General features: G+C 35.6%; 8 protein-coding genes across 9 annotated transcripts; 3 read left to right on the top strand and 5 right to left on the bottom strand.

The window, feature by feature from the left end:
- Nucleotides 1-19,194: 19,194 nt before the first annotated feature.
- Nucleotides 19,195-20,459, bottom strand: LOC122406193 (uncharacterized). The gene is made up of 3 exons (XM_043411490.1): nt 20,090-20,459; nt 19,792-19,882; nt 19,195-19,346 (listed from the first exon to the last, which is right to left on the bottom strand). The coding sequence occupies exons 1-3, from the start codon at nt 20,386-20,388 to the stop codon at nt 19,338-19,340; spliced, it is 399 nt and encodes a 132-aa protein (XP_043267425.1). The 5' UTR covers nt 20,389-20,459; the 3' UTR covers nt 19,195-19,337.
- Nucleotides 20,460-78,100: 57,641 nt separating this feature from the next.
- Nucleotides 78,101-79,942, top strand: LOC122406308 (uncharacterized). The gene is made up of 2 exons (XM_043411703.1): nt 78,101-78,263; nt 79,137-79,942. Exons 1-2 carry the CDS (start codon nt 78,101-78,103, stop codon nt 79,940-79,942), a joined length of 969 nt encoding a protein of 322 aa, XP_043267638.1.
- A 7,089-nt stretch (nt 79,943-87,031) lies between these two features.
- Nucleotides 87,032-98,232, bottom strand: LOC122406192 (uncharacterized). Its single transcript, XM_043411488.1, has 4 exons — nt 98,043-98,232; nt 88,562-88,644; nt 88,248-88,474; nt 87,032-87,675 (listed from the first exon to the last, which is right to left on the bottom strand). Exons 3-4 carry the CDS (start codon nt 88,364-88,366, stop codon nt 87,162-87,164), a joined length of 633 nt encoding a protein of 210 aa, XP_043267423.1. The 5' UTR covers nt 88,367-88,474; nt 88,562-88,644; nt 98,043-98,232; the 3' UTR covers nt 87,032-87,161.
- Nucleotides 98,233-108,352: 10,120 nt separating this feature from the next.
- LOC122406459 (cytochrome P450 4g15-like) lies at nt 108,353-112,774 on the top strand. The gene is made up of 9 exons (XM_043411921.1): nt 108,353-108,675; nt 108,933-109,143; nt 109,248-109,541; nt 109,688-109,995; nt 110,115-110,224; nt 110,310-110,378; nt 111,264-111,432; nt 111,581-111,755; nt 111,842-112,774. The coding sequence occupies exons 1-9, from the start codon at nt 108,537-108,539 to the stop codon at nt 112,038-112,040; spliced, it is 1,674 nt and encodes a 557-aa protein (XP_043267856.1). The 5' UTR covers nt 108,353-108,536; the 3' UTR covers nt 112,041-112,774.
- LOC122406460 (cytochrome c-1-like) lies at nt 110,415-111,102 on the bottom strand. Its single transcript, XM_043411922.1, has 2 exons — nt 110,674-111,102; nt 110,415-110,599 (listed from the first exon to the last, which is right to left on the bottom strand). The coding sequence occupies exons 1-2, from the start codon at nt 110,798-110,800 to the stop codon at nt 110,415-110,417; spliced, it is 312 nt and encodes a 103-aa protein (XP_043267857.1). The 5' UTR covers nt 110,801-111,102.
- On the bottom strand, nt 112,304-118,658 carry LOC122406458 (uncharacterized). Of its 2 annotated transcripts, XM_043411920.1 has the most exons (9): nt 118,574-118,658; nt 118,136-118,240; nt 115,217-115,343; nt 114,898-115,112; nt 114,729-114,819; nt 113,723-114,045; nt 113,286-113,551; nt 112,717-113,204; nt 112,304-112,544 (listed from the first exon to the last, which is right to left on the bottom strand). In XM_043411920.1, the coding sequence occupies exons 2-9, from the start codon at nt 118,229-118,231 to the stop codon at nt 112,354-112,356; spliced, it is 1,797 nt and encodes a 598-aa protein (XP_043267855.1). In that variant the 5' UTR covers nt 118,232-118,240; nt 118,574-118,658; the 3' UTR covers nt 112,304-112,353. The 2 variants fall into 2 exon arrangements, with proteins under 2 accessions (XP_043267855.1, XP_043267854.1); XM_043411919.1 differs by having other exon boundaries at nt 118,136-118,626.
- Nucleotides 118,659-120,185: 1,527 nt separating this feature from the next.
- On the top strand, nt 120,186-133,343 carry LOC122406307 (uncharacterized). The gene is made up of 17 exons (XM_043411702.1): nt 120,186-121,329; nt 121,434-121,560; nt 121,676-121,947; nt 122,331-122,477; nt 122,763-123,102; nt 123,184-123,339; nt 125,319-125,510; nt 125,598-125,772; nt 129,782-129,869; nt 130,406-130,676; nt 130,812-130,975; nt 131,173-131,302; nt 131,383-131,601; nt 131,698-131,911; nt 132,053-132,387; nt 132,473-132,664; nt 132,786-133,343. The coding sequence occupies exons 1-17, from the start codon at nt 121,258-121,260 to the stop codon at nt 132,947-132,949; spliced, it is 3,258 nt and encodes a 1,085-aa protein (XP_043267637.1). The 5' UTR covers nt 120,186-121,257; the 3' UTR covers nt 132,950-133,343.
- Nucleotides 133,344-134,362: 1,019 nt separating this feature from the next.
- Nucleotides 134,363-143,572, bottom strand: LOC122406306 (uncharacterized). Its single transcript, XM_043411701.1, has 7 exons — nt 143,555-143,572; nt 140,159-140,679; nt 137,703-139,701; nt 137,301-137,609; nt 136,035-136,271; nt 135,459-135,902; nt 134,363-135,046 (listed from the first exon to the last, which is right to left on the bottom strand). Exons 1-7 carry the CDS (start codon nt 143,570-143,572, stop codon nt 135,026-135,028), a joined length of 3,549 nt encoding a protein of 1,182 aa, XP_043267636.1. The 3' UTR covers nt 134,363-135,025.
- Nucleotides 143,573-144,179: the final 607 nt, after the last annotated feature.

Raw genomic sequence — 144,179 nt, 5'->3', positions numbered from 1 at the left:
CGGTGGTACTGTGCGGTGTCGCTCTGTAATGTAATAGATATCTGTATAATGCCTCCAGCTTTGAGTGTCCTGATTCTAATAACAGTCTACTTGTTTTTGAAAACTCGTAATGCATTATCTGCTGCTCGGTTAGATGCCGAGGGGTATAAGGGACTGTTTTAATGTGAATAATGCCATTCTGATTAAGAAATTCTTCGAATATTTTAGAACACAAAGAAGGACCATTACCGATAACGAGGTTCAAAGGAAATTCTCACGTGCTAATATATTTCTTAAAAATCCAGATTCTACTCTCTGACTTGATGTCACTCATTTCAGTCACATCAATCCATTTTGAATAAACATCCATGATGATTTATAACATCTTTCCCTCCATTGGCTCAAGAAAATCCGCATGCAATCTGTGATTCGGACCCTCTGGTAATTTCCGAAGGTTCAGCTTCGCTTTACAGGGATTATCAGCTATTCGAAAACAAACTTCACAACTCTTGCTCACTTCTTCAAAGTTTGAGTCGATTCCGGGCCACCAGCTGTGGCTTTCATTCTCACTATTCCTATATGAATGGAATGCAGTTCTTCTAATAACATTTTACGCAAAGATTGTGGAATTACCACTCTATGTCCCCACATTAAACACCCATCAATAATATAATTAATGTCAATTCTCTCTCTCTCTCTCTCTCTCTCTCTCTCTCTCTCTCTCTCTCTCTCTCTCTCTCTCTCTCTCTCTCTCTCTCTCTCTATTCTTGTAAGGTAACAGCTTTACATTTACTGATTGTGGCCATCCTTTTAACGCAAATTTCATAACCGTTTTAATGATCTTGTCTTTTGCTGACTCTTCTTTGATTTTGATATCACTTAGAAATTTGATTAACGAAGATATCAAATTCAAAAAAGTGAAACCCTTCCTGATTTCTTGGGATGTTCTTGGCAATGGGCAGTGAGACAGAACATCGGCGCTACCATTGGACGTTCTGGATATGTATTTTATCGTAAATTGATAACCTGATAAGAAAACTGCCCAACGTTGAATTCGGCTGTTGGCTATTTGAGGTAATCCTTTTTTGTTACCAAATATATATGTTAACGGTTTCTAGTCGGTTTCTGAAATAAACTCACGACCATAAATATATTGGTGAAACGTTTTAACTCCGAAAACGATAAGTAATGATTCACGATCGAGTTGAGAATAATTTTTTTCCGCTTTTGATAAGGCTCTCGAAGCAAGTGTCACTGGTTTTTCTTGAACATAACTAAAAATGTGAGATAACACTGCTCCTACCCAAACCAGCGAAGCATCACACGTGACCTTAATTGGAGTATTCAAATCACAATGTGCAAGAGTTTCGTGTGACACTTGTAACGAGAAATTGAAACAAGAGTTCTGGCCTAAGAGTAAGTTTAGTGAGTAATTCGGATAAAGTGTTTTTCTACGACACATTTCCCCCTCTCAAGATTTTGAAGTGTCGAGAGAGGTGTTTCAATCAAGGCAGTTGGAATCGAACGCTTGAACGAATAGGTCCGATATTAGGGAAAAGGACCATTCGAGGCAAAAGACAAACGAAAGATAAGTCTTCTTCCTCCTGATAATTATTGCGAACTATACCAGAACAAACATGTAAATAAATTTCGTTCGATCTTTTAAAACAATTGAATTTTTTTCTTGTAACAACCCTAAAATAAAAAATAAAAAAAAAAGATAAAACACTACAATGGCGCCCAACTAGAGGCTCGAGTAGCCACACTATATATATTTTGTGTTCTTTTTTTTTTCTTTTTCTTTCTTCAACATATATATTTAATCTGTCTAAATTATATTTATATGTGAATTCATGTCCGAAAATAACGCGCCAAGAACTTCGCGTGTGACAAGATCTCATTCGAAAAGTCGTTTGAACATATTGAATCCGTCAACACCTCGAATTGAAAAGAAAAAGTATAAGAAAACCAAGATAACGCTAAATAAAAAAAACTCTCGACGTAAAGACATTTGCTAAAAGTTATACAGGAAACAAGCATAATATGCCGGACGATACTGAAACTGAGAATACTACCCGAACAGCCCTCGAAAACGAGCTACAACAACTCAGAGATGAAGTGCAACGGCTTGAGCGAATAAGGCGAGAACTCGAAACCGAACGTGAACAGGATATAGCACAACAATTACAACAAAATGATGATCCGCGTCCAGCCGTGAACGGTGAGCAGGTGATTGATGGATTAGTAAATCATATGCGACATCTCCACATTAATGTAAGTGTGCCAAAATTTTCTGACGATACAAATCCGGTGGAATACTTGGAGGATTTGGATCGATATTTTGTTTTCAAAGGTGTGCGTAGAGAGCATAAACTTTTTGTGATAGAAAGTGCGATGGAAGGCAAAATTAAGATGTGGTACCAAACTGCAAAACATACATTAAAAACGTTTACTGACTTCAAAACAGCTTTTTTGAATGAATTTTATTCAGTTCCGGTCAAAGTGCGTTTTAAGAACCGTTGGGCATCGCGAAAATATTCATTAAAAGATGGATCCTTGCATACATATTTTAAACAGCAATTACGAGAAACAAGATTTTTTGATCCTCCCCTCACGGAGTATGAAATTAATTTTACGATTATACAACAATTGCCACAAAGAATTCGAACAACATTAGCGACGATAAATTTTTCCAATACAAAATCGATTGAAGAAAGTCTCTCTCAGATCGATAGCTCTCAAGAAGATTATAATCATGAGCGTGGTGGCGAATGGAAAAACTCAAACAATCACACAGTTAACAACCGTTTGAATAATGGTATAAATAGCTTCCAAATATCTAACGGATCATACCAAAATAGAGAACACCAGCACATAAATACGAACCAGCCTCGAAACAATCACAATAGAAACCGATAGTCGTATTATTATCAGAATAGTCGTACCAACGGACAGTATAATAATGATCAATCGTGGATGCCTCGTAATACGCAGACATTTAATGTACCAATAGTACCGGATTTTTCTCTTCCCCCACCAAATTATAACACGAACACTTCGAATATTAGTAATCAAGATTCACTCTCCTATAATTGTAATAAGACAGATTATAATTTAAACTAGAGAAGGGCACGATACGAGAAGAAAATATAAAAGAAATTGTGTCGTGCCACAATCCTTTCGATTTTATTGATGAATTTCTAATTGGAATTGACGGAGATCTATCTCAACCTTGCACGTCGAATCGTGAGGTTTACGAATGTCCGGGACTTATTGTAAAAACAAAGGATTACAAAGTTAAAGCGGGTGGGGATCAAATGTTGGAATGACTAAAATTTCGAACAGCTAAAATCTCGAATTTATAAACTTCGAATGATAATATGGAGACGGATAGATTCGACTAGAGCTTTGAATACCGAAAATAAATAAAGTAGAAACTGCAAGGTTCGAAGCACCTTTACATCGAAAATAGAATGTAACAATCGCCCATAGAACGATGACTAAAATATCGATTTTTCGAAAATTCGACTATCACTCTTTCGATTCATAAATTACTATAGTCAGCGATACTGTGAAAATTCACAATTTTGAAAATATAATAACGAAAGATCAAATATTACTGAGGTTGAAATACTGAAACACCAAAAAGTCGAACGGTCAAAATAGCGAAACGTTAGAAAGTCGATCGATCAAAATAAATAAATGCAGCGGAGCTCCAAATACACGCGTCTCACTCACTCACTTACTCAGACCGGTGATCTCCAATTTTAAACATCGACGTTTTGACTTTCGCCTTTTCGAGCCATCGCTATTCCGCATATCCAAGTTTTATAGGCTCGAAAAATTCACTTTCGATTTTTTGCTACTCTATATCCTGGTCTGTCTGTAAAACAATTACTCTCCATTTTGAATTCGAAAATATGAACTTTTGACATTCGTACGGTCTGTAAAAATTGCATTCGAAATGCAAACTATCGAAATATATATTTTCGAATAAATGCGAATTCAAAGAAAAAATATTTGATTAAAGACGTAATCTGCTAAATATTCGATCGGGAATAAGAATTTCGAATTACTTATTTTTCTCCAATCTTACATGACGAATTCATTAATTTCGAAATATCGACCATTCTACAATTCGGTTATTCGAAATTTCGAACCCCACCCCAAATGTCTATGTCACGGCGGCAGTCGGAAGGAAGAAAACAGCCGTGAAAAGACAGATTTCAGTTCAAGTAGCAATTGGTCCGGTCTCGTGTGAGTTATTTTTTTTAGTAGTGCCGGGCCTTACTAGTGACATGATCTTGGGAAATGATTGGATGCATCAGAACAGAGTGATCATAAATTACAATTCGCTCAGTGTGACGTTCCGTGGTGTATGCCTGACCTCTGACACCATATCATTTGACGAGAAAGCGTATGAAAAAATAATAACCAAAAAATATGGTCATGATACGTTTATAGAAGTAATTGGAGTACAACAATGTTCGATCAACAATGTACAGATAGACTCACAGTGTGGAAATGACGAAAATGAAAAGACAACAATATTACACAGAGATAAGAATAATGAAAATAGGAATAGGGACGAGAGTCGAGTAAACTCGCTTGAAATCAATGATTATGTATTGAATACTGGAATTGACACGCTTGACGATTTTCTAAGAAATACGAAGGTGAAAACAAGCGATAATGCGAAGAAAGATATTGAAGATAATAACTATGAAAAAAATATTGAATCGATAAACTTGTCTAGGTTATTGAATAATCAGAATAATGCCAATTCATGTGCCGCTATAAAAGAACGTATATTAACCGATGTCAATGGTAGGAAAATAATGAATTATAACGACTGTACGAAACTAACCAGTACTGAAGTAAAAAAAATTATCGAGGATAAAAGTCAGAACACTTTTGAAACTGATCTTGATAAGGTTGCAAGTAAATTAACGTTGACAAATCCTGAGCAGACGTGTGCTATAATCAAACAAATTCATGATTTTCGACCACTATTCTCTAACAAACCAGGGTGAACAAATGTTTACGAACATAATATAAAACTCAAGAAACATAAGACCATTGTTAAAAAATCTTATCCGGTACCTTTGGCTCATCGTGATTCGGTACGTAACGAAATCAGAAATATGTTGAGTCAAGGAGTAATTGAACGCTCTGATAGCGAATTTTGCAATCCCTTACGAATTGTTAGGAAAAAAGACAACAGCATTAGATTGTGTATTGACGCAGGATATATTAATGATTCAATCGAAGGAGACAATGAGTCACCTCCTAGGATCGATGAATTAATGCAAAAATATTATGGTAAAACGCTGATGTCTACCCTCGATTTGACTCATGGGTACTGGCAAGTGCCACTGGGAAAAGAGTCAAGAAAATATACGTCCTTTTTGTTCGATGGGTCTCTATATCAATTTACGCGCATTCCTTTTGGGTTAAAAACTGCCGGCAGCGGCTTTATTAGGGCAATTAATATGGCTCTTGGTGAAGAATTTAATGATTTCTTAACGTGTTACGTTGACGATCTATTGGTCACCTCGCGAAATTTCGAAGAACATTATGGTCATTTGAAACGAATTTTTAGTAGATTATTAAAACATAATTTCACTCTACGATTAAGCAAAGCTCTTCTGTGTCAAACTTCGGTCTTGTTTTTGGGATTTATAGTAAGTCCCACCGGGATAAGACCCGATCCCATGCGATTGACGACGATTTAAAATTTTGAAGAGCCTCATAATAAATTGGAACTCCAGAAATTTCTGGGGGTTTGCAATTATTATAGGCAATTTAGTCATAATCACGCCAAATACATGGAACCATTTAGAAAATTATTGCAAAAAAATTCGGTGTGGGAATGGACAAATGACCACTCACAGGCATATGATGCGTTAAAGAGGAATTTTGTGAAAATAGTGGAGCTCTCACATTATTGTTCAGACAAAACTTTCAAGTTACAGACTGACGGCTCTGACACGGGGATTGGTGGAGTTTTGTTTCAAGTGAACGATTGTGATGAGAAGCAAATAATAGGAATTGTCAGTCGATGCCTTACTGCTGCAGAAAAGAACTATACTACCACCGAAAAAGAGCTTTTAGCTATAGTATATTCGATTACAAAGTTTCGCGTATATTTGATAGGCAGGCCCTTTGAGATAATAACCGACCATCAGGCCCTCACGTTCTTAGACCGGACATCATTTTTAATTCCAAGGCTTAGCCACTGGTGTATTCTATTGCAAGAATACACGTTTATCGTCACACATTGTCCCGGAGTAGAAAATGTAATGGCGGATTTCCTAAGTCGTAATCCCAATGCATCATATCATGACAGTACTTCAGAGCAAATCATTATATCAACGGCGACGAAACATAATATGGAGACGTCTAATTATTATGCTGGCGACGCGTTGATTCTAATTTGTCAATTGGAAGTTAGTCCTGAATTTAGGAAACAAATAAAAATGATAGGTGATTGCCAACGGAGAGATATGAATCTCATGGAGAGAGTTTGAACACAGCAAATAAAAAATAAAAGCCAATTTAACGAATATAAAGACGTTTGGTTCCACCGTAAATCAAATACTGAGAATTGGTGCGTTATTATTCCTGAAGCGCTGAAGATGGTAGTGTCAAGATTCGAACATGAAAGATTAGGTCATGTTGGAGTATATAAAACTTTGAATCATCTGAAGAAATATTATTATTGGAGAAATATGGCTCAAGACACAAAAAGAATAATCAAATGTTGTGACCTTTGTCAGCGTGTCAAACACCTATCACGTGCGAGTGCAGGGGAATATTGCATGGTGCGTCCCGAATCTTTAAAAGATTTAATAACGGTAGATTTTTATGGCCCTCTTCCGCGATCAATCGGGGGTGTTCAGTATTTGTTTGTTGTTCTTAATGCTTTCTCAAAGTTGGTCGTGCTTTATCCGGTCAAACGAGCCACCACCGACATAGTTTTGAAGAAGATTTGTGGAGATTATATTCTAAATTACGGGAAACCGAGACGAATATTATCGGACAACGGCACACAATTTACATCGATCAAATGGCGAAAAAATTTAGAAGAAAGGGGCATAAAGGTGATTTATTCATCCATTCGCCATCCACAATCGAATCCCACTGAGAGGGTGATGCGGGAGTTGGGAAAGTTTTTTAGAATATTTTGCGCGGACCAGCATACTCGATGGGCCAAACACGTAACGAAAATACAGGAGCTTCTCAATTTAACTGTACACAGTAGTACAGGCTTCAGCCCATATGAATTGCATTATGGAAAAGATCCAGATGATGCAGTACGAAAACTGATACCATTTCCCGCCGCCGAAAAGGTCCCACACAACGTAAAGCTCACTTTTGCAAACGATAATTTAATGAAATGTTTTGAGAAACGGAAGGAACAACAAAAAGCAAAATCATCGATAATGTATAAAGTTGATGATGAAGTCTTGTTATTGGTACCACATCTTTCTAGCAACAGAGACAGAGTCACCCATAAGTTTTTTCATTTGTACGAAGGTCCATATATAATCGCTGAGGTTAAAGGGCCTAATGTATATGTACTTGTGCACATCGATGATAGACAGAAGATAAAAGGCACTTACAATAGGGTTAATATTCGCCCATATTATCGATCCATCAAACCTGATACCCGTTCACGAAATACATAAAATAACTATAACATTATTTAATAAGTAAAGTACGACGAATCCATGAAATGAGGATGTAAAGCGTGATGAATTTTGAACTGACTTGGTTGATGATTGAACCGAAATAACTTATAATATAAGGACAAACGAATAGTGACTGTAAAAGGAAATATCTTCGCTGTGATTTTTCGATAATTAGGTCAATATTGTATTTACTTGTAAGTTATCATTAAAAGTATCGCTAATTAGAAGTACGATTCTCCCATTGCTATTTTAATGTTAAGGCTGATCCACACGCTTCGTGTATATTTAAATATGTGAATTCTAATTACAGTATTTGATATGAATCTTGTTTTTATTATATTATTATATGTGAAGTATGAGTGTGAGTGTGATGTGTGTAGGCTAAGTTAGGGCGACATCCTTAGTGGGGTGGAGCCATAGAATGCGTGCGGAATGGATGGATGTATGTGAAGATTTTTTAAGGGCACTTACAAGATTTTTGTGCTCAACATCGAAATTTCATCTATCGCCCAAAAATAGGGGGATAATGTAACGAGAAATTGAAACAAGAGTTCTGGCCTAAGAGTAAGTTTAGTGAGTAATTCGGATAAAGTGTTTTTCTACGACACATTTCCCCCTCTCAAGATTTTGAAGTGTCGAGAGAGGTGTTTCAATCAAGGCAGTTGGAATCGAACGCTTGAACGAATAGGTCCGATATTAGGGAAAAGGACCATTCGAGGCAAAAGACAAACGAAAGATAAGTCTTCTTCCTCCTGATAATTATTGCGAACTATACCAGAACAAACATGTAAATAAATTTCGTTCGATCTTTTAAAACAATTGAATTTTTTCTTGTAACAACCCTAAAATAAAAAATAAAAAAAAAAGATAAAACACTACACACTAGTTTATCTTTTGCTCGTCTAAAAGCTTCATCTCGCTCTCGTGTCCATTGCCACTTTATATTTTCCCTTAAAAGTTCGCAAAGAGGGCTAATTATTGTCTCGTAATCTTTTATGAACTTTGCATAATAATTGATAAGTCCCAGAAACGCTCCCAATTTTTTTACGTCCTGAGGTACTGATACATCAAGGACAGCTTTAACTTTTTCTTTCGATACTTTTAATCCATTTTTATTCAAAACGAAGCCCAGAAATTTAATTTCCTTACTGAAAAATTCACATTTTTCATTGTGAATTGTCAATTCACTTTCTCTTACTCGAGTACTGATTTCAGTCTTTAGTTATGTTCGTCGTGAGCCTTACCAGATACCAGAATATCGTCGAAAAAAACATACTACTCCTTCAATACCTTGTAGAACTAGTTCCATTTCTCTTTGAAATAAGCTAGATACTAACGAAACTCCAAAACATAGACGCTTGTATGTAAATAAACCCGCAGGAGTCGTAATTGACACTAAAGGTTGTAACTCTTCATCCAACTCAACTTGTAAATAAAGATCAAGTTTCGTAAACACTCGTTCACCGTTGAGTTTGGCTAACAAATCTTAAACTCTCGGTATTGGGTATCGATCAGTTTTCAAATGCAGGTTCAACGTAACTTTATAATCCCCAAAATTTTTTATTCGTCCATTGCTTTATAGTACTGGAAAAATTGGGGTAGCCCATTCACTAAATTCAATAGTGTAAGAAAAAGTAATGTCAAGATAATAATGGCACACGAAGAAATATTATTATTAATCTTTTCTCTTTATTCTACATTATCGAAACAGAAAGAAAATATAATGACATATTTCATTCAGAAGCTGGTAGTGAACTGCTGCTCGCTCTTCAAGTCGCTCTTCTTTTATTAATTCTTATTATAATTATTAATGCTATAATCGGCCATTCCTGACCTTCTGACGACCCCGGCAGAATAGAACTAATCATATGTTTTTTTTTACAATTTTTTTTTTAATTGACACCATGGTCTAATATTGGCAGTTTGCCAAACCCCGCTATATGGTCGCTGGGTGTTCTGAAATCCCTTTACATCTGTGATCTTGTATCTATTATTATCTAATTTTTCGGAAATCTTATATGGCTCTTTGAATTTTGGTATAAGTTTGTGCAAAACTTCACTCGTACTATCAAAGTTCTTTATCATAACTAGATCGTTTACAGAATACTCATGTGCACATTTACGCTTCTTTATCCACATATTCTTTATTGTATGTTTGCGATCGCAATATTCTTTCAGATGCACGTTCTCGAAGTTCATCGCGATCAATATCTCCCTGATCATTTACATCACGTAAATATTCTCGTAACTTGTCAATATTTTATTTAATGCGTGTTCAGCATCTGGTATGATTTTGTACCAATACATACTCCGAGAATCGTCCGATAATTTTGCTAACATCGGGGTCAAAGTACGATTCACTCGCTCTACTTGCCCATTGCTTTTGATGGTGAATAATACTCAAAGTATTGTCGCAAACAATTAATCGTTTCCTTGCTCGACGTTGTTTTTGTCGGATATAGTTTCACAAATTTCGTGAATCCGTCGACGACAACTAATACATGCTGTTTTATTAAATGTTTTTTATCGATTGATCCCAAATGATCGATGTGTAAGGTGTCAAAAGGCACGTTTCCTTTTGGAATTGAATGAATATAGCCTTCAATTTTACCACTAACTGGTGAAAAAGCTATGCATCCAAGACAGTTCTTAATATGTTCGTCAACCTTCTCTCGCATCTTTGGAAACCAGTAGTTTTCACTAATCGCTTGAATCGTTTTTTCCGTGCCGATGTGACCTAACTCGTCGTGATACTTGTATAGTGCATTTCGTTCCATCTGTTCTGGTACATAAAACTATAGTTTACCTTTGTTTTTCGGATATACTAATCCGTTATGTATTTCATAGAGTTTATCTTCGGACTTCGCAAGTTTATTTCGAATTTCAATAATTTTTGTGTCTTGACTTTGACAAATTGCAATATTCCACTCAAATGGATTGTCTTCGGTGACGCCTACCAGTCGACTATAAGAGCATCCACGTGACGCATTCGCGTCCCTGCCCGGTACTCTAATTCATAATCGTAATTGAGTAGCATAATTGCCCATCTTTCTACTCTTCGGTTCACATCCTTTTTTTTTTCAAAGTCATTGTAACCGCGTTACAGTCTGTAAGAATCTTAAATTTTATGCCCTGAAGATAACATCTAAATCGTTCAAGCGCATAAATAATCGCGAGTGTTTCAAGTTCAAGACTATGTAATTTTGATTCACTTTCAGTTGTACGTTTTGAAAAATAAAACACAGGATGTATTTTGCCATCGTTTTTCTTTTGCATAAGTACAGCACCAAAACCTGCCGAACTTGCATCACAATGCAATTCGGTTAGATCAATTGGGCTATAAATCGCCAAAATCGGAGCTTCAATAAGCTTGCCTTTAAATACTTTAAATGTTTGATATTCCACGTCTCCGAATCTAAATTCCGCGTTTGCTTTCATTAAATCATAAAGAGGTTTGGCAATGGACGAAAAGTGTTCTATAAATTTTCGAAAATACGAACATAGTCCGAGAAAATTTCGTACGTCTCGCATGCTTTTCGGAATTGGGAATCTTTCTACAGCTTCTACCCCTCGTCGTGTCGGCTGTATACCTTGCTCTGAAACTAAGTAACCCAGATACTCGATTTTTGTTTGCAAAAAATGACATTTCTCTATTCGTATTCCTAATAGGTTTTCTGACATCGTCCTAAAGATGGATTTCAAAACTTCTAAATAATGTTCTAGTGTTTGTATCGCTATCAATATATCGTCCATGTATTGTGACAATTTTTATTTTTCACGGTTGTCACAAATAAAGAATGTGAGAAAATAGGGCTCGAGGAGACAATTTTCCGTCTCGCTAGCTCGTTACTTCGGTCACGCATCGACTACGCAGATCTTTTGTAGAATAAAAATTATGGAAAACATCTAATTTACGCCACGCGATTTATTTTGTTTTATTTTCATGCGAGTCGTCCCGTAAAATTGGAAAGAAGGATCGGAGTTTGGTCAGGAGTTCTCGAATTGAAGGACAGAACATTTGAAACATCAGCGTACTTCGAGCAGGGCTCGTACGCAAAATACAATCACGTCACACCAACACACACAATTACAGATTACTCGCCACGGAGTATTCTCGAAAGTTCGAGAAGATCGAGAATTTGAAATTTGCAAGGAGTCATCAACACCGCTACATCGAAAACTCAGGGGAGTCTCGTCTAGAGGGGCGTCAGACCTTTGGAGAGTTTCGGGATCTTCGACAAAAATTCGAGATATGACGTCGGAATATTCCTCCTTCCCGTTACTATTCGCTATAGTAAACATCGAATCTGGGCTAGGGGTTATAGAAATGGTAAAAAGATCGAATGATTAATCCCGCGAAAAGTTGGGGCCCCGTCTAACGCCCATGGTAAAGATTTCGTGCGACGTATCTGTCGTCTAACGTGTGAAAATTTGGAGCGAAGAGGGAAAGGAGGGATGATAACGCGGTGCGTAACGAGGATCGATATCCTCAGATTTTCGTGAAGTATCGAGCGGGTGAGACGTGTGATCTCGAGAGCGCGTAATACCGTGAGTCTTACTCTATTCATTGTCCGTTTTGTTCGGTGAACTCCCGGGGAATGATTATCCCGGAAATTATTGTTCTTTTTGACAAATTTCGTAATCTTTTGGAAACGGGAGAAATTATTCACGATCGATCTCGATATGAAATTGAAACTCGAGAAAAACGCGGTCACGGTGGCGATTCTGACATGTGCGATTTAGCCAATAGTATTTTTGCTCGTGTTCCGATCTCGCGGATCTCCCGAGAAAGATTATTGTTCGGGCTAATTGCGTGGCCGACTCGAAAATCTCAAATTTGGTTAATAATTGTTTTGTTCGAGAAAAGTCGTGAGAAAGAGTCGGGAAACAGTGTGGAAGTGTGAGTGAGAAAGAATGAGTGGATCGGGATTGCGAACGCGTGTGACGGGTAATAGCTCGGCTGAGTAACCGAATATCGGGGGCTCAGTAATTTTATTCATCCCGTAATTATTTGTCATCGAATTTTCCATCTTAAATAATTGTCTGACCACGAGTAGATCCGTGACAGAAAGAACGAGATCGGTATGATTTATAGTGAGTGTAGGATCCCGATCGATTGTGTGTGAAGATTGTAGTGTGAGTTCGCGACTTTTTCTCCCGTTTTTATTTTGCGGTTCTCCCGGAAAAATTCTCATCGAGATTGGATTATTGTAATATTGAAAAGTGATTGTTAAAATAACAAGTAACATATCATCCATTTAATAGTTTTTGGTTTTGCCAGTTATTCTCCAGCTCATCCCGCCCATACCGCTGCAAGCCAAGCCGGCAAATCATCATTTTCCTCCGATCATACTGTGTCACCCCGGTGACTGGCGCCCATGAGAATAAGACCTTTTTCTCAAAAATATAAAGCAGTATGAGTGGAAGAATTTGATTTTGCGACAAGTCGGGAAAATTTCGGTCACAGTATATAACCATGTCCTTGTTTCTCGTGAATTGCACTAAAATGCTATTAATGTAATGCTGAAAAACCGCTGGTGCTGTGCGAAGTCCAAAACGCATTCTAAGCCACTTGTATTAACCTAACGGTGTCACAAATGCCGTGTATTTAATTGAGTCATTGCTTACATGTACACTGAATTCCATTAATGCCTAGAACGCTTGGTTGTAGCAAATGTTCAGAGCGGTCGATGTTCGATTGTACGACTTTCAGACTAGTCTGACAAAAGAACTTTTTAACCCTATTTTGACAGCACCTTGGTGTGGTGTAAGTGCAGCGAACTGAATTGCCGCATTCAATAATAACAAGGATGATTTTTGAAATTTATGATGAAACGTATAACTTTTGTAGGCTTGATAAAAATAATTACATGTTTCGAAAAGTATCGAACTATTATTGATATATGGGGAAAATATTTGAATTACATTAAAAATATATTTACGATATATTGTAAATATAAGTGCAAAATAAATCTGAAATTTGAAAAAAATCGAAGTCGAGCGAAATACGAAATTTTTCAAAAATGGAAAACACGACAGGTCAGAAACACGTCTTATGCCATTCCGAACCGGATGGAGTATACACGTGAAATGACCGAAAAAATTCACCTTTCCACCAGCCGACCGAATATTTTTCTAGATTATGCCATAGCTGGGCATTTTAGGTTTAAGAATTTTCGTATTTTTTTCTCCTACTCGAACGAAAATTGGAGATAGAATTTTCGGAAAGTTTGAGGCGAAATTTAAATATTCACAATCACCGAAATTGAATTGGAAGAAAGAGTTGCGAATAAAAAGACGCAGATCGAAGACGAAGACAAAGACAAAGACAAAGACGAAGACGAAGACGAAGACGAGGACGACGACGAATCGCCATATTGACATTATAATTTAAAAATCGCCGCGAAAAAGCACCGACAAAGCTTTCCGTCAACTCCAGTTTTTTTATTCGCAACTCTTCCTTTCAATTCAATTTCGGTGATTGTGAATATTTAAATTTCGCCTCAAACTTTCCGAAAATTCTGTCTCCAATTTTCGTTCGAGTAGAAGAAAAAAATACGAAAATTCTCAAACCTAAAATGCCTAGCCACGGCATAATCTAAAAAAATATTCGGTCGGCTGGTGGAAAAGTGAATTTTTTCGGTCATTTCACGTGTATACTCCATCCGGTACGGAATGGCATAAAACGTGTTTCTGACCTGTCTTTGTCGGTGCTGTTTCGCGGCGATTTTCAAATTATTAATGTTAATATTGCGATTAATAATTTATTATTAATAAAACTCCATTTAAACATCTACATCGAACGATTTATGAATGAGAATCAAGACAGATAAGTATCCAATCATTCTCGATTCTTTTATTTTACTACTAATACTTTGTTACGTAACTTGACTTGCTTCCAGGAACATTTTATGTGATTGGATAAATAGAGAACGATGAACCTTCAATCCCCGATGTAAATTCTAAGTCAATGAATCATTCCATTTCCAAAATATTGGGGATTTCGATTAATTTATTATTTACTGAAGAAAAAAATGTTATTGACAGATTTTACTCTTTATAATATCGAAAAAAACGTCAATCCTGCGGAAAGGAAGTGATGAAAAAATATTACGAAATTTTTCACCAGATTGGTTCGCTGACAAAACTCAAGCGCGACGAGGAAAAAAAGATTAACTGACATGAGTAGGACTCGGTCCCCAGACCCTCAACGTATTAGCCTGAAGGGCTTATCACTGCACCAACGTTACTTATTTTTTCTCTTCAGCGAATCGTTTACATGAATGCAATGCTGGACAATGTCATAGTCATAAGAAAATCAAATGAATGATTATCTCTCTCTACCTCGTTCTATTTTTGGAAAATTAATATTTTGACCCCACCAATATTCAAATTATCACAAACTTGCTTCACTAATGTAGGAAAAATCTCGATTTCTCAAGAACTGCGACGGTCAAGAACTGCGATGAAGTATACACGTGAAATGACCGAAAAAAATTCCCCTTTAAAAATATTTCGTGGCACTAAAAAATTCGAAGTCGAGGAAAATACGAAATTCTTCGAAATGAAAAAAAATTCTTTCCACGACTGGTCAGAAACACATTTCATGACATTCCGACCGGATGGAGTATACGTGAAATGACCGGAAAAAATTCGCTTCAAAAATATTCCGTGGGACTTTGAAAAATTAGAAATCGAGCGAAATACAAAATTTTTCAAAAATAAAAAAAATACATGTTTTTCCACGACAGGTCAGAAACACGTTTTATGCCATTCCCAATCAAATGGGGTATACGTGAAATGACCGAAAAAAAATCACCTTTCAATAAATTTATGTCGTGTATATATTGCCCAGATGCGTCGTTATTTTTTAAATTTCTATCCATTCCTGTATTCACACCGTTTTTTGACAATTTAACGACATGGCGGATATTGGAGATCGTGGAGATGAAGAGCCAGTGGTGGGAGAAGAAATTGGACAAAATGTGCAGCAGGACGATCGGCATCCTTACGCCAACTACCATCCATCAGTCCGAGGAGAAATAATCGGACTAAGCAGGGTAATGCTGGCGAATCTAGTTCGCGAACAAATTGGCTGCAACATAAAAACAGTAAAACTGTGGGTGAATCGCCATGCGAGAGGTGGACACGCGACACTCCGTGACCGGAAGAATAACAAGCGCCCACTGAAAACGACTCCGGAGGAAGACGAGCGGCTATGCCGATATATTGAGGAGCACCCCTTCTCAACAATAACCGACGCGTTGAACGCGACGAATATTCAAGTAAGCGTGAATACAGCCCGACGTCGATTAAAAGAAGCGGGCTTGACCGCTCATCGTCCCGCAAAGAAAAGTCCCCTCACACCGGAGCATATTGCCAGGCACGATTGCGCTTCGCAGAAGACCATTTAGATTGGACCCCGGAGCAGTGGGGACGGGTTATTTGGTCCGACGAAAAGGTATTTACAATTTTTAGGTAACCGATTTTATTAACAGATTAACTGGTATTGTATCATTACATATTAAAATAACGTTTAAAATTTTTAACCGATAACAAGGATATAAATACAACGGTTTTTTGGGTCGTTGATTCCATTTCTGAACTTTATTTTTAACTCACCACCCTTAAAAGTGATGAAAGTCGAGGGTTAAAGGTGTAATTTCCAGATTTCCAATTGCCAGTTTTCATTCTATATTACATGAAAAAAACATTACATGAAGAAAATCGTTACGCCTGAGAGGAAAAAATCTCGATTTTCCAAGAATGAAGATGACACTAATGGAAAGTACGGTTTTCTTCGTGTAATTTTTGGAATGCTTCGATTATACAACAAACCATAACAATGGATTCATCTCCCTCAATGGATAACGAAGGTCAATAGCCTCAAACACTCGTTATTCAACTTGAGAAGAGAGATTGCTCCACCAAAGTCTGAAAAATCTCAATTTCTCAGAATTTCAAGAATGGAAACGAGTCCAATGCGAAATGTGATTTCTTCGACAAGTTTTGAACACCCTTTACCCGCACAACAAGCGATGATAAAGGATTCACATACTTGAATAAATTACGTAGGCTCAGTAAGCTCCAACGATTGTTATTCGTTTTAAGAACAGAGATTGCTCGATCATTTTCGAAAAAGTCACGATTTCTCAAGAATAGAGACGATTCCAATAATAAAGGTGGTTTCTTCGTATAGTTTTTGGTATGCTCCGACCATACAACGGAACACGACAATTGGATTCACCTCCTTGAATGAATCACGAAGACTTAGTGAGCTCCAACACTCGTTTTCCGAGCTGGGAACACAGATTGCTCTACTAAATTCGGAAAAATGTCGATTTTACACGAACGGAGAGGACTCCAAAGGATATTTTTTTTTTTTTATGTCATTTTTAATATTTTTAGGGTGTACAGGAAGCGGTGACAATTGGATTCATTTCCTTGGACGAATACGAAAACTTAGCGGCCTCGAACCCTCGCTACTGGTCTCGTGAAAGGAGTTCGTTTCACTAACTCAGAAAAAATCTCGATTTTTCAAGAATGCAGACGAATGCAATGGAAAATGTGGTTCCTTCTCATATTTTGCAATATTTTTCTTCCGTCCAACAAACCTTTTAATAGATTCCTCTTCCTGTATAAATAACGAAGGCTCAGTTGACTCGAAAACTCGTTATCCGACTTAAGGACAAAGATTGCTCCACCGAAGTAAAAAAAATATCTATTCCTCCAAAAAGGAGACGATTTCGATGCTATACCTTGGTGTATTCTTGGGTATAGACAGAGCAAAAATCGTTGGATTTACGTACCTCTCTGAATAAATAACAATGAACGCTCAGTCGCCAAGAACACTCGCTATTCGTCTCAAGAACGAACACCGTACCTCCATTAGGGTGATGCAAAAAAAATCGATATTTTTTTTCTCCCGGAGCTCCAACGGAAATCGTTAGTATATCAAAAACAAGTAATTTTTTCAAAATTTCCGATATTTGAAAAATTTTTTAGATAGTACTTAAGCCACTTTTCCATATCTTCCTGTTTTTTCTCAAATATCGCGAAACAAATTTTTGTTTTGCCTTCATAGCAGAACGTATTAGTGCTCCATGAAATTATAATCAAATAACATTTTTTGACTTGAAAAAAATTTAAAGGGTAACTTTCTTAACTTATTTTCCCTTTTCTGTATATTTAGCTATAAATTATGAGATTAACAAACGTGCGGCTACAAATAGCTATTGACGTCCTTCCAAAAGAAGGGGTGGAAGTATTTTACAAAAAAGTTTTTTTAAATTTTGTCAATTGAATTTCTTTATCTAAAAATGTGGTATTTCACCGTAGAAGACGTTATAATTCAGGAATTCTTTAATTTTCCCATTTGTCATAAAAATTAGGAAAATATTTTCACTGAATTTTGATGGAAAATAAATGTCGACTAATGAGTGAAAAATCGCAAAAATGTTTCATTCCTGTTTGTTTACAAACTGTTTGTTTACAATCAAAAACTATCAAGACCTATCTCGTTCTTATTAATTTAATTTTCTTTGAAATCCGCAAAAATAACGAGATCGATCTTGGAAGTTTGATGAAAAATGTTTGCGATTTTGCATCCAATAGTCTCCATTTTTTTCTAACAGAATTCGGTCAAAATATTTTACTGATTATATTGCACGAAAAACTAGAAAATTCCCAAATTTCAACATTTTCTGCGGAGAAATTTTAGACTTTGAAAAAAAGAATTTGAATTAGGCAAAACACAGCTTTATTTAGCACGTTGTCATTTTTGTACGACGCCCTAGTAAGCTTTCGTGCATAAAAATATATTTAATCTATGATTGAAAATACAGAAAAATCAAAATCAATCGCATGAGAAAACGCAAAAATCATTGTTATAACATGTAATTTTGAAAAACTATGTTTTTCTAAAGTACATTCATCTTCTCTTTTGGAAGGACGACCAAAAGTGTCATTTAGAGTCCCACGTCTTTTAATCTCATAATTTCTAACTAAATATAAAGAAAAAAATAAATAAATTATGCGAGGTAGCCTTAAAATTTTTTTGAGAGTAACAAAATTTTATTAGGTTTATGATTTCATGAAGGACTAACACTTTCTGCTATGAGAGCGAAAAAAAAATTGCTTCGCGATTTTAGAGAAAAAGACAGGAAAATATCGAAAAGTGGCTTGAGCACTATCTAAAAATTTTTTTAACAATCTGAAATTTTGGGAAAATTACTTTTTTTTTTATGTACCAACGATTTCCGTTGAACCTCCGAGAAAAAAATATATCGATTTTTTTTGCATCACTCTAACCTCCATACTCAGAAAAATTGAGATTTCCCAGAAATGGAGACGAATCGAATGCAAAATATGGTTTATCTCTGTAGTTTTTGATATTTTTTTACCAAAACGAAGATGAATACTCCGTCACGCAAAGTAGAGGGAAGCAATCTTCTACGGGCCTTACAGGAACAGGAAAAAGTGCAAATAGAAATAAAGAACCAAGACATGGCAAGATTGATACTGAATAACTTTTTATTTACGTGAATTTTTTTTTTTTTTAATATTTTTCTTCTCTTCGTTTGAGAATCCGCGAAACTCGGATGATTGACGAGGCGCCAAACGTGGAGTTGGATTGGAAGCGAAGAGATCCCTCGATGTAGATGGTTACATAGACTGTACCAATGAAAGAGAGAAACGACATATTTATTAATAGTGGGATCCCCCATTTTCATGTGGAAGTAATGACTTGGTTAAAAATACATTTCAAATAAAAAATTCAATTTGGCCCCGAACTCGAAAAAATTAATAGAATTGATTAGAGTTTAACGAAAACTAGATGTTCTATGATCGTACTTTGAAAACTCGAACTCGAAGAACATATTATTCTTAGAATTTCCATTTTGGGTCCAGATTCGTTGTCAGCTATCCGGAAATATTTTCAATTACGAAAATACCCTCCCTTGGGACGTGATAAAAAATATTTCGTTGAATGCCGATGCGTAATATCATTTTCAAATAGTTTCTACTAGAGCCATTGAAATATTTCAATGGCCTGATACCAATGATGATTTAAGACTGTTCATATTTATCGATATTACGAAATAAATGAAACATTCACCTGGTTCTTTTCTCTTCCACCATTCGCATAAACCGCTGATTTCATCTTTTCGTACTGCACAGCTGCACTCCCAATATCGTAAAAACTTTTACTGTAACAAAATGTAAGAAATATTTCTTCTATATCCTTATGGTAACCTTCAAGTTTAGTGATTGAATAAGAGGAAATACCTATACCCTTGACCCATACTCATTGACTGATCATGAATATTAATATGGGCTCATTGACTCATAATGAATATGGGTCAAAGTACGCATGCAATTCAATACAGGAGAAAAGAGATTAACATAATACTTACAATTCACTATTTACGGTTCGTTTTGAAGTTATCTTCCGACTACTGATGAAATCGATCATGGAATCACTATTCTTGCTTACAAATTTCCTCATGTAATCACGCCTTTTATCAGGTACCGGCCAGTCATACACAGATTTAATGACCCCGTCAATGTCTCGCGAGTTGAACGTTTGTGGATTTTTTCCATTTTCACGAGACGCGGCAACCGCTACAACTACGCGGCCAAAAACTTCGGGAACATTTTTAATATTTTTATCGAATTTCTTTATATCTGTTCGGTCATAGCTTTGAGACGACATACTGTTCGCTTGAACACTTCAACTCAACTGATCAGTTTACTTTACAATGCGGCGGAGTACCGAGCGGACACACCGACCCGACACTCTGTCTTCTTCCTCCCGTATCTTGTGGGAGAGGAGAATCTCGGTACGGTGTCGTCGGCTTACCCAAGAAATGGTGGGGGGGGGGGAAGATGAACGGTGTCTAGTTGATAGGTGTCAAATTGACACCGTACGCCAGAGTCGACGACAATCTCTTTCGTGATTTCCTTATCGATTCCTAGCTTGTACCGTCTGAGGAAATCATGTATAGTTAGTAAAATATCATGTGACACCAAGAAAGGTATGCAGAAAACAAATCCCCCATTAGCCTCTAATATTCTTTCGCTGAAATGAAAAAGAACAACCGCTGGATCTATCTTCATCAAAGCTATCAAAAACCTCATATTCGGGTCACAAATTAGATCGATTCACTAATTTCGAAAAGAGCCTGATTTCTAAATAGGCACGATGATTTTTTTCTTTAGTACCAAGATTTTTGTGACAAAATTCGTGATACCCTTTCTCCTAGTTCTTTGATTCTGTCGTCGTTCATGATTTGTTCAAGGAGGTGAATCCAATTGTCATGGCTTGTTGTTGTTCTAAAATTACTTAGAAAAACAGAATAGCATTACTTAAAAATCATTACTTAGAAAAAGTGCATCCCGAACACGCCAGTAACGGGTTTATAGGTTATCCTGAATTACCCTGTATATATATACAATGCATATATACATGCATTAAATGCTATGTACATACATTTTTTATAACATCAGGCTGTTTTATCGAAATAAAAGAAAATTTGCTACCTGCAAAGGAGTGAAAAATAAGGATTTGAGGTGAACTTTTTAGATTTTTCAATGCGAAGTTTTTATGCTATATGACATGAAAATTCCAGGTTTCTTAGAACACCAGACTTTTCTTTCGAAATGTCGCACCCACAAGGGGTGAAAAAACTGGATAAAAAAGTCTTGTGTCCTAAAAAACATGAAATTCTAATGTCATATATATAAAAACTTGCAAGCGAAAAATCTGAAAATTCCATCTTCAACCCTTATTTTTCATCCCTTTGGGGCTGGTGATTTTTTTTTCTTATTTCGATAAAAATATATCGCGAAATCTCAATGATTGATAAAACCTCATCCGTTATAAGTATGGTTGTGACGTTAGGTTTCAAATGAAATCATTTTTAACTCCCGACTGCCCGCAGGGCAAAAAAAACGGGACTTATGCGTTTCACTGCGATCAGCTAATTGGGGATATTTCGTTGTCGCCAGGTTTCTCTGAAACGGTGACAAATGTCTTGACCAATTTTGTGCATGTTTTTCTGTCAAAATCATGGTGAAGTTATGAAGGGAATTGAAAATCCAGAAGAGTTCGAACAATCTCTTAATGACGAATAAAAAAATGAATGCTAACCGGTTAACTGGTATTCTATCATATATGTAAAAAAAGTCGGGCCAATTCTGATATTGTATCATTATATGACACATATTTTTTGCTTGCAAGTTTCCACTCTATATTACATAAAAACTCAGCTTCACGAATCATACATTAACTTTTCGAAACGAAACTAAATTCACAATCCCCAAAGGGGTGAAAAATAAGAGTTGAGGGTGGAATTTTCCGATTTTTTAATGGGAAGTTATTATGCTATATTATTCTGATAGTATTCCGTCTGTCTAGTAATGGCATATAAATAATTTTTCTCATATCTCCGATTTTGTCTTCGTTCGACTATCGGTTGATGAGATATTGATGGTTCTATTAAAATTTACACTTATTTCTTCAATGATCGATATCTTAGTATTGTATTATTGCACAGTCATCTAAACGTGTTTTTAAACCCTTGAATAAACTCTTTACTAGAACGTATTCTGATTTTTGAACAATTTTTTTAGCCTTAGCACAAAAATTTCAAAAATGTACAAAAGTTTTCACAGTTTTTTTTATTATAAAATCTATTGCTAATTCCAATAGTCCCAAATCGCAAAAGATGATGAAATTCCGGAAATGTTGTATGGTTGAGGTCGTGCAGAAATTTCACGATAATTAAAGTCGTTATTGAACAATTAACGTCAATAAATTAAATGTAGTTTTATGGAAACTAATATAACTTTGCGTTCATTTTTTTACTCAATTTTTTTATATTTACAATACACCGTAAACAAAACGAAGTTTATTGATTAATTTTTTTTCATTTCTTTTGAATATTGTTCTTTACAAAAGGTTTATTTCTCAATAACGAGCTTCTTTAATCGTCATGAAATTTTTATACGACCTCATAAATACTTCGTAAAAAACAACAAAATTTTTAAATTCTATCAAAACTTTTTATTTTAATCTTGAAGGGAATTTAAGTAGTAATGATATAATCATGAGAATTTGGTATGTTTTTACATGAAGTATTCATGAGTGCTATAGTTTTATCTGTACTAACACACGTATACTCGGGTACACTGCTGGTGATTCGTTTGCCCTCACCCGCACAGACGGCTCACGCATCATTCTTTCTCTCTCTTTCTTTCATTATGTTCAATTATTTACGACTATCACTATTCGATCTGAATTCCATGTATATCAAAAATTGTTTTTCGATCTCACTTGTTTTGCATTCTTGATTTGTAAACACTAGTTTGTATTCCTTATTTGACCCATAAGGTTGCTAGAGAATAATAAATTTATCTATTGGCTCTCTGTATTCTTTGATTCCTTCATTCTCATGCCCAGTCTTACAACGCAGCTGGCTGATGGAACTATCCGGTGTCGAATAAGAAGTATTAACTTCAAAAAAGTTATTAAAATTTTATAAACTGTGGGTATTCCTCCTCGTCGATAGGTCTTCAAATCCTCCGACAATGGCCGACGCAATGTATATCGACCACGCGCGAGAGTTTTTGAGCTCCAGCCTCGATATGTCGTGGAAAAACAGTGGAGCGAGCGAATATCGTTGGGGGTTTGGGCATGCATGTCCAGAGATGGTCCTATGACGCTATGCGAAATCCCTCCCCGTATGAATTCGTGGGATTATGTAAACATTTTAGAAAACTTCATGCTGCCTTACGCCAGAAAGCGTTTTCCTGTGGATCGGTACCCGGAAATACTTTTCATGCAAGATCGGAGCGGCGTTCACACATCCCAGGTGACGACGGCGTGGTTCCATGAGCACGAAGAAGTCCGAGTTATGGATTGGCCGAGCAAGTCACCGGATTTGAATCCCATCGAGAACTTCTGGAGTATGTTTAATAATATTTTGTCGACACAACACTTTCTGCTTATTGATAGTTGTATATTTATTATGCTGCGTTTTGATGGAGTTTGCACTTCAGGACTACGCTGACGGGAATCTCACTAAATCTCCCCCAGTTTTTTGGTCGCCGCTTGCTTTTTAATAGTCCATTAAATGATTATTTAGGCAACATGGAAATAAACGCAATAACTTCGTTTCTTATTAGACGTTTTATAGTTGCTTTTTGAAGTAGTTAGTAGTTGTTGTAGTAGTATCGTGTTGAGGTTATATGAGCCCAATATGATATTTTGTATAGTCATACAAATTTTAAAACGACTATGAGAAGAACGAGTAACAATTTGCAATCAATTGTAAAGTTAGAAGCAACGTTTATTCTCATTCACTATGAACAAATATAAATATGCAAATGAAATCGGTATTTTTTGATGAAGCAGTGCCTATGAAGCAATGTTTCTCTCAAAATTTGAATGCTGGATAAAACTGGTATAAATGTTACAAGCGATTGTTTTATTTTAATAATGAATTCTCATTCAGTTCATGATATAGTATCGATTGTATGCTGCTGTTACAAAAAATGTTGACACCCGATGAACTAGTTCTACAACAATTTTGGTTCATGTAGAAAATGTAACAAGTCTTTCAAGCAAGTTAGCAACTTTTTTCAAATCGTCATTTTGATTTTTGTTAAAAAATGAGAAAACCGACTTTAAAAGACTATTAAAAAACCTGATAGGAATTATGTATTGTAATAGAACACAAATTTATCGGACCATCATTATGACTTCTTCAATAGAAAACTACAGTATAGAATATTTTCCTTTTTGCGCAATACGCGCATTCCTCTAATAAAAAGTTCATGAGCTCGAAATGTATCGAATTATATCGAAATATCGAATTCTTGAAGCCTCTTTATTCGTGCTGTGATTGGTCGCTTTGAAATCTCGAATTTAAAGTCCTGCTCTTAGTTTGATAGTTTCAACTGTCAGATTGACAGTTCGTGTATGCGCAGTTGATTATATCAACCAACAGCGTTTAATTACATGGCCCACAGAGAAACAGCACATTCAAATAAAAAAGTATTCGTATTCGAGTGTAAAATGACATAACCCATGTTTTTCAGGTTCCAGTTTTTTTCAGCACGAAAATAGGAAATAATATTTACATTGAATTGAAATGCGAATTGCTTTTTATTTCGTACTTCGAATGGTAATAGATTTATCGTAGGATGATTATGAAAATATACGAATTTTCTCAAGGTCCGAAATTTCGTGTTAATTTTACAAATTTCAGTGACGAGGTCGACGGTTTGTGGTAGTCAAAATCCAGGTCGACTTAATAGTGATTTTTTATGCCCAGATCGACAACAACTACATGGCTTCTGTTGTCTAGGTTGACGACTTCATGTTTTTCGATGCCCAGGATGACGTTTCTACTTCCTGTCTACGTCGACGGCTCCAGATTCCACTATCTAGGTCGACGGCTCCATAGTTTTCAATGTCTAGGTATATTTTTCCTTGGTTTTCGATGTCTAGGTCAACGGCTCCATAGTTTTCGATGTCTAGGTATATTTCTCCAAGGTTTTTGATGTCTAGGTCGATGGCTCCATAGTTTTCGATGTCTAGGTATATTTTTCTTTGGGTTTCGATGTCTAGGTACATTTCTCCATAGTTTTTAACATCCAGGTCGACAACTCCATAGTTTTTTATGTCTAGGTATATTTTTACGTGGTTTACGACGTCTAGGTCGACGGCTCCATAGTTTTCAATGTCTAGGTATATTTGTACGTGATTTACGACCTCTAGGTCGACGGCTCCATAGTTTTTAATGTCTGCGTATATTTCTCCATAGTTATCAATGCCTAGGTTTGATAGGTCTCGATATCTAGGTACATTTCTCCATAGTTCTTGATGTCTAGGTATATTTCTCCTTGGTTTTTTATGTCTAGGTATATTTTTTCATAGTTTCCGCTATCGAGGTTGACGGCTCCATAACTTTTGATGTCTAGGTATATTTCTCAACGGTTTTCGATGTCTAGGTCGACGGCTTCATAGTTTTCGATGTCCAGGTGTATTTCTCCATGTTATTTGATGCCTAGGTATATTCCTCCAAGGTTTTCGATGTCTAGGTCGACAACTCCATAGTTTCCGATATCTAGGTGTATTTCTCCATGGTTTCAGATGTCCAGGTATACTTCTCCACAGTTTTCGATGTCTAGGTCGACGGCGGCAAAGTTTTTGATATCTAGGTCGACGGCTCCATGGTTTTCGAGGTCTAGGAGGTCGACGGTTCCATAGTTTTCGATGTCTAGGCCGACGGCTTCATAGTTTTTGATGTCTAGATATATTTCTTCATAGTTTTTGCTATCGAGGTCGACGGCGGCAAAGTTTTTGATGTCTAGGTCGACGGCTCCATGGTTTTCGAGGTCTAGGTCGACGGCTCCATAGTTTTTGATGTCTAGGTATATTTCCCCATAGTTTTCGCTATCTAGGTTAACGGCTCCATAACTTTCGATGTCTAGGTATATTTCTCTACAGTTTCCGATGTCTAGGTCGACAGCTTCATAGTTTTCGATGCCTAGGTATATTTTTTCATATCTTTTGCTATCTAGGTTAAGGGCTCCGTAGGTTTTGATGTCGAGGTATATTTGTTTATAGTTTCTGCTATCCAGGACGATGGTTTCATAGTTTTCGATGACCAGGTATATTTCCCCATAGTTTTCGTTATCCAGGTCGACGGCTGCAAAGTTTTTGATGTCTAGGTCGATGGCTCCATGGTTTTCTTGGTATAGGTCGACGGCTTGATAGTTCTCGATGTCTAGATACATTTCTCTACGGTTCTGGACGTCTAGGTCGACAGCTTGATAGTTCTCAATGTCTAGGTATATTTCTTCATGGTTTTCGACGTCTAGGTCGACGGCTCCATAGTTTTTGATGTCTAGGTATATTTCTGTACGGTTTTCGATCTCTAGGCCGACAACTCCATTGTACGTATATTTTTCTATGGTTTTCGATGTCCAGGTATATTTCTTCATAGTTTTCGCTATCTAGGTTGACGGCTCCAGAGCTTTTGATGTCCAGATAAACTCTACGGTTTTCAATGTCTAGGTCGGCAGCCCCAAAGTTTTTTATGTCCAGGTATATTTCTGTACGGTTTTCGATGTCTAGATCGACGGCCCCATATTTGTCGATTTACAGACATTAGGGTGTGTCAATAAAAAAATTGTTTTTTGTCTTCAAAGAACATCCTTCAATTGTTCCAGTGTCATAAAATATGATGCCTGTCCAAATTTCAGCCCTTTAAAATATTTTTTAGAGGTCGCTCATCCCGATTCTCTCTGTTTCCCATGTAAATAACCCGGGGAGCACATCGCTGGCGACTTTGGAATTTTGCAACCTGCAGACTGGTCCATGTCTGATCATTCCCAAAACAGGTTTTTGTAGGAAATCGAACGCTCTATAAAAAAGATCTCTTATCATTTGGTAATAAATATTCTCTTTCAACAGTTATTCACTGTCAAAGTTGAACCGATAGTAGATTTTTAACTTTTGCTACTTTTCCAGCGAAGCTGTTAGATTCATCAGAATACATTGCAAGAACTTTTTTAAAAATCACGTCATTCTCATCGAAATTATCTCAAAAAAAATTCAGATTGTCAGAAATTAATAATTTTCTGCTTTCCGAACTCATTGTTTGAAGGCGAATGGCGTTTATTATTTGGAAATACTTTGTAATGTTTACTATGGATGGAGATTCTAAAAGACGTTAGAATTTTTTTAATTCTCTGTCAAATAATTTTTTTTATTATTAAAAAAATCGCCTGGAGCTACACCGTAAATGTAGGTCCTATGTTATCGGCGGAACGGAAAGACTTATTGCTTACTTCACTCCACTTCACTTTACGCGTTCGCTTCGGTTGACTTTGCTTTGTTCTGATTTATTATAAAAAAGTTTAAGGAAGGATTTAAGTGAGTTTGTATCTAAAGATTCGCTGACATTTTTCAAAACTTTCATGTACCCCACGACTTCCTGGGAGTCGATATTTCACTGTGGTCTAACCACAAAGATATAAAGAGAATGTGGAATTTTTTTTACAAATCTGAGGGTGGTGAACGGTGTTGCAGAGTCTGGACGGTGTAGTATTGCGTCAATAGAACGATATAATCGTTGTTTAATGAATCATGAGGAACAATTGCAGCATTTTATGAAGGTTGTTCAAGAACACCGCCAACGTTTCCCAGATTGTTAAAAAAAAATCTGAAATGAACATTCTTTTTTTCATATGGGCGTTTGTTATGTTTATTCATTTCTATATGTACGCTTGCAGATTTTCAATAATGCATGCTGTCAAGATGACCCCACTCAATGAAAAAAGTCATTCCCCTCCAATCAATGAATTCGGAATACAGTAAATTATTAATTTATGACAATCTGAATTTTTTTATGAGATAATTTTTGTAAGAATGACGTGATCTTCAAAAAAGTTCCTATAACGTATCGTGATAAATCTAACAGTTTCGCTGAAAAAGTGGCAAGAGACCTTTTTTATAGAGCACTCGATTTTCTACAAAAACCTGTTGTGGGAATTATCTTACATTGACCGGTCCACGAGTTGCAAAATTTAAAAGTCGCCAGTGATATGCTCCCCGGATTATTTAAATGGGAAATGGAGAATCGCGATGAGCGACCTCTAAAAAATATTCTAAAGGGCTGAAATTAGGATAGGCGTCATATTTTATGATACTGGAAATTGAAAGATGTTCTTTAAAGAGAAAAAAAAAAAAATTTCGACAATACGGTAAGAAAGAAGAACGTGAGACGTTATTTCTAGAAATTCCTGCCAATGACAAATAAAAGTTGAAAAAGTGCAAACATCATTAACTCATTGAAGGGAACACTTTTCTATTGAAATTTTTTCAAAACTGATAGACAATCTAACGCTTTTTGGGATCGTTAATTACGATTCTTGTATCAGGATTGAAAAATTTAAGATGGCGGACGTAATATGAAGACTGTTAGATCAAGTTTGAATTTTGGAAAATTTGAAGAATTTTTTTGAAAATTCGAGCGTGCGGAAAAAACTTAAAAAAAATGATGGTACTCAATATCAAGTACAGGTAAAACAAATTTTAAGCACTTGGAGACTCCTTTTAAGAATAACCCAATTTGTTTTGAAAAAAAAACATGTATTTTATATTTAAATTATTTTTTCTCATAAGTATCTCATAATATATGAGCCCTGAAGAATCTATAAAGTACTTAAAAGTATAAATGTATTGCAAAATACAACGAAAAAAAGGAAAAAACTTGAGAAAGAACGTGGTACATATATGTACCTTCCCTCAAAGTGTTAATGTAAATGAAAAATAAATACAATCAGATTAAAATAGATTAAAATAGCGATCTAGATGACGCTTAATGAGAATAATGGGCTATTTACATCATTTTTTGAAGTTATCGAAAAAATGGTACACAGGATCTGAATTTTAACCTCGAATATTGGTTTGATAGTTAAAAATACGTAGGAAAAGTATTACGGTATCCGCCGCACATCCAACTTTTTTATTTTGTGTGCCTGTGTAATTAAACATATCCGTAATATTGAATGAAAGGCAGAATTCTATAATAGAAAAATTTCCTCTTCTTTGAATCACAAAAAGTGACAGACAGCTTACATATAGAAAAATATTAGATATTGGGGTGATAAAAAAAAATAATTTTTATTTTCGTTCGAAACCAAGCTCATAAGTTTCGTTTAAATATCAAAATAGACCAGCTAAAACATGAGTCCTTAATATTAAGTTAGTGCGCATCGCTCTTGTCGATTTCCCATAAGATACCAAAAAGTTCTTGGCATATTTTTGTAGAGAATTCAACGCTCTATAAAAGACGACCGATATCACTTTTCGATAAATCGACTCGGTCAACGATTATCCAAGGACAAAGACAAAATTCAAGGTCAATATATTTTTTTCTTCAAAAAACTCTCAGATTTTTGAGTTCAAAGAGCCTGCAATGGACTGAAACTATGTTTGGAAGCTCCAAAAATTCGAAAAAACACACCTATCGATAGTGTGATCTGGAAACGCCAGACTTTTGCCAAACCGTAGCTGAGTATCAGCCACACCGTGGACCCAAAGACTCGACATACAGTAGTCACTTAGGAGTCAGAGGGGAGCCAAGGTGTAATTTTTTACTTGGGTAGATATCGAAAATTGTGGAGCTGTCGACCTAGCATCGAAAATAGTAGAAGAATATGCCTAGAAATCGAAAAATATGGAGCCATCCCTCTGTACTCGTGTTTATTCTTATTGAACTGCTCCAAAATAGGTTGGCTTCAAGATGCTGTCGCAATAAAAGGAGCGGTTCAGCGCTACCAGAAAACCGCTCGCGCGCTTCAGCGCGCGGGATGCACCCTAGTGTGCTTAAATTTTTCTACCGCTCAGATCAGGTGAAAAAATTTTCAAAAATACTGGCTAAAATAATTAATTAAAATTATGATGAATTATATGACAACTTATTTGCAAGACCTCTGTTTTTTTTAAACGTCCCAAATTCTGGAAGAACGCTTTTTTGAACAAGCCGCAACATCTTTTACCTCAAAAATGTAAAATCAAAGTTTCTGGCCTACAATTTTCAGCTAAAAATGAAAACAAAAAAAATTTTTTTAGAAAAAGTTATTGTGATTATCCGATAAACTTCATCATGATTTGTAACCCTGTCAGTCATGCATTTTTCATCTTCATCAATTTCCATAAAAATTGGAAACCAAAGGTTTTAGATGTCGCTAATTACCAATACGGCATTAAACTTTCAAAATTCAAAATGGCAGATCCATTATGGCGGACGTGCAATTCCGAATACGTATTAATTCTTCAAAAACTTTTTACTCCGGGATTTTCGGGATCGCTGATTACGAATCCAGCATTAGATTTTGAAACTTCAAAATAGCGGATCCAATATGGCAGACGTGGAATTCCAAGCACTTGTTTCGTATAAAACTTTGTACTCGGGGGTTTTCAGGGTCGCTGATTACAAATTCGACATTCGATTTGCAAAATTAAAAAAGGTGGATCTAATCTAGTGGACGACATATCTTTCTACTCAATATTTCGGTCTGAATTTAGTGTAACTTGGAGGATTTTGGAATCGCCAAGTTCGCCAAGAATTTTATATTTCCTGAAACCGAAAGGACGGATCCAAGATGGTGGATGGAAAATTGTAGAAAATTATCGAAAGTAGTTCCTCGAAGGATTTATTTCCTATCATGAAGGTCGGATTTTCTGACAACATTCTTGTGTCTTTCTGTAAGCGCTACCCGGAACTAACTACGAGAACGTGGAAAGTATTCAATTTCATTTTTATTTGTTAATATAAAATCGAATCTGACTTGTCATAATTAGCAATATTCTTATTAACCAGAAGTTACAAAATCTGTAGCATGAACTGAGGAATCCGTAATTTCAAAATCGTAGCAGTGGTCTTTTTTCATCCACTGTTTTGAATTTTGCAATCATCAACTACTGTGGTTACAGAATGATCTCAAATGAACTGAGATATTTATTACTAATGTATATTTGAAGGAATATTACTAACGAATCCTAGATCATTTTTTTTTCAGTGAAATTGATTCAATATTAGAGCTCTCAGGTGATTTTTTGAAGAGTGGAACCGTATCGGTCTCACTGTGACTGAAAAGGAATAAAAATCATAATGACGATTTTAAAAAATATTGCTAACTCGTCAACAAGAATTTCCTACATGGACCTACATGGATAAATGGATACAGGAAAAGAAATTGTTGTAGAACGATTAGTTCATTGAGTATCAACATTTTTTGTAACAGCAGCATATAATCGATACTATATCATGAACTGAATAAGAATTCATTATTAAAATAAAACGTTCGCTTGTAACATTCACCTGTTTCATCTAGCATTCAAATTTTGAGAGGAACACTGCTTCATAGATTACTAATGTTTTTCGATGCAAAACAAAAAAAAATCAAAAATTTTAAATCGTTATTATCAGCTACGATCGAAAGAAATATTGAAAAGTAATTTCGGTGACCTCCAATTTTTTTTTAAACCTGAAATTTCAGAAAAACAACTGTTTATCACGGACTGAAATTTTTTCTGCAAAAAGGGAAAAATCTAAATTTTTTTATCATGCACGTTTTTTTTAATTTTATTTTAAGCTCAAATTTTGGGAAAATTCCTTTTTTGATAAGTACTAAAAGCTATCAAAGATAAACGGAAAACAAAAAATATGGATTTTATTTTCATCACTCTAATAAATATATTAAACACAGTTTAAATTTATTGCAAACCTCCTATTGTCAATAGGTATCATGGTCAGAGAATGGAGATCAGGCGACGACTGGACCCGGGAAGCACTCATGGCGCACGTGCGTCGCGTTTGGGCAGACTTACAGACAAGGGAAGACCTTTGTCTGTCCCTTGTCAATTCTATGCCCAATCGCATGCGCTGCGTCATAGAGAATAACGGGTCCTGGATTGATTACTAATCATCGTTTCTGGTAAACACTTACATTCATTTTCACAAGAAATGTTAATAATTCTTTCCCGTAATTTGCAGTTTATTAAGGAGTACAATCGTATTATTTCCAAGTGGTTCACATAGAAATAATTTGAAAATAAAACCCAAAAAAGTTTGTATGTTTCGGTGATGAAGGATAAAGTAAAAGGAAACGACAAAATTAAAATTTTTTAATGCCAACTTTCCAATTTGTTATTTTTCACTGTAAACAGAGCAGTTTTAGAAACTGCTATGAAACTCATACGGACTTTTGTCCTAAAACTATTTGTTGGTAGCGTATATACATTTAATAAACAATTCTACGTGTTTAAACATCGGATGAAAAGTACACAACAAGAATATATGATTTTATAACATTTTAATCATTTTTCGCATCTGGAAACATATTTCGTAATAGTATAAATTCTATTATTCAATTACAGTTACTCCAAAAGTTCTTAATGGGATTTGCTTGACAAACCATAACTTGGACTTTGAAGTGTGAGAACCATGCTTCGATCTTGCAAGAAAACTGTTTGCAGAAAACGCTCTTCGACGCAAAACAGTAAGGAGTTTTCTAGGACGTTATCTTTCCAATTGATACGAGATGGCATTTCGCACAGAGTCATATGTCTAGAAGCGGAAATGCATACCCAAAATCCGATCATTCTCCCACTGCGAGGAACGAAAGATAAGATCAAAAAGGTAATTGATACTAAAATCGTACATCGACCTCGAGGCTAGGTGATTGATCCATCCTTTCAAAAGAAATTAAAAAGAATCATGGCAGCATTCAAGTTGGTAGGGTGTTAGATCGGGTCTAGATCTTTCTATAATTAACCTCTAAAGGACCGGGAAACCTATATATCGGCTCGCCCTGTGATATGAACTTTGTCTATAGTTGACACGTATTACCAGGCACTATTTTGGGCACTTTTCAAGGGTGACTTTGATTCTCGAATTTCGGCCGTCTAAAGGTTAACAATGCGTTTTTTTAATTGTGCAGTTACTATTCTGCGGCCCTGTCCCGGTGTGACTGGAGTTTTCTTCACTTCTTTCAATCGAGGTCGGGCTTCGGTTATTGTTGAGAACGGGTACCCCTGAACATATCGGCATAGCCGTTCGTCTTACTCCGTAGTCGTTTGCAGTGGGCACTTCTTATTCTTCCAGTGGTCACGGAGTGCCGCGTGTCCACCTCTCGCATGGCGATTCACCCATAGTTTAACCGTTTTTATGTTGCCATATTTTATTCGCCGGCATTCCCTTGCTTAACCCGAATAATTATTACCCCAGACTGATGGATCAAAAATGAATTATTAAATAAAAAATGTTACATTCGTTAAAAAGATCAGTGAATGAAAATTTCTTTTATTACAAAACGGAAATGTCAGCATGTGTAATATAAGCATAGCTCAACGCCTCCGGAAACTTGCTATTCAACTGGAGAACAGAGATCGCTATACCAAGTAAGGAAAAATCTTGATTTCGTAAAAATGAAGATTATTCTGATGCAAATTTTTATTTCTCCATTCAGTGTGTTTTATTGGGATCCAATAGACAGGGTGATTCAGAAAGACTCACTGTCTGGTGACAGTCGAGTTCGGGACGATGCTGTGAGCAATTCTACTTAAGCGTTTTTTGAAATTCGAGTCAGTTTTCAAATGGTGAGCAATAGAGTTTTTGGAGCCAATGCTGAGAAGGTCGGTCGCCGCCATGATGGGCGACGCTTCAGTACCGTCTAACATAGGGGCTAAGACGGGGCTCACGCTCGCTTTAGGACCACCTGCAACTATCGGGAAATGGTTTGACCGTTGGTCAATACATAAATTCTGACAGGCTTAGGATTGTGTGATGATAATGGCCGGAATATCAAGTAGAAATTGAACAATTTATTATACAGTTTTCGTAAAAGTTTATAAAATCTTGATGAACAATGAGAAATTAAATTTTGAGGTTTTGTTTCTTCATTTGCTTTTAAACACGTATTTAAAATCGCGAGTTCATTTTTGTAATGGATCTTTTTCATGGAAGACCATATGATGAATGACTTTATTTGAATTTTTTCACGAATAGACTCGCTTCAGAGGTAAAAACTGAAAAAAAATGGATTTTTTGACAAACGACCAAAATGCGAACGACTAAAACAAGAACGAAGATGAAAACGAGGATGAAGGACGAGGACGAAGACGAAGACGAAGACGAGGACGACGACGAATCGCCATATTGTCATTATAATTTGAAAATCGCCGCGAAACAGCACCGAAAAAGCTTTCCATCAACTCCAGCTTTTTTATTCGCAACTCTTTCTTTCAATTCAATTTCGGTGATTGTGAATATTTATTTCGCCTCAAACTTTCCGAAAATTCTATCTCCAAATTTCGTTCGAGTAGGAGAAAAAAATATGAAAATTCTTAAACCTAAAATGCCCAGCTATGGCATAATCTAGAAAAATATTCGGTCGGCTGGTGGAAAGGTGAATTTTTTCGGTCATTTCACGTGTATACTCCATCCGGTCCGGAATGGCATAAGACGTGTTTCTGACCTGTCGTGTTTTCCATTTTTGAAAAATTTCGTATTTCGCTCGACTTCGAATTTTTTTCAAATTTCAGATTTATTTCGCACTTATATTTACAATATATCGTAAATATATTTTTAATGTAATTCAAATATTTTCCCCATATATCAATAATAGTTCGATACTTTTCGAAACATGTAATTATTTTTATCAAGCCTACAAAAGTTATACGTTTCATCATAAATTTCAAAAATCATCCTTGTTATTATTGAATGCGGCAATTCAGTTCGCTGCACTTACACCACACCAAGGTGCTGTCAAAATAGGGTTAAAAAGTTTTTTTGTCAGACTAGTCTGAAAGTCGTACAATCGAACATCGACCGCTCTGAACATTTGCTACAACCAAGCGATCCAGGCATTAATGGAATTCAGTGTACATGGTGAAACCCATCTTTCAGATCTAGTGACGAAAAATACCTTTTATCACCCAAATTTTCTAATTGGTCTTCAATAAGCGGCATAGGATAATTGTCTCTCACAGTTGCTTTGTTAAGGACTCTGTAATCAACGCACATACGCATAGTGCCATTCCTTTTTTTAACTAAAATAATAGGAGACACGTACTCGGAATCACTTGGACGAATTATCCTTTTTCTAACAATCTGTCAAGTATCTCATGTAACTTAATTTTTTCGTCATAAGCAAGTCTACAAGGTGTGCAATGGAATGGTTGCGAGTCATGCAATTTTAATTTTAATTCAGTTTTTATTTTCGGCTCTAATGGTCTTAGAAAACCTACATATTCTTTCTGAAAAATTTGTTTAAGTTCGACCTGTGAATCATAAGATATATTCGAATTTATGTTAAGATTATCGATCATATTTTCTTCCGTTTCGATAATATTAATATTCATAATTTCTCGGACAGCCTCGTCAGTTTCTGGCAAAGTTAAGTGCATACAATATTTCCGTAGTACGTCTCTGCCCAGTAATGCCGGAGTCGTCATTGTATCTTCAGACACAACATATACTCTGACTTTTTCTTTCGTAGTATTGCCCATTGTTATTTCCATAAAAATTTTACCTAACATCTGAACTTGTACCCCTTCACACCCGAAGTACTTTTTATCTGAAACCACCAAAGGTAAGATCGCTTCCTTTCTAACTAATCTCTCTTTTATAAAACTCGCCGCGCTTCCAGTATCAAGAAGCGTATCTAAACATAATACTTGTCTCAAGCTTGAGCCTTCAACTGCGTACGTCACCACTCTTCTGTGCTGCACGCTGGATTCATCTTCGGGATCTTCATAAACGTTGCTCACCTGCGTTTTCTCGATCTTTTCCTTGTTTGAACAATTTTTCAAAAGATGACCCATTTCTCCACATTTGTAGCATGATCCACGTTCTCTCTTTGGATGCGAACAATCTGCCGAAATATACCCAGGTTTATTGTAGTTGTAACACCGAACAGGTTTCTTCAAGTCGCATCCTTGTTTGTCATACACCTTTTCTAACTTGACATCCGGTTTTCTCCTTTTGGTTTCTCTCCCAATTGTGTCTCTCGTTTCATTCGATTTTTTTCATTCGTCGGGAGAAAAATTTTACGACAAGCGCTTAACAAATCTTTTACAATATGAAAGTCATGCATGCGTGTCTGATTTTGTAGCAATCTGTCTGGAATTCCTTCAATTAAATAATCCACCAAGTCGACATCATCAATAGGCACAAGGTTCGCAAGGATCAACTTCTCGTGATAATAATTATTGAACGGCTCATTCACCTGCCACATTCTTGATTCGAACTTCTTAAGTCGGTCCACTTTATTCGGTTGCTGATCAAATCCATCCTTCATTGCTGACAATAACGCATCGAGAGTCATTTCCGTGTAGTCAGCTTTTGAACGAAACCATCTTTCAGCTTTTCCCTTTAGTTTTGAACTAATTAATATCTTCATAACTGCATCGTCAACCGCAAAAAATCGTTTCACTAAACGAACTTGTTTTTCCCATTCATCGAAATAGCGATTCGTTCCGTCAAATTCACCCAGGAGCTCATCAACACCCTTAACGTCGGCACGTAATGACTGATGAATAGAATGCCCATCATTCTGATGAAACTGTCGAATTCTTTCATTGTTATCTTCATCTCGGTTTCGTAAATTATTTGCTTGCCGTTCGCGTTCCACAAGAGCTAATTCTCGTCGTGCGATATCTCGTTCACGACGCGAGATTTCCAATTCTTGAAGTAACAAGCGCGTTCTATCCATTTCGTCATCTCGGATTTGATCTTCTCTCAAATTATGATGAATGATCATGTTGTGAGTAAATGTATTCGAATCGTCTTGTTCGGATATTTCTTTCATACAATTACCATCTGGATCCGCTGACATTAATCGAGTAATTAATTCAGCTTTCGAACCCGAAGTCTGTAACCCTAACTCCCTCAACTTTTCTTTAAGTTGCACTACCGTATGCGTAATTGCCTCTGCCATTTTTGCACTTAATCCAATCGAATTGTTCACATAAAAGTTCAATTCAGTATGTAAGACGAAAACGTCAATACCACGCACCGTGAAGTGAGTCAAAACGTTCACATAAACAAACGTCTCTCGTTATCATCGACTTCTCCGGCTGTCAAACGAAACTTCTCGAAAAATGCGTAATTTCTTTTTATTTTCAGCATACCACCATAAAATGCCCCACAGTTGTATTTTATTTTTTTAGCGTAAGTTGTGAGAAAAATAAATCCGTCATTTGAGTTACACTGCCGATTCACACAGAATTTTCGCTAACTTTTTCTCTTCGAATCACACTTCTGATTTGTAAGAAAAAGTAATGTCAAGATAATAATGACACACGAAGAAATATTATTATCAATCTTTTCTCTTTATTCTACATTATCGAAACAGAAAGAAAATATAATGACGTGTTTCATTCAGAAGCTGGTAGTGAACTGCTCCTCGCTCTTCAAGTAGCTCTTCTTTTATTAATTCTTATTATAATTATTTATTAATGCTATAATAGATACTAAAATATCTTCAGAGATTAATCTCTCTAGCTCCAATTCCACTTTTTAACGTAATGTGTATGGCAAAGGTCTCGGTTTGCAAAATCGTGGAGTCGCATTTTCTTTTAAATGTAACTTAACTTTTCTTTTTGTATATTTTCCCAGTTCATTTGAAAAAACTGATTGATATTCATTAATAAAATTACAAGGTGCTTCTCACGCGAGACTATTCAGATTTTGTGAATTCACTGTACTCGCAATTTTATTTATCGGAATTCCTCTTGATATCGGAATTCCTCTTGGAATTCCGATATCTCTTCCCATTATAAGCAACCCTCGCCCAGGCAATATGAAAAGTTCGAGTTTGAGTGTTTTTTCTTTGAAAGTCACTTCTGCTTCTATAAGCCCTTATGGTAATATCGCCTGTCCCGGATGAGATTTGAATTTTCTTGGCGTATTTTGTAAAGTTAATTGCTTCAATTCTTTTGTACTTTCGTATATTTTTTCCGATATTGCTGCGATTGGAGATCCCGTATCAATTTCAAAACATATCTAGAGTCGCGGCAGCGACTCTGAGACAAGTACATTTATATATATGACGAGTTGCTGCCAGAGACTCTTTACCGGAGCGATAGCGTTTCCAATTGTTTTCGAAAATTTTCAAAATTTGTTTCTTCAATAATTAATTAATTATAGCATTCCGGAGAAGATTATAAGTTGACATATTTTTTATTTTTTTTTCTTTCGATTGCGACCTCTTCGAACTCTGTAGCTTAATGCGTTGAAGAGATATTAATTATTTATTTTTTAATTCTATCAAAAAATGGTCTCGGATTTTCGCACACTTTTTTGATGTTTATTTGTTTTTCATTTAGTGACAAATCTGGTGCCATAATACATTTTATATACCTATATATTTTCGTGACGTATATGACGTATGACGTGTTTCAATGCTAACTAGATGAGGTTATAAAGATCGCGAATGGGACAATTCACCGACTCTGTTCCATTTTTTTCTGGTTCTGTAGAAAATAGATAAAAACAGGACAATATTTTAGTGAAAGTGGTGAAAAAAAGTGAAGAAGAAAAAAAGAGAAATAAAGGCCGAGGAATCCAACAGTGTTATATGTAATGGAGACAAATCGAAAATTGTCAACAACATTCGGATTGATGGTATAAAATATTTAGAAAGATTAGAATTTATTTCTATATATATCTAGAGACAGAACTAGAGATCAGTCAGGATTCAGAAACATTAGAAAAAAAATCCATGCCTCCGCTCTTTCCCATCAGCTCTCTCCCTCTCTCTCTCTCTCTCTCTCTCTGATTGTATCATCAGACTTGTCGATGTTTATTATTGGAGAATATAATAAAATAACCCAAAACAGGAATGTCGAAGGAGAGCAAGCGACTACAAAAGTATAGAAAGGCAGTATAAACGCATAATCTGTAAACGCATGACAGATTATTCGAAAGTGCTTGATTACAAAATTTCTATTGGCAATTCGAAACTGAGGCAATCAATATTTTTTTTCGTTTTGCATTGGTGGATTTTTTATCCATTAAAAATATTAAATTGATCATAACGGAGAATTTTAACTTCAATTCCAACAAAGTAAAATTTAAGTTCGAAATAAAATATGTCCGCGTGTGTGTATGTGTGTATATTAGGGTGGTCATTATATTTGGGGTCAAAATTTATTTTGACCTTTCTGCCCCCTAAACCGGTTCGAAATACATAAAAAGTAATGCTGTAATTTTTTCAGATTTTTGAATCAATGCTTATCCTCGACCACGGGGGTTGAAGTTTTTCGTTTATAATACATGGAATTTTTCTGCGTTTGTGGTCACGATTTTACTGTGGGCCTCAATCCGTTTGGAAAATCTTGAAATTTTCAGAAATTATTTCACAAGCATGTTGCTACACGGAAAAAATTTCCAATACTCCTACCCTCAAAATGTTGTATAGTATCACCATACTAACCTAATTAAAGCGCAAAACGATAATTTTGGACACACAATTTCAAGTGAGCAGATTTAACTAAGGAAGAAAAGAAAAATTCTCCAAAATCTGATATAGGGGGTTTTTGAGGATGCTCTTTCAGAGTCTGGCATTTATTTTGTAAAATTAAATTAAAACCTTCAGTATTTGCATTTTGAATTGGAAAGTCAACAATTTTTGACGTTTTTTTTCCTGAAAATCGATTTTCGTTACTGTTGCTGCACTCAAATAACCATATCATCGCCAGCAAAAGTGTTCTCATTGTCTGACCTTTCCAAAACACTGGTTGTAAAGTGATGGGCCGGACAAGTACTTTTAGCACATATTTAAACATAATTTGTACCGACACGAAATCGACATCGAATATTGTGAATACCAAGGGATCCTGAAAATCTGAGAAGAATCGATTTTCTTCTAAGTATCTGTCACCATAGAGTAACAAATGACTTTTACCTTTGATGCGATTTTTTGGTAACTTTTTGATTCACTAGAACTTTTTCAAGTTCCGGATGCTTCCCGTAGGAATGAATTTCTCACGTTCTATTTGAATTTTTTTTTCCTTTACAATATAATTATGGATTTGTATTTCTTCTAAATATAATGTTTTTTTCACGATTTGTGAAAGCTTTTCTTAATTGTGTTGTTGAAATTATTTACAGTTGGTTTCGTAATTTTTTTTACATACCATTATGTTTTTAATTTTTTTCATTCGTCATCCGATGTACTCGTCACTTTTGCATTTATTTGACAACGTTTTGTTCATTTGAACACCAAACGTTTTTCATACATTACCAAGATTTAGCAGATTCAATTTTTTTTATTAATTACGTTTGAAATGGTTTATTTACTAAAGGTTACGGACCTTTAGTAATGAATTGCTCATTTGAAGCAAGTTTCGAGAGAATAGATCGAACAACTTCTTATAAATCATCGTACATTTTTGAAATATCTCCGACCGACAGATTAGCCATCAATGGTGCAATATAATCCAATTTCTCTAACAAGGAAAGGCTGTCTGCTGACGTCCTTCGATTTTGATGAAATTTATAGTACACTGTGTATGAAGGCGTTAAAAGAGCCTGCCTCCAAGATGCACACGATACTTTATATAACCAACCCACGTTCCGAGCTTTTTCGTGCGTGCCGGCGGTACGCAAAGTAAGTGTTTTATCGACTGTTAAAGTCGATACACTTCAACAGGCATCGAGCTGGCAGGCTCGAAAAGCGAGGAAAACGTGGTTGCATTATATAAAATATGTTATTCTACATCAAAATCTCAAAGACACGTATTTTTTTTTATCGGCGGAAAAACGTTTCTAGGGGGTGAAATCACCCTTTAAAGTTGAGACCTCTGAGGGGTACTTTTCAGGTTTCACCTATTTTCACCTGAGATAATAGAATGCACCCAAATGGATAATTATCTTAATAATAAATGATGAAAAATGCAACTTGTTTCATATCGGGGTGTTGCATAGAAAAAAAGTTATAAGGGTTGAAAATCACAAAATCGTTATAACAAAAAAAGTATTGCACCTATCTCCATGAACACAATTGCATTTTGAAGAGGGCAAAAAAATAGTAGATACGGGTTTTTGCGTTTTTCTCGCAAATCAAGTTAAGGGGGTGGACTACCCCTATATATGTTTACATCAAATCTGAATAAAACGGCAGTCATTTTTTGTTTACCTTATTTCTTCTCCTCGTGATACGTTGTTCCTTCACATTTTTATCTACATCTTGAATGATGGATAGATTTTTCTCAAAAATACATTTTCATAACTGGTGAAAGTTATAGAACCAAAAGTATGCCTCCAATCCTTATGGTTTGTTTTTTAGACATTTTTCTGATACTTGTCTTTTAATGAATTATAATATCAAGAGACTCGGTAGAGTCTCGGGACAAATACATTGACAGCCCTGTCGTCTGCTGGCCTGAGGCTCTCGCCGAGACTATACTTTCTCTAAATAAAACGATTCACGGTGGTGGGGGTAAAATTGGCATGTGATTTTCTTTAATTACGAAGCTCATGAGTTATGTACGACTTTGAAAATTGAAATTTCAGCTAATTAAGAAGTTCTCTGTCGAATGAACCCAAAATCAGCATAATCGGTGTCGTAATTTCTGAGAAAAAACTTTGCACGGGCTTAAGATTATGCAAAAGTTACTAACATATTCAGGATTTGACGTATCTGTATACGCGTACTCCGACCGCTACAAACATAGGCTCCTTGGCTCCCATGATCACCAATCCCCGGTGAGAGAAATTTTGTTGAAACCAATGAAAGGTGAGATAATTTCTGGGCCAATGACATTCAATATAAAGAGCAAGAAAGATTGGCGGAAAGCTAAGGAGTTCGAGAGCTCGAAAGTCACCAGCCGAAGTTTCACGTCATGTTGACGTTTGGGGCATATCAGTATTTATTTTGTTAAAACTTATAGTATGCTAAACCGGTATAAAAGCGGCCGCGTAAATTTAGTCTGTGATCTGTGTGTGAAAAAAAATATAAAAAATGCGCGATGCATATGTCAACGAAACTTTTCAAGATTTCATTATTTCGTTCGATTGGAAATAAGTGTCAACTGAGATAATCTTTCAATTGAACCAGAGTGCGCGGAATATTGTTCAGTGTAAATATATCGTCAATCGTTGCGTGATTATATATCATGTGTAATAATGTAGGTTATATATACGAGTTCCCTTAGATAGCTGTGTGGTAACGAACCGGCCGGGGTTTGACGTTACGAAGTGCGGGACAAATGTAACAAACGTTCGCATAGTTAGTGAATAATATAAATAAGGCAAATCAGTTTATCAAAAATAGGTCTGGAAGTTGTGAGGAAAAACGTTCGTCAACCTGTAACGTCAAATTTTCTTTTTGCGATCTGAAATATTATGATTGATAATTAATAAAACAAGAACACACGGAACTGTTAGGATAATGTGAGAAACTCCAATTGAATAAATGTTTTCTAATTTATTTCTTGTGTCATCATTATTTTTGAATATTCCTATATTTTGCTTCCTATTGAGTTTGGCTCTGCTCTTTCCGATCCTTGTTTTCACTCCATCAGTTTGCAGCGGATCGATACATATTATTAATTCGTTGCCTAATATATGTGTCCTATGATTTTCCACTATTTCTTCATGCTGATTGTGGTAACGTGATTCAAGAAGTTTCCAACTATGATCATCAATCGCACATTTTGTATATCAGATTCTCAAAACAGTTTTTTGTCTTGATATAAGTGTAGTTATTCTCTTTCCACCTGGTCTGTCGAGTAATAAATTTTGAAACTTGTTCCAAAAAGTCTTTGGATGCTTTTTTTGCTGATAATATGAAAAGTCGAATCTTCGGAATGTGGTAGGCAAACACAAATTTTGACAACAATACTTATGAAATGACGTGTATGTTGAGTATTCCTATTCTGCAAACTGCAAATGTGGAATTATATTTCGAGCCTCGTTCTTCATAGATTACTATGTAGTTACACTGAGAAAAAAAAAGTATTTGATTCAAAAAAAATATGCATTGATCCAAATAGATATCTCATTACGGAGTGCCAACAAAATGTACACTTATTCTACTTGAATCTGTCATTGAAAAGATCGCAACATAATTAATTTTTCCAAAACCATACTTGGTTCATGTGATTCCAAATTACATTTCCAGTATAATTTTTTTAATCACTTCAAGGCCACCAGATACCAGAATTGTATTATATTTTGTTGGACTATCATTGGCAGGAAACGAATGAACTAAAACTAAAATTGTTTAATGAACAGTATTTTTTAGCTAGAAAAAAAAATATGATTCACAAGCAGATTTATTTCCATCAAATGAAAGTGGCGTTACAGTTATCATGTTTCCAATTGGCCTGGCACCATAATAATTTCAGTGAATTACTTTTTAATTCAAAACAAACGGAGATTTATTTTAATGAATAATTGATCCACCCTGTAAAATCGGAATAACACTAACGATATTTTCTTTTAGTTAGAATTAAATTACAACAACCATTTTTACCTGATTGAGTCCTATGTTGTCTATGGTAGAGTAAATATATCCTTGTACGAAAGTAATTTGAATGCTTATTATAATCACCTAGTATAAAAATATTTGCATAGCTTTGTTGTATTAGAGTAATTCTGTGATTGTATCAACGCTTTTTGTAATTGCCAGAATTCAAGGTTTCCGTCAACGAAAGTATACTCGTACCTGATTCAATAGTCTACAATTGGGAAAATGGCATTTGTATTCGCTCGTAATAATATGAGCTTTTCGTGGTTATTAGATAAGCAATGTATGTAATTAAGCTTTTCGGTTATGAATTTTATAAGCTTTTTTTTATTTCAATCAAAAATTGTACAATATATACATATAAACCTTTAAATATATGTACATTAACATATTCGTACTATTAAATTAAACTCATTTTTGTATATGATTCAAAAAAATCACTTAATTTCAATTTTTACGGAATTTTTGGAACGTAGTAACCACCATTTGCACAACGATGAATACTTAGTGGAATGTAATCAAATAAATTTTTTTGAGACACGAAACCCCAAACGTCCGATGGTGTAACCATATGGGCGTAATAATGTTCTACGAATTTTACAGAATTCATTACTTTGTATAAGAAATATGCATTTTCTTGATCGGTCAAAACAAATTGTATTTGATAATATGTTTTATCACCCCCATCGTTCCGAATAATCATATTCGATTTGTATTTCGTTCCGTTAATTTGTATCCACGATACACATTTTATTTTTTTTATAAGGTCTGAAGAAATTAAAGTGTTGAAATCGTCAAATGAATGCATCGTAGCCAGTTCATTGTGAATTATTGGCCCCGTGGCGATACGGTTACTGAATCCTCTCCGCAAAATGAACCGATTACTTAATAGTAATTGCTGCTTGAGGGCTAAAGTATATGAAGGGTTGTTCTGTGATGTAATGACGTTCGAGGTAGATTTCAATTCTCTATGTTTCGCTTCAAATGGCATGCATGACATGTGTCGGATAGGCCCTGTAGCTCTCATAACACGCGGATAGTGAACTAAAACGTGATGTTTATATTTTAATTTTTCATTGAAAATTTTTTGATAGAGTAAGTAGTGCTGAGTTATGTGTTGTGCTAACAAATCGATTTTCTCGTTTATTATTGCACGGCAAAAAATAATCGATACTATTTTTCGAAGAAGAATGTAGATTGACCAAACTTCGTTTCTTTCTGGGATCAAATCACCAATCATTAATCCGAGATAGTATACAAAGCATGCCATTTCAGCAGCGGAATAGATAATATAACCTTTTTTGAGCGCGTTAGAGTTGATTAGAGGGAAAAGATTTCTTGCATTTTGTGCTCCATAATCAAAATAACGAATTCGATGATTTAACGATTCTAATGAGAATAATTTTAAATCGTAAATGAATACATACAACATTTTACCCAATTCATATCGGCAAATATTCAAGGTTTCGGAAATATCAGGGTCCGTATTTTCATCAGAAAATGATGAAACGTTTTCTGCATCGGGTGATTCAGTATTTTTCTATGAATATGAAAAAAAAAAACAAAAAGAACGGGTATGCTCATTAATGTATTGAAAATTTTTATCTTCATTATATATTGTTGATCCTATGAGCAGTAAATTGTATGCAAAATCACAGTGAAAATCATAGCGAAACAGTAAATCAATCAGGGAATCATTGAAAAAAGTTCTAGTGTGAAATGAATTGTGAGATTTATTTAAATTGCCCACCAATGTTGTATCATTACAAGAGAAAAAATGTGTGTATGAGAATAACAATGATATGGCTTTCGATGTTGAAAAAAAAAATTCACGAACGAAATTTCAAGAAAATAAAGTTTGCCTTTGAAATTTGATAAAGTTTGCATTTGCAAAAAAGTAGCTATACTTTTTGCTTCTTTATTCCGCGATGTTCCTTCCAGTTTTTTATAAAAATAATTCGTGGCCCAATACACGGTATTATTTCTTTTATCAAATCCTCCGTTAGATCATTCAACAAGTCTGCATTTATTCCATTTTCTAGAACATTATTTACATATTTAAAAATTCACTACGTATCATTTTATCAATAAACAGAAAATATAACTAATTAACAAATCAATTGATTAATTAACAGCGACTGTGACAAGACTCCTACTGTAAGTCGGAAGAAAATGATGAGAACACTGATGATGAGGACACTGAATTGGCGATCCACACTAAGCATGCGATGCCTTGCGGATTTTTCTCGAACTGCTGTTGGAGTGCAAAGCAGACGGCCTGTCACGTAATATTAATGACTTAAGTAGTTTTTGAAGCGGTTATCAGCAAAGATGAATGGTGATGAAGAAAATAATAACGAGGTCGGGAACGACAAAACCAGTGTCAGTGAAATAAGTGCTGGATCTGCAATGTTCAGTCCTAAACTTCCGTCAAAATCGCGAGTTTACTGTTGTGTGTACGGATGCACATCTCGTGTGTTCGCAGAGCGGAATTTGACTTTTCACCGGCTCCCTCGAAAAAATTCAAACAAAGTGCCTGTTGTGAATGCATTTAATGTTACACAACTAACAGATCGAAGAGCAGTTTGGATGAGAAACCTTAAATTAGGTCGTGTAAATCCAGGCACAACAATGAGAGTGTGTTCTTTGCACTTCATGAAAAAGGATTTCGTGTGGAAAGGTAAGACATTTTTTTAAAGTGTTATTTAATCTTGTGTACCTTCTACAAATAAGTCATGGATGCATTCTTATTATCTTTAAAATGCATTTTTCTTTTCAGGTGTCGGAGCAAAAGTTAAAAGATTGAAATCGATCACTGTGCCATCACTTCACTTGCCTGCAACACCGCAACATGGGACATGTGGGAGATCATTTTCGACAGAAAAAAAGACAATACGAGAGAGAAGACTGAAACGAAGATTGGAGTTTAAAGACAATGCTGACAGGTTTGAGAGTAGATAGATTTACTCTAATATATCATTAAATGTATATGTTGTTTCGTGCATGCTTTGTAACCAGTTTTTTTGTTTAGGATTGATTGAATGAGAAAATTTTCACCCTTAAAAAAACTAATGCTTACAATTGGCTCTCATTTTTTTAAATATCATCTCGTATCGCTTATTTTAAACGTATAATATGAAGAACATCGCGTCGATTTTACAATCTGCCGAGCAATTGAGTATTGAAGATGACGTTGCCGGTATAAGTTCAATGCATGAGGTTACTGATTCCATTCACTCTCCTGTTGTTACAACTAACAGCAACTCGAATCACCTATCCCACCTGAATGACGAACCTTGCATGACAAATGTAACTCCAGCAGATATCGAAGCCTCTCAAGCCTTGCTTCTATTGCTTTGTGGTGGAAATTGTGACAAATCCACACAAATCTGCAGCGGTGATCTCGCACAATCCATCCCGTTCATTTCTCTTATCACGACAGACAAGACTTTAAACACACTAACTGGCATTCCCGATATGCACCTGCTGAATGCTTTAACAGCGGCAGTACAAAAGTATTGTCCAGATAAAAGACTTGGCGGTCATCGACTATCCGTGAAAGAACGAATTGTCCTCACAATGTTGAAAATCAAACAGGATTTGAGCTATGCGGTCTTAGCTGCGTTATTTAAAGTCGTTTCAGATGAAACTTGCTCGCGAATATTTAAAAAATATATTTTGATTCTTTCAAAAATCTTGTCGCCAACAATAACATGGCCTACCAGAGAGGAAATAAATGAAAACATGCCTCAATGTTCTCAAGATTATTCCAAAACAAGAATAGTTCTGGACTGCACCGAAATCCATATAGAAAGACCGAAATGCCTTAATTGTCGCATCCGATGTTATTCTTCATACAAATCCGATCACACAGTAAAATTCCTAACAGGAGTAACGCCTGCCGGCACTCTTTCGTATGTCAGTAAAGCTTACGGTGGCAGGGTTTCCGACAAATTCATTTTTACAGAATCTCGGTTGATAGATAAAATGATCCCCGGCGTTGATGCAATAATGACATTGATGCGTTGACAAGGGTTTTCTGATTGACACAGAATGCGCCGTGAACAAAATTCAATTAATCCGACCGCCGTGCTTTTCCAAGCTATCTTGAATAGGAATATTGCCGCAGCTCGAGTGTTCATCGAACGAGTCAACCAAAGAATTAAAATATTTAAAATCCTCCAAAACCGTTACCCTTGGGCTTTGATTGGTTACATTGACCATATATTCAACATTGCATGTGGTTTGGTACAATTGAGTAGTCCCATCCTGATTGATGACAAATTTTAATGTTTCTAACCCAAAAATTTTATAGAAAGTTTTTATTTTCAACCCAAATTTTAATGAAAGCATGTCGATTGCAAATTTCTGTTAAGTGTTGAGTATATACATTAGGGTGATTCGTTTTGAGCGAAGATTTTTTTTTTTTACTCCCACAGCCAAATATCATTCTTTACGCTGAAAAAAAAACCCTGTCCAAAGGGGATCTCTGAATTTTAATTCTAAGTACTTTTTTCAATGTTGAAGATTTCCTATTTAAATTACACGTAAATTTTTATTTTTTTTTCTTTAATTTTTATAACTTTGCGGCATTTGATGGTATCATCACACCCACAAATAGGTTTTCTTCAGAATTGAACACTCTACAAAAGTCCCCATTGCAGCGAAACCGTAACTCACACTGGTGAGTAATTGCGCGTCGCTAAATCTGATTTTTTCATGATATTATCATGAGTTTAGCCATTATCTCGTTAACAACGAGAGCTACAGAAAAAATGTAAATAATGAACTTTTAGGAAATTGAATTTCCTACAAAAAAGGTTTTATGATTGTAAACAATACAATTGATAGTTTGAGAGATATTCAACATTTAGAAAAATAATTTGCTGAGAAGACATTTTTTTACAATGTAAGGGCCTTTGTAACGAGGAATTAGTTTTTTTGAGACGCCAGGGGTGCTTTCTAAATTTTTTATCATTACAAAGTCTCCTTCCTTATAGTTAGGTGGCTCTTTCCGCCGTTTATCCACGTATGTTTTATTGTACATCTGACTTTTCCCAATGTTTTCCACCGCATTAGACTTAATTGCATCTAGATCTCGATTTTCCGTAGGCAAAGTGTCGTCAAGAAAGTCTTTCACTCCATCCACAACCGAGCCGCGTTGCGTTACTCCAAAAAGCAACTTACTAGGAGTTTCTTTTGTCGACTTATGCTCGGTATTATTTAACGCGTATTCAACTTCGCTGAGGGTTCGATACCAATACTTTCCGCAAGAACTTCCAGTTAATTTAGCAATCATTGGAACGAGGACTCGGTTTACTCTCTCGACTTGACAGTTTGCCCTCGGAGATGCAGTTGCGACCAAAACATGTCTAATGTTATGTTCATTTATAAAGTCGCGGAACTCTTCGGAGGTGAAACAGCTGCCACGGTCTGACACTAACACTCGGGGTCTACTGTAGGTCATAAAATACTGTGTCAAACATCCGATCGTCTCTTTACTCTTCGTTGACTTTACGCCATACAACTTAGTGAATTTCGTGAAACCGTCGACCACTACCAGTAGGTGCTTTTTAAGTCGATTCTTCTCGAAAGCTCCGCAATGATCTACGTGGATAGTCTGAAAAGGTGTGTTCCCCTTTGGCACGTTGTACATGACCCCGTCGTACTTCCCCGTGCATGGCGAGAAAGCTAAACATTTCAGACATTTACTTACATACATTTTAACCTTATCCGTCATTTTAGGAAACCAATAATTTTGTTTCAAAGCGGAACAGACCTTTTCCGGACTCAAGTGTCCCATATCGTCGTGATATCGGTGGATGACACTATCTTCCATCGACTCCGGCACATAAAATACTACTCCACCATCCCCTTTCTTATATATCACGCCGTTTATCATTTCGAAAGAACTGTTTTCTGATTTCTCGAGTTGACTCTTGATCAACACGATTTTTGGGTCTGTATTTTGGCTGAAAACAAGGTTGAGCTCCATCGAATTATCTTCAACTACATGAACTAGATTATGATCGCGACTCAGTGCGTCTACATGTTTCATGCGACTTCCCTTCCGATGCTCAATTTGATACTGATAATTTTCGAGCTCTAAAGCCCAACGCGCTATTCGAGGATTTACGTCCTTTTTTTCAGAGTTTGAGCGACCGAGTTGCAGTCCGTTACGACTTTAAATTCGACGCCATGGAGATATACTCTAAATCTACGTAATGCGTATATTATCGCTAGAGTTTCCAACTCGAAGCTATGCAATTTGCTCTCTGCTTCACTCGCTCGTTTTGAGAAGTACAAAACTGGGTGAAAACAATTATCGGACTTTCGTTGCATCAATATCGCGCCAAACCCCAGTGAGCTTGCATCCGTGTGTAATTCAGTTTCGTCAAGTGGGCTGTACAGGGCAACCACGGGCATACTTATGAGTGCTCTTTTGAGCGTTTCAAACGACTCTAGTTCTTCTTTTCCGAATTTGAACTCAACATTCTTTTTCAAAAGTTGATACATTGGAGCTGCAATTATTGAAAAATTGTGTACAAATTTTCTAAAATATGCACACATGCCCAGAAATTATTGAACAGCACGGAGATTACGCGGTATCGGGAACTGTGCTATTGCTGCAACTCCGTCGCTCGTTGGACTAACCCCTTTTTCAGAAATGTGGTAGCCCAGATAATCGATTTCTGTTCATAAAAACTTGCATTTATCTATGCGTAATTCGAGTTTATTTTCGACCAGTAGTTTGAAGGTCTTTTTAAGAACACTTAAATGCTCATCAACAGATTCAGTCGCGACCAAAAAATCGTCCATGTAGGCAACAATTTCTCTCGCCTTTATCAGATCAGCCAAAACCTCGTTTACATGCCTCTGAAATTTCGATGGGGCCGTTTTCAGACCAAAAGGCATCTTACAATACTCGAATTGACCGAGAGGGGTTACGAACGCCGTATACTTTATTGATTTTTCGGCTATCAACACATGGTGAAACCCGTCTCGTAAATCGAGTAGACTGAAAAATCTTTTCCCACTCAGAGCGTCAATCAGGTCTTCGATCAAAGGCATGGGATAATTATCACGTGCTATAAGTTTATTTAGTGTTCGGTAGTCAACACAGAATCTGAGATCTCCAGTTTTTTTCTTTACGAGGACTATGGGCGATGCATAGTCAGAATTAATTTTTCGAATAACACCATTTGCTAGTAGCTTATCCAAAATTACCCCCAACGCATTTTTCTCTGCAAAAGAAAGACGACGCGGTGCAAAATGAAAAGGATTCTGATCTTTTAATGTTAGAGTTAATTTTGCTTGGATCTTAGGAACTTCTGGACGCTATGGTTCTACATAATGAGTCTCAAAAATTTCACGAACAGCTTCTTGTATCTCCGGCGACAGGGCAGCGTTTATTTCTAACATATCGCTCGTATGATTCGTGTTTACAATGTCAATATTCATTATTTCCCTAACCGCCGAGTCTATTGGGTGTACATCAGGCTGAACAACGAGTTTCATACCGAACCTTATCAATACGTCACGCCCGATTACGACTGCACTATGCATAGTTTCGTTTGGTACAACATGTAGATTTATTTTCTGTATGGTCATACCATCAAACGTCAGATTCACCGAAACGATACCCTCAATCTCGAGTTTTGTACTGTTAATACCGTTATACGTGTTAGACAACTCGCAACATTTATACTTCACTATTGAAGGAATCATCGACTTTTTCACAAAATTTATCGGACTGCCAGTGTCGAACAAAGCTTGTAGAGTAATATGACAGGCCTCATTTTCCGCGTCGAGAAAACAGAATTCGACGACCTTCCAGAACTCATCGTTGTCCCGAACTTTCTCCAGGTTGTGTATTTCGTCTTTCTTCTTATCTACCGGTGCAGAACTTGATGGGCAATCCTTCGAAAAATGACCGATCTCCTTACACTTGGAACAAGCCTTGTCTTTCGACGGTTGTTTGCACACCGTGGCCAAGTGGCCGGTCATGTTACAATTGTAACACCGTGTAATCCCTCGTTGATCATCGTTCGCAGGTTTTTTCTGACGATTCACAGATAACTTGGACTGGTCTTGACGAATGGAGATTTTTTCAAACCCTTTAAGTAGTTCGTCTACCGTATTGAACCTCTGCATATGAGCTTGATTTCTCATACTCACAACCGGAATACCCTCGACGATGTGTTCCACAATTTCTTCGCTGTCAACCGAAATTTTATTAGCTAATATCATTTTCTCGTGAACGTAATCACTGAATGTCTCATCTGGTTTCCAAACTCGCGTTTCGAATTGACGACGACGAGTCACACGATTCACAGAAGCACCAAACATTTGTTTTAGTTCGCTCATTAACTGATCAACATCCATCTCAATGAAATCCGGCTTTGAATGGAACCATCTTTGAGCTTTCTCTTTTAGTTTGGACGCGATCAAAATTCTCGTTGAATTTTCATCAAGATTATACGTGTTCTTTAACAACCTCACTTGTTTTTCCCAATTATTGAAGGAATCACTTTTACCATCGAACTCAGGAAGTAGATCACGAATTTTCGTGACACTACATTGATTTCAACAACATAATTTGAAAAACTTAGACACAGTATCATATACACAGATCCATAGTATCAAAGTTTGTATTTCTGGTATGCAGCGAATACCTGCAAACTTTGATATTTCTGTAAAGCGGCTGGTGTGCAAATCATTTCATTTTTTGGTTTTGCTGTAGTATATAAACAGAGAAATTTATTACTAACGTCTTCAGTCGCTTATTTCTGAATATTTCGAAGGCCAATGCACAAATACATCAAACAATTTTGGGTTCTGTTTGCTTTTAAGTGCGCTGTCTTTATTACTTTAATATTGGCATCATTAAGTTAATGGATCTGTGGTACTCTTTTTGTCTGTATGAAAATGAAGATGAATGAACCGCAGCGGATATGGACATTTCGCTGCGCTTCGCATTTTTGATTATGGAATATGGACATATATAGACAATAAAAATTACAGAAGAAATATAAAACATGGATATATATTAGGGTGGTTCAAAAAAATCGACTATTTTTATTTCCTCAAAGTCCGCGTTTCGATTGTTGCAGTAAGGTGAAAAAAGATACCTGACAAAATTTGAGCCTTTAAAAAAATTTTTTAGAGGTCGCTCATCGCGATTTTCTATTTTTCATTTAAATAACACGGGGACGACGTTACTAGCTGCTTTTGAATTTTCTTCCTCGGCAACGGATGAGGGTACGACAACGCCCAAAGTGGTTTTTGTAGGGATTTGAACGCTCTATAAAAAAAGTCTCTTGTCGTTTTACGCTAAACCTACTCCTACAAAAGTTATTCAACGTCAAAATTGGCTTTGAAGAAAATTTCGACATTTTTTCACTTTTCCGGCGAAACTATCGACCTTGTCACAAAACGCTGTGGAAACTTTTTCGGAAATCATGTGATTTAGTATAATATCGTGTTCTTAGATTATTACAAAATTGAATAATTTATAATAATACTACATTACGAGGTTATTCTTAGAGGAAAACTGCAATTGTATTTCGCGCCTCTTCCTCTAGATCAACTCGTAGTACCCCTACTTCACACCGGTCTTGCCACAATTTTTAAAGTTTGTAATTGTCATAGCAACGTCTCTACGTTGTATGTATTGTCATTCTTCTTCTTTGTGCCGGGAGCTACAGACGTGTTACAGAAAACTGACATGAATTCTCGGAAAAGAAAGAATTACTCTTCCGACGATGAAGAAAGGATTAAAAGGAAAATCAAACACTATGAGAGAAAGCTCAAAAAATCAAAAAATAAAAAGCGAGGTAAGAAAAAATTTTCTTCTGGTTCCTTGATCAATACATATGTTGCAGAAAGGAAAAGAAAGATCGTACATATTTCTTTGGTTAACGTATCAGTTCAACTGATACGTGGAAAATGCAATTTTCCAACCGATATCGAGTTTAGGTTGAGTTTAAATTCAACCTCTAACGCACGTGTGCTAGTCCAACTGGCACACGGACTCACGTCTGCGTTATGAAATCGAAATCACAGTTCATAAGGGTCCAACCCTTGTGATGAGAATCGTACGTTACGTGGGTATGAAAATGAAGTTGTCAATTGTTGACAGGACATTCGTATCGGGACAGCGATTCTCGGGAAAGTTCAGTGGAAAGAGACTCGGAAATTCGTTCGTATAGTGAGGAATCTGGTGCAAATATCAATCAAGGAGGTATAGAGAGGGATCCTGAGGATAGTCAAGAAAAGGTAATTGATCCACACCCTCCGGAGGATAAACTAGATTCAGCCGAAAATTTGACTTCATTGCGTGAAGTCTTAAGTATAAAAGATATTGAACCGATAAAAGGAGATTCGGTCGATATAGAATTAGACTCAAGTCTCTTGGCCGCGTTGGGGAAACGCTTGAATGAAGAAATCAGTTTTGCCGATGCCATTCACAAAGATTTAGCCGTGAGAATAAATGAGGTTATCTTGACGGGTTTACCAAATGATTTGAGAAAGGATTTATCTCAAAAATATAAGATTCCTGAGAATTGCAAATTAATGAAACCCCCCTCGTTGAATCCTGAGATAAAAAGTTCTTTACAAGACACCATATTTAAGAGAGACGAAAGAATATCCATGACCCAAGGCCGAATCGCAATGGGTCTCGCTGCGGTGGCAAAAGTCACTTCTGAAATTTTGCGAATTAATATGAGAGAAAAATACACTTGGGCTGAAAATTTGAGCGATGCTTCAAGGATCTCAGCAGATTTATTGCATGAAGAAACGCAAATTCGGAGGAGTTTAATTCTTCAAAATATAAACCCTTCTTTGCGGGAAACACTTCGGGAAACAACTGCCAATGATCTGCTATTCGGGGAAAAATTAGACGATCGAGTTAAAACAACCAAAAGCCTTCAGAAGTCTGCACAAGATTTGAAAATGTTGACAAAAACGACAACCAACAACAAAACAAAAAACTTCAGAGACCCGCCACGTCGACAGGTTCAACAGAGGGGACTGGGCGGGTACAAAAACTCGAACCACAATCTGACATCAAAACAATCAGCGTTCAACAGTCGCAAATCGAAGTCGGAACAATACAGAAGCCCTCCACGATATCAACAACGCAAGAGACGTTAGTTGACAAAGTGAGTAATATTACTGGCAGATTGAAATTTTTCAAAAAAGAATGGGAATCAATAACGACGAATCAAATAATTTTAAGCTGGATTTCAGGTTATAAAATTCCATTCACGCGAATAGTAAAACAAAAAGTCATTCCAGTAGACAAAAACAGGTCTAAGAATGAATATGAACAGTTATCCCAATCTATAACACAATTAATTGAAAAAGGCGCAATTAGGAAATGTACTGCAGAAAATGATCAATTTTTATCCAGTTTTTTTCTTCGACCTAAATCTGATGGCACCAACCGATTCATTCTGAATTTGAAAAAATTGAATCAATATTTAGAACCAGAACATTTCAAACTAGAAGAGTCATGCCAGAATATGCATGAAATTGATTCGGAAAGACTGCTTCATGGCTACTATTGATCTAAAAGATGCATATTACCTGATTCCAATAGCAAAGGAAAGTACAAAATATTTGAGATTCTCCTTTGCGGGTAATCTATACGAGTTTGTATGTTTACCATTCGGTCTTAGTACAGCCCCGTTTGTCTTCACAAAAATTTTGAAGCCCGTTATGAAATATTTGAGACAATTAGGTTACTCTTCTGTCATATATCTGGATGACATAATGGTTCTTGGGAATTCGTATAGTGAATGCAAAGAAAATGGGGAAAAAACATGCGAACTCTTAGAGAAACTTGGATTCATTATCAATACAGAAAAAAGTAATTTAAAACCAAATAAGAAATGTAAATTTCTTGGGTTTCAATTTGATTCAAAGCGTATGGTTATTGAATTACCGGAAGACAAGAAAATTAAAACATTAAAACAAATAGAAACATTCAAGTCAAAAAGGAAATGTACAATTCGAGAATTTGCTAAATTTATTGGCATTGTCGGATCTTGTTGTCTGGCTTTTGAATATGGCTGGGTTCATATGAAAGCTTTCGAGAGAGAAAAATATTTGGCGCTAAAGGCTAATAATGAGAATTTTGAAGCATACATGGATTTGTCAAACAAACTTCTATCAGATTTCCAGTGGTGGAAACAGAATATCTGGACGGGTTTCAATCGTATCGGAATAAAAAATTTTGTTCTAGAAATTTTTTCTGATGCATCAAAATCGGGGTGGGGAGCGTGTTGTAAAACTGAACGTACACATGGTTTTTGGAGTAAAATGGAAAGAAACTCCCACATAAATACGTTGGAACTTCAATCAGCATTTTTTGGATTGAAATGTTTTGCATCACATCTCAAAAATTGTAATATTCTTTTAAGAATTGATAACACAACTGCCATTGCCTATATTAATCGCATGGGTGGTATTCAATATCCAAAATTAAGCAATTTGGCGAATCAAATTTGGGAGTGGTGTGAAATAAGAAAGATCTGGATTTTCGCTTCATATATATCATCAGAAGAAAATAACCACGCTGATTTTGAATCTAGACGACTAGAACCCGAAACAGAATTCGAAATATCGAATGAAGCGTTTAAGACAGTATGCAAGAAATTAGGAGAACCTGAAATTGATCTTTTTGCCACTCGAATTAATTCTAAATGCAAAAAATATATATCTTGGTTTAAAGATCCCGGATCATGGGCGGTTGACGCGTTTACGATTAATTGGAAATCATTCTTCTTTTACGCATTCCCTCCGTTCGCCATTATATTAAAAGTATTACAAAAAATTTGTATGGAAGGGTCCACAGGAATTGTAGTTGTTCCGTATTGGACAACACAGCCTTGGTTTCCTCTTTTCATTTCGTTACAAATATCAGAATTGATCATCTTTAAACCAAATATGAATCTTCTCCGTTCCTCAAATAGAGAAATTCACCCATTGTGGAATCAAATTACACTGGTTGCCGCAACGCTTTCCGGAGAGCGTTTGCTTTGAAGAAGATTCCCAAAGAATCAATAGATATCATGATATCATCTCTAAGTGAATCATCAATTAAACAATATGATGGAGCTCTGAAAAAGTGGTGGTCATTTTGTAACTTGAAACAAGCCAATCCATACTCAGAATCTGTTACTCTCATTTTGGAGTTTCTGTCAAAGGAGTTTACGAATGGAGCGTCTTACGGAGTTTTGAATTGTGCTCGTTCTGCTATTTCTTTCTTACACGATCAATAAATTGGAAAGAATCCAAAAGTTAAAATGTTTTTTAGGGGCATTTCCAAACAAAGACCTGCAAAACCAAAATATGACGTAACTTGGGATCCAAAAATGGTTCTCGAATATATTGTCAAATGGTCAAATGATAATACGGAAAGCCTGAAAAATTTAACGTTAAAATTGGTCATGTTATTAGCTTTAGTAACTGGACAAAGGGTACAAACATTATCTCTTATTGATATAAGAGACATTTCTGAAATCAATAATCGAATAAAGATCAAAATCCCTCAAAAAATAAAAACATCAGGACGAGGACGTTTTCAACCAAATTTAATTTTACCATTTTTTGCTGAGAATCGGGCTTTATGCGTAGCTGAAACTTTAAAATATTATATACAAAGAACAGAAAATCTCCGCAAAGATCATTTTTCGTTATTTATTTCTTTCAAAAAGCCTCACAATAAAGTTTCCAGTCAAACGTTGAGTCGTTGGATAAAAGATACTTTGCGTATGAGTGGAATTGATGTTAATATTTTCACGGCTCATAGTACTAGACATGCTGCCACTTCGGCAGCATGTAGAATGAATATAGATGTCGAAAGTATTCGTAAAGCTGCTGGATGGACTGAAAAATCTGGCATGTTTGCAAGGTTTTATAATCTCCCTATCATTCGTGAAAAAGATTTGTTCGCAAAAGCGATTTTAAATTCGTAAATGGGGAAAAATAAAAATAAATAAATAATTAAATAAATAAATAAAAAATTTACGGATTGTATCATCAATGTGATATCAATAAAGGTTTCTGTAACTCTACCTGCCGTAAAATCTTTGAACATTTACGAGTTGATCTAGAGGAAGAGGCGCGAAATACAATTACATGATTAAACGAACTTACCTGTAAGTGAAGTTCGATCATGATTGTATGAAGCGCCTCTTCCGAATAGATCAATCCCAACCCTCCCTTATATATAACTTTATCCCAATTAATTTACGGCAGTACTTTAAAGAATGACGATACATACAACGTAGAGACGTTGCTATGACAATTACAAACTTTAAAAATTGTGGCAAGACCGGTGTGAAGTAGGGGTACTACGAGTTGATCTATTCGGAAGAGGCGCTTCATACAATCATGATCGAACTTCACTTACAGGTAAGTTCGTTTAATCATGTAATTTCCGTTGAGTGAATCGTTATATTAACAAAAAAAGTTCCAAGTTCCATTGAGTCATTAGGTAATGCTTATTTTTAGTGAAAATTCCAAAATGCATCGGATTTTTCCACCGTCCATTTATAATTTATTTGGGGCATTCATTTTTTTTTCTGAAGAATGCAATATAAATTCAGATTCAAAGTTATTCGAATTAAGTATAAATTGAAACGTCTAATGTAATTGAGTTGGAAAAATTGAATGGAAGTGATGTTTGGAATAATGGTAGAGCTATCCTCCTGGAATAATGGTGGAACTGTAGAGCTATCTAGTATTCCAAACATTATTTCCACTCAATTATATTAGACGTTTCAATTTATACTTAACCCGGCGTGTGTCCACTATATTTTTCGGTGCCCGGTGTGTATACTGGGTACTTTAGGGAACAGTCGAGTTTACAAGGTTTTGTAGGCTTCCAAAAGATCTGAAAAAACTCTGGGTTACTTATTGGAGTGTCTACTACATGACCCAGCAGCTACCTAACTCAAAAGTTCAAAACCGTTGTTAATAAAAATGAAACAATCGTCTAAAATGTGGGAAAAGCGGACTTTTGTTAACAAATTCGTAACTCCAAAATAAACAAATGTTAAAAAAAAACGGTTCTAGTGTTTTGTAGCTTAGACTATGAGCTTTTAAAAGAATATAGTGTTTTTTGTGTGGGTTCCAAAAAGTTGAATTATTTGAGCACCTGAAAATGGGGAATATTTTATGGATTCATGCGTGTCATAAAATGAACGAAAAAGTAATTTTACGATACAAAAATGATTTTTTATTATTCAAAATACAAAGGAATGATATATTGATGATAATTGAAATCGTGGTCCTCTTGTTCACTGGGTATGTCGTCGTGAATCTCTTCTCCGTCGGATTCATTCTCACTTTCCTGATCGTAAAATACTTGGGAACGACGGTCATGTAAACTGTCCATTATCTGGGATGAGCTCCTTATACCCATTTTGAAAAACTGCTAGAAAGAATGGAAAAACAACCGATTGATACGCCAAAATTACAAAAAAAGTTTTTTTATCGAGGTTAAAGTTCGTAAAAAAAAACCGCAACAACATCAAATACATGCAACATTCATTTCAGTATAAAAAAAACTGAAAAACTACAAAAACGGAAAATACAACACTATCCACTTACCTTCGAAAATACTGACACGGTGTGTACACTGACCCTTTCAGAGAACGGCAGTGACTTACACTCACTGGCGTTTTTAGGTAAACTGCAGGAACCGGCGGTCCCTTAGGCATTTAGTCCCTACTACTACCTAGATTTTTTAGGGGGGGGGGGGGGGGGGGTAACCGGAGCCTGCCTTCTATCGGCAAGAAAGAATTTTGAGTTCGAAATTTCGACTGTTCCTTTAAAGTCCCAGTATACACACGCCGGGTTAATTCAAATAACATTAAATCTGAATTTATATTGCATTCTTCAGAAAAAAAATGAATGCCCCAAATAAATTATAAATGGACGGTGGAAAAATCCGATGCATTTTGGAATTTTCACTAAAAATAAGCATTACCTAATGACTCAATGGAACTTGGAACTTTTTTTGTTAATATAACGATTCACTCAACGGAAATTGCAGTTTTCTTCTAAGAATAACCTCGTAATATAGTATTATTATAAATTATTCAATTTTGTAATAATCTAAGAACACGATATTATACTAAATCACATGATTTCCGAAAAAGTTTCCACAGCGTTACAATTTTCTGATGAAATTTAGGTTTTTTTTCGTGGAAACCAACGTCGTAAACCGAAAATCACATTTCGGACTCCAACCCGCTTTCCACCGTGCTCTTGGATTCGCAATTGACAAAACATATTAGAGTACAAGGAATAATAATCATCAGAGTCCAAGAACAGATCTGTGCCGAAATATTTTCAGTACAATTTTGACGAAAAATAGGTCTTTTTCGTGGAAACCAACGTTATAAGCCGAAAATCATATCTCGGCCTCCAACTCGTTTTCCACCATGCTCTTGGATTCCCAACAAGCATAATATATTAAAGTACAAGGAAAAAAATCGCCAAAGTCCAAGGACAGATCTGTGCCGAAATATTTCTTGTATAATTTTGATGAAAAAAAATAGGTATTTTTTCGTGGAAACCAATGTTATAAGCCGAAAATCATATCGCGGCCTACAACCCTCTTTCCACCGTGCTCTTGCGTTCCCAATAAGCATATTATATTAGAATACAATGAAAAAAATCGCCAAAGTCCAAGGACAGACCTGAGACGAAATATTTTCACTGTAATGTTGACGAAAAATTGGTCTTTTTCGTTGAAAGCAACGTTAAAAGCCGAAAATCATACCCAAGGAAAAAAAAGGATGGGACAAGTACATTGATGGTCCCTTGTTTTCTGATAATTTCATAAAAAAGATTATCCCTTGAAACAATGTTTGTATGAGAATGGAATCTATACAGATATACTAAGTAAATAATTCATAGAAATTTAAACTAAAATCCTACCGCCATCAGAACATAAATAAGAGACTTTCGAGATAAAAGACGTGATATCAAACCATAAACTTCCTCTAGGAAAAAAAAGGTTGGGACAAGTACATTGATGACCCCTTTGTTTACTGATAATTCCATGAAAAAAATTATCCCATAAAAAAACTAAATTATTTCAACACAACAATTGAGAAAAAAATTTCAAATGAAACGTTAACAAAGTCAAAGACACCACTCATCAGAAACATTGTAAATGTAACAAATAAAAAAATCTCGCTTGAAAACGTTTTAAACATCGATGCCACATTCTTTTCATTTCATTCTAATGAACGAACAACTAAATAAATTGAAAATGTTTCGATCTAAATTACGTACAGCATTAAAATCTATAATATAAGTTCGAGGACAAGTATTTAATATTTCAGAACTTCTATTTTTGCGGTTTTATGAAATTTACTAAAAATTTTGTAGATGTATCGGTCAATCTAACCTTCGATTCAGAATCAGCGTATCAAATTACATTAAAAACAGCCCCGCGTAAGGTCGAAGACAACTTTTATCATGCTTTTAACAGCAATTTTCCGCAATTTTAGCAGTTTTTTGGAATTTACTCAAAATTTTGGGGGTGTATTAGTCAATCTAACCTTCGATTCAGATTCAGCGCGTCAAATTACATGAAAAACACTCCCGCGTAAGGCGAAGAGAACTTTTATTATGCTCTTAACAGCGATTTTCCGCAATTTTTGCGGTTTTTTGGAATTTACTCAAAATTTTGGAGGTATATTGGCCAATCTGACCCCGCATTCGGATTCAGCAGGCCAAAATACGTAGAGATTGATGGGTCCGGTTCTAGGTACTTACCACTTTTTTTTTTGTGTGCCGGTGTAATGAATCGTTGAGATCCATCCGGTTTCGGAACTAGGAAATAATCTGAAATGAATTGATCTTCTGAAGGTTTACATTTCTCAACTGCTCCTATCCTTAATAACCTATCAATTTCCATATTGAGCGCCTCGGCTTCTATTGCCGACCACTTATGAGTGGAAGGAAGTGAGTCCTGAATCACTCTTGTGTCAAATGGCAACTTATAGCCCTCGATGCATTGTAATACAAAGCGATCGTTTATAACCGTGGTCCACTTATCGAAAAATTGTCTCAAGCGACCTGCTGTTTTTATTACCTGTGGTGATTTTATTTCGCACTTTGTGTGCGTGGCGGTTGTTGACAACTCTGAGATGATTTCTGTTTGTACGACGATCTCGGGTTGTACCGATTCGAAGATTTCTGGTACATCTTTCTCTTGAAGCCCGACTGCATGGCCGTCCTTGTCGCAGGCGGGCTTTTGGAGTTTAAATCCGGAGATGGGTTTTTGACCGAGGCTTGGACTTTTAACTCCTGACCAATCTTACAATTAGTCATGGATTTCACATCCTTGATTTTTTCCCCGAATTTTTCACCAAAAAGAAAATGATCAGGTTCCGTTTTTTTCAATATTGTAGAAAATTCCTTTTTTACACCAGGGAGAATACACGCTCGTCGTGCAACCGTTTTATGAGAGAGTCAAGTACTTGTCCTACTGCTGATAGGGCAGCACCAGCTAAATTCTGTGTAATAGAGAAATATTTGTCTCTTTTAATCATACTGGAATTCAAGGCGTGAATCACCTCAGAGTTAAGCTCGGGTGCTTCGAGCTGGCATGTTCCCGATCGTGTATATTTCTTCAAAAAAGCTTCTTTTATTTCCTTTGGTTGCCCTACTTTTAACCAATTATTCCAACGTGACGTTATGTGTGTTGTAAAGACCAAATCATCTTTTTTAGCATTGGGTTCGACCCCCATAATTTTCGTAACGTCCTCGTCCAATGGACTATCTTCCGATATAGTTATGGTTGATATCACTGATTGTGAGATTCCAGGCAAATTGGTCACGAATATTGTTTTCTAGACTGGCTCCAAATTCACAATATGTAGATAGTTTTTTTAGCTGAGCAAGGTATTGTTGAATGTTTTTATTTTCTCTTTGTCGACATTCCTTAAATCTGTAACGCTCGGTAATAATACTTGATTTTCGTTTAAGGGGTGCGTCACGTTTCGGCGCGAGACGTTTCGGCACGAGGACGTTTCAATAAATCAAGTTGTTTCAGTTTCGATAATAAATTCGCTTCCGTGATAAAATAATCTCTTGAGAGCTTTTATAAAAAACATTTTAAAAACTCCCGACTGAAAAATTGTATAGCGTATTTAAAATAAAACGAAGTCGAGAAAAAAATTAATGTTAGAAAAAAACAATATTGTAAAAAAAATGAGTGTTCGAAAAAACAACTTTGTTAAAAAAAATGTTTGAAAAAAATGTAGGTTATAAAAAACAACTTTGTAAAAATAATGTTTTAAAAAAACATTTAAAAAACTCCCGACTGAAAAATTGTATAGCGTATTTAAAATAAAACGAAGTCGAGAAAAAAATGAATCTTAGAAAAAAACAATATTGTAAAAAAAGGATATGCGTTTCCAGAAAATGATTTTAAACTCTTTTTCTTAAGAAAGTTGCAGTAAACTTTGAAAAGACTGAAATAAAAATAGATTAATAATAAGATAGATAAGAAACCATTTAATACAACTCCTTCGAGATTCGATTTTTATGGTTAATATCGATTGATGGTAGTTGAATCATTTATATATGAAAATAAAAATTTTAATATAGTAATTGTCGAAGTTGAATGATTGTACAAAGAATGAAGGTGATAATAAAAGAAAAAATTTTACACACAAACAACTAAAATATGTTATAATCATAATGGAGTTTAATATTTGTCGGGAGATGTCTCTAACTCTTACTCAATGATTTGATTAGAGACTTCTCCCGACAAATATTAAACTCCATTATGATTATAACATATTTTAGTTGTTTGTGTGTAAAATTTTTTGCTTTATTATCACCTTCATTCTTTGTACAATCATTTGACTTCGATAATTACTATATTAAAATTTTTATTTTCATATATAAATGATTCAACTACCATCAATCGATATTAACCATAAAAATCGAATCTCGAGGGAGTTGTATTAAATGGTTTCTTATCTATCTTATTATTAATCTATTTTTATTTCAGTCTTTTCAAAGTTTACTGCAACTTTCTTAAGAAAAAGAGTTTAAAATCATTTTCTGGAAACGCATATCCTTTTTTTAGAATATTGTTTTTTTTCTAACATTCATTTTTTTCTCGACTTTGTTTTATTTTAAATACGCTATACAATTTTTCAGTCGGGAGTTTTTAAATGTTTTTTTTAAACATTATTTTTACAAAGTTGTTTTTTATAACATAAATTTTTTTTTAAACATTTTTTTCAAACATTTTTTTTAACAAAGTTGTTTTTTTGAACACTCATTTTTTTCTCGACTTCGTTTTATTTTAAATACGCTATACAATTTTTCAGTCGGGAGTTTTTTAAATGTTTTTTTAAAACATTATTTTTACAAAGTTGTTTTTCTACCACAAATTTTTTTTTTAACATTTTTTTACAAAGTTGTTTTTTATAACATAAATTTTTTTTAAACCTTTTTTTCGAACATTTTTTTTAACAAAGTTGTTTTTTCGAACACTCATTTTTTTTATTACTAAAACATTTATTATTTCATAATTTTTAAAGTTCACTACGATTTCTCAGTCCCAATAATTTTTATTATTATTTTACATGATATTTTCTCGTTTTCACTATATTTTTCAATACACTATATAATTTTTTCAGTCGGGAGTTTTCTTCCTTTATTTTTTCCTATCAATCGTTATTTTTAGGTTTTTTTGTAGAATACCATCAAATCAGTCTTATTGAATGAAAAAAAGTTAATGAAATTGTTGATTTTTTTTTCGATCGTCGTATTAATTGTACATGTTGTACTAAGAAAAAAATGAATGATTAACTGTCCTAATAAGTACTGTATATTTTGAACATGTACTTCGAGAAAAAATGTCCAAAAATGTGACACAATGTTGTAACATCACTGTGTCAATTGTTTTCGAAAATTTTCAAAATTTGTTTCTTTATCAATTAAATAATTACAGTACTTCAGAGAATACTATAAGTTGACGTATTTTTTATTTTTTTTTCTTTCGTTTGTGACCTCTTCGAACTCTGTAGCTCAACGCATTGAAGAGATATTAATTATTTATTTTTTAATAGCATCAAAAAATGGGTCGGATTTTCGCACACATTTTTGATGTTTAATTGTTTTTTATTTAGTGACAAATCTGGTACCATAATACATTTTATATACCTATATATTGTTTTTCCGGTGCCATAATACAAGTATATGGGGTATTCCATATCAAGTGGGCCACCCCAATTTTTCACAATCTTAAAATGACTTCATAAATTTTTGGTGTATCGTTTGAAGTGTCAGAAATATCTACAAATAATTTCAAATTTTTAACTGCTCAATTTTACTGCACAGTAAAATCTCTGTGTATTGAAAACTAATGGTTACACAAAAAAACTATCAAAAGATAAAGTTTCGGTTTTTGCACATACTTTCCAATAAAACAACTTTCTTAACGGTCCATGTTAATTTTTGCGCAATTTTCAACAAAATTAAAAAAATGTATTTTTTTTTCATGGAGAAGGACACTTTTTAGAAAGCTAGAAATTTGAGAAGTATTTGTTTTCGTTGTCTACAAACCACGAAAAAATTGGCGCGATGACAAATCAATATGTTCACACTGTTTTGTGTGTTTTTGAGACTTGTTTTATCACGGCAAAGTGCTTCTCCATATTTTTTCTCTTTTATACAATTTTTTTTTCATCATATATTTCATATTGTATTGGGTTGAATGAAAAAAATGTTTCGATCCAGCCACGATAGATAAAAAAAAATAGCTCTCCGTTTTGCACGGTTAAGTTTGTCACAAAGATATCATCTACACACGCAAGACTCTTATGCGTTTTTTCTTTTTGGATTTTCTTTTTATTATTTTGTCATCTATTTTTTCTCTGCGCCGATTCTGGTGAGAATTGGTATCCGAGACTTTTGAGATTGCTGATTACGAATCCAGCAATGGATTTTCAAATTTCAAAATTGCGGATCCAATAAAGCGATCGTCAAATGCTAAAAATACATCAATTTCCAGGAAACTCAGTATCTAGAGGTATTCGCGATCACGAATTACGTAACCGGCACTGGATTTTCAAAATTCAAAATGGTGGATACAATGTGTTGGACATAAAATTCTAAAAATTCAACCATTTTTCTTCAATCCTGTATGTAGGGGATTTTTCGTTCACTTATTACGAATCCGACATTAGATTTCTCCAATTCAAAATTGATCCGGCGATATAATTTTCAAAAACAGTAGAAAAAAATTACAAATGACCGGAACATCATTTTAAGAATAAAATCTGATAAGATCAAGGAATGGGTTAAAATCATAATTACATCAGAAACATTTTTCTGCCGCAACACACAAAACGGTGTGAACATATTTATTTATCATCGTGCCAATTTTTTCGTGGTTTGTAGACAACGAAAACAAATACTTCTCAAATTTCCAGCTTTCTAGAAAGTGTCCTTCTCAATGAAAAAAATAAATTGTTTCAATTTTGTTGAAAATTACGCGAAAATGAACGTGGACCATTAAGAAAGTTGTTTTATTAGAAAGTATGTGCAAAAATCGACACTTTATTATCTTTTGACATTTTTTTTGTGTGACCATTAGTTTTCAATTCACAGAGAATTGAAAAAAAAAACGGAAAAGCAAAAACTGTAAGTAAAATTGAGCAGTTAAAAATTTGAAATTATTTGTAGATATTTCTGACACTTCAAACGACACACCAAAAATTTATGAAGTCATTTAGAGATTGTAAAAAATTGGGGTGGCCCACTTGATATGGAATACCCCATATACTTATATATTTTCGTTATGATATGACATATGGCGTTTTTAACTCGACGATACGGTTTATTGATTGAAACAAATAAGTACTCATCACCCGGTTCCCTTAACCGCTGAGTTACTTTTAAGTAATGCGATAAAGTTTGTGCAATACAAAGACCTGGTTTATCTTTAAAAAATGGTAGTGTTAAAACAGGCTGCTTAACCCCTACTCTCGAAGTTTTAACACGATCAGAAATCTTTATCTCCATTCTATCGTTTTTTCTTTCAATATTCTCAATTATTTTCTTTGAAATAGTCTTTAAATTCAATGACTCTAATGGATACCACCTGTCTACAGTCTCGAGAACTGGATCCACATCCCATGTTGATTCATATCTTGGTCTACTGGGTCTTTGTTTATAGGCTTCTTTTATGAATCTTGATATCATCAAGTTATTTTCAATATCTTCAGTCGAAATCAAAGATAGAGCTGCTCTAGCTGAGTTCAAGAAACTCATTGGTTTTTACATTTTACTGAGTTCAAGGACATTTTTACTGAGTTCAAGAAACATAAAATTTAAGTATATAAAAATTAAAAAGAATTTTGAGCGACCTTTTAAAAAGAATATTTTGAGTTGAAAATTTCAAAAACTCATTGGTCTTTTCGGTACAAAATTTCGCTGTATTGAGCAAAAAAATTTTTAAAATAAAAAAAGTCAAATTTTGACTATTTTTGGAATTTTTAAAAATTTTGAGCGACCTTTAAGAAAAATTTTTTTCAGCTGATTTTTGGAGGGGGCTCTTCAAACATGATAAATTAACATATTTTCATAGGAGACCCTGAAAAAAAAATAGTTGATTTTTTTGCGCCACCCTAATACATACGCATGTATATAACCACATACGTTACCGCTTGCATCCCTATGCATACATTTTTTCTTTCCACATAACCCTGCCTTACCTCTCATGTAAGTTCAGTTATTTTGTACGTACAGTTCATGTCTTACCTCTCGTGTAAGCTCGACTGACGATAACTAGGGTTTTGCCTTGTCTCTCGTACGAGATCACCCCGATATAAAACACATATACGACAAAGAAAAAAAAACAACCATAATTCCTTACCCGTATCAGTTTCACTTAGTTCTTTGACCGTTTGTGCATCCTGATTTATGGTTTATGACTGAATTGTCGGTGGTGGTAGGCATTCACAAATCAAAACCTCCAATCTTCTAATGCGCTTTTGCAAATCTTCGTTTTCTTTATCTCGTTTATCTCGACTACGACTACGTGACCTCTTTTTCTTATCTTTTCCCATTTTGTTAATTAATAAACAAAACAAAAAAAAATTCACTATTGCTCTAATACGTGCAGCTTGCTTAGCACAAAAAAAACCTAATAACGGAAAAGGACGAGGGAGATCGCTACCAGACTTGTTGATAGTGATGTTGTTTTATTTTTTGTTAGAAATTGCTCTAAAAAGTGTGACTTTTGTAAGGCTTAATAAGCCCTACTACCTACGTAATCTCGAAGGACGAGATATGAAGTATAGTCTCTTGTATATTACAGAAAAATTAGTTTGCATTTTTTCTATAATGAATGCAATTAAGTTAAAATCTCTAGAAGGTCATTTTCTCAATTCCCTCTGTATGCATACATGTGATCCATCAGATCTAGAAGAGTCCTGATTTTTATTTGAATGAGCAATTTGAATGAAAAGTGATGGGCCGGACAAGTACTTTTAGCACATATTTAAACATCATTTGTACCGATACAAAATCGACGTCGAATATTGTGAATACCAGGGGATTTTTTTGGATTTGAACGCTTCTCAGAACAATTTCATATTGTGAAAAATTGTGGATTACATACTAATAAAATACTTATTCTCCGATTGATGTTATAAATTTTAGTGCTGCACATCACTCGGACGGTAACTTTTTTGATTAACTAGAACTTTCTCAAGTTCCGGATGCTTCCCGTAGGAATGAATTTCTCACGTTCTATTTGAATTTTTTTTCCTTCACAATATATTTAAGGATTTGTATTTTTTTTAATATAACGTTTTTTCATGATTTGTGAAAGCTTTTCTTAATTGTTTTGTTGAAATTATTTACAGTTGGTTTCGTAATTTTCTTTTACATACCATTATGTTTTGAATTTTTTTCATTCCTCATCCGAAGTACTCGTCACTTTTGCATTTATTTGACAACGTTTTGTTCCTTTGAATCAAACGTTTTTCATACATTACCAAGATTTAGAAGATTCATTCTTTTATTTATTACGTTTGGAATGGTTTTTTTTATAACCTTCAGTAATTAATTGCCCATTTGAAGCAAGTTTCGAGAGAATAGATCGAACAACTTCTTATAAATTATCGTGCATTTGTGTTTTGAACTACACGAGTGTCACATGGGGTTTCACTGAGACTACTGTCCAGGTTGTCATTCTTTACGCAGGAAAAAGACTGTCCAAAACGGCGCTCTTAATTTTGATTCTAAGTACTTTTTCCAATTTTGAAGATTTCCCATTTAAAATACACGTAAATTACATGTAAATTATCATACCCACAAATATGTTTTCTTCAGAATTGAACGCTCTACAAAATTCCCTATTGCAGCGAAACCGTAACTTACACTGGTGAGCTATTGCGGGCCACTGAACCTAATTTTTTCATGAAGTGGACTATTGTATCATTAACAACGAGAACTACAGAAAAAATGTAAATGAGGAACTTTTAAGACTCATTTCCTACAAAAAAGTTCCAATGAATGTAAGTAATACAATTGATTTAAAAGATATTCAACATTTAGAACAATAATTTACTGAAAATCGATGCTAGTTTTATATATTTTCAATCACAAAAACACTAAAGAAAATATTTCTTTTCTTATAAAAATAATTTTTTTTTAATTGTTGGAAACGTAATATGACTAATAAAAATTTTTTCTTTTAATAAGTATTTATTTTTCACTAAGCTTTTTATATGAAAGATTATTTAATCATTTTAATATATCTTCACTGTCAATTTTAAATTCAGTTGAGCTACAGAGTAAATAATCTAGTTTTGCTATCCAAAATAATTTTTTTTCTGAAACTTAATTTTAATTACTACAAAAAACGAAAAGTTTGTCCTTTTTTGTCGTTATCAGTCAACTAAGCGTTAAAGTGACCTATCACTTTCGTGACTGCCAGTAGTAAAAACATGAAAAATAATCTGAAAATCTCTATGTACGATGTATTGATTCCATTTATATCAAAGCGAGCAATTCGAATATCGAAATTCTTCAAAGATTTCAAACAAAACTGCTCCGTACAATGGCAAACGCTCCCTGGTTTGTCACAAACGACAGACTCCACCAAGACCTTGAGGTAGAAAAATTAAAACGGTTGCACAAAAACTGTGCACGACATACGAAACTAGACTCGATCATCACCCAAATTCACTCGCAACCACCCTCCTCGACGAACAATCATTCACAAGAAGGCTAAAAAAATACAAGCCCTTGGATTTACGTGAACGCTTCAACACATAATAAACAAACATAATAAACACACACAAATAGACTTAGTGTATCGACGGATACACCATCTACTACCACACACTACTACGTGCCATTTGTTCCGAATATGATTGTTTTACTCCCCAAAACTATTTATTGTAATACTTAAATAACAGATTATAGTTAATAAATAAAGAAAAAAAGGTAAAGGTATACAAAGTAACCCCACCTTCTTGGGGGAGGGGGGGGGGGAGCCCACTATAACCTCGATGGAAAATGGCGGTGGTCACCCCCCCCCCCCCCCTCTTTTGGTTTTTCAGGGCTATTTCAGACCTGACGGAGCGCACAGGAGCGCACTTGGTCGCGAGCATCCGCGCGTATTCCAGCGCATCCGCGCGCATTCCAGCGCATCGCGACCAAGTGCGATCCCATTCACGCCGCTGCGCTCTGTTAGGTCTGAAATAGACGGGAATTTACATCGTATTATTTTGAAAATGGTTGAATTTGACTTAATATTAATATCGCTCGCACTCGAAGAAGAAAAAGTTTTTACGAACAAAATGAAAATAAAAAAAAAAGGGTATGGTCGCATGAATTATGGCAGAAAAGATGTATGCTCGGTGAATTTCATACTTTATATAATGACCTGCGATACGATGTGACCAAATTTTATGATTATTATCGAATGGAGAATGAAAAATTTGAATACCTAGTAAATCTTTTGCGTCCTCATATCGGAAAGCAACACACGAAATTTCGATCTTCTATTTCCACCGACGAAAGGCTATCTATTTGTTTGAGGTAAGTGAAATGACTTAGATATTTAATGTTTATTGATCAGTCTTCTTTATATTTACTAATCACTATTTTTAATACATGAAGGGAAGAAATTTACACTGGAACTTACACAAATTAAGCATATCTAATAGAATAAATTTTATGAATAATGGGTAAAACGGGCTCAAATAATTTGAAGATTAGTTCGCTCAGTTTACAACTGATTTTTATTGACTTGAAGTTCACGATTCAAAGCAGTGGGTAGGAGAAGTCGCTTCTATGGATGTATATAGCGGCTCATTGGCATAAGAAAGTTGAGCTCCGGTTTGTGTAATTGTATTTGACGAGGTGGTAGGAGTAGCAGTTTGAAAATTTGATGCGTATGTATGTGAAGTGATAGGTGAAGAATTTGATTCGTATATATGGAGATAGCGTGCACGTCGTCAATTGATGGTCAGATAACGTAGCTCTGGATGATTCGAACGGTGGATCATTAGCAGTACGGTACCCTCAATATGAACACTTGCAGTTACTGAGGGCGTTTCCGTTGAAATATTTCATTTCTGCATCGTTAACAACGCGAAAAACGTTTCGTTTCACGTCTGCCTGCAAGCTTGCTAGTAAAGTTTTTACAGTTGCTGCCATAGATGAGAAAAAAATATCAATAGGATCTTTTTCTTCCAATGTCTTTGATTCTAAATAACGCTACAAAACCTGTGCAGTTGTTATATTTTGTGAAATGTTTGATAACTGTGACGGAGGTCTTGTAGGCGTATCCACTCTAGACTTACTACCATTCTGTGGTATTGACGATTCATTGAGGTTCGAATTCGAGGTTAAATCAGAACAGTGAGTCAGATCAGAACTCAGATTATCTTCTGACGACGAATCGAGATTTGATATTTGCTGTCTATCTTGAAGAAATTTGTTCAAAAATTCAAGCTCTTTGTCGAATTTAATTGGTCGGCGTTTTTTAGCAGCAGCGCCACTTTTCTCTTCTGTCGATTTTATTGCTTTTCTGTAATTGTCTCTGATCCGTTTCCATTTTTTTTGACACTCTGAAACTAAAAAGATGAACAATTCTTTGTAACATTACATGTTAATTGTTTCAGGTATCTCACTACAGCGGTTCATTTTAAATCTCTTGCTTTTGCCTATCGAATAGGTTATAGTACGGCCCAAATGATAGTTCACGAAACATGTGCAGCAATATGGCAAGTTTTACGCCCCATTGTTTTGCCCAAACCGACTAAAGCACTCTGGTCATCAATAGAAGAGAATTTTCGAGATATTTGGGATTTTCCAAACTGCATAGGAGCAATAGATGGAAAGCACGTAAACATTCGAGCCCCCTACAACAGTGGAAGCTTGTACTATAATTATAAAAAAGTTTTTTAGCACCGTTTTGCTGGCCATTGTTGATGCTAAATATAAATTCATAGTTGTTGATGTGGGAGCTTACAGTCGTAACAGCGACGGTGGAATATTGAATAACTCTAAGATAGGACAAAAACTGCGAAGCAAAAACCTCGATATACCTGAATCCAAATGCTTGCCGACTACGGTACATAAATTACCACATGTTTTTGTAGCAGATGAGGCGTTTCCATTAACAGAAAATATCATGAGACCTTATCCCGGAGACCAGATTCAAGGGAATCAAGATAAAAAAGTTTTCAATTATCGCCTGAGTAGAGCTTGAAGACTTGTAGAAAGCGCTTTGGGTATTCTTCAAAAAAAATACGAGATTTTCCAAAAAAAGCTGCGCGTTCAACCAAAATATCTCGATCATATGATTCTTGCTTTCACATGTTTACATAATTATACTATTGATAAAACTTGTCTTAATCGTAATAGTCACACAAATTCATCGCTAGAAAATGGTATTTTGGAAAATTTGAGGTTTGAAAATGAAAATTTCAGTGATTTGAGTGCAATGTTAATTAGAGAAGAATTCAAGAATTATTTCATTTCTGAACAAGGATCTGTGAGTTGGCAAAACGAAAAAATTAATAAATGTTGAAACGTAAAAAGTAAAAAAAGAACGCCAAGTATTAAAAAACCGCCCCTCTAGTTTCGAATGATCTTTACTATATTTTCAGTAAATGAAAAATTTCCTTACCCATTATTTATTGCTAAAATGACATAGTAGGATGATCAAGATAAGAAAAAAAATATGAGATCATTTTAGCATAGCCAAGGATTTTGAATAAATTTCGATTTCTGCAAAGAATCATGTTACACCTCCAACTGTACTGGCTAAAGAGTTTTGTGACTTCAAGCGTTCCCAGAATGATTTTGCGATTAAGATATTGTTATTCTAATTTAATGCACAAATTCACTGTCAAAATTACACACAAACTTGGCGTGGATGGTTTTCAAATGGAAGCTCGGGAAGACACGATTGATCAAATATACTATTCAAAATTAATGGTTTGATTAATAAAATAGATTCCTGAGATAGTGTATAGATGAAAGAGATTAATGAAGAAAATAAAATACTTAGCAAATATGAATGATTTAATGAATTATTACACAATAAATATCCAAGCGAATGGTTTAAATTATTGAATCAACAAACGAATAGAATGTGGAGAAAGTATGGTTTTAGGAATAAAAGAAATAGACAATCTGGTGAATGAATCAGAGAATGGGATACAGAATACTTGTGATGAACCAGTATATGGATAGGTAGACAAGTAAAAAATTCATACGTGGCTGGATGAAGGATAACGAAATAACAAACAAATGAATTAGTGCGCATTGAAATTCGCTCTAGATGCAGACGGATGGAGCATTAGCATTCCTTCGCCGAGCTTCCATTTGAAAACCATCCACGCCAAGTTTGTGTGTAATTTTGACAGTGAATTTGTGCATTAAATTAGAATAACAATATCTTAATCGCAAAATCATTCTGGGAACGCTTGAAGTCACAAAACTCTTTAGCCAGTACAGTTGGAGGTGTAACATGATTCTTTGCAGAAATCGAAATTTATTCAAAATCCTTGGCTATGCTAAAATGATCTCATATTTTTTTTCTTATCTTGATCATCCTACTATGTCATTTTAGCAATAAATAATGGGTAAGGAAATTTTTCATTTACTGAAAATATAGTAAAGATCATTCGAAACTAGAGGGGCGGTTTTTTAATACTTGGCGTTCTTTTTTTACTTTTTTGAAGTATTTTTATAGTGATTTCGCTTTTTTTTTAGAAGAGTGACAATTAGTAAATATTTTGGAAAATTATACATTTTTTCTTATCTCCAAAAAATTTTTTACAAATGATTTGTTTAAAGTTGAGTAACTACCTTCAGATGGCGAAAGCAATCAACGCTACTAAATATTTATTTTTTCTATGTTGACGGACAAAAACTGTTTAGTCAATTTCAAATGATGTAAATCTTGTCTATATTAGAATGGTCTTATATTTTTTTCCCTATCATGAAACAAATAATGAGGAAGAAAATTTCAAATTAACAATGATAATATGTGAAGATCATTCAAAACTAAGGTTGCGGTCTTTCAATATTTGTCGCGCTTTTTTTTTTACTTTTTTTCAAGTGTTTTCACTACCGAGGAAAAATTTCCGAATAAAAGACCAAAAATGTTCCGCCCTCTTTTTTCTTCTACTAGGCCACTGGTTTAGATCTCGGATGCAAGAAGGAGGATTTTAAAGGGAAGAGCTTACTTTGGTTTATTTTGGTTTACTTTGGTTTATTTGAAAAGTCATTACGACCCTTTTTACGGGTGCTACGTCATTTCGAAAGACGTTGATTTTTGGTTTGTTGGATTCCCCTTTCAATTGGACCGCGTTTTCACATGAAATTTTTTCTCCTCAATTCTACGAGCGAATCCTCAAAAGTTGAGGTTTTAGATTCAATTTTTTTATTGGAAACGATTTTTTCGCTCAATCATCGCGTTTTTAGCAAAAGAAAAATTTTGAAAATTCCCGCGTATCGCGAGAAATATTAAATTTCACACGATATTTCAAGCGTAAAAAGAGTCGCGTCAGCGATTGTTTATTCACTAAATTTTTTTTAACATTTTCCGCCATGCAATTTTCAGTGAAACTTCAAGTACCTCGATTGTCGTAACTCTGAAACAATGAGATTTTTTAATGAAATTTGAAGGAAAAGTTTTACCTTTTATTCAATTTCAGCTCATTCATTCAAACAGTTATGGATTGATCTAGGTTTTTCGAGAATCATGAAGTCGTATTAGAATATTCAACGTAGAAAAAGTGTCATTTTTGCTTTTGAATTTTTTATTGATCGATTTCTTTATAATAAGACATGGCACGAAACACTGAAATGCATTCTTGAGAAACTCATAGAAAAAATACTGTGAATTGTGTAAAAAGTACTCATAAAATGTTTGTCTCATATCAAAAAAACTACCTTTGGTGTACAGCACTTTTTTTCACAATTCACGAAATTCACAAGTTTTTAAAAAAACGAGCATTGGCATCTCATACCACGTATTCGCTCTGTGTACGTGGGCGGAGCCAAAAATCTAATACTACTGCACTAATAGTTTAGTGTATTCATGCATACTGCCAGCACCACCGTAAATGGAACTCCGGCGTTTTTGGGGGAACACGTATACACGACACACGCTCGCACTTTCAAAGTAGTGCGAGCGCACTACTTTACGCGCACGGAGCGAATAACCTGTTGACTGGTATATACAAAAAAAGTCGGGTTAGTTCTGGTAATAATGTATGATATGCGTACATATTGAAATCTTGTTTTAAATTTTCAACCGATTGGGATGAAAAAGGGTTTACAAGGATTTTTTGTGTTGCCGAATCGACTTCCGGGCTTAATTTTCACCTTGAAAGAGGTGAAAATCGAGCGTTAAGGCTAACATTGTTAGATTTTTCAATGGAAAGTTATTATGCGATGTTACCCGAAAATTCCACACTAGACTCTTTAGAAATAGAATTTAGAAATAAAACTAAATTCACTATCCCCGAAGAAATTAAAAATAAGGGTTGGGGTGAAATTTTCAGATTTTTCAATGGGAAGTTTTTATGCTATATTACATAAAAAGTATTCGTTTTTGAGGATACCAGATTCTTTTATCGAAATAAAATAAAATTCACCACCCGCGAAAGGATGAAAAAAAAGAGTTGGGGGTGAAATTTTCAGATTTTTCAATGTGAAAGTTTTTTACATTACATGAAAATTGCAAGTTTTTTAGGACACGAAACTCTTTTATTGAAATGAAAAAAAAAATCACTATTCCCTAAGGGGTGAAAAATAAGGTTTGAGGGTGAAATTTCCAGATTTTTCAACGAGAAATTTTATGCTTTTCCACATAGAAACTGTATGTTTTTTGTAGAGCATGAACGTCCTTTATCGAAATAAACCAAAACTCCCGATCTGCCAAGGGGTGAAAAATGAGGGTTGGGGGTGCATTTCAATAGAAGAGTCTAGTGTTCTAAAAAACTCAGAATTTTCATGTAATATAGCACAAAAACTCCCTATTAAGAAATCTAAAAATTTCATCCCCAAACCTTATTTTTCACCCTTTCGCAGGTAGCGAATTTTATTTTACTTTGATGAAAGAATCTGGTACCCTCAAAAACGAACATTTTATATGTAATATAACGCAAAAATTTCCCATTGAAAAATCTGAAAATTTTACCTCTAACCCTCATGTTTCACCCCCTCGGGGATAGTGAATTTTATTCATTTTCATCCTAAAAAATTTGGATTTTCCATTTAATATAACATAAAAACATGCCGCTAGCAAATCAGAAATATTCACTTTCAACCCTTATTTTCATCCTTTTCGAAGGTAGCTACATGAAAATTAAGATTGGGAATGAAATCAGCAACCTCGAAAATCCCAAGAAACAAATTTTCATGTATTTCGGTAATTTATTGACTCGTGCCAGTTTTGGCACGAAAACCAGAAAAAAAAGCTTACTAGTCAACCGGTTAATAATAAAAAATCAAAAGTAAAAATGAAATTTTTTCCACTCTGTATATTCTAATACGGCTCCATAGTTCTCGAAAATTCCAGATCAATTTATTAACGTACCATGTAGAAATTTTTGGTTGACAAAAATTAGCAAAAAAATCTGATAAAATTTGAATGTGTTGGAATTGAAGAAGTAAAATTTTTTCTCTCCGAATTTTCCAAAAAACCCCATTGTTTTACTACAGTTACCACAACCAATGTACTCGAGGTTCCGCTGAAAAATAAAAAAAAATATATATATCGAAAATTGAGGAGACAAATTGTTTTATCTGAACTTGCGGTCCAGTTGAAAAAGAAATCAAACGAACGAAAATATCAATGTTTGTTGAAACGATGTAGTACCCGTAATGAAAGTCGTAGAGACTTTTCGAATACACCAAAGTAAAGCTAAATGTCTTCTCTTCAAAATGCGCATTGTTGCATCCAAATATCTAAACCAGCGGTGCAGTAGCATTAAAAAGAACGTGAGAACATTTTTGGATATGCGTATAGATCTCTCGCCACGTTACGACGAGTGGAAGAGAGAGGGAACGAGTCTTCGCGCGCTGTCTCTCGCGCTCGATCGGGCGCGAGTAGAGGGGATATCGCGTTCAGTGGACTGGGCGAAACGAAACGGGACAAAAGTAACGTTTCGTGCAAAGGACGTATGTCCAAAGGTAAACAAACGCTACTTAAGTCTTTCTGACTCCAAGCGACTAGAGCGTACCGAAACATTCGATTTTAATTGCTTAAATCATCATATCTCGGGATTGAGTAAACGGATTTACTTGCAATAAGGATCAATTGAAAGAGAAAAATCGAAAAAAAATTATCACTAATTTTCAGATTTTTAACTACAATGGTTTATCCGTGAGAACGGTTTGAAAAATGTTATGACGTCATAAATCGACATATTCGCGTATATAAGAGTGCGGCAGGGCTCGCGCTGACTTTTCTTTTACACTTTCGTTTTTTTTTTAATACTTGGCGTCGAGCCGCTACCGCGTCTCTTGATTATATTTGTACTGCATGCATATGTACTTGATGAGAACGAACGATTAAATATTTATAACAAACCTGTGAGTTTCATTTCATTGCTTATTTTGAACTAAGCATTATTTTTCGTTTGTTTATCACTATAATTGTGTGCAGACACATTATAAAGACACTCATATTGTTGAATCAAATTTATGAGTTTTTCGTCGTTTTCCATGTCAAACGATTTCGTAAACAACGCAAATTGTAAATAGTGTTGGTATCGTAGAGCTTTGCTCGAACACTGAAGTCGAAAGACGCGTGCAAACACGCACGGATGCGTCCAGATACGTGCGAGCACGTGAAGGTTTGCGCGGATGTCCGCAGATGCGCTGGAATACGCGCGGATGCTCGCGGGTGCGCTGGAATGCGCGCGGATGCGCTGGAATACGCGTGGATGCTCGCGACCAAGTGCGCTCCTGTGCGCGCCGCTGCGCTCCGTCAGGTCTAAAATAACCCTTATGACAAAGTTGAAACAAGGATATAAGAATTTTTCTCCCCTCTATGAAGTTGGGGTTACTTTGTATACCTTTACCTTACGTGTATTTTAAATGGGAAATCTTCAAAATTGGAAAAAAAAGTACTCAGAATTAAGGGACAACACCACTGTGACGGCTTCAAAAATCGATTTTTTGAAAACCATCTAGAAAAATCTAAAATATAATAGAGAACATCTATTATATGCATTGAACCCTGAGGATTCTAATGGTTCGTTAAAAAAAGGGGGTCAACGGACATCTGAATTAGAAATATAAAGTTAACGACGACAAAAATGTTCATGGAACCTCAGGATTTCATAACCCTGTGAAGTTGTAGCAACGTCGCACTTGTCAACTGTCAGAGGCTTACTCCAAATGAAAAATTGCTCATTTTTGATCCACAGCACTTCAAGCGATCTCAAAATTATAAAAATATAATTGCATGCATAAAATAACTAAATGTTACTACAGGAAAATGTAAAAAAATATAATTTATATAATTTTTGAAAAAATCTATGTACATGAGTGTATACATAAATTTTTTTGGGATAGACTCTTTTTTCATTGATAAACAGAAAATGCAAATATATAATATAATATAAGTTTATTTTTTTTTTAATGCATTTACAGGCATAAAGTTAATTTTCGAAAGCTTGACAATATGCGTATGGTCCTCTTTTGAGAGGCTTGAAAAGATATAAGATAAATGCTCTATGGAGTGATTTATAATATATAATATATCTATAATACTTTATTGATAAATATATATTAACTTTTTGGCACTGTTAGAAGCAGTGAAAAATCTAACAACAAACAACCGTATTTTTTTACCAGAATTCAACCCTGATGTTCCGTATACTGATGCTCAAGCATGGATTTCAACCGCTGATATATGCATCGCAGATCATCCTCTCCAAAGCGGACAATTAATGATTGCACTCTCTCGAGCCTTAAAAGGACAAGCTTTAACTTGGTTATCACAAGTTTCGTTTCCTGGGATAACATGGGATGAATTCAAAGAAATCTTTAAAACACGGTATGATTGTCCCGAAACTTCAGCATCATTTTTAATTAATTTACAAAATGGAAAACCTTCTGAAGGCGAGTGTCTCGCGGCTTACGCTGCTTCTCTAATAACATCATTAATGTCTCGTTGGAAGAATATGTCAAATGAACAAATTGCTGTATCCACCGTCCTAGCTCACATCTCTCAATTGGAACCACAAGTTCAACATCTTGCTTATACAACGGAGATTGAAACAAGAAATAAATTACAACAAGAATTGAAAGCAATATCGTTCATCAAACGAAAATCATCAACATCACCTAACGAACGTGAAGGATTTGAAAACAAACGAACTAAATTCACACCATCGACTTCAATCATCAAATGTTATACATGTGGAAAACCAAGCCACAAATCTTCGACGTGTCATATGAAAAACATCTACCGAAAAGAAGATCAGCGACGAAGAACTTCACAGATCGAATCATCTAACAAGAACACGAACGACAAGACAACCATCACATGTTTTAAATGTCAAGCCATCGGTCATTATGCTTCGCGGTGTCCTAAAACCACCAATCAACATAATAACACCGTTACTGGAAAGACTACTGAACGACGAATAGATATGTGATATGGAAAGGCAAAAACTTGAAATTTTTTTTCGAGATTTCAAGATATTATTGGTACCATGAGCAAATCCACTGCTGCGCAAATCATTAACAGAGAGAGATTAAAAGATAGACCACCAATTCCACAATCTATCCGTGATCTCGGCGCGATGCTCGAGAATTGGCCGTGCGCTGCAAATATTTACAAAGGGCAATTCACAGCCGATGACGGTTCGATTGGAATTGTATTTTACGAAGAGGAAATGCTTTTGCGGCTAGTTTCCGCCGCAGAACTACATGTTGATGGAACTTTTAAAGTAATAAACAAAAATCTTCACTTGAAAAGAAAACCGTATAATCAAATAATTTGCAAAAATGTTCTATTCATTACTCTATTTGTATTCATAGTGTGTTCCAAGAACTCCACGGTCTTGTCAGTTGCTAATTATTCACATGAGAAAAACCGACACTGTAAATATTTCTGAATTACCAATCCTGATAACTGTCGTCAATTCGTCGTTAATAACCGATTAAATTATCATTGCAGGGTATTCCAGTTGTATTTGTTCTTTGCGAGCGACGTACAGCTAATTTCTATCGCGCCATGTGGGAATTTATAAAAATCAAAGTCCCGACTTTGACTAATCACCTTGTGGTTGTAAACTGTGATTATGAACAAGCGTTGATTGCAGCGACCCGATCATCATTTGGTGATCAGGTGCACATAAGAGGCTGCTGGTTTCATTTCATTCGAGTAATTATAATTGTAAAATAACAGCTATTCATTAACCCTTTTAAACATTCATTTTTTGTCACGTACGCTTTTAAAGATTACAGGCATAGAATTTTTCTTAGAAAACATACAAACGGCAAAATTTAAAAAAAATCCAAACAATAATTTCGTATGTAGTATTTTAACACTTTGAAAACAGTGAATATAATGGCGTTGCGATTGTAAAATTATTGGTATAAGAGAGGGTTAAAATTTGTTATTGATAAAGTGAGAGACTTTGATATTGATGATATCTATACGCAAATAACATTATAGGCAGTGTCAAGAAAGTGGAAACACCTCGGCCTGCCATTAAATGAACACGGGTACAATGTTCTATACAAGGCATGGGCTCTATTACCAGCAGCTCATTTTGTTGTTGCAATTCAACTCATAGCTGAATATGCCCAGCAACTACCCCTGAACCTAATAAAATTGAACAGTTTCATACGATATTTGAATGGTTTCTGGGTGCGTCGTGCCAATGTCGTGTCTGTGTTTGGATCGAACATTAGAACGAATAACTTAGCGGAAGCGTGTCACCGTCATATATTGAAAAGACTCGATGGCGTTCACCCATCCATTTCAATATTTATTCGTATGAAATAATTATTAGGTGTTATAAATATCGTTTCGTATCGAGTGTTCGCTTCAATTTATCTTTTAAATGCAGCACGGCTATCTAAGTATCTAAAAAAGACGCTAGTTGATTGGCAAGAAATAGATGCTGGAATGATTCGTAACCGTCAACGTCAAATTGCGCAATTGCCAAAGGATCGACACATCGCGCATTTGCAGGAACTACTGCAGTCGAATCGGTGACAACAATTGTCATCTCATTAACAAGACTGAATATTTCATATTCTTACGATTTCATCCCAACAAGATCGAATATTTATCAATTCATAGGATAAACGTTATGAATTTCTTAAGCGTGAGCATCCCACGCCCCGACCGAGAGAGAATAAATGTCGACTTAGAACTCCGCGAAGGTTTAGATTATATAATATCTGCTATCAGTTCTAAATTCAAACACAATGATATTATTAGTATCTTTCCGTTATATTCTTTTGATAAATGTAGAAGATGAGATTGTCAGTGCCTCGGAAGAAGGAGAAGAGGACATTGCCGAAAACCTTGTGGGTCCCGAAAATCAGATTGAACCAATCAATGATCAGTTCAATATCGGTGGACAACCGCATCGAGGTAAATGATCCTAACCGTCAAATTTCGAGTAGGAGTACACATTACGACTTGACTGAAGTGTTTGTATACTGTCTTTACAACTCTTCAACTAAGTCAAGACGGTGAAGACTTCTTGCAAAATCTGTTGATGTCGATAATGTCGATCCTCATGATAATATTTTTTTTTTGTTCATCAAGTACCTCATCGCCAAGTCGCTCAAAGGCAGAGACAAGCGAATATAGTCGTTTTAGGACTTCCTCATCGTCGTGGACGACCGCGACGAGCAATACCGAACCCACAGATTCGGCAAGAAGCTGCAGCAGGGGAATTACAAGAACGGGGCCTAGTACACGAAGAGGAAGAAGAAGAAGGACAACAACGACGACGACAACAACAACAAAATCAACTTCAAGATCCACCAGCACTCAATCAAAATAAAATTGCTGAAATAAGAGGAAGAGACGGTGAAAATTTTATCTTGATATGCTGGTGCTAAAATAAATGACTAATAAAATCTTTTCTATTCTGTAAAATTTCTGATAGATTCTGACAGGTCTTTGATTTATACTGTCGAATGTTACTGATTATTATATTTATTACAGAATTAGAAGAAAATGATGTCCCGAATATAGCTGCTCAAAATATTTGCCGTATTTGTTTGAATGCACCTTCAACAGTTGTTTTTTGCCCATGTGCGCATCTTTGTGCATGCAGAAGCTGTTCAGAAGCACTGCAAAGGCATCACGAAAATCAACTCCTTGAATATGACGAATATCCTCCAAATTTCCGATGTCCCGTATGCAGAGGGAACGTAGAAAGCACTTTAAACGTTTTTATTTAAGTAAGCATATTACATGTTTAATTCTAAAACGCATAACGAACATCATTCTCGATATAAGAAACTAACAATAGGAATCATAATTTTCAACTATTGAATTTTTCAGGACGATTTCCCCCGTACCGTAGTTGATGGTCTTATCCTACAGATAATGTAACTCTTTAACTTGAGAAAAGTTGATAAATATCCAAATGTATATAGAATTTTGTCAGTGAACAATTGAAAAAATAAATATTTTTTGTAACATTCATGTGTATATTCTCCAACAATTTTGTTGTTTATTATTTTCCTCAAATATTTTTTATATTGAAAATATTGTGTTTCTGTTTTCGAAACTCGTTGAGAAATTGGAAACGATTAGAAATTTTCAATTAGATAGTGTTTCAATCAAAATTTGGGTCTGCTCGTGAAGCCTATTGATCGTGCTACAGCAAGTTTCGATGTTCTATTATTTCATTATGAGAATGAAGTTGAACCAGAATACAGATGTATCAGAGTAGAGTTGTACGAGAATCCAGTTGTAGAAGAATGATGTCGTAGGAGAATAAAGAATTTTTGTATGATTTCAGATTACAGATGTATTGGAGGACGGTTGTGAAAGAATGCAGTTGTATCAGAATAGAGATTATTTTTTGCGTGAATTAAGAATGCATGTGTACAAGAGGACAGTTGTAAGAAAATACAGTTGAATTGGAGAATAGGTGTAAAAGAATGCAAATATATAAGAATACAGACGTATGGAACCACACATGTAGTGGAGTAAAAATTTTTTTCTATGAATTAAGAGTATAGATGTATCGGAATGAAGATGTGTCAGAATACATTTGATTTACGGTACACTAATTTAAGAGGACAATTGTAAAGAGTGCAGATGTAGTACTGCCAAATCGTAGTACTCAATTGTATATATGGATGATATTCTTGTAGTTGGAACGACTTTTGACGAATCTTTAGATAGATTAAATTAAGTCCTTGATGTTTTAACCAAATCAGGTTTTTCATTGAACAAAAAGAAATGTTCATTTTTAAAACAGAAAATAGGTTATCTTGGTTATGAAGTAAATAATGGCGAAATCAGACCTAATCAAAAGAAAATAGAAGCGCTTATAGCCTTACCTCCTCAAACTGTGACTCAATTACGTCAATTCATTGGTCTAGCATCATATTTTCGTCAATTTATTCCCAAATTTTCTCAAATTATGGGTCCTTTATAAGCATTGACAACAATTAAAAAAAAAAATCTTGATTGGAAACATTCACATGAAACTATCACAGAAAAGATCACATCAATTCTAACTAATGAACCAGTTTTGATGATTTTTGATTCTAATCTTCCCATTGAATTGCATACCGATGCTAGTTCAATAGGTTATGGTGCAATTTTAATGCAGAAAAAAGATAATAGATTACATGTTATCGCTTATTTCAGTAAACGAACAACAATAACGGAATCAAAATACCATTCGTATGAATTAGAAACTTTAGCGGTTGTGAACGCAATAAAACATTTCCGTCATTATTTATACGGACGCTCATTTACTGTAATTACAGATTGCAATTCATTACAATCATCACGTAAAAAGATAGATCTCACTGCTAGAGTACATCGATGGTGGGCTTTCTTACAAGCATTTGATTTTGAAATAATTTATAGAGATGGAAAACGCATGAATCACGCAGATTTTCTTTCAAGAAACCCTTTACCCAGTTTATCGAATCAAACTTTTGAAAAAATTATAGAGAAACGAGTAGATATTAATACTCTTCCAGAAAATTGGCTATTAGCAGAACAACAACGTGATCGTGAAATTACACAGATAATCAAAGATTTGAATGATAACAAAATTAATGAAGAAATGGCTAAAACATATGAACTACGCTCAGGAATTTTACATCGTAAAATCCAGAGAAACGGTAAAACACGATGCTTACCCATAGTACCTCGAGCATTAAAATGGTCAGTTGTTAATAGTATACACGAAAGTATAATGCATCTTGGTTGGAATAAAACACTCGACAAAATTTATGAACAATTTTGGTTTGAAAACATGTCCAAATATGTTCGAGAATTTATTGATAATTGCGTTCCATGTAAAATTTCGAAATCACATTCAGGAAAAATTGAAGCTGAATTACACCCTATTCCAAAAGTCCCAATTTCTTGGCACACTGTGCATATTGATGTTTCAGGCAAACTGAATGGGAAAAATGACAAAAAAGAATACGTTTTTGTTTTAATCGATGCTTTCACGAAATACGTGATTTTAAATCATGCATTACGAATTGATACTAATAGTAGCATTGGAGCATTAAAAATGAGTATCTCAATGTTTGACCCTCCAACACGCATTATTGCTGATCAAGGTCGCTGTTTTGCAAGTACAGAATTCCGCGAATTTTGTAACAATCACAACATAAAATTACATCTAATTGCTACAGGAAGTTCTCGTGCTAATAGACAGGTGGAACGTGTTATGGGAACCTTAAAAAATATGTTAACTAGTGTAGAAGTGAAAGAAAATCATTCTTGGAAAGATGCCCTCCCAGATATACAATTAGCACTCAATTGTACAATGAATCGAGTCACTAAATCTAGTCCCTTATAATTAATGATCGGTAAAGTTACTAGATCATTAAACCTAATGTTATCTGATATCGACGAAGCAGAAATCGATATTACCGAAACAAGAACACAAGCTGTAAATAATATTAAAAAAATATCGCAATATGACAAAACTAGATTTGATAAAAATAAATCAAACGTAAATAAATTTTCAATAGATGATTTTGTTCTATTACAAAATGAAGAACGTAATCAAACTAAACTCGACGCAAAATACAAAGGACCTTACAAAATTATTGAATTATTAGAAGGAGACAGATATGTTTTGAAAGCTCTTAATTCGAATCGGACGTATAAATATGCGCATGATCGAATAAGAAAGATGCCTGAAGGTTATGTGTTTGAAAAAGAAGATGAGATTGATAAAGTGTAAACTACATGCATTGCTCAAATTAATAAAAAAAAAAAAAAAGAGTATTGATGACACAGTTCGTAGCCGTAGCTCAATAGAAATCGGCATCTCTTCAATGTAGACCGTGAGTGCGGGGTGTGCGACTGTAAATCAGTTAGACAAAAATAAAAGGTGGTATCACTGGATGGAAGTGATTGTTGATGATATTGGTATCACTGGATGGAAGTGATTGTTGATGATATTGGTATCACTGGATGGAAGTAATAGTAGTTCGAAATGTTCAAAAAAAAAAAATGAATTTTAAATAGTCGCCGAATGAAAGCGATTTACATATTAATTGAGCCATATGTTTAGTGTAATAAATGAAATATTCAAACGTAAAAATATAAAATTATGTATAAAACGTTGCTTATTACATTGTAAAAAAAAAAAAAAAAAAAGTTTCATTTATTTTGTCAGGATGGACGAACAATTCGATACTCTGGATTAAGGAAGGTGAGGGATTAGAATGAAAATGATGTCATCGCTTTTAAACCGAGTGCATCTTATAAAGTGAAGTGTAAAAAAAATCACGTTAAATTTTCAGACAGTTTAGGAGCATCGTTGCTGAGAAAAATCAATAACAATTTGAGCCAAATAACATGTAATCTTATGGAAGTCAAGACACATTCAGTGATATCTCCGTTAAAAATGATGCTAAAAATATGAAATTTTTTGGGCAACATGAACGAGGCTTGCTGAATAATGTCAATTTTTTCAGATTTATTAGGAGATTTGCTGAGATTATATTAATAATAATCTGTTTCCCGTGCAGTTCTTTGAGGCTAGGATCGTCACCGTTCGTGTTTTCGACTGAGCTTTCACGAGTTTTTCGTCTTTTTTTCCCCAACTTTTCTTTAAAGTGTATGCAACATTGCCAAACTGTAAACTGGCCTAACTTTTGAAAGGTACAGGTCATAACTTTTGGATAAAAAAAATGACAGTACAGCCTCAACTTCCTTAATTTAATTTACAGATAAATCACACGAGGACGTGTGAACTGTCAGAATGGCCGTGTCGTAGTATGCATGATAAGCATCATTTGATAGAAAATAATTGAATGAAGCGTCGAGCGAGATTCGAAGAGCATTGAAATTACATTGCTAAGCAACGAAAAACAGAACGCTCGAGTGAAATCAAAGACGTTCGAGAACAAATCGAACAGCCGTCGAGATCACTACGCTTCATAAATAAATAAAATGTTTAATTGAGTTTGTTTATCGAAGTGTGAATCAATAAATTTCATTATAATAATTTCAAAGAGTGACTGAATTATAATACTTCAATAAATAAGTGAACAAATTACGTGATTGTGATATTTATTTCTGTGCCATTCTCCGACATATTTATTCAACAAACAATTGTTTAGCATAATTAAAAACTGGTATTATTGTTATTTGTTGCCATCAATTCGAGTTGAATGCTCGCTTGCTTAATAATACGCAAATTTTTTGTCACTCTTGGCCGATCTCACCCAAAATAATTTGAATTGCCTTTCTTGGCCATCCATGTATGATTTTTTCAAGGCCTCCAGCGTTAAACCAGCGTTTGCAATTTTCTTTATTGTCCCGGGGGTGACACCTGATTTGAGGACTTGGAGATCAATTTTATTGATAGCATAAGATGCTGATAATTCGTGTTCCTTTAAGATTTTGGTGACACTTTTTGCTTCCTTCATAATAATTTCTGTGTCGATGCCGATAACTCTAATCAAATCATTCAAAGTCTCAACATCATTTTTGACATTGTGTGCACCTATTGCCGGTGCTTTACCTAAAAAATCTTGTGCCAATGCTGCTTGGGAAAATTTCTTTTTCCCTTTTTGCCGCTCTGGCAAGTGATTCTTGAAAATAATCAAGGTGTCGGCGAAACCTTTCACTACGGATATAAATTTTGTGAGCAGTTCGTGCTGTATGACTTTGCGTAAGATGATTGGAACGTCAAACCTAGAATACATAAATCAATTCAAACATAGTCACATTTTAATTTAGGGTGCACGTATAGGGGTTTGTTTGCGCTGCTGCGCCCAAGGAAAGCTTATAACCACTCGCCCATACACAACTGTCGAATTGACAATAGACAACTGTGAAACTGACAGCAAGACTCCGAATTTGAAAGCCACAGCGACCAATCACAGTACGAATAAAACGACAACAATGCCTCCCATTGGTGATCAACTTCGGACGGTATTCACCAACTTTTTAGAAAGGGACTAGGGTATATTAGCGCGCGCTGAAGCGCGCGTATAGGGGTTTATTAGCGCTGCTGCGCCCAAGGAAAGCTTATAACCACTCGCGTATACACCACTGCCAAATTGATAGTAAACAACTGTGAAACTGACAGCAAGACTCCGAATCTGAAAGCCCCAGCGACCAATCACAGTACGAATAAAGCGACAACAATGCCCCTCGTTGGTGACCAACTTCGGACGTTACTCACCAACTTTTTAGAAGGGGACAATTTTGGAGATTCAAACAATATTAAAGTTTTCATTAATGTTATAATGATAAATATTCACCTGGAACCATTGTGAGAATTAAGAAGGGCCTCTTTGCCGATAGATTTGAAAAGTTCTATGAATTGGAGAATGGCCAGGTGCGGATGGATAATGGGAAGTCGACAATCATTCAGGAACATTTCTCCACTAACTATTTGAAGGTCAGTAACGGCAGACGCTTGAGCAGTTATACCCTTATCGGGTACCGTGTAGACTTCGAACTGCCGATTTTCGTGGAGAGCAGCGATCTATACAATTAACAATAAATACACAGAACATCAAATCATATGAAATTATAAGTTATTTTAGGGAGCAGACTAGACGCGATTTCTCACCTGACAGATTTCAGCCTTCTTTCCAAAGCCAGTTGTTTCTAGAACGAGAAAGACGATAACGGCGTCTTTGATACAAACTCCATCTACAACAATAAAACGAAGACATTATATCATTTATTTAAATATTCCTTCAACACAAAGAAATATTAACTGAACTTGCTGCAAGTATATCTTTTACGAGCTCCGATACACCTTTGAAACCCGATACTGATTCGTAAGAAATCCCTTCTTTGTTTTGGGTAGCGCAATCTTTATTTGATCTCTTCTTTTGTTGAGAAATATTTTACTTTTATGTTCGACTATTTTACATCATTCCCAACGAGTAATCGCTGTTTCATCTCGTATTCGTTTTCGATTCAGAGACATCTTAGAAATTGACATTCCTAATTTTTCGTAAACCGCCGCAAAATTTTTTTGACACACAGCTGCAGCAATTCGAAAATCCAGTGATTCAGAAGCACCATTGTGCTGACTTTTCGCATGCTCGCTTGCAACTGTGTGATTGAAAGCCTCGTTATAGCTTGACTCGAAACACAAGGAGCGAGTTTTTTGGCGTTATTCGCATATTTGTTAAATAATTTTGTTAACGGAAATTGCGACTCTGGTGCGGAAAAGTGTTTTCCTTTAGAAAGTGAAGCGTGATAATAGTCTTCTTTCGATTCACGATAGTTGCACTAGTCGCCACAACTACTGTGATTACCGAATACATGACATACAATATTCTTCAGTACCGATTCGACAGCTGCTGCTTATCTTTGTTTCGTTTTAAAACAGCTGCAAAACACTACGAAAAATACTCAGTAAGTCGTTAAGGTAATTTTATGGCATACAAAGAGCTTCTCAGAGACTTTTCGGCGTGATTTAGGTCGGACCACTTTTCGACAGGTCGCGAAGACGCTCTGCGAACTGTAGCAATAGTTGATGAATCGTCGTCAGCTATCATCACCAAGATATAGTTATTTTCATTGGTTAGCCATTCATTTTTCATAATCCATTGAATTTGGAAACGATTCCATACGTTTTGCGCTTTCTAATAAGTTTTTCCGACAATCGTGTTTGGACTGCGACTGACTTTTTTCGCATCTCACATATCGTTTTGATCGAGTGGCATATGAAAGGATGGCACCGGATTCATAGTCTATCAAACATCCGTGACCTAAATTAAATGCTTGTTTTTTATCTCGTTGTTTTTTATCAAACGAATAAAACTATTCAAGTATTTTTTCATGCGAACCTGATATATTACTGTAAGCGTGACCAGTGCCAGGCTTCTGCCATCCCGTATCGAACGATATCTTCAAACCTATAAATTGTATTTCGTGCCTCTTCCTCGTGATAAAAATATAGTACCCCTGCCTCATACCGATTTCACCATACTTTAAAGATCGAAAAACAAAAGACCCGCCGTCATTGCGGCGATACTCGATCTTCTCATTCTTCTTCCTTGTACCGTATACGTCGCATGGTTTTTTCGACGAGAGTGAAAGAAATTATAACTATGGAAAAGGATAGCGAGAAAGACTCTGAGAACGAAAGAGGAAAGGACAAACGAATGGAAAAAAGGATTAGAAGATTAGAAAAAATATTGGAGGCAAGATTTAGTAGAAAAAGAAAACATCGTAGTAAGTATGAGTTCGTCTTCGATTTTAGGTTAAAGTAGCGGAATCTAAGCAAACATGCCAAATATTTAATGGCAGTGTAACTCGTTTGGCCATATAGTTCTATATGCAGAACACGGTCTCTGCAAGACACGTAGCCATCGAGTATTCGGAAAAGAAAATTATTCGTCCGAGTGAGGTTAAAACTGTCAGGTGCCTCGTAAGGTCTTAACCTGGAAATAAAAGAGAGAAATATTATTGCAAAATCTCGCAAGATTTTATACTACTCCTTGAAAGGAGAATTCATGGCTGGTTTTATTTATCAACAAGTTATTTATCATCATAGACGTCAATCTAATAGTAGAAAGCGTCGTCGTTACAGCTGTTCTAGTACGTCGAGTTGTAGTCGTTCGAACTCTCCGAATCATCTATCATCCAGGGGGTCAATTGTCGAATTTTTCATCATCTATGGCCCCACCATTGGCCTCGATGAAGACTAGTGAGACAACACACGCAGACCACGCCTTAGATGCGGAAGTGCTACTATCGGAGCCCGCCTAATACCGAATCGTGCATTCGCACTTTCTATCCATTCCGATTTTTCAATTCGGATTCAGGACATTATTTAAAAAGGGCTATCTACAGAGGAACGGAAATCTCTCTTAGAAAAATCTTCCCTACCAGCGAACGCATTATTCATAGATCCGCCCAAGCTTAATCCGGAAATAAAAGCTTGCCTCCAGGAAGTCGTCACAAAAAGATATGAGCGTATAATCGAAAAGCAAGGCCGCATCATGGCGTACTTAGCGGGGTTGGCAAACCTAACATCCGTAGCCTTCTCTCTAAATATTGATGAGAAGTTGACACTTATTGAGATCACAGGGAGCATCACTAGAAACGCGCTAGGCAGGAACTTTTTTGGCCCTAGCGGTAAGCCAGCGCCCGCTATCTAGCGTTCCTAGCCATGCGCTAGCTAGCCGCTAGGCACGTTCGCTAACCAGCTTTTCTGAGTTTTAAGCTGGCTAGCAGCGGTCCAGTTGTACCCAGGGTCATGTATCTAGCTACGCCACGTTTTTGCTTACCAGCGGTGGACTAGTTCAACTCAACATGTATGAAAAGTACTATTATATAGCACGCGATCGCAGGGTTACTCCTACTAGTAGCATGAGTGAGCTCGCGAAGAAGAAAGCGCGTGCTTTATGTTACATAACCTAATTTTCTTCATGCAAATTTTCGGAGCATAATTCTTCTGTGCACCTTACTTCGTAAACGGTTTGGAAATCCTCCAAATTTCGATTGTGGATTTTGTAGTTAAATAAATCATGGACGAAAGAAAAAAACTTTTAAGGAGGGTGGCTACCGACGATACAATGTTGCCATGCTAAACCATGTTAAATACATTAAAAATTTCAAAATGATAAGAATTTAATAAAATTTGGTGAACATATTCTTTAGGGCCAAATTTGACAGTACAAATTTTTTAAGATTTTTCTTCTGTACAGTTATCGAGTAATTGATCACTAAAGTTCAAGTGTATAAGCATAGCGTTTCCATATATATAGGTATACATTCCGGGCATAAGAAATCTGCTTTAATCCGTAATTACTCGATAACTAAGCAGAAGAAAATTTTGAAAAAAATTGTGTCTTCGCACTTGATGTTGAAGAACATTATCACCAAATTTGATCAATTTTTTATCAATTTGACGAACGTAGCCACCCTCCTTAAGTCAGCGAAGAGTGCAAAAACATCAGCAGCTTGGACGAATGTCTTCAACTGCCCATAAAAATCCCTAACAAAACTGGGAAGAATTGCAACGAAAAATCCAAGCAATTAAGACAAGGCAGCACTTTGTATAATAAAGGAATAAACTTCAATGATAATGTCGCCATTTCGGCAGGTTCTTCCCACGTAAAAAGAAGTCCTGTTGAATATGGTAATATTCATTTTTTTCAATAATTAAACATGTTATAATACTATAAGCATTAGGGTGCTTAAAAAAAAATCGAATTTTTTGTTTTCGTGGACCGAAGAGGGATGTTAGTACATGTAAAAAAGTGACTTTCCCAAAATTTGAGATTAAAAAAATATATATTTAGCGGTCCCTCAAACGACTTTTGTATGTTTTTTGGTATTTTGAGGAAAATCATCATAAAAAAATTCTAAAAAAAGTCATGAAACGTTATGCAAACATAAAATGCACTTTCTTTCTTAAATAAGAAAGAGTAGGGCAAAGTGGAACAGCCCGGGAAAGCGGATCCTCCGACGGAGGGGGGGGGGGGGGGGGTGCCTCTCCGAAAATTTAGAACATTTTTTTATCCATTGAAAATCTGCAAACTTTTGTTATTTGGCTGAAGTCATGCTTCAAAATCTCAAAATTGAAAAAAAAATCTTTTCTTTGAAAATTGTATTTTTTTTTTCAATCAATAAATCGATCCATCAGCTCAAGAGCCGTGAAATAGTTATTATCGTTGAAAATATGGATATTTCCAACATATGTGATATTTATACAATTTTATCTCGTTTACGATCATTTCATGGTACTCTTAAAAGAGCGTGGGACAAAAGGATACCATTAAAAAATTCAACTTTCAAAAAAGATCATCTTTTTCAATTTTAAGATTTTGAAGCATGATCTGAGGCGAATAACAAAATTTCGCCGATTTCTAATAGAAAAATATGGTCTAAATTTTCGGGGAGGAGGGGGTTCCGCTTTGCCCAGCTGTTCCACTTTTCCCTACTCTCTCCTATTGAAGAAAAAAATAGTACATTATAACACTGGGACGAAAAAGTTTTTCGTACGCGGGTTATACGACATTTTATATTACGAGGTACGGAAATGGGGGTTTTGTGTATGCGAAGCGTACACAAAAGCGTCCATTTACGTACCACGTGATATAAATGTATTTTATGTTTGCATGATGTTTCATTGAAACATCCAATTCAAAAACGATATTCATTATTAACAGAGACCCAAGTATTGATCAACCTTTTCTCCCTGTCGTCATAAGGGGGACAATAAATACTTTTTCATCACCATTATAATAAGACCAAAAAGAAAACCAATCTACGAATAAGAGACCCCAAATAGAGTAAAAGAAAAAGTCTAATCAAAAACCCTTTACCATAACCCTATACAACCCCTATTATAATACAATGAACAGAAGGACATAACTGATACCCCTATAATTTGGAGACTGGAAGTCGCGACACAAGCCATAGGCGATTATCGATGACACCTACGCACCGATCAACAAGACACCCGTTCAAGAGGGATAACACACGGAGAAGCTAGGCCACGATTTTATTGCAATCCTACGAATCAGAAGTAAGAATTTTCCCCACCATCGAAAAATTACAGAAGGACACCACCAGACAGAGGAACCCTTAGAGAGGGGTAACACTTAGGAGATCAGACCACAATCTTATCCACGAATCCACAAAAAGAGGATTTTCCCCACCATTGGAAAAATTGCAGGAGGACACCACCGGACAGAGGAACCCTTAGAGAGGGGTAACAAGTATAAAACCCCCTGTATTACATCTCGGAGAGCAGTTCACGGAGAGTTCGTCCAGAGAGTCCAGGCAGTTCATCCGGCAGAGAGTCCAGAGTTCGTTCGTCAGAGTTCAAAGCTCACAGTTCACGAGACTTACCAGTCTTTTCTACTTCTTATCGGCGTGTCAGCCAGAGGCTCTGCTCCATCGGTACCCCCGTTCACCAAGTCTAAAATCTTCTATTTTGAACTTAGTCGAAAACGCGAACAAACCAAGTCATAGTTACATTAATCCAATAACACTCCTCGTTGAAGTTATCAACGTCTTTCTGTGAACTCTTACCTCGATTACATACAATTCAGAAATTGTACCTGCAACCACTGTGCAGCCATGTGCAGCATTAGTGAGAATAATAAACCACCGGAAAACTAACCGACGCGAGTAACTAATTCCTCTCTTATAACGTCCTTTATTATCAAGCCCCGACACACGTAACTCCCGGACCATCCTCCCCCGACATTCTTTCCATACCAAACGACGAGGCTTCCGTCCCTGGGTAAAGGACTTGATTGTCTTGACCCGAAAGAGAAGTCATACCTGTGTTGCATTCTCTCTAATTCCGATAAGTTCCCGGGGACGTAACATCATGACTTTTTTAGAATTATTCCATGATGATTTTCCCCAAAATAGGAAAAAACATAGAAAAGTCTAAATATTTTTTTATTAACCTTAAATTTTGGGAAAGTCACTTTTTTACATGTACTAACAGTCCTCTTCGGCCCACAAAAAAAATCGATTTTTTTTTAAGCACCCTAATAGACATATGCTATAAAAATGTCCTCATCCTTTGTTTTAGACACGAACATTATTCTGAAAGAGTCAAAGACTGTTCGCTATAACCAGGGCCAAACGATGGACATGTTGAAAAATTTGGAAAAAAAATTCGATGGAATATCATTGTCTAACCCGTGCCGTGAATTTTTAACGATTTTTATATGTTCTCATTAAAAAGAAATGGATTGACATCGTTCTTATTATTGGAAAGCAAGATTTTGGAATTTTTTATGGCCGTTGATTTTTTGGTAATTTCAATGAAACGTTCTGAGCCCGATGAGGATTTTCAATGCGTATTAAAACACAATTTCATGACGTTAAAATTGAATGACTTAGTCAACGATTCAGTACGTGAATGTCGATATCTTCTAAATAAATACATGTTATTCTGATAATAAAAATACTTGGACTTGAATTTATATAATGAATTTTCGTACTGCACGTAACTTCCGTTATGACTTTTTTTCATGTACTTGTTTTTTCTCGAAAATAATTATTATGAAGGATTAGTGGCTCTTATGGATAAAACGTCAATTTTTTAATTAAAGTTTCCGATAGTTCCGGTAAATATTCCAATCCAAATTTCAATTAAAGATTCCGATTTGTTTGGTGAATATTCCAAATTATCAATAAAAACTTGGCCTCTATTTGATATCATACATTTTCATACTGTACGTAACTTGGATAGTACATTTTTCAATTTGCTCAATATTTATGAATCTTTTAACCAATTTTTTATTTTTTTTATAGAATTTTTTTCGATTGTTTTTTATTTTTTATTTCTATAGATTTTTTTTCCTGATTTTAAATTATTTTTCTATGTCATCCAGAAACGAGGGATCATCAATGTACTTGTCCCAACCCTTTTTTCCTTAGGGGAATTTTCGGGTTTGATATCACGTTTTTTTTCTCAACTTCCTTGATTTCGTTTTGATAGCTATAGGATTTTAGTTTCAATTTTCATGTGTTATTTTGTTAATATGTTTTTTAAGATTACTATTTTTTTTTTTTATTAATTTTTTCCACTCGTATACCTTCTCGGTTTTTACGTCCCCCCCCCCCCCCCCCCCCTTGCCACCATTCCACATTTTCCTCTTCCCATTGCGGCTGCAGCCGACTTACTCTCCACTGTATCGCATTTGCTGAGGGCGAAGGGAAACTGCAGAAAACCTTGCCGATACAGCCGGTACTTGGTTGATCCCCTGTGGTGGCAATGCAAGCACGCTCAAGCGCCTCACCAGAGGTACTCAATCATGCACCTCATCTACTGTGGTACGTTGTGCCACCAGTACACGGCTAGAGGGCCATCCGCACGATGAGAACCGTCCACGGGAGGCCTCCAAAGCCGTACACACCCACCGCACACGTATCACATAGAGGTGTTAGGCCATGGATTTATAAAGGTGGAGTCCGAACCACCCGTGGTCACAGGAGAGAGAAAATACTTGATGAATATTTTTAATTGCCGGGATTCGAACCCGGGACCTGCGGATTGCGGGCCCGAGTCCTTGTCCATCGGACCAACCGCTCTCCCAATCGGGAGATAAGTATTTTATTAGTATATAATTCGCAATTTTTCACAATATGAAATTGTTCTGAATAACATTCAAATGCAATTATACTGTGACGTCTCGTTCTCGATGATTAACAGTAGTAGCGTCAGCTATGCCCAAATCCACAACGTTTAGAGAGTTTTATTCCAGAATTTTTGTTTCCTCTTGTTATATCAGCACTCCTTTGTTTTTCGTATGAGCGCTATATTCATACCTCATTACGTTTTGTTGTGCCCAACGATTCACACGTCAAGAGAAAAATAGTGATTTTTTCTAATCAGTATGACGAAAGAAACAAGAATGGGAAAGGATAAAAAAACGAACACGATCACGTTCTCGCTCACGAAATCACAAAAGAAAACATGGAGATACTGAAGAAAAACTCGAGAAGATGCAACAACAGATCCAGATTCTGTCTGATACACAACTTTGCCTCGTTAATAAGAAAGATCTGGAACAAATTAATGAAAAATCTTCAGGTAAGAATTAACTGTCATCAGAAGACATTGAAACACGTGTTTTTTTCCACACGAGAAAACATGGTACGTAATCCACACTGGAGCGTCGACTGAGAACCTAAAGTTCAAAACACATGGACAATAGATGTAGGGCTAAGCGCTCATATAGGGACCGTGCGCAGCGTCTACAGTGCCACTACGCGGCCAATTCCAAAACTTCCTAGGTGCAATTTGAAGCAGGCGCATATGAGAATTATTTAACTTTTCGCATTATTTAACAGAATAAAATTATTATTTTTTATCATGTCTGGATCGAGAAAATATTGTTGCATTCGAGAGTGCTCTAATGCACAATTTCGACGTCGAGACGTTGCAGTATCAGTAAAATTTTATTATTTCCCCGAGGACACAGTCCATTCTCCATGGAAAAGTGAGAACCGGACCAAATGGATCAAAAGGTTAAACACTGTCAATTCATCCATCAAGAGACTCGGTAGAGTCTCGGGACAAGTACATTGATAGCCCTGTCGTCTGCTGGCCCGAGGCTCCCGCCGAGTATACTTTCTCTGAATAAAACGATTCGCCGTGGTGGGGGTAAAATTGGCAAGTGATTTTTTTGAATTGCCGAAGTTATGAGTCATCTGAGGCTTTGAAAATTGAACTGAAGATTAATTAGTAAATTCTCTTTCGATTCCACCCAAAATCAGCATGATCGGTGGCGTAATTGCTCAGAAAAAACTTTGTACGGGCTTAAGATTATGCAAAAGTTCCCAACACATTCAAGAATTCATGCGTCTGTATTTATAAACACCATCAAAGGCACTTTGATGCTCTCGAGTTTCTGATTGGTTGGATCTGACGAAATCCATTTTTAGACGTTGTGATTGGTTGTTGAAATTAGTTGTTGATGATTGGAAATCTGACGTCAACTTCAGAACGTAGCACACGGCGCAGCACAGCTGGTACCAGCAGTCATAAATTCGATCGATATACATATATAACCACGCCACTGACGCTATATTCGCACTGGACAATATTTCTCGTACTCTGGTTTAATTAAAGGATTATTTCAGTTAACACTTATTTCCAATCGAACGAAATAATGAAATCTTGAAAAGTTTCGTTGACATATGCATCGCGCATTTTTTATATTCTTTTTCACACACACATCACAGGCTACATTTACGCGGTCGCTTTGATACCGGTTTAATATATCACAAATAACAAAATAAATAGTAATATGCACTTCTTTAGATGACGGAAATTATTTTTTTATTGATCCCGCACGCACATCGTAATGTCGAAACTGTATTCATACGATCAAAAACTGACACATGGTTTGTACATATATATATATCATGTGTACATAGGTTATATATATAAGACAATTTCTTAGTTAGTCTGTTTAGAGGGATTAGGCGACAACGTCACCGTTGAGAAAGTACTGCGGTTGAGCAAGAAATAACTGAAAATATATTTACAATGTTACACACATTTAAAACAATTCGATAATAATACATGAGATTATTGTACCCAGGTTTACCTGAATCAACAACAAGTACAGCCTTTCTTAATTATAATAATTGATTATCTTATAATTATAATTGGTCGCGACAAGCGCTGTGATGCTCCCACGAATATCTCTGAGGGACTGCCTTCTCACACGCAGTTTCCGATTCCACAGCGCGACTACTTTTCGCCTCTAGCTTGGTGTGAGTGTCGAGCTGGCGGCCTCTGACGTACCGCGCTATAAGTTGGACTAGTTTCCAACTTACATATATACGAATAAATAGAACAAAAATACACGAAACTGTTAGAATGATAAACTTTACTTGAATAAATGTTTTCTAATTTATTTCTTGTGTCATCATTATTTTTAAACATCCCCATATTTTGCTTGATATTCAGTTTGGCTCTGCCCTCTCCGATCCTTGTTTTCACCTCATCAGTTTGCAGAGGATCGATACATATTATTAATTCGTTCCCTAATATGTGTCCTATGATTTTCTACTCCTTCTTCATGATGATTGTGGTAACATGATTCGAGAGGTTTCTAACCATAATCTTGAATTGCACATTTTGTAAATCAGATTTTCAAAAAAATTTCTGGTCTTGGTATACTGGGTAGTTATTTCTTTCCCATTAGGTCTGTCGAGTGATAAATTTGGAAACTTGTTCCAGAAAGCCTTTGGATGCTTTTTTTGCTGATGATATGAAAAGTCGTATCTTAGGAATGCGGTGTGCAAACACAAATTTTGATAACAAAACTTATGGAATGACATGTATGTTGAGTATTTCCACTTTGCAAACTACAGATATGGAATTATTATAAAAAAAATTCATTCCGATACGTCTACAGTTGCTCAGTTTTGGATGTGATCAAATATAATGCCTACCAACATCCCCAGAAACTTACCGAATTTCTGAATGCAATGTGTGCTATGTCATTTTAATGCAACATCATGACTTTTGACAACTTTTCATTATAATGCTGTAGATTCGGATCATTGAAATACAGCAAAAATCTGCAAACTATACAATTTATATACTGTGCCATTCATTTTACATTTTGACTCTAACCGTAACATATATATGAAGTAAAAAATTGATTATAAAAGTCTTCAGTTGCTCATTTATGGATAGATTTGAAATTGCTGTCTTCGAAGCTCATTGCGCAGATACATTGAACCGCAGCAGATACCTGCGAACTCTGAAATTTCTGTGGATAAATATATATGCGACGGATCACCCCTTATCTTTGATTATGGTAATATGTAATGGAATTTGGTTCGGCAAGTTTTTAAGTGTTCCTTTTCAAATAGTATTGAAGTTTGTATGACTGATATACAGCGAATACTTCCAAACTTTGATATTTCTGTGTTGCAGCATGTGTGCCAATCATTCAAATCATTTACTCCAACCGTATCATGTAATCTAGAAAATTCATCACAAAAGTCTTTCGCTTTTCTAAATACTTCAATTTTCCTTTTTCTACTCCATTGTGAGTTTTAGAATTTCTAAATTCATTTCTGAATTGTCCTGAAATGGTTTTCCTCCAAAACCAATGCAGGTACCTTAAACGTCTTTGAATTCTGTTTTCTCTGTTGAAGTTCGCTTAGTTTTTTTTGCTGCTTTGAGTTCTGGCATAAAAAATGTTAGAAGGTTTCGGGTACTTTTTTTCAGCAACTATCCAACTGTGGATAATTGGACCTCAGCGGCCACTTGCAAACTTTGGAAATATATTTCATTGGGGGCACGTTTTGGATGGAATGAAATCTCTAGATTCAGAATGCAAAAGTGACATTTAAAGTGTGCATATCTGTTGGATTTTTCGTGTTTTGAATTTGATCTATCTTTCATTTGAATTTTGAAGAAAAGGGATAAATAAAATCTGTTCTATTAAGGAAATCTTTACATCAGTTCTTTCTAGGTATGAAGACTTGGAAAAAATCGCCAAAGGCCAAGGACAGACCGGTGACGAAATATTTCCAGTACAATTTTGACGAAAAATAGATCTTTTGTCGCGGAAACCAACGTTATAAGCCGAAAATCATATTACAGCCCACGAGACGCATTTCTTCACTCTCTTGGGTTCCTATTACACAAAAAAAATAGAAGATAAGGGGGAAAATCACCAACGTGGAAAAACAAACCAGTGCCGAAATATTTTTAGTACAATTTTGACGAAAAATAGGTCCTTTTTCGTGGAAACCAACGTTATAAGCCGAAAATCATATCTCGGCCCCCAACCCGCTTTCTACCATTCTCTTGGGTTCCCAATAAGCATAGCATATTAGAGTAGAAGAAAAGAAATAGCCCAAGTCCATGTTCAGACCTGTGACGGAATATTTTCTATACAATGTTGACGAGAAATTTGTTGTTTTTCGTGGAAACCAACGTTATAAGCCGAAAATCATATCTCGGCCCGCAACACACTATTCTCCATACTCTTGGGTTCCAAATAGACGAAACATATTAGAGTACAAGGAAAAAAATCGCCAAAGTCCAAAGACAGACCTGTGACGAAATATTTCCAGTACAATTTTGACGAAAAACAGATCTTATTTCGTGGAAACCAACGTTATAAGCCGGAAATCATATTATGGCCCACAACACGCATTTCTTCATGCTCTTGGGTTCCTAATAGACAAAACATATTAGAAGACAAGGAGAAAAATCACCAAAGTTCAAGACCAAACCAGTGACGAAATATTTTCAGTACAATTTTGAAGAAAAATTGGTCTTTTACGTGGAAACCAACATTATAAACCGAAATTCATTTCTCAGGCCTCATCCCGGATTCCTCCACGCTGTTGAGTTCCTAATAGGCATAACATATTAGAGTATAAGGAAAAAAATCGCCAAAATTCAAGGGCAGACTTGTGACGAAATATTTTCACTACAATTTTTACGAAATATTGGTCTTTTATGGTGGAAACCAACTTTATAAGCCGAACATCATACCCAGGGAAAATAAGATTGGGAAAAGTACATTGATGGTCCCTTATTTGCTGATAATTTCATGCAAAAGATTATCCCATAAAAAATGTTCGTATGAGAATGGAATCTATAAAAATGTACTAAGCAAATAATGCATAGAAATTTATACTAAAATCCTATAACCGTCATAACATAAATGAGGAACTTTTGAGAAAAAAGGCGTGATATCAAACCATAAACTTCCCCTAGGGAAAAAAAGGTTGGGACAAGTACATTGATGGTCTCTTGTTACTGGATGACATAGAAAAAAAATTCAGAACCAGGAAAAAAATTCTATAGAAATAATAAACGAAAAATTGAAAAGTTCAAAAAAATTCAACAAAAATAAAAAAAAATCGAAAAAAATTCTGTAAAGAAAAATAAAAAATTTTCAAAAAAATTCATAAATATTGAACAAATTGAAAAATGTACTATCCAAGTAACATGCAGTATAAAAATGTATGATATCAATTGGAGGCCAAGTTTTTATTGATAATTTGGAATATTTATCGAACAAATCGGAAACTTTAATTGAAATTCATGATAATTAATTTCAAGAAAAAAGTTAATGAAAAAAAAGTCATAACGGAAGTTACGTGCAGTATTAAAATGTATTATATCAATTCGAGGTCAAGTATTTATCAGTTATTCGAAATATAATCTCCGGCGACAAATCAACGTTGAGAATCCTTGTTGGGCTCACAACGTTTTATCAAAATTACTAAAAAATTAATGGAAATAAAATCATTAAAAATTCATGTGAAAGTCATTCGTTACTTCAACAAGGTACACACTTTAAACAATGGATTCCCCTCCGACTTTCAGGATCCCCTGGTATTATTCACAACATTCAACTTCGATTGGATCGGTACAAATTATGTTCAAATACGTCTTAAACGTACTTGTCCGGCCCATCACTTTTTATTCAAATTGCTCGTTTTTGATCGATCTTTCATCAGTTGAATTTGGTTTATCAAGAGTGTTCGATTCTAACTTATTGCACTTGGATGCTCGAAGAACCTCCACAATGGATGAACTTTTTCGTTTTTTGGATTTTTCAGTTGGTAGATTTTGGTGACTTTTTGTGTCTTCGAAAGTTCGAAAGGACCCACTTTGATCCTCGCTGTCCGATGTGTCCACATTTTATAAGTTTCGTGATGAACGAACACTTAGGGCATTTAATGTTTGCTCGGTACGTGTACGACTGTGGAAAGCCGTCTTCTTCATAATTTTCGCTTATTGAGACTTGAATTTCAAGATCTTGTGTTGAAATTCTCTTACATTTGTTCTCCATATTTTCTCCATCGTTATCCTCCAAAATTTTTTTTACAATTTTCGATAGAGTTTTCCTTTCACCCTCAGTATCACCTTTCTCTACTTGCACTGAAAAATTCGAGCTAGATGCTTTTGCCGAAGTATATAATTGTGAAAGCTTTTTTTGTTGCGAAGGAGTAGCGGAACGTTCAGGCATTTTCCAAAATTCTAACGGTTTTGTTTCCACAATTTTCGCTAATTCTAGAAGCAAATGTTTGTCTCCCATGACAAATTGAAATTTTGCCGGACAAGTATGGTAGTTGTGATAATAATCTTGTCGATGGTCCTCTGGTTTTAAAAAGAACTCCATCTCGTCTCGAGCAAATGTTTCCATTTCTTTAATCGTATCCTCAGAAATGTGACGAAATGCCATGGGGTTGAGAAAATTATTCAATCGGAGAATATTTTTCACGTAAGTTGGAATAAGTGATAACGATTCCCTTTCTAATAATTTTAAAAAGTAATCCGAGGGGGAAACTTGTTCTGTTTTGTCTTGTTCGAATGAAACGCTATCACTTCTCCCCGTTTCTTCCGAGATTTCTTCGTCTTCCATCTTTTTACGATTCATGGAGCTTCAATTATCTGGGATGAAGTTCAAAAAAACACGTTTTTAACAGAGTTTTTATCATCAAAGTTTCATTTCCGGTTTGTTGGGATTACGATTAGAAAAAAAATGCTACTTTAAATTTTGTAACCGGCAGAAAAATTGTCGACGACGTAAAGTGTATCGAAACTACCATTCATGTTGTATAATTAATAAAAAAAAAAAGACGAAAAAAATCAAGCGGAATACAACTTTAATCACTTTAATCGACTTTAATAATTAGAATTTTTTAAAAGATTTTCAGTATCGAGTATTTTTTAAGCATAAAACCGTAAAGTATTCGGCTACTGTCTCGGCTACTGTACAACAATCGAGGGCTCGCTCGAAGATTATACTGTGATATTTCTGTTTTTTTAAATTTTTTATTATTCAACTTCGAAGTAGAACTATTAATAATTTGGTTAATCATTGGTTATTCGAACCAGAAAACAAATATACTTATCTTTTCTTTAGATGCGTGGATGGCCAAGAAAAGAGACAGGAGACAATATGGATATGATAACTTTATTTTCGTGTATGTTTATGGCTAGCCCAGAGACAACTAACTGCCTGAGCGAGACGATCTCCCTAAACTTATTTAAGAATATGATGAAAATAAATTCCTGCCAGTGTGCATGCGCGTGAAGTCCCTCCCCCTTGCCCTTACGTATCGTTGCCCGGCGGTGTTGCCGCTACATAACGGCGTCATCCCTTTCATGCCGTGGCAAAATCACGCTCGCAAAATCGTCAAATTTATAGCTTTGAATCGTTACTACGTATGAACGACACGGCTGAGCATCTCTATTTTTTTATATTTTATTCCTAATATCAATATCTATAATGATGCATTGTTTTATCAAATACTATAGAAAATTGTGACTGCTATTAATTAGAATGTCTCTTAAACTCATGATTTGCTTATACCTTGCATGTTAAATTTCCCAACTTCAACAACGAATATCTCCACTTTGGTACGGGCATGGTCTTCAAAATTTTGCAAGTACATTAAGGAAGCTATAAATAGTGTGTCATCTAAATTTTAAGAAAATCTATAGAAAATCGATTTACTCGTGAACGTCCTTAAGAGGGGGTAAACGGTGGTCAGTCGACTGTCCCTACCTATGTGCGCTTGGCGCTGGATTTTAAATTCACCACAATACCGTCGTGATTTTCTGGGAAGTATATACAATGTAAACACGGTAAACACTGTAAATCAATTTTGATTGAATTTATTTATTATTGAATATTCAACTCGATACCGAAGTAAAAATATATCGATACTTACCAATAATATTCCGTAATATTCATTCAATACCACTCAAACTCTGCTTTTAAGAGAGAGACGATTTTTATACCAAAAGTACCTCGAAGAGATCTGTCACACACAAACAACCGCAAACAACTGGGTTCGTTACGACCTCTGAGAACGAGCCAATGCCTCGGCCTATGCATGTTTGAACGCGTTTTCTTTCCAGCATAAACGCATAACATAAACGTTGGTTGGAGGTTTGTTTACTTGGAGAGGGGATTAGCGATTCCCTATGATTTCCAAAATGTTAAGATTTCTTTGCGATTTTGCACGATTTCCTATTTATTTTGAGAAATCGTAAGGAAATCAGGAATCATGCAATTCGCTCGATTTCCAGCGACTTCTAACGATTGCCGATCTGATTTTTGATAAAATGGTTCAAAGATTTCTTAAGTGAGCAGCCCCTCGATCGCGAATGTGACAGCTCACCGATACTGTCCCAATTTTTTTTCCCGGTTCTGTGAAAAGAAATAGATAATAAGCAGGACAATGTTTTAGTGGAAGTGGCAAGAAAAAAGTGAAGAAGAGAAAAAGAAAAATGTAAAAGCGGAGGAATCCAAAAGTGTTGTGTAATAGAAAATTGTCAACGACGTTACAGAAGACTGCCAGCTAGTGTAAAAAACCGAGATAAAATTAATTTCAAAGGCTCTTCCGATGCTTTTCGGATTGATGGTGAAACGAAATAAAATATTTACAATAGATTAGAGATTTTTTTCTCTATACCTTGAAAATGTAGTCCTGATTCTGAAACATAAGAAAAAATCCATGCCTCCGCATCTTTCTCATCAGCTTTCTCTGATTGTATCATATCAGATGTCGATGTTTAGTATCATTTCTCAAATTTTGGACTTTTTTCCTTGATATAAGTAAAACAAGCCAAGACAGGAGTGACAAAGAAGAGCAAGGGACTACAAAAATATAGAGCAAAGAAGTAAACGCATTGTCTGGAAAAGGATTTAGAATAAAGTTAATTCTATCAAAGGCTTGACGCATTGATCTGCAAAGAAAATAAAGATAGAGTGCGGGTGAACACTCAGAGGCTCCAGTGGCAATGCTTTTTTTAAATACATGGTAAAAAATGTCTATTATTGATTGGAAGTCGAAGAGAATTTGAAATGTCATTTGTGTCTAAAAGACTTCCAAAATAAAACAGTAATTGAATGTTTCCGAGTGCAGTCTTGTCATCATGATAAGCCAATGAAATGTGGAAGCGGTCCGTCGCTGCTCCATTAATTCTCATTTTCATTTTTTGTGAATGGTTATGTTTTTTACCTGAAGAATTATTGGCTTATCTTTTATTCCACTCAAATTTTGAAGTCTTTGTCGCAATGGTCCAAGCCCACAGTTCCTAAAGTCAGAAATTGTTGCGGACCAGCGAAAATTTTGTTGATCCGAAAGAAATAAAGATAATCAAGAATTTTTCTCATTGTCCTCATTTTTAAGAGTATGGATCAGTCGACTAACCTTACTTGGAATTTTCGAAATTGAAATTCTTTGACACAGTTTGATCGATTGAAAAAAGGCTCTGCCAGCGTAGTCTCTGCCACCGTAGAGTAAGCAATGACTAGCTTGCATGTGATTTTTTTGGATTTAAAAGCTTCTTAGACCAATTTAATAATGTCAAAATTTAGAGTTACTCATAAATTACTTGTCCGTCGATTGATATCATAAATTTTAGTGCTGCACGTAACTCAAATGGTAACTTTTTTCAATTTATTAGAAAATACTTGGCCTCGAATTGATATAATAAATTTTAATGCTGCACGTAAATTAGATGGAATTTTTTTAAATTGATTTAGCTGTTCGAATCAAATAAGAAGAATGAGGCATCGGTTTCCAAAATGATTTCAAGCGCGATTATTCGGTTTTTTATTTTTTACTTGTTATTTGATTCTTTTGACACTTTTAAAAATAGATACAGATTAGTTTTTTTTTAAACATAATGTTTTTTCAAGATTTGTGAAATTTTTTTCGAATTGTTCAGTATTTTTTTTATGAAATAATTTTTTCACAATTTTTAAAAATAATTTTTTTCAAAGTTTTTTTATGGATGAAATTATCAGCAAACGAGGGACCAACAATGTACTTGTCCCAACCTTTTTTTTCCTTCTCATTAACTTTTTAATATCATCCTCAATTAGAATATAAACCACAAGACCTATAATCTCGTTCAGTTGAATAAGTATAATCGTAGAAATGAAGACGAAATGTTAATAAAAATGTTACAGACAATTGATTTTTAAGAATTTTTAATCCGATTTTGCTTCCTCACAACTATGTGATGATAAAAATTTTCATTTTCCAGTTTTCAATGTCAATGTCCTCAAAATGTCCCAAAACATCGAAAAATCATATCTACAAAAAATGTCCGGGTGTGCGCGTGCGCGCGCGTGTGTGTGTGTGTGTGTGTGGGTATGCGCGCGCGCACGTTGTGTTATGGCACTGCAAAATTCAAGCGCTTTTAACTCGGAAACGGTTTGAGATACAGGACTACCGTTTTGCACAGATGTTAATCTATACAAGCTTTTCATTCTCTGATAAATTTGTCAGAATTTATAAAAAATTACTAATCCTACGACGTTTTGAAATTTTCATAAAAAGGGTGTCGACGCTCTAACTTTCGACAATTTTAAGATTTATTAATATTTTTTTTTTTTATAAATAGACTATCATAATAGGAAGGTTTATATTGAGTTTGGGGAATATCGTATGAGTTTTTAAAAAAATCGTCTAACCGCTTTAATTTTTGGAAATTTTGTAAGATATTGTGTATAAGTCTGTACTTCCTCTATACTTTCCTGCAAAGTTGTCGGAATTATTTAATTTCAATGTAAATAGAAAAACGATGAAAATTGATAGTTGCAAACTACTTTTTCTGATGGCTCGTCATTTAGTTTTTTTTTACGCATTTAAACTAAGAGATAAATTAAAATTCGTAAAAGAAGGTAGAGAAAATACATTATTTTCTTATACACAAAAAAATACTGCAAATTAAAATTTGCAAATTGCTTCCTCAGGATGGTCAAGATGCACGATGCTCAAAGCTTCCTCTATAAGGAAGCCAAAATGAAAAATATAGCACCTCATAAAGTAAGCTTTGAGTATAGTATCGTGCATCTTGACCATCTTGAGCAAGCAATTTGCAAATTTTAATTTGCAGCATTTTTTCCAATTCTCACAACTTCGAAACAAAATCATACGGAACTACTATGTCAATATTAGACTCAATAATATACGTGCAAAAAAAGATCATGAGGTCATTCACCCGGAGTGGAAATAGTCAAATTAACGGGAACAATAAATATCTTAACCGGACATAATAATTCCTTAAATAAGTCAGAAACGGTTAACCGATCAATTGATCTTGCTGTGTAAGGTGGCGACCTGCGTACCGGAAATTCATATACGCGTCATTCAACATTGACATAAACAAGATACATGAATGATTGATGATGTGCATCATCTGAATATATCACTAACCTTGTTATATGCTGTCGGTCGTTGGTGAAAAATGTTAATATTTCACAATAATGTCCTCGACATAAACGCCAGTAACAATTTTAATTAATTCGTCGTTAGACTAAGAGGATTAGAGTCTACAATAACAGTGAGCAGGTAATGAGGATGTTCATACTTATAGAAACAATTTGCTTACGAGTAATTTCGATTGTTCGGAGTCAAAGGGAATGGTCTCATAATTGAATTTTTTGAATGACAAAGTCACATCAAATTTTTCAGAAAAGTGGAGCAAAATACGTACCTGTATTATATTGATTGGTTTCGATACTGAGCAGCGCTTCATCGACACGATGCCCACCAATATATAATGCTCATCGATCGAGTATGAAAAATTTTATTTTATTTTATTTTATTTCTTAATTTTTTTCAATATTGTTGTCAAAACCTGAAATAATATGCAAAGAAATGAATTCAATTGTATTACTCTGTTTCTGTTTTCAAAATCGAACGAATAACCCGACAACAATTTGCGATGCTAAGTGTTTCTTCGGGCACAAGCGGGTCAATGAATTGGTTAAAGATATGGAATTTTTCATTCTTATCACTTTGGTTGGACACTTCTCCCTCTATCTTCATCCTTCCCCGGTTCCTACACCGCGGTTATAAAAGTAATTGAATCTTTGTCAAAAAGACCACTGTTTCACCAGTTATCACTACGATCATAATTCACAAGAATATTATCATTTTTGGGAATAAGGAGTTGACAATTTGGATTAAATCGTATACATGGTGTTTCGCACATCTGATACCGATTCATCTATTTTTCATTTGTTTGGTGCAATATTCATCATTCACCTAATATAAGAAAAAGTACAACAGTCAATAAAACGAAAATGGACTTGAGTCCCGTCGCAATATATTATTTTCCTACTGCAATTTTTTATCCATTATTTTTTTTTATCACCAGCCTTGTTGCAATACACTTTTATATAGAAAACCTCCGGATCGTACGAATGGGTCGGAAGTTGCCAGGTATGTTGAAAATTTACTACAAAGTTTACATTTTTTCATAATTATTCTCCGAACTTATTTTTTTTTTTATCTTGTTCAAATTTTCAATCCATTTTACTCATATATAAATATGAAATCTTCTTTGGTACAGAAATGTGAACAACTGTTTTTTTCGAAGCTCGGATTCACTAATTGAAAAAAAAAATTATTTTACTGCTGATTATCGCTTAAGGTTGTATGTTTTGTACGTTTTCTTATGGAAAATTCCTATAAATCAGGACCTCCGACTGTACCGTTCTTCGGCAATGCTCTCATACCTCTCGGTGTTCACCCTAAAGACGCACTTTACAAGTTGCTTCAATACGAATCATACGGAAATGTGGTCAGAGCTTTCCTTGGTACAAAACTCGTAGTTTTTATAATAGATCCTCGTGACGTCGAAATAATCCTTGGGAGTACGACGCACATAGACAAGTCAGCTGAATATAGGTGAAAATCAAAATAGCACTCATTATTTAAACATATTTTTGATGCGTTGATTAATTTCATTTGAATTTGCATGATTTGTGCTGTTTTTACGGTTCACCAATCAGTTTTTTTGCACCTTGGCTCGGCAACGGACTACTCATAAGCACGGGTGAAAAGTGGAGAACACATAGAAAATTAATCGCTCCAACTTTTCATTTGAACGTTTTGAAAACTTTCGTACCACTTTTCTACGAGAATAGCCGCGATCTTGTGCTACGGTTGCGTCAAGAAGTAGGAAAGGAATTTGATTGCCATGATCATCTCGCGGCTGTTACGGTCGATATTTTATTAGAAACCGCGATGGGAGTTCGAGGTCGTAAAGACAAAACGGGATTCGATTACGCAATGGCTGTCATGAAGTAAGGATACATTTTACACGTATCGATAGATAAAAATAATATTTTATATTTTTCGCAATTTTGTAAGTTTGAAAAATTTAATCAGTTTTTCGGATATTCGAAGAAAATTTCGTATATCATTGTATTTTCCATGTTTTCCATCGTAGGATGTGTGACATCATTCATCGTCGGCAGTACGACATTCGCATACGTCCTGATTCGCTTTTCACAATGTCAAAAGACTTTAAATTACAAGAAAAACTCCTGAGTATCATTCACGGACTTACGAGTTCTGTTATTCGCTCGAGAAAGCGAGAGTACGAGGAGAAAGGTACAGACAATTTTCCTGAGGAACAACGTGAAATGGAATTGAAAGGAAATAGCAATTCAGAGAATATCAATGAAACAAAAGCGAATAATGAAAAAATGCGATATGTCAGAGATGATTTGGACGAAATTGATGAGAACGACGTTGGTGAGTCGCAACCAGCTCCGAATGTATAAGTGAATAAAATTATTATTTTATGATTTTTTACTTTTATATGTTTTACGAAGTAATGAAATGTAATTGAATACTGGTTATGTCAACTGTAGGCGAAAAGAGGCGGCTCGCTTTTCTCGATATGATGCTCGAGTTAGCAAGGACCGGTGTGAACCTCACCGACGAAGAAATCAAAGAGGAAGTGGACACTATAATGTTTGAGGTTAGAACATTTGACTCGGAAAATTGGAAATTTATGTTTTTTTTGTCGTTGTTTTTTAATAACTCTGCATGACGAATGTGTATAGGGTCACGATACAACAGCAGCTGGATCAAGTTTCGTTCTTTGTTTGCTAGGAATCCATCAGAACATCCAAGTAAGTCAAACACTGTATTTGCATATTTGTTTAATTTCATTTCAACGTCTTTAGAAAAGCGATAATATCATTTCGTTCTTCTTGTTTTTTAAGACCGGGAAAAACCATTTTCGTTCCTGGCACCATTTTTTTCGGTATCTCAAGATACTCATCCAATGTTTTTTCATCCCAAACAACACCTTTTTTCTTCATAGATTCCGAATAGTTGAAACTCTCGTTCGCTAAGAATGCAAACCAATTTCTTTCAATCTAAGATCATTTCTCAAGCTTTCAGACAAAATGATTAAAAACTTACTTCCACAAGTGTGTCCCATGATTCCAAAGAGGTTAGGGCCAATCTTATGCTTCCCTCCTTTGTCAGCGGTGTGACAAGTTGCGCAAACTTTAGCGAATAATTTTTTTCCGTTAGCCGCATCTCCCATTATTTCCGAATAGGAAATTTCCACTTCTAATTTGATCAACCCTACGCGGCTTTAACAAAAATATGTCAGAGTGACAGAAAATTTCGACACTTTTGCCCCGCGCTCGAGTCACACCGGAATATTTGTTCCTTATTATGATTGCATCGTCTTTTTTTTGTATTTCAAAATGCGTTTAGAAGTTAAATTTCATTGCTGGAATAATGGAAGCTTACAAAGAATAATTGGACTGCATATCTAATTGTCGACTAAAGTTTTTCGATATAATTTTTATTGAATCTGATTTATTTAATCCGCAAATAATTTACCTGTGCACTGTATTTATTCGAATATAAACGATATTAATTTATCGGTGAATTTAATTCATAAGATGCATGCTAAATTATTAATATTGATCCTCGTATACTGCAAAAACGTCAAAACTTCTGAAAACTTTCGTTCGTGTACAAAGACAATTTTTTCACAGGCTAAAGTATATGAAGAATTAGATGAAATATTCAAAGGATCCAATCGTCAGTGTACTTATCAAGACACTCTGGAAATGAAGTATCTCGAAAGAGTTATCATGGAAACGCTAAGAATTTTCCCACCAGTACCCGCAATTGCCCGGCACTTAAACGAAGACGTGAAATTGGGTGAGCTTATAATTACAATTGCGACGAAATTATCATTCAATCAAGGCCAATACACCAATGAATTCTCATTCGTTCGTTGTTCTTTATGATCCATCGAACGAAGAGAAGAAAAACACTGGAATTTTTCGTTATTTTGATTTGTCAACAGCTTCCGGCAACTACGTTCTTCCAAAGGACACCACAGTAGTCATACCACCCTTTAAAATTCATCGACTACCGGAATATTATCCGAATCCGGAAGTCTTCGATCCAGACAATTTCTTGCCTGAGAAAACTCAAAACAGGCATTACTATGCGTTTATTCCATTTAGCGCAGGACCACGGTACGAGCGATAATAAATAATTATAACGTAATTATCGTGATGAAAAACGGCTTATATCGGGGTTTAATTTATAATTTATCGATTAGATCCTGTGTCGGACGAAAGTACGCCATGCTCAAACTCAAAGTACTACTCTCAACGATACTCCGAAACTACAGGATTCTCTCTGATCTCACTGAAAAGGACTTTCGTCTAAAAGTTGACATAATATTGAAGAGAGACGATGGTTTCAGAATAAAGATCGAGCCGAGGAACAGCAAGGATGTCGTAACCGAAGTCCACTGACCCAAGTAGAGCAACGAGTCTTACCGTTTATTCATCACTATCAACTCGAGTTTCAACGAAGTCATCCGCATTCCTTCGATACTCACGAAATTCCTCATGAACGTCGCTAATTTTGTTTATTGACAATTCGACGATCAACCGAAGTCCATGTTTTTACGAGCATAATGGGTAGCCACATTTTCTTCAATTTTTCAATCTATCCCTTTGTCGTAATGTATGTTTAATATCAACATTTCAACGCGAAAATGAAGGGTTTAATTCTCTAAAACAACAAGGGAAATAATGACAAAACGTATTATAGAAATAAAATTTATTAGTGTGTCGCGTGAGATTCGGGATTTTCTTTGTCATCCGGGATGTTTTTCAACATTATTTCTATCTTTTCTTTTGATTGTTTTCTTTCATCCAGAAAATCTAAGGCCCACGGAATGATGAACACGCAGTTCAAACCGATCAAGACCAATTGACATGTAGGAAAGCTGTCAGTGACATCTTTGATGATACCTGTTGAGAAGTCATTGAAACGTTATTATTAATCAACAACTTTGAAATAAATGAAGATTTAATAGAATTTTTTCGAGTTTAAAAATGTCTTAGGGAAACTAACACGAATATTAAAAAGGTAGTCGCTATAATAATATTTAAGAAAAAAAACTATCAAAAAATGTGTACTCACCAATGACGGGGCCTAAGAAAATGGTAATCATTCCACTGACGACGGAAAAAATTCCATACGCAGCAGCATATTTTTCAACTGGGAAATTTTCGACAACCACCAATGGTTGAGGAACAAAAAGCCATGAACGAACCATCCCAATGGTTGCGACTGTGAATAGAATCCCCGGTAGCGTATCATCGCAATAGAAGAAACCAATTTTCGCAAAAGCCATGCAAATCATAGCAATAAAAAATAACGTCTTTGGTCGTGCGTTAACGAATAGTGTAAAGAGAGCCAAAAGTATTCGAGAAACGAGTTCAGCTGCGGCTGATACGGTAATAGCAAGTGCGGCCTCTTTCGTACCGTAACCGAGTTCGGTCATCATAAGTGGCATGAGTGAACTGAACGTGTAATCACTCATAAAGACTAAACTTATTCCGAAGCTCATAGTCATGAAAACTCGATCCTTGAAAAGCGACAATTCGAACAAATTGCTTAGCATATCCCTGTAATATCAAAGGAATCATTAAAATGATATGCAGCATGCGACAAAAGTTAAACATATTTAAGAATTAATAGCATCTTACCAAAATCCTAACTCTTCGATAACTCTTTTCTCCTCAACTGTTTCTTGAGCAACTCCGCTGTTTCCATCCTGCTTTCGCATAACTTTTCTTTTCTTCTCCGTAATGCGCACCGGAACTTCGGCATAGGTCGACCCAACGCCAGCGATGTTTCCAATACTCGAGGCCGACAAGCCAGATATTGTATTCGCGATGTGACGGCGATGCGTTACCGACGCCGAACGCAATCGTATTCCGTTTTCGACATCCGAGTGTGAAGCAACTCTGACCTATTTTCAAAATCATAGCGTTACTGTCCGCACGAAGAAAGCTCGGTCATTATTACCCCCTCCCACTCCCTTTTATAATCTCCTTTTTACTGGCTAACGGACGCACTTTGAGCAGTGCTTTTTCGTAAAGAATGAAAGTAAAAAAAAAACAAAGAAAAATTCGCGCAATACTCTGAGAGTTTCAATGAGAAGAGGAACCTCGCGTGGTCCACCCTCTTTTAGACTTCGTAGGCTGCTCCACCTGCTCGGTTTTGCGAACACCTGGGCGGCATGAATGGTCGAGCGACGATTCGCGAGTACGGGATGTACGATTTTGCCTGCTAAAGGCTTTTCCTCCATCAGCCTCTCCAACATTAGTATCCTGCTCTCCTCGGCGAGACGAGCCCTCTCCATCCGGACCTCCTCCGGATCTCTCCTGTGCCATTCAACCGGATGCATCAGCATCATTGCGACGATGCAGTTTAGACTAAGACCAGCCGTGAGAGCGACGGTCCCTGTTGAAATGCCGAATAAAGAAATAGAGGGCATGAACCACCGAGAGAATTGAGAATAATGAAATTGCTTCAAACAAACAAAAAATAAAATCCCATAAGTCTGACAAAATAAAAATAGAGAACAAAAAAATAACTGTACGCATATATTCTTATATACTTGGGAAATAGCGCCTCCATTCAAATGAGAAACCAATAAACGTTGTTTCTTTAATCTCAAAGAAGACTCAATTATTACGTCCAGCTGAATGCGGAAAACTCCTCAAAAAGAATTATAAAATATTGGCAAATGATAATAATTCACTGCGGCGAAAAATGAAACAAAACGCGGTGCATTTCTCGATCGTATGTAAAAAGTAGCGGACAAAGTGGCATCAAGCTTTGACTTGACACAAAATTTCATGATTTACCCCGTTTTTACCCTAAACCATTTAAAAACGGTTTTTAAAGTTAATCAATATTCTATGAATAATTTGAAATTGCAGTTAAGAGAAAAAAAAGAATTTCACTTATTTTTTTTTTCTGAACATTATAAAAAAAAAGATACATCTTGAATTACACATCCCACCATTGTTAAGGGCACGAAACAGACAAAAGTTCTTAAACTTGTCAAAATATGAATAACGTTCTACCAATTTTCGAAAAACGTAAGTGGAAATAGAGTTAGAAGACATTTTCAAATGCACCTCGAAATCCGTATACATTCATGAACTTCTCTATCGTTATTGGATAAACGATACCTCCCAATCCAATAATAACGTGAGCTGCGCTCATTACCTGGAACATGGATTAAGTTATAAACCAAAAGATCGTATCGATGAACCACTTTTTTCGCTTCTGTAAATTGTAACTTACCCTTGTTCGTCTCTTAACCCAATATGAATTGAAATTTGCATTACATATATTATTCATCACTCCCAGCCCTATACCTTGAACAAAACATATGAGAACGAGATCCCAAATGTGAGTTACAAATGCTGACAAAACATTTGGTATAGCAAAGAACAAAGCTGCGATCACGCCAACCGGTCTCATCGCATATTTTTTTAACAATGCTGTTGTTAATAAACCTAAAAATTTAAGAATCCATTATAAATATGAGTCAGGTAACGTTTGCTGTTGATAAATAAATAATTAAGTAACATGTGAATTCTTATCAGTAACAAAAACTTACCAGACAGCGAGAAACTGATCATGAAAACGGAATTTAGAAGAGTCATTACTGAGCTAGCTTGTCCAGTGGCTTCAAATATTTCACCGAAAACGATTGCAAACGAGGAACTGGGACCGGTGGTAACGACCTTAACATATATTTAATACAAATTTATTCTTCATATTTCAACCGGTTGACGGATAAACTTTTTTGGAGGTTTCCGATGTTGCTTATTCCATTCACAAACTTAGTTTTCGCTTAGCTATCCTCAAAACAGATGGAAATGAGGGTCAAACGTGAACATTTCAGATTTTTCAATGGGAATTTTGTATGCTATGTTACATAAAAACTTTACGTCTTTTTATGACACTAGACTAATTTTTCGGAAAGAAAATAAATTTATTGCAAAATTTGGGTTTAGTGTGAAATTTTATGTTTTCTCAACAAGAAGATTTTATCCTATGTTTCATAGAAACTATACGTTTTTTAGGACACTGGACGCTTTTTTTAAATTTAATGTTCTGTACAATTGTATTTATACTTATAATATACCATAAAAACTTGCGGTTGAAAAAATGGAAAATTGCACACTGAACCCTCATTTTTCTCCTCTTTTGGAATAGCTAATGCTTTTTCTAATATAGTGTCCTGAAAACAGAATTCTCATATGAAATGCAGCTTAAAAACTGCCCATTGAAAAATCTAAAAATTTCATCCTCAATCCTCGATTTTCAGCCCTTTTAAGGGTAGTAAGGTAAAAATTAAGTTCAGAGATGGAATCAGCGGCCCCAAAACGATGATGTACCAATTTTTGTCGAAATCAATTGAAAATTTAAAAAATTATTTCAATATGTACACATATGATACGAAACCAAACTGAGCCCCATTTTTTTGTACATATAATAGGGGAGTATGGGGCAAAGTGGCCCACTTAAGGAATTTAACGAGTTTTGTCGGTTAGCACATGGTCATTTACTTATTTTTATGTCCCAAAAATGATTCCACCTCCTTATTTCTTGAATTTTGAAAAAAAAAAATTTGGGGCAAAGTGGCCTCAAATGCGGTGAAAATCGATAATTGTCACTTCTCGTTAAATAGATGTTGTACTTGACTGTCCCCGCATGGAACATTAAAGGCTGCGATAAAACGAAAAGAAACGAGGCATATTAGGGACCCTCCTTCGATGGGATGAAATAAAAATTAGTTAGTATACTTCGATAAATTTTGCCATTACCCGTGGCAAAACCCCGTTCTTATCGGGCAAATCGTTGGAAAGCCGCCATTATCACGAGTCCGTCGTATCGCGCAAAATCTAGTGAGTAAGAAAAGAAAGATCATCAAAAAATAAAAATTCTTGTCTGCGGAGGACGTTGCTTGTATTTTCTGCGATCAACTTTATTCGCATTCATCCGAAAACTGGATTCGTTGCGGAACATGCCTAAAATGGGCGCACACCTTGTGTGCAGGTGTTGATGAAGATAAAGTCAGTTATAAGTGCGATTTTTGTCAATCAAAATAAAATAGACATTTATCAGTAATTCTCACCCTCTGCCTCAAATAGCTATCAATTTCTCAGAAAACAAAATTCACACCGATCCTGTGCCCCAGAAATCGGAATTCCGTGAGTGGCCACATGACCCCAGAATTCAAAAATGCCCCAAAAAAGTGGGTGGCCACTTTGCCCCATGTTCCCCTATATGATACAATACCAGTCAACCGGTTAAAATCGAACTATATTTTTTGAAAATTTTAGCATCATTGAAAAAATCTAATTCAACAATAAGAAAAAGATTGCGATTCTTTTACATTATATTTCATCAAATGTACAAAAATGTTCTTTGGCGTAGTGGCATTGAGAATGACTTTTTCTCGGTGAGGGAACAAGAAAGGTAAAATGATTGTTGATATGCTACATAAATGATATGCTACATAAAAAAAAGTGATTCTTGCTCGTTATAGGCGATAACTGATCTATAAAATAGAAACAATATATATCGTGGGTCAGCCATCATAATGTGAATAGATAAAACGATCTTTAACGTAGTTCTAACATTTGAAGTCTTTGTTGAGTATATATTTCTGTCTGGCGTATTTATTTCTTATCTCAACTGCTGATGTTTCCGTGGTTCCGCATAATGATTCTATTGAGGCAGTGATGATGTTCATTGTACTTTTGAAAAAATTTTGTCGAGACGTAATAAGACTGATTATTTTAGAATTAAAATTAAACGGAAGATTAGCCCCAATACTTGTAAATCGAAATGGGTATTCTTGTTGATTGTCGTTTAATCTATGCATATGCATCATTCAAGATTCCCCTTGAAGACTACGACATAATTTCTTTTACTTTTTCATTTAAAAGTAAGAATCAATTACTCAAAAATTGCTTCCTCGTAGAGTGCATTGTTTTTTCATATTTTTAAAATTTTTGTTATTGAAGTTATTATTGGTTCAATGCAAAAAGTGTAGTAAAAATTATTTCAGTTTTTTTGTAGTGTGAAAAAGATATATACTATACTTTTATAAATAACAGACACTGCCACATTGATTTATATTTTTATGCACACAGGTCTTCTGATAACGATTATAAAAGCAAATCTTGGTAACAGATATTAAACAACCTATTTCCATGGTACGATACGACCTAGACCTCCCGCAGTATGAATATTGGAAATAAATATGACCGGTGTACATCTACTTCGTAAAATTTACGTCTACGCAGCGAAAGTATGGACTGATAATCCGATTACACTTTTAGAAAGAATTATCGAATATGTGGATACGCTGCCCGTCTTTAACAGCCTTTTTAATATTTGGCGTCAAGACTCTGCCGCATCTTTAAATAGATGCGAATATTATATAATTTTATGATGAAGCTATGATATATCACGTAAATTTTTCAACTGGATATTTTTGATTTTTTTTTTTTATTGCACTCACAAAAACAACGACCATAGAAACTGCTATAATCCATCCGAAGCCACCATCTGGTGCAAGATCCTCCGACGTAATTTCTTCCTGAATCTCCTCGTCCATTTCCAACAACTGTAAGTTGTTTTTGCATTCATTGTTATCCCTCTCAATGAACTGTTGTTTAGTCTTCATGCTTGCGATTGATTTTGGCATATTGTAGTCGTCGTAATGCGTCACAAAAGTTATCAAAAGTTACGACAATAGCGCACCGTGTTAATTAAAATAAAAAAGTGTCGGATTGTGAAGAAACCGAAACAGCAAAGATAGACAATTTTTTGGAACAAAGTGATTCACTCTTGTTCAACACTCTCTGCTTCGACCGTACTAGATATCTACAAAGGGCTACGTAATTGTTTGAAATTGAATAAACACACAAATAACGTTATACCAAGAAACGAAAATTACCTCACATTCGTTTCTGCAAACTTATTGATTATTCTATTGCCATGATTTTTTTTCGACTTAATTTACACAAAAACTTGATTCATCGAGAACGATTTCGGGTAAAATGAACGTTAGATCGTCAACAGTGAAATGATGATCGTTATTAACTGCCGCAGATAATTGATCATGCATGACTAGAAAATAATTCCCTTATCTTACAGACACTTTTTGGTTCTTGCGATCTCTCGTGGAGCCTCGGATACTGATGAGCTTTTCACGTCTCAAACGACCGTCGCCGATGTAATTTATTATGTTTGGGTGTGTTTTATCGTGAAATAAGAGCTCCAGATCCTCCAGTGTATACGCTAAAACTGCTTCCTCCTTATTTACCAACCAAATACGTAGTTTCTACACATGTCCTCCAAATGTGATGTATATACTTTGCATTGTTTCTCCGTGTTTTGGAAAAACATGGGATCCGCAATGTGGAATCCGACAGATTTCAGTTTTTATAGAAATTTATGGCAGTGTTATTTCACCTAAATTTAAAAATCACCATTCTTCATAAAATATCTCATCTGTTGAAATTACATACTACTCAAATCAAAATGTCAAAGTAACATCCCAAATACTTTTTTAAAAATACGTGGATCGTGAGTTTTTCAAAATGGATCATTAATACTCCTCTCAACGATTGAAAACAATGGTTTGCCTAACATCTTGATTCGATATTGTCTTGACTTTTTCAAGGAGTTCAAATACCGATACCGAAGTTCGAGTCTCTCGCGCCTAAGTGTACAACGTCGACCACCCCCCTTCACAACGTTGTTGCGATGAAAGATCTTTCACAGGCGCCTTCACATTTTTCATGTCAGCTCTGAATAAATAAAGTGATGTAACACTGTACCTCCAATGTACTCATCGAAATAACTTACAATAATCGTGAAGATTATTTCTCGATCAGATATTCATCTATAAAAAGTTTTTTTTTCTGTTCAGATAATTTAAACGATTTCAGCCAAATATTGAATACGATATTTTTCATATTGCCGAAAGCCATTTTTTTTTTATTGCGTTACTCAAATATTGTTTCGGAGCGTATTCGAATTTCCTGTTTCGGAGCACGGACGAGTATTTCTGTTTGAAGAACCTGCTCGCAGTCGGTTTATAGCTGCATTAATAAATGCTGAGATGCCTCAAGGCACGCGTATAGCGTTTCACGTCTGGATCGTTGGAAATTTACAGTACCGAGAATTTTAGAAAGGAAAATTTTTTAAATGAAACAATAACACAGCACTCTTGCTCATAGAAAGCCCATAAGTGATATGCGCCACGTATTTGCCACCACGCATCCATAAAAACAGATATACATTCTCAGAATTTCGCGGAATATTAAACTCGCTACGAGAAAACAATTAAACTGTATGAAACTATGGAAAGTTCACAGTCTGCACGGTAATCTTAATTCACATGACCATCATGTGTCCTGGGATATGTTTTCACAACTGCTCCGCTTATCGATATTAAGGGGATCGACAGATTGACGTACTATTGAGCGATATCGATGGATTGCGGCGCGAGTAGTTTACGAAAGAATTGTAACCGACAGTCCGTCACGCCAACTCGCACAAGAATCACGCGCAATGCTAAAAAAGAGTTTCATTAATTTCGTTGAATATAAAAAATTTTCGGCATATATTCTCCTTACTTCGTCGCTAATTTTATACGTTATAAGAAAACCGAGTGCAGTAGTCAACAAACGTGTATCGTTTACAATTGTTTTATCAAATCGCGGCTCCGACCCAAATCCCTTTATCTAATTCGTACTGTAATTCCTCAATCGAAGACGATCTCAACCCTGGAAATCAAATAAAAAAATCATCATTAAGATCGATAGTAAAATATAAAAGACGTCACATTACGGAGATTACAGGTTAGCTATAAGACTTCAGCCGATTCTTGGTAACAACTTCACCAGAACGAGTCTCATGCGGGATTCTCAGATATAATGTAACATTCATAATTGTAGTGCGGTTTTAATATTAGGGAAGTGCGCGATTATGCGGTGACGTGAGAACAATATATAATAGCGTTGCGGATGACCAACAGCAAGTCATGCTCTACTCGATAAAAAGTGAAAAATAAAATGTGGTAGATGCTATTGATCACAGAACTTGGTGAGGTGAAGCGTCGAGGAATAAAAGTGTGATCGGCTCAGCACGGAACATGTGCTGCGGTGCTTAATCTTTTCTCTTACGCTTGTTACGTTGAACGTTTTCTTCGTTCGATATCATTCGGTGCTTTAACCCCATGTGATTTTCAACAACGCAGATGCGAAATGTCTGAATAACAAAACTGGTCGTACTATTACTCGAGTATAGATTTCATTGGTGAGAATAAAAGCGAGAACAATAGATGCGGCAAAAGAGTAGGAGACTGCGAGAGAAAGGGAGTTTATTTGACCGTTGTTATAGGGTGAAGATTACTTATCTTTAGGTGTCGCACAACACCGCGAGATAACGCGGAAAATCCATCATACGGTCAACGACAGAATCACAATTACAATATAATACAGTGATTCCCCTTGGGGGATCATTCCATTCTCGTGAGCATCTCGACGTGTTAGCCCATTAATATTTCAATTCTTTCTCTTTATTTATTTATTTTTTTCTCTTAAGAAAACTAGTCAAAGTTTATTTTCAAGTATGAAAGCACCGAGAAAAGCACCCGATGGAGGCTGGGGTTGGATGGTGTGTTTGGGCAGTAGTTTGATAACGGTGAACAATTTTTTTAATATACAAAGCTAATGAAAATCAACAAAAATTTGTAGGACAAAAGAGGATCTTGATATTTTTTATAATTCAATCGTGTTCTATAATAGTTTTCTTTGAGAGCATTGGATCCATCGTTCGGTCTAGTTTTTCATGATTTCCTCATCGACCTTGACACCGATTCCACGGAAACGAGTTTTATAACAAGCGTTTTCGATGCCAACATGAATTTCTCAGGTATGATTCACTGAATATTACGATTACATATGTATTTATATTATTTTTTTCATGCTGAAAGAGAAAATGAAACATATAACTATCTGGAGTCTGAATAAATTCACGAATATCTCAGGCCTCTTCGTGGGACCTTTGCTGAAGAAATTTACGTTCAGAAAAGTCGCTTTTGCGGGAGCAGTAATCAGTTCAATCGGTCTCATTTTAACATCCAGAGCCCGCAGTATCACACACATAGTTTGCACTTACAGTGTTTTGGGTGGTTTTGGGACCGGTCTCGCGATAGCTGCGTCATTCGTCGCCTTAAATACGTATTTCGACAAAAAACGCGGCCAAGCTGTTGGATTTTCCATGGTAGGCACGGCGATTGCGATGATGCTCATGCCACAGGTGAGATTAATCTCTCTACGAGTCTCTCCAAATATTATTTCAAGTGCACAAGTCACGTGACGTTGATCATAAAACCTGGAGTAATCAAGAGTATTATTTTTTATTTTTATTAACGAAATCACTATGATTTTCGCCGTTGGTGTTTTTATTTTTTCAATTGTGTACAATTATGTTATTCAATGAGTCGTGCATCGTTTATAAATCAACAATCGCATATAAAGAAAATGTCTTCAATCACTGCTCGTTCTTTTATCTGCCTGATATCGACTTTTTTAGACCTATGAAATATGATCACAGTCACGAGAAAGCGTGATAGAACGTGCCTGCTTGATTTACTTTATCGTCAGTCGATTGAATTCTTTTTTTGCTTCTTTCACACGCAGCTGGCTCATATTCTTCTCGATGCTTACGGATTTCGCGGTACGATGCTGATTATCGGTGGCTGGGCGATGCATTCTATTATCGGTAGTTGTCTCCTTCGACCGATGGAATACACGATAAAATGCGAAAAGGCCACTACGAGTCGCAAAGTATCCAAAGACGTTGACGTGTCTTGGGGTATTCCTGATGTTGAAATGAAATATATAAAAATTAAACGAAATCGTAGGATTGCGTTTTCAAATTCATCGATTGAATTTGTAGATATTTTTTTTCCCGAATATATCTATACAAATGTACATTTGCTATAGCTGTGTAATGATAAATCGAGGACGCAGGAATGCCCCTGGCGCGATAACTCTGTTATTTTTATTCATAGGGCAAAGTTACAACTGCGAAAAAAATTAATAATATATATAAAACTACCAATCTTGCAGATTAGAAAATCCGGAATAACAGAATTGAATAACGGAAATGGAGAAACAAAAAAAAATCCCGAAGCTCAAGAACTTTTAAAAATTTCCCTCAAAACCGAAAATCACGAGGTCCCGAAAACAGAACCGTTGAGGAATGCAAGCATTCCGAACATTGATGTTGTGGGTATAAAAGGAAATAAAAAGGATTGGTTCGGGTCAACATTAAAAACAATATCAAATTTTTTGGATCTCGATCTACTAAAAAATACCGTGTATCTTAATGTCATCATTGGTTTGAGCTTATTCAATGTGGCCGAAACAAATTTCAAGCTCATGACTCCATTCTTCCTCCGGAGTATCGGTAATGATTCTTCAATGCTTGAGGGCTTCAATAATGTGCTCATAAAAACGGTTAATTTAGAAAATTTATCATTTTTCTTAGGTATGACCAAGGGAGAAATAGCTTTTTGTCTTTCTCTCACTGCTGCTACTGACATTGTCGCACGTTTAATCCTGCCGATAATATTTGACAAAGTAGGTGCTAAAAAAAGACGAATTTTTTGGATCAGCTCTTTGTTTGTTGGAATTGGACGATCCAGTAAGTGAAACTTCCAATTCAAAACTACTATATGTATAGAAATATTTCTTCATTTTTTCTCGGCCCGTTGTCGATTAAAAATACATTATCGAGAACTCAAGAAAATTAACGACGATGGTTCGCATTAATTTCGAAAACGTTATCTTTCCATTATTAATTACCATTTCGACATTGGCTAAAGATACTTCTTTTATCATTTTAAAATACAAATGTACATTAGGGTGGTCGTTATTTGGGGTCATAATTATTTTACCCTTTCCGCCCCCTAAATCGGTTCGACATATATAAAAAGTAATGCTGTAATTGTTTTAGATTTTTAAAACAATTAACCCTCAACCACCGGGGTTGAAGTTTTTTTTCCGTTTAAAATACATGAGGTTTTCCTGCATTCGTGGTCAAAATATTACTGTAAGCCTAAATATGTTCGGGAAATCGTGAAATTTTGAAAAATTACTTTGCAAGTATGTTGCTCCATAGAAAAAATTTACAAAACTCCTACCTTCAATATGTCGTATACCACCAACATACTAACCCATTAATGCACAAAACGACAATTTTTGACACGCAATTTCAAGTACACAGTTTTAATTGAGGAACAAAAGAGAAATTCTTCAAAATCTGATGTATCGGGTTTTTGAGAGTGCTTTTTCATAATCTAGCATTTATTTTATAAAGTTAACTCAAAATATTTATTATTTTTGGGATTTTTATTAAAAAGTCAAGAATTTTTGACGTTTTTTTTTCTTTCAAATTGATTTTCGTTATTGTTGCTGCACTCAAATAACTATCTTAACGCCAACAAAGGTGTCCTCAATGTCTAACCTTTCTAAAAAACCGGTTATAAACACTTTTTTCTCACTCAGTTTTTCAAGATAATTTTTTTCTCAAAAAGTCTCAACTAAAAGAAAAACTTTTAAGCAACAAAAAGTGTTGAGAATTATCTAAAGAATACGTGTGATTTTTTTCAAAAAATTTGCTAGCTATTTTTGTGTTTTTCAGATTTGACAACTTTTTGAAAAATTTCAAAAATTCTGAAAAAAATCACACGTCTTCTTTGGATGATTCTAAACATTTTCTGTTATACAACATATTTTGTGATGTTGAATCTTTTTGAGAAAAAAATCATGAAAATTTGAAAATTTGGAAAAACTAAGTGAGAAAAAAGCGTTTATAACCAGTGTTCTGGCAAGGTTGAGGACACCTTTGCTGGCGATAACATGGTTATTTGAGTGCAGCAACAATAACGAAAATCAATTTGAAAGAAATAAAAACGTCAAAAATTCTTGACTTTTTAATTAAAATCCCAAAAATAATAAATATTTTGAATTAATTTTACAAAATAAATGCTAGATTATGAAACAGCACTCTCAAAAACCCGATATATCAGATTTTGAAGAATTTTTCTTTTGTTCCTCAATTAAAACTGTGTACTTGAAATTGCGTGTCCAAAGTTGTCGTTTTGCGCATTAATGGGTTAGTATGGTGATGCTATACAACATTTTGAAGGTAGGAGTTTTGTAAATTTTTTCCATGCAGCAACATGCTTGTAAAGTAGTTTCTCAAAATTTCACTATTTCCCAAACATATTTAGGCTCACAGTAAAATTGTGACCACAAAATGCAGGAAAACCCCATGTATTTTAAACGGAAAACTTCAACCCCCGTGGTCGAGGGTTAAGCATTGTTTTAAAAATCTAAAAAAATTACATCAGAACTTTTTATATATATTTCGAACCGAATTAGGAGAATTACCAGAATTAGGAAAGGGTAAAATAAATTTTGAACCCAAATAACAACCTACATATATATACTCAATTTATAAACTATAGTTACATTTAAAAAAAATCACATGTACTGATTACCTCGGCAGGGATTTGATACCGAACTAATGTTAAGGATTGCAAATTCAATTTGAAATCTGAAAATGGATGATACAATATTGTTCCGTCACAAGTCCAAATTTTTTCTCAATCTTTCAAGCCCTGGCTGAACAATCCAAGGGAATATTCCTGATGGCAGTTTTAGTCTTCATTGGCTTCATAAGAGGTGCAGTTATTCTTAACATTAATCTGTCGGTCTCGGAGTGTTGTAGTCTAAAAAAATTGCCGCATGCTTATGGACTATTCATGGTATCAAAAGGACTTTTTTCACTTGCTCTGAGTCCTCTTGTGGGTAAGGATTGACAAGATTTTATAAAAGCTCTTCATGTAAAGCGAAGAATTGTACAAATACATTAACCGCTCCTTTTTGTTTATCAAGGTTTCGTCAGGGACTACAGTGGCAGTTACAGATTGTGCATTCATGCATCAACAGCATTGATAACTCTCACTTTTATCTCATGGACGATCGAGTTTTCGTGGAAGGCCATACGCCAAAAAAAGAACAGGAACAGTAATGAGATTGAAACGATGTCAACGATTGACAAACAACTGGCGTGATTCATATTAACTTCATTTTGGAAAAAAAATATCAGAATCTAACGTCTTGAAAGTCGGGTATATTTTGGAATAATCATCGTCTGAGTGAATGACGACAATGTTTAAGTGCTAACTTGATGACCTGGAAAAATTTCGATCTATCGATGATTTTTTTTTATCAATCTTTAGTTTCTCGAAAAAAAAACAAATAATCAACACATGCTCGACGAATGATATCGAATTTTACGTACGTACTCAATAGTATTCCAATTCCGCATACCTTTTGTACATACGTTTGTTTCTTTTTTTATCAACTTTGATTTGATCTCGACTGCCAAACGAATACATCACCTTGTGTTCGACGACAAAATTAAATTTTAAATAATCTCTTAGAGTTAATTTATTATTCTTCTATTGCGAAACTGAAACTGCATCGCATTTCAAAAGATTTTACACTATAGTTCACCACCAGAATCACTGTAACGACTCGAGACAAGTTAGCGTCGGTTAAAAATACTCACAAATTTATCCGTGCGATGACCGATGACCCTTACTCCCCCCTCAAAAATGGTCCCTCTTGAATAATTCCTCATTACAAAACACTCCTCACGAAAAAATCGCAACCAAAAAAGTCATTGGTGAATTACAAAAAAATGTTCGAGTAAAAACTTTTTCCCACAATAATTATCTTGAATGCGAAAACTCATTATAAACCGTTTAAAAAAAAAAAAGTCTTAAATGAGATTGACAAATAAAGGTCAAACCCACAAGAACATGTGGAGTCAATCCTTAAAGAAGATTTCGTTTAAAAATGATAATATTTGTTGAATAAATTACAAAAGCATAGATGTTATAAAAAGGATGAGACAAGTACATTCACTCACTGCAAATAGTAGTTTCAGGTGAGGGAATAATGGTTTTGACTTAAAAAAATTGATTGATTAAATGAGAACAGTAAAATAAAAATAAGTGTAACAAACTTCTAACAACGGTTTTGGATGATTGAAAACTATGTCCAAACTTCACACTAGTCATTCGATGAATAAAAACTCCGATTCGCAATTTTTTATAGTGTGTGGTAAAAAAAGATTACTCCTTCAACGATTATCCTCCAGTGGGTGAGCTAATTTTTGTTATTTCGAAGAAAAATTTGATACCCGAAATATAAAATCTTAATTATACAAGCGTCCTGAGTGAAATGACAGATATGTGAAATTCTCCAACTTATTTGAATGAGAAAAAAATTGCATTTTTTCAGGTGATATTCCGCTTTGTCTCACTCTTCCCTATAGTATAAAACAATCGAATACCGTTATATTCAAGTATGTAAGAGTGATGCAGTTGAGCTAGTGCTAATTTTTTTTTTCAATACCTGGTGTAGATGTATGTAGTCACTATGGCACGGTAACTCGCCGAATAACTACTATTATGAAATTTGTCGGTTAGTTTTAATCAATTTTACCATTTATGATATCAAAGTTTTCACTTATTTAATGATTCATGTTGACACAGAGCTAATTTTACGTCACCCGGAAGCTACTATTTAGAGTGAGTTTAAATCCAGCATCTATGCCATTTTTAAATTTAAACGATTAGCACGAATACTCGTGGTTCACATGAGAATATCTAGAGGGCGTGAAATACTCTCTGGAATCGAGTGCATTGATCCCGCAGTTTATGCGATATACAACGCAAATATGTCACAACAGAAAAAGTATATTGAAGTTCTGTATTTTTTCCTCTTTAAGGAAGTTCACGGGAATTTAATGGAAATCGAAAATTCCAACTTTTGAGAGTTGAAATTTGGAAATATGTTAGAAATATACAGCGTGCATCTATTCCCGGAATTATTACAGGATCCACCGTTTAGTTGTCAAGAAAATAATTAACGAAAATCTTTAAAGAACCAAAAACAAGAATTAAAAAATATAATGTTTTTACATATCAATGATGTATTGAGAAAGCCTTGTTACCGGTGAAAATCACTTGGGAATGGAAAAAGAAAAACACATATTTGAGGTTAACGAGTAGAAACGACATAAACGGTGAAAGATTTAACAAGCTGGTTTATTTATTTATATGCATATGCATATAAATAGAAAATGGCTGTTGTCACATTTTACTTGACGATTTAACTACGAAAGTATTTTAACCGCTATCATTGTATTAAAAATGTATCAATCTCAACAAATAAGTTACACATAATTTAATTGCGAGAATAAATTTTAATCATTTCTTTGATCATGAAAAGAGCCAAAAAGTTCAGTTGCCTTTTTGAATCACAAGTAACGCATGATCTTCCTTAAATTAATCTTGTATTGTGAGTTGTAGCATTTTCATTTGCTATAAATGTAATTCAGTAGGTTTATAACAAAATGTTATGCATAGAAAGGAAAGAATCGATGTTTTTTTAAAATGCTCATCTCATTCATAATACGAATAATATTTTTACTCACCTTTTAATTTATTTATTACTTAACGAAATAGATAATAAAATAAATAATCCGTAAGTGGATAGAATGATTTTGTACGAAGGTATATACAAAGATGTAGCGTGATACTCGAGTTTTTTTTTCAATAAAATAGATAGATATAAATGAAGAAAACTGCCCGCGCAAAAGGTATATTCCATTTCGCTCTTTTTGCTTCCTCATAGAAGAAGCTATGTGACGATGAAAATTTTTTTTTTCCAGTTTTCAATGTCAATGTGCTCAAAATGTCCAAAAAGATCAAAAAATCATATCTACAAAAAATGTCCGGGTGTGCGTGCATGCGTGCGTGTGTGTGCGTGTGTGTGTGTGTGTGGCACTGCAAAATTAAAACGCTTATAACTCGGAAACGATTTGAGATACAGGGTTATCGTTTTGCACAGATGTTAATCTATACAAGCTTTTCATTCTCTGATAATTTTGTCAGAATTTGTAAAAAATTACCAATCCTACGATGTTTTGAAATTTTCATATAAAGGGTGTCGACGCTCTAACTTTCGAAAATTTTAAGATTTATTAATAATTTTTTTTTTTATAAATAGACTATCATAATAGGAAGGTTTGTATTGAATTTGGGAAATATCGGTTGAGCGGTTTAAATTTTATGATTTTTGGAATTTTACGAAAATATGAGTCTTTTTTTAAATCCGCTCTAATTTTTGGAAATTAATTTGGAGAAGTTTAAAATCGATAAATAAGTTAAAATTTTATTTAAAAAAAAATTACAAGTAACAAATCGCTTTCTTAAGCTTTTAGAACAATGCTCAAAGCTGAAGCCAAAATGGAAAATATAGCACTTCATAGAGTAAGCTTTGAGCATCGTGCATCTTGAGCACCGTGCATCTTGACCATCTTGAGGAAGCAATTTGCAAATTTCAAATTTCAGCATTTTTTTTCAATGGTCAATGCAAGTTGCTTTCAATATCCAAGCGTAAAACCTCCGGTCGTACGATTGAATGCGAAATCAACGAAAATCCAATTAATCTATTTCGAAGGTACTTGTGGGAATACGAGTAAAAAAAAATTAATGTTGGATAAGTCAGTATATTCTCCAATTGCCAGCAAACTACGACATATAGAACAACGAAAATGAAGATAAAAGGTTGGTCGATGATTAAATTGTTCAGCCCACGACGGCAGTAGTAAGTTGACTGACTCTGTAACGCATGTACCATATACTTTTTTCTCGTTCTCGCTCTTTTTTTCTCGCTTCCTCTCCCCCTCTTTTCTTTCTCTCTCTCGCTTGCCCTTTCTCTCTCGTACTGTCTGATTCTCTCTCGTTTATCTCAACAGTGTTTCGAGAGCAGTCAGATCGAGACCTTCGGTTCGACGTCACGTTATCTCCTCGCTTTCATTGTGAATTCCTCGGGTAGTGATAGTATTTTCGTTGGCCGGAAATAACGTAAAAAGAGAGTGACACAAAAATACCTCATGGTGTACGTTCATGAACAATATCGGCCAAAAATGTGTACAACACATAATAGATAAAAGAGACAACTAAAAATCTGACTTCACGCATTGGTTCACGAGTTAAATAATTCCCTGGAAAAATGGTAGAGAAAAAAATGGTACCACCTGACGGAGGATGGGGTTGGGTTGTAGCCGCAGCTTATGGACTAAATAACGTAAGTGAACCCTTGAAAAGAAGAAAAGAATAAGATTACGTGAAGAGAAAAAATAAGAGAAAAAATATCCGGTTGTGAAAAAATGACTTATTCCCACTTACAATAGCAGGAACGATTGTAGCCCGTGGTGTAATTGATTCACTCGATGTATCATTAATTAAAATCACAAACTGATCGCGAGCTCGTTCTTAGACAATAACGGGCTAATTATCTTTTTCGTTCACGTTCAAGTACCGTGTATCAATGTTTGAATATACGCTATATACAGAATCGATAAATAGATAATGAAGACGTGTTTGCTGTCGCGTTTTGTTTAGTCTTTTTGTGCACGATATATTTTATCATCCTTTCAGGCTCGATATTTGAAGAGATACCTTTTTTTGAATCGTCATCATTATTATTTTTTTCACTTTGACCACAATAAATCATTCATCCGAGATCCTTCTTTCATGAACAAAAGCTCAGTTTCGATAGTTTGTATGAGAGGAATATACGAGTGGAACCTTTATTTTCATCGTGTAATAATTTATTTACAGGTTATTATGGTACCGATACTACAAGGTTTCAGTCTCGTATTGAAAGATGTTTTCAAAAATCTGAAAATACCTGCAACCGATGCGACGGTAATACTCAGTGTGAATTCAGCTTTCGGCATGGGAGTTGGTCTCATTCATGGGCCATTGTTACGAAAATTTGGGTACAGAAAAATCGCTCTATTAGGATCAGTCATATTCACAATCGGAATCACAGCGACAGCCTTTGCAACGACATTTCCCCATTTCATGATCACTTATGGAATAATGTCTTGTGAGTAAATCATCTTGAACAGTGGCCCAAGAATAAATTTTCTTAATCACCGTTTTCGCTTAACTCAAATAAATCGGTAATTTAATATTCATTTATCGTTGTTATTAACAACAAGTGAAACTTTATCTCCGTAAGCTTTCGGTGTTGCACTCACAATGTCAGCATTTTCGTTGGCTGTGAATACCTACTTTGAGACAAAACGTGGACGAGCTATTGGAATGGCTATGACTTTTACAGGTCTAGGGCCAATATTGATGCCTCAATTAGTATCGTATCTTATGTCATCGTATGGCACTCAGGTATTCCTCATATCGTATATGGTATACATATAATAAGTGACTTCCATGTCATCCGATTTAAGCAATCAGTCATAGAAAAGACAAATAATGAAATTATATTCCAACAAGTCTGTGATTATAAGCTGACGAAAAAATATGGCGCAATAAAGCATAAACAAAAGTTAAAATAAAATTAATAATGCCTGCGCTTTCATCAGGGTACCATAATAATTCTAGGAGGCATGACACTCCATTCTTTGGTAGGATCTCTGTTACTTCAACCAGTCAAATGGCACACCACGTGGCAAACGCTGGAGCCGGAAGACAAGCCGTCAAGTTCTATCAAAGGTAATTACTATGATAAACATATATCTAATATAAAGATATACACGTTGATCTAATGTAGTAAATGGCCGATGCATTTTTAGGAATCGAACTGAAAGATGTAAAGCTGGTTGGGAGTAAAGAAGAGAGTATACTGAACGAGAATGAAAATGAACCGGAAGAAATAAAATCCTTGGCAAACATCGATCCAATTACCAGCAAGAGAAATGATTTTATCCGCATTCGATCGAAAACTTTAACGAATTTGGAAGATCACTTTAAATCTGGAAAACAAGTTTCAGCTTACAAATGGTGGAGTTCAGGTATATATATTTTCAAGCTTGAATCAAAGGTATACGTTGATGTAAACCTAATGTGAAAATTCGATGATATACGAATCACTGTAATATCATCGTCAGGAAAAAGCTTGGAGATCATGAATTTGGGCAGTTGTACAATACTCTTCGACGAACCAATAAAGTTCAAAACTGGAATGATCGATCACGATTCTAGAGGAGAAAGAACATCATTGATGGAAAGTCAGGCTACCTCGTCAAAAGAAAGGTCCTTACTTATCGATGAAAAATTACCAGCGAAGCAAACTTCAAAGAATTCAAACGTTCCGGAAAAACCGTCGGTACTAGCGTTCATTTAATTAAAAAATAAAATTTCAATACTTCCGTTGTTTATTAAGAATTCGTACAGCTCTTCTCAAGAGACTTTTTACATTCCAAGCTTGTTTTTTAACGCATCGAGTCTAAATTTTTCCCGCAGGAGTGAAGAAAAAACGGATGATTCTTGCTGGAAAATAATATTGCGAAGTATCGTGAATTTTTTCGACTTGAATCTTTTGCGAGATCCAGTTTACGTAAACATGATGCTTGGCATGTCGATAGCAATGTTTGCGGAAATAAACTTCGCCATTCTAACTCCTTTTATTCTCGCTGACATGGAATTCGGTACTGACAAAATTGCAGCGGTTATGAGCACTCTAGCTGGCGTTGATCTGGTTTCGCGCGGGCTGGTGCCATTTATCGGTGAATGGCTCCGACTACCAGCGAGGCACATGGCTCTGTTAAGTTTATTCCTTTTGATCTGTTGCCGAACGGGTAGTGTATAATTTATTCCTTTTTTCCTACTAATTGATAAATTCCCTTCGATTTATATCTCTCATTTATTATTTTATGAATGCAGTATTGATAGTCACCAGAAATTTCGCAATGGTGATAATGGTAGCAATCGGATTGGGTTTTGCAAAAGGGATTCGTTCGGTCAACATGTCTTTAGTCATTCCAAACCATATCCCCATCGAAAGATTGGCATCGGCTACAGGGATTCAGATGGTCGTTAATGGAATAGTTCTCATGATTCTTGGCCCTCTTCTCGGTGAGTGATTTATTGAAAATAAATTGCCAGTAAGACTGCGTGGAGCCTTCTGTCACAGTGATTTAACGATTCAATATCGACCGATCCTTTTTTTAATAACAATGAACTTTCAACTCCACAGGTCTGTCAAGAGACAAATTTGGTTCCTACGTTCCAGGTTTGATAATGATAAATTCGACAACATCATTAACGATCATAATGTGGGTCACAGAGATGTGTATAGTACGAAATAAAAAAATAAAAGAGCGCCAATCAGTGCACGTAGTAGCGTTGGAAGTACGATAATAATATGAACGATATTTTCGGTTGTCATTTTTTATTGTAATTAAATAGTATTATCTATTACTTGATTTTTTTTCTTTTTTTTCAATACACCAACGAAGAACACATTTTGTTATCGTAATCAGCTCAAACTTTCTCAAAGAGTGTGTTACACGATGATTCATTTAGTCATTTCTTGACGCGAATTTCTATCTCGTGTGACCTTAGGATTCACGTCACAAGCTATCCTCATTAGGGTCGTGTCCTTGTTTGATCTCATTTTACCACTGAAACGGATCTAATTACCCAGAGAATTCTCGTGCTAGTTACAGAATCTTCGTATTAACGTTCACAAGTCACATAATCTCCGATGGATCATGAAAAAAAAAAAAAAATAAATAAATAAAAACAGGAACAATGGAACGTTTTTCCGACCTCTCTCATGGTCTCGTGAAATCTCCCACGGATCCTCTGCTATTCTATCCTACTTTTAGCTTATCTGTAGAACGAACCGAGCCTCGACACCTCAAGATCCATTCATATTATTTCAAGAAAGCTATGACATCCATACGGCAAACCGGGAGAAAGATCAAACATTAAAAAAGAGGCCGATGAAGATGAAAAATGAGGTGGAGGACGAGAACGAAGACGGAAAGGAAGAGTTGATGCGAGACTGCGACCTCTTTGAGTTCCTCGTTAAGAAAAAGGAGTGGATGAAGATGGAAATGAAAGAAAAAAGATATACCAAGAGAAAGTGTGTTTGATTCAATATCAGATGATGTTCTTATTGTAAAAGGGGCAAAACAACGGAGGAGACTGTGCCGTAACATATTCCGTGTTCTTTAAGCAACGACAAGACGTCAAGACGACAAATGAGAATTGACTCATAAATATTTGTTCAAATCTACAGAATGTTATTCAAAAACGAAAATAAAGCAAATAAGGAGAGAAACAAGAGAGCAAGTTGAACGAGTGATATGACGTGCGGAATAATCAATGGCCGGTCAGTGCTCCGTGTCAACAAGAAAGTCATCAAAGTCACTACTGTTTTCACCGTTCACGCGCTCGCATATATCAGCCATAAATTTTATAGCAATGCAGTTCACGTATTTGAACCAGAATCATACGCATAAAGAAAAAAAAAGAAAAAAAAACAAATGAAAGCTTCCCCTCCACTTGAGCGAGTGTTAAATAAAAAACGTATTTGTATTCAATAGGTGTTGACTGGCCCGAATCCATCTTCGCGAAATCGACTTGGAGAGAGCGAACACGAAATTCGAAAATAATGAAATGCGTTTCCACGCAAGACGTCAGAGGAATACGAAACAGTGGTATTGATAAGCTTCAGATACACGTGTAAAGTGTATGGACAGCGTACGAATCGTTCAATCCACTCCACGTACGTCCCTTTCAATTTCTAATAGAACTATGGTCTGCTTCTTTTTTAATCAATCCAATCTATTTTCACACTCTTTCATAATCAAATTATTTAACTCACTTCAAACTTATACTTATAAAATACACAAACAAATCAAATCATCCGTAGTATCGAGGCTTGTAGCCTTCTGTAATTGAGCGATGAACGAAAAATAAACTGGCCGTGCCGGTTCTATTTCGAAAAAGATTGACGAGGAATCAAATGAACTGGAAGTGGTTCAAAAAGACAAATGACGGAATATCCAAACCACGAAAGCAATAAAAAAAATAAAAAAATAAAAAAAACCGTATAAGAGTCATAAGAAATGGTTAGTCACTTCCGATTCATCCAATATTGTCACACCCCTTCCGTATCGGCGTTCCTTGTTCTCACGTATTTTTCTCATCCTTGTCGACATCTCAATTGTTACATAATTAGCGTACAGTTGTGTATACACTCGAAATTCATGAATATGATGACCCGTGTAATTCTTCCGCAATTCGAACAATAAAAACACACGCACACGCAAAAAAAAATCAGTCGTCGTACACTGTGCACACTAGAGTTAATGCGGATACATCAACTTCGTAAATATGTCCGCAGTCTGTTGATTACACGGGCACCCAGGTTTGAAATATTCTTGCTCAGCATCTCAGGTTATTTTCGGGGTTAGGATAACGTCGTCAATTTCCCGCGTGCGATACCTTGCAACAAAAAAAATCCAACGATTTAACTGAAGCCAATCGACGGAATAATTTGATACATAACATCATTTCATCTGCTCGAATCGAAGTTGACTGACAGCTTCTTACGCGGTCGATTTTTTTCGATTATTAGAATCATTTTGCTTAACTCCGTTGAATAAAAATTGCAGGCGAATTAAAAATAATGTGTGATGGACTGTTAAAAACTGGCAGTTTCATATCCAAGATCAAACATTAGGACATGGATTGAAAGTTTCTTATGTTCCGAATTTTGTGGGGTTGACGTTAAGTTGTTCATTCCGTCGGGTTAATAGAAATATGAATTTGAGACGATTGTAAATTTTATCGAAAACTCAAATTTGAAATAATAAAATATTCGAAATAGTAAATTTTACCGAAAAAGAAGTACTACCTTTGAGTGACCTGCGTAAAGAATCGGAACCTCTGGCGTTGTTTTATTCGAATCCAAAGCGTATTTTTCGTGTCCCATAATGCCCCACAAAGGCATAGTAGCAGGTCCAGTAGAGGCGACAACGAGGTTATTAACCGCTTGAGGTAAAACTTGATACGCTCTTTCTATTGATTCGAAATTATCCAAATCTGATTCGTTTATCGAAGCTGTGGTCGTTTCATTTCCCGCAGGCCTATCATAACTTTTGTTGCGTCTCGCTATAGACAAGGTCGAAACTGACTGGGGCGTAACAACGTAAACGCGTTCTTTGTTCAACGGGGAAATTGAAACCGGAAGTTCTTTCCAGGTATCTGGCTTAATCGTCGACGGGATAACCCTGGTTGACGTAGTCGTTTCAACGATCCGAGGAAATACGGCCGATACCTCGTTCGTGTGAGACGACTCCTTAAATGAAAATGAAGAAAAGAAAGAAATGAAAAGTCAGAATACAATCAAATGACTTCCATGCAAATAATAACGTCAATAAATCGAATGAAGATAATGAATTATGAAATATGTAAGAATTAATCATATCACCTGAAAGTGCGATATGCCAACTTGATCACTCGCAGAACCCTCATGCTCAAGATCGTTGAAACTGAAGCCAACGAGTATATCCTTAATTTTTTTTTCCTCTTTCTCCAATGTATTTTTGGATAAAACGACCGGTTCAGTCGTAGTAAGATACTCATTGGGAATTTTTTTCGATGGCGACAAATACGGCCGCGAAAACTTTGGTGCTTCGGTACTGGCAATTGTACCTCTTGAATATTCCTGAAAAAAAGCTCGCATCAAAATTCATCGCTTGCCAAATGCATAGAAGAGGTGAGAATAAAACGTTGGCATACGCTGAACTTTTTTCTTCTCTCCAATACTAACGAAACTTCGTAACGTCCCGCATGAGTAAGTAAACCCCGCATAAAAAACCAACGTTTGCCGCCCCACATGCCTCGTTTCTACTCGTACGTGCCTCTTTTGCCATTGCACATTTCACCATGCACACTCTCTCTTCTTTCTCTTTCTCTTTCCCTCTTTATTCAATGTTCTTGAGATAAGTTTTAATTCTCTCCTCGTTGTGTATATATATATATATATATATATATTTTTTTTTCATTGTTTCTGTTCTATTCGTACTACAATACGATTATTCGTACCACCTTCACTCACAATTATATCTGCGTCTAGCCGTTCATTAATCAACAAGAAGACCTCATAAGAATTGACGACGTGATCCACGTACCACAATAATCCTCTTGACTTCCTTTGTATCTCTAACCAACTTCATTATTTATTTTTTTGCCTAGACTCGAATAATCCTTTACTAGCTGTGAACTACTTCAACTTCCAACCACTTTCTCATAACATTAGATTTGTTTTATAATGATTTCATCAATTATCTTTCTTATAGGTAAATTTTCCAGTCCCTAAATTGTAAGTTGTTCTTATCATGTTTAGCAATGTAAAATAATTTTTGAATCGATTCGTTCAAACTGGAACACAATTCATGGAATTATGTAATTTTTTTATTTTTCATTATTATTAGAAGTATTCCTACTCGTATACCTTTCGGTTTTTACGATCCCTCCTTACCCTTATTCCACTTTCCATCAACCTCCCTATTTCCATTGCGGCTGTAGCCGACTTACTTCCTGCTGTATCGCATTTGCCGAGGGCGAAGGAAAACTGTAGAAAATCTTGCCGATACAGCCGGTATCTGTTTGATGACCTCGAGTGGCAGTGCGAGCACGCTCAAGCCGTATTATTAAGTAATGCGTCTAATGATTTATTAACAAATCTATTTACCTGTATTGTCCAGTTGTCTATGTTTTTTTGCAATCGCAAAACGTCGATCGATGTGTTTGCTTTAACTCCGTTCGGTGATCTTGAAACTTCTTTTATTCTACTAGAGATATTTTTTAATGGCTCCAATATTTGCGAAACTTCTTTCTCAATTTGTCGTGCCTCTTGGGCCAGATAATCATGGTGAGAATCGTAAATTGGTACTTTTCGGGCTTGCGGTTGTACAGGCCGAGTTTTCGCACTCCAGTCATCCGACAGCGGATGGAAGGGTTTTGGAGTGTATTGCGAAGTATAAGGAATTATTATTTGCACCTGCAATATTTTGTTTTTAAATCTTATGTAAGTTACTTCGGAATTAAAAATGACAATCGCTTCATCAATGATAAAAAAAAAAACAGCACGAACCTGTTTATTCTTTTTAGCTCCGTGTTGTCGATTGGCGGATTTTAATTTTCCGTCTCCCGAGATATGTTCACGTTGCGGTTGGTCAGGGGGAGGCTTAAAAGCCAAGCCAGGATGAATTTGTGAGGAATCAAACCAGGTCTGTCGATTCCCTAGTTGATCCGTAACCTGATCATTGATTTGTCCTACTTCTTTTTTATTAAAATTATTGTAAGACTTCATGAGAGCTTTGAGAAAGGGTTCATCGCTCGGGGCTCCTTTGGGGGGATCCGGAAGTTTGAATCCGTAACTTTGAGTATCTTCGAATCTCTCCAGACCGGGATAGAGATTCGGTAAAGCCTGACCTTGTTTTTCAAAAGATTCTGGAATGATTGATGGCTCTTCAAATGAGTGTTGAACCCCGTCGACATTTTCGTCCTGTTTATTGTCGTTATATTGCTGTCCCGCCAGATTTTTATATCCCGAATCGTCGATTCTTTGTTCCTGTTGACTGGAATTGTTTGGCAACGATTGCGTGGAGTATTCAGCAAAATCTGATTGATTTTTATGGGCGTTCGACGCAACCCCCACACCTGAGGCTTCAAAATTATGATTTGTCGAACTTGGACTATTCTCACTAGAAAGTCCTTTGAGTAACGACGATATCGTAACTGTTGACTCATTTTTTTCGTCGACATTGCCATCGGGCCATACGGACCTCGTCGAATCATGTGTCGTCCAAGTAGCATTTATCCCATAAGTACCGTCCTCATTTTGAAGTACGACAGGGGCATTCTCAAACGCATCAGTCAATATTGATGAAGAGGCACTTGAATCATTCGAGTTTTTCCGCCTCTTATCATCTCCAATCGAAACCAAGTCAATGACAGGCGACAGTTCGTAGTGGATGACGTGTTCGCCGTCAGAGAATATCTGAGAACCCTGGTTCGTCGTTTGTTGACTGTTCACAGAGTCCGTCCCGATACTTTGAAATTCTTTCTGCCCCACGGATTCGGAATTGATATTAAGAAATAAATGTGACCTTGTGCCGGACAATGGTTCGGTATCGGTGGTCGAATTGAGAGTATCTTTATAGTCAATGTTGGCACTGCCATGATCTTCGTTGAAAGAATTAAATGAATAGTCATCATCAGAACCAGTAGGAACAGTCTCGGCACCTAGTGGCAATTTATCCACATAGCCCGTGTTTAACGAGGCTTCAGAATGATGGAACGAACTTTGTTGATGATCATCAGCAGCATTGAAAGTCGTTTCTATATTTTGAGATTGTTGTTGCTCCAATGAATGACCAATAATTGGATCCATTTCACCATTCGGTGATTGTTCCTTATTTGACTGATAATCGCGTGTTTCAGGAAGAGGAGCATTCGGATCCATTGATGGCGAAAAGGAAAATTCTGCAGGATTCGCAGCACCTGAGTGTGAATTCTCGATGCCACCTCTAGAGAAAGACGAATCGACCGGGGTCTTCAGAAAATCCAAAGACGTATCAATACTTTGGGCCTGCGAATGGAATGGCTTGGCTTTGAAAAGTGGTGGCATTGCACCAGGGTACAAATGAGGATTAGGAATAGGTCCGGTAAAGGGGAACCTGTTTTCAATCCGAGCGTGAAAGTTTTGATTATAATTGTTGTTGTTGATGACGTTTAACCGAACCGAAGACGGAGATGAATGGTGATTTGTATCAAGAACAGGCCTCGGTAATGGCAGCTCGTATCCAAAATCTGGTATCTTGACTTCTTGTGAAAATGAGGATACGTGATGAATGTTTGTTCCTTCGTTATCTTGCTTCAAGCCCAACAAAGGGTCATTGACTTCAGGCAATGCGACGTTAACAGAACCCGCTGCATAACGCGCGTCCTCCGTATTAACTCCATGGTACAGCGGTATCCAAGGTACTTGATTGCAGGGGTTACAATTTCTCGATTTTGCGGGTGGAAGATAGGCCTGTTGGCCCCCTTGGGGCGATGGTGGACGTGGAAGCTTCTCCGCAGATACGTGACTAAAAAATAAATTTTGACATATTTTCGAAATTATTCATCCGCAATCGTCCCCTTAGAACCAACAATACTCTTATCACCGCGTTTCTTTTGCATTCAGCCATTAAATGTAGCTATCGGTCGATCTATTTCACGGCGGATCGAAACGTATTTGTTTATAACTAATCCAACTACCAGAGTACAAGACTAACTGATAAGAATAAGCCGAGTAACCTGATACCGAGTAATTTCACTGACGAAGCGAAAACTGTTGGCAAGCTTATAAAAACTGCAAGGCTTAATAAAGTGTTGTCGTTCGGCACATACGCTGTCGCATTTACGACCGACTCTCGAGACTTTTAGAGATAACCCTTTGCATTGTTAGTACCATGCAATTAAACGGAATAATTAAACTCGAAATCACTTGTGCGTATAAGAAAAACAGTTAATACAGTCATAGTGCATCCTAAGGGACTTTACCTATGATATGAATGAGTTGGTGGACCATATGACGGAGCTGGTTGCTGGTCATAAGATGTACCGTGCAGTTCATGTCCTTTGGCCGGTGGTGAAGTCTGTTTGTGTGCGGAACCAAATGTCTGTTCCTGACTATTATCTGGACGTGGTTGATGAGACGCCAAGGGACGTGGCGTCGTTGGAGCTCCGAAAGGGTTGAACCATCCCATCAATCTCGCGAAATAACCGGGCGCCTCGGTCGGCAACGGTGTCAACATTTTTCCATTTCGAAATGGCGACGAAAGAGGTCCGGATCCTTGTGGTATTTGTGACAGTGGTGAACCTCCATGATACGGTTGATTGCGTGCATGTCGAGAGATCCCAGATCGTAAAACTTGAGTATTAGGCGGTGCAGGAGGTGTCAAATACTCGTTCAACGTTGCTATTCGACTTGGATGGCGTGGTCGGACTCCCTTGCTTGCTGCATATACCGATGACGTCGTATTGCACCAGCAGAATATTAGCAGGCCCAAACACGTCAAGCCCTAAAGAGAAAATAATGATTTTCTTCGCCGGGACAAAAGCAGAATCCAATCGCATGAAGCGACCTATAAACTTACTGACAGTTTCTGTCAATCACTCTTCGTTCAAAGATTTCTCGTTTTTATAACAATGTGAACTGCTTACTTCCTATGTTGCAAAACGTCTCAAAGTCTGATCTACATATATTCAAAAAATTATCAACTAACCTGTGAAAAAGATTTTCTCTTATTTCATAAAATAACCATAATGCATTAATATTGTAGTAAACTTTATAGTTTGGTAGCAATTAAACAATTTCTATGCAAAAATAAATAAGAGAGAGAGAAAGAGTGGGACAAAGTGAAACTTCCTCCCAAAAAAGCGAAATTTTTTTTTCGATGAAAACTTTTTTTGATCGGAGAATTTAATCATCATCATTTCACTCAAAGACATCAATTTGAGACTTAGCATTCAATGAAATATCAAATTTTTTAAGAAAATAAGACTATTTTCTAAGTCAAAAAAGTTGCTGACGCAGTGGAAAATATGAGAACACTATGAACTATACGTTTATGATTTGTATATGAAAACATCGTATAATAACGACGTATCTGTCAAATATTCATGTTTCCAATGATAGTAACTATTTTACCGTTTATCCTCATAAGGAGCTAACTTTATTGATATAGAACAAAAAAATTATTTTCAAATATTTTTATTTTTTATTGAATATGAAATTTTTAAATCGGGTCCTTAGTCGAAAAACGAAACGTTTCAATCTCCCCATGGTGACCTAAACACTAAATTTTCGAGGGCGGGGGAAGGGGAATATCTCGCTTTGCCTCACTCTTTCCTATGTACTTTTGGATATTTATTTCAATAGACAAATAATGAAGCGATCCCATCTATAATTGACTTATATTTGAACACGCGTTGCAGTGCGTGTGGTCAAAGACGAAGCTGTTAAACCATTTACGACAAATTCTATCCCGATAAAATGACAGAAGACACTCAGGGTCTTACAGAAAATATACAACAGACCGGCGCAGTATTAAAGTGGTACTAAAGTCAGTGCATGAAAACAGCGAACGTTATACACGAGCCAAAAGTAGGTCGACCCGTGGGAATCATTCCATATCTCATGGCTGCATAGTTTCCCGAACCTCACAATACACCATGTTCCTCTTCACGAAACGAGACCCAACACCCGACACTTTCGTCATTTTTATGAAATTTTATAATAAACCTTAAGACGGCAAGGTTAAAACGGAAGGATCTAAGACTCGAATTTATTATAGACAGTTCTTCTCTCTTTCTAGCATATATCATTGAAATACTATATCGTCAAGCGTTGCTCATCTTCAAAATGATATAGTGAAGATACGAGAATTAATAGTCATGCTGGGATACATGATGATACAGATTATGAAGAAATTTATTCATTAAAAGTCATTCTATAAAAAGTAGGATCACAAAAGTGAAGATTATATTTGAAAGATTTCGATGATAGGATACATGAGCTAATCTCAAAAAGATTGAAAAGAAAAACATTTTCATGCATTTCAGTTCGAGATTCGAACAGCTTTGCAATGATATACTATTCCGATGTAGCAATTCACCGAAAGTAAGTTAGAAGAGAAATTTTTCTCGGACATGAAGACGTGGAAACAGGGTGGATAAATCGGCTCACTTAAATATTCCGATTGATCTCTCTACGTAATATTTAAGATGGGAATAATATTCATTGTTACCATAGTCAATTTTCGGCGGTACGGGATCTGTGACGTCGAGAAAGAAGGAGAGAGAGAGAGAGAGAGAAACAGACAGAAAGTTGGATGATGCGTTGAATGCTCGATTGAGACAAACAAGCGCTCCAGTTCATGAGAAATGATTCAAGCGAATGAGAGGCGTACGTTAATCTAAAACCCTGAGAAAAAAATCGTGCTGAACCGGAAGAAACTGCTGGCAATCAGTCTCTCTTATTTACCACAAGTACGGCTAAATTTTTTTCTACATCCCATATTTGGCGCTGAGCGTGTTTCATTATTTTTTTTCAAATACTCATTATCAGGCAATACTTTACAAATTGAACTGTGTAAAAGTTTAGTAGTACGTATAATAATGAATTGGCTTGAGTGATAAGAACGAGAAAAAATCCTGATTAATTTGATCAATCTCAAAACGTAGCACATGTGTATAGCTCTTGCCGTTGGCACAGCAAGAGATATAGAAAAGAATAGAATTCATTGGACTGAAAGAGAATCAAATGAATAAGTACCTAATGATAATGGCACCAATTTTCACGAGTGAGCGGTGGAGGCGAGCATGGAGACATCGAGCGAGAGCGGCGAGTAAATATTACTCCGAGAAAATGCAGGTGTAAAAAAAAATATGAGAATCTTCAGGCTGACCATAATAATTGTGACGACTCCCACTGTGCCGATAGCGCAAGTAAACGGAGTCACGTACAAGATATACATACATTTAAGAAGAGTATGGAAGAGGTAGCTTCAATGTATAAAAGAGCCGGAAGCGACCGTTATCTCGCGGTCGTAGGAAAGTAAAGAGGCCTTTTTTCTCTTTCTCTCTCTCCCTCACCCCTTTCGTCTTCTGCTCTCCAGCAAAACTTACAAGAATGGACTTACGAATTTAATCGACCGTACAGCTTACTATGACAGACCTTGGCTATTTCTCCACTGTAACAATAGTTGAACTCTTCAACACCACTTCCCTCAACTTATGACCTTGTTCTTGGTAGACTAACTCTGAACACGCAAACAAAACACGTTGTAAATTTAACTGACTTTCCAATGGGAATTTATGAAAATGTTTGCTAAAAAAATGCACGTTTCGAGAACAAGATTATTAACTGTATGTGCATTTCTATCTTCGACCGACCACGATCTTCTCGGCCATTCTAAAATATTTGGAAAGCTACACAAATTAATAAAGCAAAATTGAACGAAACACTTTAGATTTCTACCGCATTTTTAACGATTTGGGTCGAGTGTAAACGCGATTGGAGGAGTTTGGAGAAATAATTTTTATTAAAGAAAAAGTAACCTCGAATAAAAAAGGGTCAGGGTCGCACGATCATCAAGATGAATGAGGACCCTTCGCATATGTAATGGGAAAAAATTTCCACGATGCTCTCGGGCACGTCTTAATATACTTTTAACGCGCAGTTCAATGGGACCTAACGTGTGGTATTATGTGTGTGGAACCAAAGTTTGCCCATCCACGTGTACTTCCGTTTCCTTACATTCATAGAGCCCTGTACAACTTTGAGAATATACTCCATGCATGCTACATTGTATTATGTATAGAACAAAGTATTCACGCGGAATTTTTCTCCCGCGCTTTCCTCTTTCGTAGGTCTCGTCTTTCCTAATGAATCGTGCATACATCTCAATTCGTTACAAAAAAGAAAACAACATAATGCCCGTCTAGTAAAGTCACGTGTGCAACTTTTATTGCTTCTTGGATAATTTGTAGGTCTCAGGGAACCGTTATTTTTTATTCT

The sequence above is a fragment of the Venturia canescens genome, chromosome 2 (assembly GCF_019457755.1).
Source record: "Venturia canescens isolate UGA chromosome 2, ASM1945775v1, whole genome shotgun sequence".
Taxonomy (NCBI): Eukaryota; Metazoa; Arthropoda; class Insecta; order Hymenoptera; family Ichneumonidae; genus Venturia; species Venturia canescens.
This window is presented reverse-complemented; position numbering and strand designations above follow the sequence as displayed.

Bases quoted from the DNA above. Each gene is read 5' to 3' on its own strand.
- LOC122406193 (XM_043411490.1), bottom strand. From the start codon at position 20,388: ATGTCGTCTCAAAGCTATGACCGAACAGATATAAAGAAATTCGATAAA. The intron at 19,883-20,089 runs GTAAGTATTATG...ATTTTGTTACAG, and splicing joins CGAACCGTAAATAGTGAATT to TAAAAGTTTTTACGATATTG.
- LOC122406308 (XM_043411703.1), top strand. From the start codon at position 78,101: ATGCGTCCAGATACGTGCGAGCACGTGAAGGTTTGCGCGGATGTCCGC. The intron at 78,264-79,136 runs GTCAGGTCTAAA...TTTTTTTACCAG, and splicing joins TGTGCGCGCCGCTGCGCTCC to AATTCAACCCTGATGTTCCG.
- LOC122406192 (XM_043411488.1), bottom strand. From the start codon at position 88,366: ATGTTCCTGAATGATTGTCGACTTCCCATTATCCATCCGCACCTGGCC. The intron at 87,676-88,247 runs GTGAATATTTAT...TATGTATTCTAG, and splicing joins AATTCTCACAATGGTTCCAG to GTTTGACGTTCCAATCATCT.
- LOC122406459 (XM_043411921.1), top strand. From the start codon at position 108,537: ATGGACTTGAGTCCCGTCGCAATATATTATTTTCCTACTGCAATTTTT. The intron at 109,996-110,114 runs GTGAGTCGCAAC...TGTCAACTGTAG, and splicing joins AATTGATGAGAACGACGTTG to GCGAAAAGAGGCGGCTCGCT. The intron at 110,225-110,309 runs GTTAGAACATTT...GAATGTGTATAG, and splicing joins TGGACACTATAATGTTTGAG to GGTCACGATACAACAGCAGC.
- LOC122406460 (XM_043411922.1), bottom strand. From the start codon at position 110,800: ATGGGAGATGCGGCTAACGGAAAAAAATTATTCGCTAAAGTTTGCGCA. The intron at 110,600-110,673 runs GTAAGTTTTTAA...TTGCATTCTTAG, and splicing joins CATGGGACACACTTGTGGAA to CGAACGAGAGTTTCAACTAT.
- LOC122406458 (XM_043411919.1), bottom strand. From the start codon at position 118,321: ATGCCAAAATCAATCGCAAGCATGAAGACTAAACAACAGTTCATTGAG. The intron at 113,552-113,722 runs GTATTGCGCGAA...TTTTGAAAATAG, and splicing joins TTCTCATTGAAACTCTCAGA to GTCAGAGTTGCTTCACACTC. The intron at 113,205-113,285 runs GTAAGATGCTAT...TTGATATTACAG, and splicing joins ATCGAAGAGTTAGGATTTTG to GGATATGCTAAGCAATTTGT.
- LOC122406307 (XM_043411702.1), top strand. From the start codon at position 121,258: ATGAAAGCACCGAGAAAAGCACCCGATGGAGGCTGGGGTTGGATGGTG. The intron at 122,478-122,762 runs GTATCCAAAGAC...CCAATCTTGCAG, and splicing joins AGGCCACTACGAGTCGCAAA to ATTAGAAAATCCGGAATAAC. The intron at 123,340-125,318 runs GTAAGTGAAACT...CAATCTTTCAAG, and splicing joins TGTTGGAATTGGACGATCCA to CCCTGGCTGAACAATCCAAG.
- LOC122406306 (XM_043411701.1), bottom strand. The intron at 137,610-137,702 runs GTTCGTGCTGTT...AAAATATTGCAG, and splicing joins GAGCTAAAAAGAATAAACAG to GTGCAAATAATAATTCCTTA. The intron at 135,903-136,034 runs GTGATATGATTA...TTTTCATTTAAG, and splicing joins TTGGCATATCGCACTTTCAG to GAGTCGTCTCACACGAACGA.